At 44.1% G+C, this 111,633-nt stretch overlaps 5 protein-coding genes across 8 annotated transcripts in view; 2 read left to right on the forward strand and 3 right to left on the reverse strand.

The window, feature by feature from the left end:
* The window catches only part of LOC134481941 (uncharacterized), a 6,832-nt gene extending 3,709 nt beyond the window's left edge, over positions 1-3,123 (reverse strand). The window contains exons 1-4 of the mRNA XM_063274759.1: positions 2,925-3,123; positions 2,028-2,190; positions 717-848; positions 83-259 (exon numbers count right to left, since the gene is read on the reverse strand). Of these exons, the coding sequence (XP_063130829.1) occupies positions 83-259; positions 717-848; positions 2,028-2,190; positions 2,925-3,075 (623 nt within the window). The 5' untranslated portion in view covers positions 3,076-3,123. The remainder of the gene's footprint in view (positions 1-82; positions 260-716; positions 849-2,027; positions 2,191-2,924) is intronic.
* Positions 3,124-11,475: 8,352 nt separating this feature from the next.
* On the forward strand, positions 11,476-19,900 carry LOC134481922 (uncharacterized). The gene is made up of 2 exons (XM_063274737.1): positions 11,476-11,851; positions 17,361-19,900. Exon 2 carries the CDS (start codon positions 17,428-17,430, stop codon positions 19,174-19,176), a length of 1,749 nt encoding a protein of 582 aa, XP_063130807.1. The 5' UTR covers positions 11,476-11,851; positions 17,361-17,427; the 3' UTR covers positions 19,177-19,900.
* A 58-nt stretch (positions 19,901-19,958) lies between these two features.
* LOC134482251 (small integral membrane protein 14-like) lies at positions 19,959-20,258 on the forward strand. The gene has a single exon (XM_063274943.1). It carries the CDS (start codon positions 19,959-19,961, stop codon positions 20,256-20,258), a length of 300 nt encoding a protein of 99 aa, XP_063131013.1.
* A 24,783-nt stretch (positions 20,259-45,041) lies between these two features.
* On the reverse strand, positions 45,042-52,314 carry LOC134482178 (disks large homolog 5-like). Its single transcript, XM_063274922.1, has 5 exons — positions 52,121-52,314; positions 51,218-51,380; positions 49,928-50,059; positions 49,293-49,469; positions 45,042-45,596 (listed from the first exon to the last, which is right to left on the reverse strand). The coding sequence occupies exons 1-5, from the start codon at positions 52,257-52,259 to the stop codon at positions 45,512-45,514; spliced, it is 696 nt and encodes a 231-aa protein (XP_063130992.1). The 5' UTR covers positions 52,260-52,314; the 3' UTR covers positions 45,042-45,511.
* Positions 52,315-61,082: 8,768 nt separating this feature from the next.
* Cd99l2 (CD99 molecule-like 2) lies at positions 61,083-106,679 on the reverse strand. Of its 4 annotated transcripts, none has more exons than XM_063273955.1 (11): positions 106,476-106,675; positions 83,556-83,618; positions 82,930-82,992; positions 75,136-75,207; positions 74,695-74,781; positions 72,747-72,812; positions 66,469-66,510; positions 65,733-65,852; positions 65,371-65,466; positions 64,471-64,563; positions 61,083-62,624 (listed from the first exon to the last, which is right to left on the reverse strand). In XM_063273955.1, the coding sequence occupies exons 1-10, from the start codon at positions 106,540-106,542 to the stop codon at positions 64,499-64,501; spliced, it is 741 nt and encodes a 246-aa protein (XP_063130025.1). In that variant the 5' UTR covers positions 106,543-106,675; the 3' UTR covers positions 61,083-62,624; positions 64,471-64,498. The 4 variants fall into 4 exon arrangements, with proteins under 4 accessions (XP_063130025.1, XP_063130027.1, XP_063130026.1 ...); XM_063273957.1 differs by adding an exon at positions 87,622-87,817 and having other exon boundaries at positions 61,083-64,563; positions 106,476-106,629; NM_001409570.1 differs by lacking the exon at positions 61,083-62,624 and having other exon boundaries at positions 64,109-64,563; positions 106,476-106,550.
* Between the last annotated feature and the right edge of the window lie 4,954 nt (positions 106,680-111,633).

A 111,633-nucleotide genomic window follows, 5' to 3' on the forward strand; every position in this document is an offset into this window, starting at 1 on the left:
AGTTGGAGAAGGTTAAACTGGTTTGACTTGGTTTATGCTTAGATATCAGGAAAACCTGACCTTGATGCGTCATTCATCCTACCTGAGGCTGCTTGATACAGGGATTTTCATACTGGCTTCCCCACAGATCCTTGTTGTTTCCTTAATGGACTCTTCCAGTGCAATCTGTTCCCATAGAAGCTCCCTGTTCTCATTCCGTGCTCTCTGGCCATTGTTCTTCAGCTCAAACAACTCAGTTAGGAGGGGGCAGAAGCTGCGGCTGAGACACAAAGAAAAAATGGTGACTCCCAGCCAGTCTCCAACTTCCTCCCACGTCTCCAAGTCCATTACTCCTTCTAGGGTCCTGATCCAAAGAGAGCCCCAGATTATAGTCCAAGTCCACAGTAGCCATGGAGCATGACCTAGAGTCAGGTCAAATGGAGAAAAGAGCCACATTCCAGAAGACTCAGTGCACTTCTCAAAAACCTGACAAGATTGATTCAAGTTTTTCCCAGAGGAGGACATAATCCCTATGTGTGCTTATTTGTCCATTTTATTAGAATGTTGCTTGGAGGCCAATCTTTCTGTGTCCTGTGTGTCCTAGAGCCTTCCTTAGAGACAGGCTTCCTGGTTGCTTCAAACACTATAAAGCCTGATCCTCACTTTACTTCACAGATAAGAATGGGCTGACACATGCTGTGCCTAGTGCTGGGGTCACAGCCTTGTAAGTTACTCACCAGTACCAGTCATTTTCCAGTGTGAGGTGTGTACATTTGACCAAAGCTCTATTGACCTGCTCGCTCATTTTCTTCATGTCGGTCATCACTTCCTGGTGCTGCATCGTGAGCATCTCGGACTCAAAGTTGTTCCTGTGGTAGGGCATGGTCCAAGGATGAAATAACATTATGAATGAAGGATTCAAGAATTACATGAATTCAGACTGAATCCTGAACTACCCCAGCCTAGGACATGCCACACCTTGATCCTTGGTACTGGGTCCATTTCGTATTTATAAGTTTATTATTATGGACACAGGGACAGCAGTGCCAGCAAGCAAAAGGAGGGAGCTGATTTGCTTGAGCTCCCTGAGGGTGTTTGAAGGAATAGACTAGCTTGCCAAGAACATTTGAGGACCCTGTGCCACAATCCAGGCTCCAACTTAAACCCATGAAGACTATTCTCCTGTTCTTAGGTAACAATTCTCAATCATAGAATCTATTGCTATATGAAAACCCAAAGGAACATGAACGTCATTTACAGGGAAAAGAATTTATAACACGCACCAGGAGATTCCCATGTGCGTCCACCTGAGCAGATGTGAAATGTTGTACTGCTCACAGTGAGGCTCTCAGTCTCATCATTATCATGCCATGGAAATTGACACGGGATAATTCTCACGCCAAATTAGAACATAGAATACCCAGATCTTAAGTGATACACACAAACGCACTCACATGCAGACACACACACAAACTCACACAAAACACTCCTCTCCCTCTCTCTCTGTCAATCTCTCTCTCTCTCTCTCTCTCTCTCTCTCTCTCTCTCTCTACTCTCACATACAATTAGAATGCCAAATAAATACAAGGATGTTGCATTATCTCCAAATACAATGAATAAAATCAGAGAAAACCAATGATCCCCTGTTGTCAGTCCAGTCACACACTGTGAGGCAGCAAGTGGGATTGGGCCCCTACAGCTCTTCACAGGACCTATTGAACCCAAAGCACCTCCACGTCAATTACAACAATGATTGCTCATAATCAGAGCACCTAGAAGTTCCCACAAGCCAACACCTGTCCAGTCTCCTTAAACCACACACTGAGAGCTCACACACTACTACCCTCATTCCCAGACTGTGATTCAGGCCACAGGCTATGATTTACGTTTGTAGGAATTAAAATAGCCTGTGCCACCATCTCTTTCCCATCTGAACTTCACATTCTGATGCAATCAGGAAAGTGATTTTGACCATGAGGACACCCTGGAGTTGTAGCCTACTGCGATGTCAGGAAATGTGGATTTAACAGAACTTGCATTGTGACTACCTGTCATTTAAATTCTTTCCCGGGTAATCGGCCAGGATACTCCTGAGTTCATCTCTCTCCTTCTGCATCTTCTGGAGAGCAATTTTGATGTTCTCCAAACGCTTCATTCTCTCCTCTTCAACAGGTGTCGTGGAGGGTTGGGACGATGCCTTCTGATCAAACTCTGTAGGTAGATAAACACCAGTGAACAGGCATGTATGTGGACACAGTGTCAAGGAAAACTATGCTTAGTCTAAAACAGAAGTCTGAGGATGAACAGTTCTACAGATACAGTGAATCCCTGACAGAGCAAGAAAGCTATCTTTAAGCTGAACTCAGCTAGGTCCCTGTTCCCACCATCATAGCCATAGCATGACACATGCCATCATAGATATAGACCACACCTCCTAAAGCCATTCCTCTGGCACTGAAATTCTAAAGCTGGCCTAAACAAGAAGAATTGGAGAACCTTCTCAGCTAATGTCTGATGTGAGGCAGGTAAGTCCTTGAGTCCAAGCTGCTTAACATCTTGAATCATGTGTGTTCAAGGACAAAATAACGGAGACCTTGATATATGACCAGGAGAGTATCCCTCTTGGCATCGATTACCCACGTAATCTACAGGACACTGCTGAGAATGAAGTGTTTCAACAGCCGATCCTGGGAGAGACACTTTGTTATTCTTACAGGGGCTCATCCTGGTATTCTTTGACACCGCCCATGGCACTAAAGAGATCCAAGGAAAGCCCCTTGACATATAACAGTCTTGGTTCTCTGTCAAACTAATGATCAGAAATTGTTGAGTCTGGGTCAGCCATTTAGGAAGACTGAGGCTCTAAATCATACGTCCTACTCCTGGAAGGACCAGCTCAAGCCAACCTCCTCCAGGAAGCTCCCCTTGCCCTGCCCAGTACTCACTTGACCTCCTCAAGGATCTTTCCATTCGTCTTGTTCTCCAACGTGATGGAAGGCTGGCCTCCCTCTGCCTTGGTCTGGTGCCTGCATGGATATGATTGTCCCTCCGAAAGAGACTGAGGATCCTGGAGAACATGCCTCCTCGGAAATCCATTAGAAACTGAAGGGAAATCGCTCAGGCAGTTGGTGTCAGCACAACACTGCTGACATCACAGAAGATTCTAGTGTCTCCTGGATACAAGAGAATTTCCAGGGAAGACCCTACCGGTGATGTCACTGGGAAATGCCATAGCTTACTTGCTAACTACCTCTACCAGACTGACCAGTTTCTGCAGTGGCTTTTCCAGAGACTCACTTTTGAGGCAGGAACACCCATTCGCACACTCTCCTTCCACAACTTCAGAGTTCTCACTGCTTCATTACAACTCAGTTGCTGAGGAGAGGGAGAGTTGTATCAGTCCTTGAAATGGATAGAACATCTTTGTTAACAGCCAAAGATCTAAAGACCTTGGATGATGAATATTCTTCTTCCTGAAATGTATAAACCCAGGGTCCATGCATGTGACATATAATCCATTTCCCACAATTTTTACTGTTCCCTAGAGACCAATATTTTTTTTCCTACACCTTTAAATGTATGCAAGCTGGACTATGTTGTTACATGGACTGTGCCTTGAGAGGGGGCATGGTTCCAATATATTCACCCATGTTTTTTTTTTTTTTATTAACTTGAGTATTTCTTATATACATTTCCAGTGTTATTCCCTTTCCCGGTTTCCGGGCAAACATCCCCCTCCCCCCTCCCCTTCCTTATGGGTGTTCCCCTCCCAACCCTCCCCCCATTGCCGCCCTCCCCCACCAGTCTAGTTCACTGGGGGTTCAGTCTTAGCAGGACCCAGGGCTTCCCCTTCCACTGGTGCTCTTACTAGGATATTCATTGCTACCTATGAGGTCAGAGTCCAGGGTCAATCCATGTATAGTCTTTAGGTAGTGGCTTAGTCCCTGGAAGCTCTGGTTGCTTGGCATTGTTGTACATATGGGGTTTCGTTCCTGAAATCTCTGTCTTATCATCCCATTGTGTGCAATGGAAACTCTGTTTTCCTGGCAAAAAAGCTTCTCAGATATAGGGCAAACATCAAATTGTAATCTTTCTGTCCATTCTTAAAGTTAAAATCCCCAAAAGTGAGGGAACTGAGACCCAAGCGAGAGCCATGGAGGGGCAGAATGCAGAGGTGCTGCTGGCCAAGGAAGAGCAGGAGGAGGCAGAGAAGCTGTAGCACATCATGGTGCACAGAGAGCTACAACTGGAGTTCGACCTGGACAACCTGCTGGCTTCACTCAGAGGACCTACTGGGTGCTTAACCATCATTTATAACTCGGTATCTGGTGCCCTCCTCCGGCCACCGAGGGAACTGCATTCAGAGGAACCAGAGACAAAAGTCAGCCAAAGAACAATTCACCAAAATAAATAAAAATGAATACATTTTTCTTTCAAAAAGGCATACAAATGTATGGTCAAGTCAAACAAAGCCCAAGGAAACACAAGAAATGAAATATTTCACAACAACCCAGGAGTGCAAGAAACAGCATAAAAACAATCTCTTAAATCTATAACAATTCTATATGTATATCTTGAAATAGCAGTTGCAGTAAGCAACCGGGCTGTAATGCTCTTATAAGTTCCATAGACCCATCAACCCTTGTCACAGTCTCCACCTGTTTGATTTTTTTTCTTAAGCATAAATATGTATGAGTTAGAATCCCGATTCTGTCTGGGATCAGACTGTAAACTGTAGTCAATGTAACACTGGCAATCATTAGCCACAATCTTTAAGTTTCCCTCCTAACCCAAGAGCACAGCCATAACTTTGGAAAGCAAAACTAACCCTCCACCAAACTATCTATCCTCCAAAATCCAGTCTCTCCAAAACACCAAGTCCATTCCTCATGCTATAAAGTATGGCGGCCAAGACTTGCATATGAAGGAACGATGGTGCAGGCTCTAATACCTCATCAAAGAGACATTGCCCTAAATTCTTTTATTAGTCCAGTTTCCATGATAAGAAATACATTAAAATATTATCCCAATCTAGACCTGTTTCCCTGGGTTGGCTCATGCCACGTGTTTACTCCAATGACTCCTTTTTTAAGCCAACTTTTTGTTACCAATGTTACAAAATTTTAACCATCCCAATAACTTAAAAGCCAGTCACCTATAGTCAAGACATGTAAAGTGTATTATACATTTAAAACCAAACAGAAAAAAATGAAGTGACTACACATATCTTTAGTACTTAGATCAAACACCATTTTTACTTTTTTAGCTGTCATTTTAAAGAAGCACCTTGTTACCTGTTGATTCCAATAATCACAGTCACAGATTTCTCTAAGAGAAACAGCCATCAGCTCCTTTACCATAGAAGCTGTGAAGCTGCTGGCACCTTTAAGCCAGCTAGTGTAGACATTTAGCCAGCCCCCTGGGGAGCTTCCCCAGTGGACAGACCTTGGCTCCTAGCTACATTCCTCCACTGAGGACGGATCCAGTCAGAGAAACACATGACAGTTAACACCAGAGATAACCAGTTATCTAGGATGCAGGGCTCCAAAGGTCAATTGAAACTGTTTTTATTTATTTGTTCCTTTCTTGAAAGGACTTAAAACTAAATAAAGGGGGAATCAACCAGCATTTAAAGTTTTCACCATTATTTCTTTTAAACATGAAACATAAAACATTCAAGCAACGAGAAGCAAATCCCAGACATAAATTGACATCCGTGGACAGTTTGGTGCATTAAGGACAGACAATACACATAGAGGGAAGGAGCTAGATGGTGTCCCACCAAAAGGACCCAGATACCCTACCTAAAGGACCCAGAACCAGAAATAAGCACTTCTCCAATAGGAGCCAGCAAGGAGGCAGGATGTCCCTAGGAGAGCTCTTAAAAAGCTTAATCTCACTTTCCTTCTTTTGCCAAAGCATCTGTGGAGAGTCTGGGAGGAATGTTTTTCTCAAACCATTTTCTCTCTTGTCTAGGGTGTAAACTGTCTCTAATCAGGGTCCAAAGACTAAAAGCATCTATGAGAATTAACTTTGCTTCTCTAGATTTTAGCATAACTCTAAAAGAACACGTACACAAAAACATTTGACCATTATTACCTTGTCCCTTTTTACAAGGTTTACTCACCAGTACCCCAAATCTTTATTTTTCTTTGCACGTGCTTTCAATGCCCACGGTGCTTCTGTATCCTGCTTACTGGGACCTTTCCTGGCCCATTTTCCCCAATACGTCCCTCCTTCACTGGCCGGCTTCCTGGGACCATCTCGTCAGGTTGTCCTCTCTTTTCCAATCTTGGTGGGACCTCCATTTGATGATGCCTGTGTCATCAGGACACTCAGAACCGGGCATAGGCCTATAAGAGTTAAGAAGAAACACACACTCAGGTCATTCGTGTTAAAAGAAGGCTGTCCACGCTTTACTGAGATCTCCTTATATACCAGAGGCAAAAGCCGTGGAAAAACAATAAAGCAGGTGAAAACCCCAACCAGGAAAATAGGAAAACAGGAAAAATCTGCATCGTGGCAAGTCCCGGCCCCAACACAGGGGCATAAACAACTTCTTAACAATAATAAGCTGAAAGGCTCAGCAAGAGGAATGGGTGCCATGGAAGGTCCTGGCCCCAAATCAGGGACCGAGAGAAGCTGCCAAGGGTGTAAACAACTTCTGGCCATAGTAGGCTGAAAGGCACAGCGAGGAGGAAGGGAAACACTCCAAGGTAGGGCCCAACAGGCTAATATAAATATATATTGGAAAAACTAAAACACTGTATATGAAGAAAAATAATTAAAAAGTGCTACATATCTAAGCATAACATTCATAATAAAAGAAACTCAAATGACAGAAATTCATAAGAAATATTCATCATCCTTCTACATCACACAAATGCAAATCAAAATTACTCTGAGATCACTTTTCACACTTGTCAGTATGACTAAGGTTAATAACACATGTGACAACTCAAGCTGACTGGGTTATGGAGCAAGGGGAACATTCATACTCTCCTGGTGGAAAGGCAAACTTCTACAGCAACTTCGGAGATCAGTATGATGGTTCTTCAGGAAGGTGAAAATTGTTGTACCTTAACATACAACTCCAGGTCTCATGTCCAGATGTTGATTCATCCTAGAATACAGACCCTTGCTCAACCATGTTCAGTGAAGCTCATTTATAATGCTTAGAATTTGGAAATATTTAAGTTGTCCCTTAACGGATGAATGCATAAAGAAAACGTGGTGCATTTACAGACTGCATTGCTGCTTAACAATTACAAAAGGCAAAAAGGGAAGCATGCACTATGCAGGACAATGAATGGATCTAGTAAAAGTCATTCTGGATGAGGCAATCCAGACTGAAAGAGACAAATGGGATACATATTCACTGAAATGTGGGTGTGGGTGTTAGCTGTTGATTCTTCAATCTGTGTGACTGTATGATCAGTTTAGTGTGAGGGTCTAGGGACGTGGGCCAGACTGTCCTCATTTAGGGAAGTACAAGTTCACTCATGGATGGCTGAGGGACACTGTCAGGGATAGGAATGTGAAATGTGAAGAGACAGGGAGAGGGCAGCAATGGAGGGAACATAGAGAGGGAGAGTAAAATGAGGCGCTGTATCGAAGCCTAAGAGAGTAGAAACCCTAATTGCTTTTTAAATTGTTTTATCAAGGTAACTAATGATTTATTATGGGTGCAAGGAGAGAAGTTAAAATGTTGATTGTGTTCATCTATGTGAAATTTCAATAATAAGTAAGTCACAACAGTTATGGAGTTTGAATTTCAATGAACCTGTTACAGATAATGAATATCTAGTCCATATGGAGACATCTGTCACCATCTATTATACACTAGTCATTTTATTTGTTTACATTTCAAATGTCATCCCCATCATTGGTCTCTCCACTTTGAACCCCCATACCCTCCCAATCCTCTTTGTTTCTAAGAGGCCACTCCTCCATCTACCCACCCACTTCCTCTTCACCCCTCTAGCATCCCCCTTCTCTGGGACATCAAGTTTCTACAGGGCCAGTTGCCTCCCATCCCAGAGATTTCAGATGAGCCAGTTGTTGCTACACATGCTCTACACTATATGTATCAGGAGCCATAGCCCGGACCATATATCCTCTTTAGTTGGTAGTTTAGTCCCGAGGAACTCTGAAGGCTCCAGTTAATTGATATTGTTGTTCTTCATATTGGGTTCCAATCCCCTTCATCTCCTTCAGGCTTTCCCTAACTCTTTCATTGTGGTCCCCAGGCTTAGTCCAATGGTTGGCTGTGAATATCTGCATCTGTGACTTGAACAGAGGCACATGCGAGGCTAGAGGGAAGCCTCAGACTCCAAAGGTAATAGGATGTAATTCTGTATTTTCCCAGAAGATGGCGACATAGGATCCTTTTCACAAACTTGTTTCTCACTAACCTCTTAGTTCTGTCCAGCATGTCAGGAAAGTTCCGCAATGTGCTCTGTGACTGAAGATCCTTCTGCTTGCTGGAACTCGATCCGCTGCGTGGAATACTCTCGATCGGCGATGGGCGTCTGGGTCGGTGGACGCAATGACTCCAGGAACTGTGAATGAATGGACTGAGTTGAGCAGACATTGAATTCATCTGAGGGGTTGGCATCTCCAGAACCTGCAGCTTAGCCTCCATGGATCCAGGAGAGCACAGTGTGCAGGGCTGAAATCAGATTCTGTAATGGAGAGGCGGAAGAAACTATGGTTTTGAAGTATTTGTTCTTTTTGAAAGCACAAAGTGGGAGATCAGTCAGTTATCCTCTTTTTGCAACATCTTACTCTGAGCTGCAGGACATATCCTGGGGTATATTGCTTTCCATATTCAATGGGCTTTTCAGAAATTCCAGTTTCCTGAAACGGCATGGCCCTACTTTGGTGGACTGACTGGTAGGAAGTGGAAAGGTTCTCTGAGGGGCAGATGAGGAAAGGCCAAAAGAAGAGGAAAGAGACAGCTATGAAAGGGCTGCTGGTGGGTACAAGGAAACAACAAGCACATTTCTCAAAGCCCTATTTTACTATAGCACTGTGGGAAGCATAACCACAAGCTGACAGAAACAAATTGTTAAAATAAACAATGCATTCGTTCCCATCCCCCAAACTACTCCGTTTTTAACCACCAAGGTCAATAGAAATTTAAGCCTCAAGTACACCTTCTCTTAAGGTTCCATACCTCAGCAGGCTGAAAAATCTGCCAACAGGCCTTGACCTACCTTGACTATGCCTAGCAGGCAGACCTTCTCTCTCTTTCTTTTCCTCTGTTTGAGAGCAGGAGCAAATGACTTTATACTGTGGGAGGATTTCCATTATCAACAAACATAAATTTTCCGAAGTCATTAAAGCTAGAAGGCCAATCATTGATGGGCAGGTGTGGTCAGGTCACTCTACCTAAACTATCCCATGGAGAAAAGTAAAAGTGACAGCCATACCTGTGTTTAGGAAACAAGATGTCACAGGTGATTTGAGTATGGGTGCTGTGTGGGAGAGAGGAGGTCATGAATCTAGCTGGAAAAGCCCACTCCACTTTTAGATGTGTTTTGAAAGACATATAATAGAAATTTAACTGCAACAAAATTTTGTCAGCAAATGTGCTCTAATGATAGGTGGTTAGGTTTTGGGGGTCTATTGACACAGAAACTGGATTAGTGGTAATATCTTGGGAAGTAGCTTGTGTTACAAGGAGAACTTCAGTTATCCCTTGCCTAGGCCATCTACTGTCTTCTCTTCTCTTTTTCCTCTTTCACTCTTCTATCTGGGCTGATGTAGCAAAAGGCTCTTCCCAGAGACAAGTCAAAGGAGAATTAAGGTGACATCTTTACCCTGTTTTCTTATAGACACATTGGACTGCGAAGGCTGTGAGGGAACCAGGCGGGAGGAGACTGCAAAAGGCAGAAGGAAGCAGTGACTGCACTGGTCGTGTTTCCCATTCTGTCACAGAAGCATTTTAAGAAAGGAGGTTCCATTGGCTCAGAGTCGGGAAGCACAGACTCCATCCTAGAAGGGGTGAGTGTAGCCGTGAGAGGTGCAGTTGGTAGAAGTGGACTGGCTGGCAGGATGTGAATGAGACTCTTTCCATGTGGGTGGAGCAGGGAGCAGAAATAGGGAAATTCTAGCTCTTAGCTTCCTCTCTGTGCCATTCAGTGCAGGCACCTGGCCTGAGAGTTATGGTGTTACCACCATTCAGAGTTTGCTCTACGTCGATTCTCTCCCCAAAACCCCTCAGAGCGACATTCAAAGGCCTGCTTCACTAACACACTAGGCAATTTTTACCTTCCTCAAGTTGTCAGTGACCAGCAGCAGAGCAAGGCAAGAAGGTTGCACGGCCATTTAGAGGGAGGAATCAAGGAGTGGTGTTCGTGCAAGCCAGAAGAGACCTACAGGAAAGCTGGACATCAAAGAGCCACACACATTCTCTCATGGATTCTCATGGTTTTCCCAGGGTGAGATTCAGATGCATGTGGTAGCTAAAGGCATTCCTGGCTGAAGCCGGTTTTCCTATGTGACATTAGGAAACAGTTGTAATAAAAGAAAGTTTCAAACAGCAAACTGTTCTGATTCTGATGGACACAAGTCTGATACTAGGCTGGAATTCTCTTCATAACTTTCGATACTTTTGAAAATAAAGGATAGATAGTATAATGTACTCGAATCCTAAAATACTGTGAAGTATGCATTTCATAAATATGCATTACATGATATTCAGTTGAAATTGCTGGGAATTGTACTTTCTTCTATCCCTATAACCACTTGGCTCTGGACAGAATTACTAAAGAATATGATGACTTGGGCTGTGTGTGTCTCTGTGTGTCTTTGTGTGTTCTGTGCGTGTGTTTATGTGTGTCTCTGTGTTTCTTTAGGTATTTATGTGTTTATATATTTATGTGAAAATGGAGGCTCTGTCAACTTATGGTATTTTTCACAGTAGCTATTGTCCACAGTGTTTTATGAGATGAAGTCTTCGTTATGGCAGATGGAGTCAGAGAGACTACAGAAAGATCAAAGTAAGGGGTTGGGGATTTAGCTTAGTTGTAGACGCTTGCCTAGAAACCGCAAGGCCCTGGATTCGGGTCCCCAGCTCTGGAAAAGACAAAAAAAAAAAAGAAAAAAAAAAAGAAAGATCAAAGTATAGAGGAAGGGGCAGGGAAGATATCACAGCAGTTGAAATCACTTATTGTTCTTCCAGAGGATCTGGAATTGGTTCCTGGTAACCATACAAAGACTAACACCAACCTCGATAGGCAAAGCTGTCTCCCAGATTCTGCCCACACTTGACAACCTCGTGATCCACCCATACAAAAGGCAAAACGCAGATCCGGGTCTAGTGGCTAAGAGTGACATTGACTATCTAATCCGGAGGGGAGGAGGGTGGCGGCCAGCAGCAGCAGTAGCGACAGTTGCATCCAGAATACTCCAGGCCACCTCCCTCCCCACCCACCACTTGTTTGGGTGGCTTTAAAGAGTTGAGTAAAATCAAGCTGGTAACCTGTTGGGAGCATTTATCTATAGCACTGACATCTAGTGGTCGCTTGTATTTACTACCACCTTTAGCTTTCTTCTGACATCTTTACTAGGTCATAGTTGATAAGCATGTTAATAAGATGTCTTTACTCCACCAATCCCCCGAGGACAAGTCCTTAGCCATGCTGTCTGTTTTGTACTTAAGGCAAGTGCCTTTGTTCCCCGGGGTCCCCGTATCATCAACTAGGTGTTCCTGCAATAAAGGCTGATTGAGAAGGATCCAACGGTGTTGCGTCTTCCTTGCCGGTCGAGGTGGGCGCGACAACTGGTGGCCCGTACGGGGACCCGAGAAAATTATCTTTTCTCGTCTGGATCCAGAACTTTTTCAGCCTCAGGACGGTCGGCGCCGGTAAGTTCCCAGTAGGGGCAAATTAGTTGCCGGAATTGGGACAATAGAGTTCCTAGAAGTGGAACGGTAAAGTTCCTAGAATTGGGACTGTAAAGCTCCGGGATAAGGGATTGTAAAACTTCCCTGGTAGGACAATAAAGTTCTCTGGAAAAGCAGGGACAATGATAGCCTTGGTTTAGAGGCAAAAAGGGGTTTGTGGAGCACGGTAATGTTGTCTTTTCCATTTGATCCTTTGTGGGTTGGACTAGCACTTTTGCCTTATACTCTTTTTGTGTTGTGGTGTTGCTTCTGTCTGAATTGCCACCGTCCAGGGCATGAATACATTTGTTGGGAAGAGTCCACTGATGAGCCACAAGATCGTGTGTAAATAAACACGCCAGCTCGCCAGCTCGCCTTGCTCGTAAATCGATCGTAAATAAGGTCGTAAAAGCATGGGAAGCTCGCACTCCACCCCGCTCCTGTCAGCTCTTCAGGAGCTTCTTGGTCAGCGTAAGCTTAAAATTGAAAAGAAAATCCTGCTGAGTTTTCTTGATGAGTGTAACCGTTGTGCCCCGTGGTTTATAGTGTCAGGGTCGCTCACTTTGAGAGCATGAGAGAGGCTAGGAAAAGATCTGGATAAGGAGACTACAGTGGGCACGCTTAAACCAGGGACAAAGCCGCTTTGGCGTATAATCCGTGCCTGCTTGGAAGATAAAAGATGTGAAGAAGCTGTTAGGACAGGTCAGAGAATCCTTACAGAACAACAGGAGAGTATGTCAGAAGGAGAGAGAGTTTTGAAGGAGGGAAAGAAAGGAAAAGGAGGAAAAGAGGTAAGAGAAAAGACAGAAAAGATCAAGGAGAGGACAGACAAAGGCGGGAAAAGTAATCAAGATCAAGGAATAAAGAAAATTTATCCCTCATTAAAAGCATTGACCTTGGAGATGTCTAGTGATTCAGAATTCAGTGATAGTGACCTAGCTGACCTTGAGGAGGAGGTAGCTCATTATGAGAAAGAGATTTATCATTCTGACTGGCCAAACACTTATGCTGTGCAGAAACAAGCCAAGGACTTAGATAAGAAGGCAATTATGCCAACAGCACCTCCTGCACCATCGTATAACTTTCAAAGGAAAACAATGGTGAAGTCTGCAAGAGGTACTTCTTTTTGCCCAGAAGTGTGGAAAGAGTTAGGACTGAGTTTTCCAGTTTTTCTGGATGCAAACGGGCAGCGACATCATGAACCTGTTGACTTTAAGACAATAAAACAATTAGCAGAGTCAGTCAAAACCTATGGAGTCAGCGCAGCCTTTGTTATGGCTCAAATTGAGACTCTTGGCAGATACTGTCTCACCCCTGGAGACTGGGGGACTTTAGCCAGAGCTTGTCTCTCTCCGGGTCAATATCTGGACTGGAAATCTTTTCTTTATGAAAATGCTAACGCTCAGGCTGCAATCAACTTGGCTTCAGGAGCCGACCCTCAGAGACATTGGGACGCTGACATGCTATTGGGAATAGGCAGATTTGCTTTGGACCAGACTGGTTATCCAGATCAGGTCTATACTCAAATTAATGACATAGCAATTAAAGCCTGGAAAGCATTGCCTAATAGAGGCGCAGTCTCTGGGAACCTTACCAAGGTTCTACAAGGACCCACTGAGCCATTTTCAGACTTTGTAGCCCGCATGGTGGAGTCCGCCACTAAGATTTTCGGAGACCCTGATACAGCTATGCCTCTTATCAAACAACTAGTGTATGAACAGTGTACTAAGGAGTGTAGGTCTGCTATAACGCCGTACAAACATAAAGGTTTGGAAGTCTGGATGAAGGTCTGCAGGGAGATAGGCGGGCCATTAACTAATTTTGGACTAACAGCGGCAATGATACAATTAAAAGGAAAGGGTTCTACAGATACCTGCTACAAATGTGGCCACAAAGGGCATTACAGAAGGCAATGCCCTGAAAGTAATAAGGAACAGAGTATTAAAAAACATCAAAGACCTAACTTGTGCCCTCGCTGTAAAAAAGGGAACCATTGGGCAAGTGAATGTCGATCTGTAAAGGACTTGAATGGCCGACCTCTGGTGACAGGACATGATAGTACATGGCCAAAAAACGGACGACGGGGCCCACGTCCCCAGGGCCCTCAAATATATGGGGCTCTACAGAACGACAGGCAGGGACAGAACAGACGAAGGTCCTGGCCTTCTCTTCACCACCCGAAGGACCTAAGAGAGCCACTAAGGGCTCCACAGGACTGGACCTCCACTCCACCACCAGACTCGTATTAACCCCCCAAATGGGAGTACAGCCTATAGACACAGATTTTAAGGGACCTCTCCCTAAAGATACAGTTGGGCTGTTGTTGGGGCGCTCCTCTTCTGCCCTGAAAGGCTTACACGTTGTACCTGGAATAATTGATCCTGATTATTTGGGCACAGTAAAAGTCCTGGTAGCCTCTCCCCAGGGAATTTCTGCTATTTCCCCTGGAGACAGAATTGCCCAGCTGCTGCTTCTACCCAGCCTGCATAAACATTTTCCTGCTGATAATAGAATTAGAGGAGATAGGGGCTTGGGATCTACAGGCTCCCGATTTGCTTTCATCTCATTAGAGCTTGGCAATCGTCCAATGTTAACCTTGAGTGTGGAAGGACACTCTTTTCTTGGCTTATTAGACACTGGAGCAGATAGTAGCATTATCTCTGTGCATGACTGGCCATCCAGGTGGCCTGCACAAAAATCTTCTCGGGCCCTACGCGGCCTTGGGTACGAAATGGCTCCTCTAATTAGCTCAAAGGAATTGACATGGGAGGATTCAGAAGGAAGGTCAGGAAGGTTTACTCCCTATATCATAGACATTCCAGTGACACTGTGGGGCAGAGATGTCTTAATAAATCTGGACTTGAGGCTGACTAATGAGTACTCTCCACAGGCCAAGGACATGATGATTAAAATGGGCTACATGCCCAAAAAAGGTTTGGGAAAAAATTTACAAGGACGAGTTGACCCAGTGCTACTGGAATCAAAAAGAGACAGAACAGGTCTGGGTTTTTCCTAGGGGCCATTGAGGGAAGCATACCCATTACATGGATTTCAGAGGAACATGTGTGGATTCCTCAATGGCCTTTATCCTCTGAGAAATTAACTGCTGCTACTGAATTAGTGTCTGAACAGCTAAAATTGGGACATATACAGCCATCCACGTCGCCCTGGAATACACCTATATTTGTCATTAAGAAAAAATCAGAAAAGTGGCGATTGTTGCATGATTTAAGAGCTATCAATTCTCAGATGCAAATAATGGGCCCCATACAGAGGGGTTTACCTTTGCTCTCCAGTATTCCTGATAATTGGCCTATTATTATTATTGACATAAAGGATTGCTTTTTTTCCATCCCTCTTGCCCCGCAAGATAGCGTGCGATTTGCATTTACCTTACCCTCTATGAACAATGAAGAGCCCGATAAGCGCTATCAGTGGGTAGTCTTACCTCGAGGTATGGCTAATAGCCCTACTATGTGTCAGCTGTATGTGGGAAAAGCCTTACAGCCTATACGTGATCAATTTCCAAAATTGAGAATAATACATTTTATGGATGATATATTGCTTTCTGCTAAAGACTGTAGTACCCTAGAAACGGCCTATGCTGAAGTGATAAAGATGCTTGAAAGTAATCAATTGTTTATAGCACCAGAGAAGGTTCAAATGGGCAAAAAGGGAGAATATTTAGGAGCAAAGATTACTCCTCATAATGTTTCCCCTCAGAAAATTGAATTACGAAAGGATCATTTAAAAGCATTAAATGATTTTCAAAAGTTGCTGGGAAGTATTAATTGGATTCGACCCTATATAAACATGCCTAATGCAGATTTACAACCACTCTATGAGATCCTTAAAGGGGATTCTCAGCTTACTTCACCCCGTGCTTTAACTGAGGAAGCACGAATGTCTCTAAGGAAAGTGGAGAGAGGACTAGAAAAGGCAATGCTGAGAAGATACAAGGAAAATGAGGATCTTTTTTTGTGTATACTGAGAACTTTTCGTCAGCCTACAGGGGTGCTATGGCAACAGGGACCACTTCTGTGGATTTATCCTCATATTTCTCCTAATAAGACTCTTGAATACTATCCTTCTGCTGTTGCGCAGCTTGCTATGTTAGGTGTTAAATCTTGCATTCAACATTTTGGCATCTTACCAAAGAGGATTATTGTACCATATACTACAACTCAGGTAGAAACATTGTGTGCCTTGATAGATGATTGGGCTATATTACGCTGTAGTTTTGACGGAGAGTTTGATAATCATTATCCTAAGGATCCTTTGTTGCAATTTTTTACTGAGCATCCAGTAATTTTTCCAAAGGTCACTGCCTCAGAGCCTTTGTCTGGAGCATTAGATATTTATACAGATGGCTCCAAAACAGGTGTAGGTGCCTATATGGTTAATTCTCAAGAACCAGTCTTAATTCAATTCAATCCAGGCACCCCCCAAATTACAGAATGCAAAATTGTATTGGAGGTTTTCAAAAGATTTCATGATCCTTTTAATTTAATTTCTGATTCTGCTTATGTAGTCAACGCTGTGCGCTCTCTTGAAATAGCAGGGCCAATTAGGTCGACTAGTACAGTATGTCAAATTCTTTTAGAATTGCAAAAATTAATTTGGGCCAGAAAAAAATAAGTTTTTCATACAACATATTCGAGCTCATACTAATTTGCCTGGTCCCATGGCCAGTAATAATGCCTTGGTGGATGCTAGTACTCACAGAGAATTCATTTTTCATACAGCTCCAGTTGATCTCGCTAGAGAATTTCATCAAAAGTTTCATGTTCCTGCTTTCACTCTTCAACAAAAATTTAAAATCTCTAGAGCTACAGCTCGTGATATAGTATTACGCTGCCAGAATTGTGTTCAATTTCACCACCCTCCTCAGGTGGGAATTAACCCTCGTGGCCTGATTCCATTAAAGCTCTGACAAATAGATGTTACACATATATCTCAGTTTGGAAACTTAAAATATACACATGTTTCTGTTGATACCTGCTCTGGCATTATACATGCCACTCTAATGACTGGTGAAAAGGCTCGTAATGCCATTAGTCATTGCTTAGAGGCGTGGACAGCCTGGAGAAAGCCTGACAGCCTCAAGACAGACAACGGACCTGCCTACACCACAAAGTCTTTTCAGACATTTTGCCAAACAATGCAGGTCAAACATACTACAGGATTGCCATACAATCCCCAAGGTCAAGGAATTGTGGAAAGAGCACATCGTACTTTAAAAGAGCTCTTACAAAAACAAAAAGGGGGAATTGCCTATGGCAGGACACCAAAAGAACAGTTGTCTTTAGCTCTCTTTACTCTAAATTTTTTAATTTTGGATGCGCATGGCCGCTCTGCTGCAGATCGCCATGCAGCCACGAAACCCATGACTTATGCAGATGTAAAGTGGAAGGATGTCTTAACTGGTGAATGGTGTGGCCCAGATCCCGTAATTTCGAGATCTAGGGGAGCTGTTTGTGTTTTTCCACAGAATCAAGACAATCCAATCTGGGTGCCTGAACGTTTGACTCGCAAACTGCCTCCTGCTATTCGTGAAGATGAGACTACGAATACTACTACTACTACTGGAAATGATGATCCAGGTTGATTCACTCACGCTGTGGGCTATCGCCAGATCCTGGCCAGTACTTATGCCAGTTCATAGCAATTCTACTGTTTTGCCAACCTTTTTCTCCACATCCTGTTTGCGTGATGTTCCTTGTATAGTGCCTAGTGGAGAATTGCCTCAACGATATACTGCCACTAATCTTTCACTGTTACATACTTTATGTTTCACTCTTAGAAATTCCTCCCAGCCTTGTATATGGCTGCGAAGGACCACTTTGGCAAACTGGTTAGATCCTGTGAGCAACCGTGCTATGGGCACTGGAGCCATCCAGGCTGCTCTGAGTAAAATTACACAAGGGGCCTCTTCAGGCAATGGAGATACATCAATTGATAACTCTGCTAATTCGTACATTACAACTTTGATTATGATGCATAATGGTAGCTTTCCATCACTCCCGGGGCAAGGCATTCGCAAACTGGTTAACTCTACCTGTCGTAGAGTCCTACCTACTTGCCCCCCATATAAAGCCTTTCCACCTAAATTTACCCCATGTCAGAGTCCGTTCCATAGACCTAAACAATTCCTACCGGGATTTGAATTTTCCCCTCCTCTTAGCAATGCCCAATATGATAGGAAGAGAAATAAGACTGGCAAACGTAATTTTTGGCCCTGGTATCAATGGGTATTATCTAATGAGCAGGGAGCATACACATCTCTAACTCCTTTTGCTCGATTATTAGGTGAAGAATTTACATTATATAACATTTCAGCCATTAGAACCAATAACAATACAAGTTTAGTAGGTGTTAAGATTAATAGACTAATAGCTAATGATGCTGCTGTTGGCGCTCCAGTATGTGTTAGACCACCTTTCTTTTTTCTGATAAGCACTAATGCAAGTAATTATGCTTTAAATTGCAATAGCTCTGACGTAGTTTGTTATTTAGCTGAATGCTGGGATGGCACCAATGATACCGCAGTGATTGTAAAGATTCCCTCCTTTGCGCCTATCCCTGTAGTAGCAAATCCGGATGATTTTCCCATACTTCATTTATTAAGAACTAAAAGGGATTTTGGTATTACGGCAGCTATAATTTCAGCCATTGTATTATCAGCCGCTGCAGCTACAACAGCCGCGATTGCTATGACTAATCAAATACAGACGGCTGAGACTATCAATAAGATTGTAGAAAGAACCACAGTAGCATTGGAGATACAAGAAGAATTCAATACCCACTTGACATCTGGCTTTCTATTAGCTAACCAACGAATAGATCTGCTTCAAGAACAAATTGAGGCATTATATCATATGACGCAGCTGTCCTGCGTTTCCTCCTTTAGAGGCTTATGTGTTACTCCATTGAAAGCTAACTTTTCTCAGTATTCTCAACAGAGCAAAGAAATCTCTAACTATTTGAAAGGAAACTGGTCCATGGAAGCGGAACAATTATCGAGACAATTGCTGATGCAGATTGCTGTCCTTAACAACACCAGAATGGAACCCATCTCGATTGGGGATTTCACCTCGTGGATCACCAATGCTTTCTCGTTTTTCAAAGAATGGGCTGGCATGTTTGCCTGGGGGGCCATTGTCCTCTTGGGATGTGGAGTATGCCTATGGCTTTTTTGCCGTTTAAAACGAGAACATGCTAGACACAAAGCGATTGTTTACCAGGCTATGGCGGCCATTGAGAGCGGTGCTTCTCCCAGTGTGTGGCTGGCCTCTCTAAAAGATTGAGAGTTCGCCCTAGATCATATTTTGTCACTGTCATGTGAGGTCATTGTGTCCAGAGACGGGCAACTTTCCTCAGGCTCGGACCAACCTAAGCCAGGAGCCCGGTGGCGATAGGGTTAATTTCCAGTGACGGGTAAGGCCGAGTTTTGAGAGGAACGACCTAAGACAGGAGCAATGACGTGTATTGACGTGACACCCAGATCTAGACCAGTCATAAACAGAGGTGGCCCTGCCCTGTTTGTACATTCGGGCTGGTCCCATGCCCCTCTGCTCTGTCTCTCCCCTATTATTAGCACACCAATAGCCCAGAACGGTGTGTTGTACATTTCAGTCATCTCTAGCCATTGGGGTGCAGTCCTAACTGCAGGAGTGGCTCGTCATGGCCGAGCTGGGCACTCTGTGAGGCATGTCTGATCTCTCTCAGACCACTACCTCCACCTAATGGACTCATCTTTTAATAAAACAAAAAAGAGGGAGATGTTGGGAGCATTTATCTATAGCACTGACATCTAGTGGTCGCTTGTATTTACTACCACCTTTAGCTTTCTTCTGACATCTTTACTAGGTCATAGTTGATAAGCATGTTAATAAGATGTCTTTACTCCACCAATCCCCCGAGGACAAGTCCTTAGCCATGCTGTCTGTTTGTACTTAAGGCAAGTGCCTTTGTTCCCCGGGGTCCCCGTATCATCAACTAGGTGTTCCTGCAATAAAGGCTGATTGAGAAGGATCCAACGGTGTTGCGTCTTCCTTGCCGGTCGAGGTGGGCGCGACAGTAACCAACCATGACTGAAGGAGGATTTGATCCCTGTGAATGTATTTGCTCTCATGAACGCACTATGAGAAGACTCATCAATCTGCTCCGGCAGTCCCGGGCCTATTGTACCAACACAGAATGCCTTCGGGAATTGCCAGGGCCCTCCGGTGACAGTGGCATCAGCATCACTGCGATCTTGATGGTCTGGATGGTGATCGCTGTGCTCCTCTTTCTACTGAGGCCTCCTAACCTGAGAGGCTTCAGCCTTCCTGGAAAGCCTTCCAGTCCTCACAGTGGACAGGTCCCGCCAGCCCCTCCTGTGGGCTAACATCCTGGTGTGGGAAGCAGCGATTGTTTGACACCCTGCACGACCGAACGACTGCAGAGAACCTGGCACTACCTGTCTCTCCTTTTCCATCTGCAGTTTCATGAGCTTCTAGAAGTTTCACTTGCCAACTGCCTTTGTTTCCTGTGTTGCCACAGTCCTTATTTACAGTATACCTGAGTAAACGATTTCTTTGAAAAGTCGAGGGCTATGTTGGTTGGCCTAAGCTTAAACTTTCCACTCGTTCTCCCTGGAACACTGACCATAGCGACTGTGGTGGTTTCTGGCCCAACTGAAGGAAAATTAAGGTTTCTGCATTTAAGTATTTTAAGTGGTTTGGATAGATTTTAATTCTTTTTATAAGGTATTTATTCTAGGTTGTCTGGTATGAATGACAGAACCATGCTGTAGTCACTTTACTGTGGCAGTTTACCTGTGGGTGGCAGTTTTCTGTAGTCCTTGACACTGATGCTTTAGATCATTTTCCTTACAAAGTCCAGCTGGCTTATATGGCTAGAATAGGAAAATCGATTTGGTTGTTTAATGATTTTTTAAAATAATTCCCATTAAAAATTTCTGATGTTAATACTTTAAATAAACATGATTGATTAATATTTTTAAAAGAGGTAAAACACTCAGAGACCTAGAAAACCATGGATGGCTTCCTCTTTAGTCAACTGGAGCCACAAAAATGTCAGAATCACAGAGCCAATCAGAATTCACCTGAAACCAGACACTACAGAAATGATCTCATTTATATAGAAAGAATTGGATGATGGGAAAGGATAAGCAAAGTTGCTCACCACAACCATGAAAGGACTCTTCACAACTGGGCATAGTGACTCAAAGTGCCAATTTCAGTGCTTGGGTACATTCCTACAGGATCAAGCCCACCCTGCTCCATCCAGTAAGTCCATGACATTTAGGTTTGCCAGATTAAACTGAGAAGTCCTATTTTTCCTTTTTTTTACTATATAATATCTACTTGTGAGTACATTGTAGTTATCTTCAAACACACCAGAAGAGTGTATCAGATCACATTGCAGAGTTCTGTAAGTACCCATGTGGTTGTTGGGATTTAAACTCAGGATCTCTGGGAGAACAATTGGTACTCTTAATCCGTGAAGCATCTCTCCAACCCCTGACAGATCCTGTGGCAACATACTGACTAAAATTCTCTGTACATTCATTCAAAGAGTTAATATTTCCAGGCTTGAATGACAATGGTACATTTATAACTTAAATGAAGTATTTCATAAGTGACACTGGTCTCAGATATTGAAGTGGTGGGTGAACTATCAGAAATAGAAGGATGCTGCAGGCCCCTGTATATCTATGCAGGATAGCAGTAGATGTAATTGCACTTTTTATATATAATACACATAGCTTTCCAAACCTATTTATTTTTATTTTAGTTTGTTTAAGATTTATGACGTATAGAGCATTCTGCCTGCATGCATGCTTGCAGACCAGAAGAGGGCGCCAGATCTCACAGTAGATGGTTGTGAGCCACTATGTGGTTGCTGGGAATTGAACTCAGGACCTCTGGAAGAGTAGCTAGTATTAACTGTGGAACCACCTCTCCGGCACCATTACTTCTATTCTAATCTGCCTGGTGTCTCCAGCAATTTTCTTGTGGATGTTCTCTTGGCATGATAAAGTTTGATTTTAACCTGTGCGCTCAGAAGGGACACACATCTGCAATGACATGTTCATTTGGGGTTTTGTATTTGTAATCCAAGATCTTTTTATTTGTATTTAGCATGGAACTATCTATGTAAACAAGGATGTTCTACTCCCTGCCTCTGCCCTCCTGCTTGAACTCTTGAAGTAACAGTGGACCACCACCATGAAAAATCACAAAAGATCCACAAAGAAGCAATTAAGTACCTACTAGGGCGTTATGAAATATACTATCACCTTAGATGATTCACGGCATGGCGTATAGATTAACAACTTGTAGCTGGGTATTTCGAGGCATTGTTCCATTGGACTAGACAGAAGACTCTGGCATGAATTTTCTAATGGCGCTAAGTGCCCTTTCATTTTTCTGAAAGTCTTTTGGACTTATGCCAGAGTGAGGGATGTGCACGAATCTCACTGGATATTAAGTGTCCATTTCCTTTAAAGCTGAGGTTGGGTTTCTTTCGAGAGAGGAGTGCTTGTGACTGGGATGATTCAGGTCTCCTCCAGCCAAGGCAACTGTGGGAGAAGACATCACTCAGGTGCACTAAATTCTCACTTCCACAAGCTGGCACCCCATACCTAGCAAAACATATCCTCATTTCTTCAGGACAAACATGTAACACCATTTGGGTAGAAGGGGTCAGAACAAGACCACTCTTCTGTTTCCCTTTTATTTATTAAGTGGTGATCACCCTTATAGACAGCAGACTGCTGTGGTCAGAATGGAGGAAGGTGATAATTTAAGGCCCGTCACTAGTAGGAATTAAAAGTTGACATTTTTATCCACAGATAGTATACTAACATTTATGAAAATTCCAAGGATATAATCATTAAGGAAAATTTGCAAGCTGATTGCCCATTAATTATTATATATCAAATGTATAAAAAAATCAAAGAAAAGCTATTGCTAAGGAGTACTGATCAAAAAGACTGCATATTTTTATTTTTTCATTTTAACTTGGTTTCAAATGGCGTGTGTGTGTTCCTACATTTTAAATTGATGTCAACAACGAGAAACTGTCCAGAGGGATAAAAAGAAATGATAGAAGAGGTGAGGAAAGGAAGGACAATGGTATTGAGAGGCAGAGATTGGCGCAATATATGGTGTATACATATATGAAAATTAGACACACACACAAACACACAGACACACAGACACACAGACACACAGACACACACACACACACACACACACACACTTGTGCAATAGCAGCAAGGTCCTTAGCAGGTAAAAGAACTTGCTACCCTAGTATGATTATCTGAGTTCAATACCTGGGACCCATGGTACAAACATGGACTCAATATTGTGGCACATATGTGCACAGACACACACATATCCACTGGCAAAGAAAACTTTGAAAATTCATAAGCATTTGACTTTAGAGGCACAAGGATCAGGAGTTGGGAATGAGGTCACCCCAACATTCACTTACCTCAGAAAACCCAAGAACCGAAATTGAGCTAAGCTAATGAGTCCGATTAAAGTGTGGCAAATGCAAGAAAAAAGAATTTTAATGTGCAAATATGTACGGCATAAACCACAACAAATATTAGGTTAGAAATATCACATTGCTGGTCCTTTATATTAGTTGATAGAAAGAAAGTAACAAAGAAACAAAAAAGAGAGAAAAGAAACTAAATGACAAACTTATGAAGGGAAGTAGAAGCCATCAAAATAAAGGCAGGGAATGAAAGAAAATGGGCTGGGGTGCCATGCTTGAAGGAGGAAAAGACTTTAGACTCTCTGCTCCGATGAAGCTGACTAAGGTGGTGGGTATCTGCGGGTCCTTCACAGGCGCTTTTGCGCTGCCTGCTCGGCTTAGGCACAGTTGTTTGTCCTCTTGGATCCTGTGCGGATTCCAGGTAAGGCGGGCAGTGGGAGAGCCAGGTCTCCAGCTAACTGGCTAAGCTGCTGTGCTTCAGAGCACAGGGTGCTTTGTTGCAGCTTGAGCAGGAGCTCCTGAGTCTGCACAGCCGCTGCCACAATGTTTCCACCTCACTCCTGCTTTCCTCCCCTGTGAAATCCCCTCCGGAGTCATGTTTGCTGCTTGCTGTTGTCCTGAACTGCTGCCAAAGAAAAACAAGCTCGTTCCTGAAGAACTATTGCTGAACAGGTCCTCTTCCCCATATCCTAATAACTTTTCTCTTCCATTACCTATGATGTGGGCTACTTATTAAAAGTAGTTTGCAAAAAACTTTGCCTCCATCCTGCTGTAGTAGAAATAAGGAAAAAGGAAGCAGGTCCTTTTGTACAAAATACTTTATCAGAGGTCTTAAGCTCCTCAGGCTTCCTCAAAGAAGCTCTGAAGGCAATTTTAGGAAGTATCTAATAATATTGTATGTGATAAAAGAAGGGAGGCCCTTGGGTCAACAAAAATCCAACTTTATTAGTCTGGTCTCTTAGTCTTCGGTGAATCTATCTAGGCTCTTCTGGCTTTTAGAGTCTCTGGGAGAAGTAATGTGTGATTCTCATAGGAGGACTGACATTGTATGTTACCAGTACTTTTTCCCTTGCAGATTTTATTACACTTATTTGTTCTCCATCTTCACTGTCTTAGGAAATATATGCCCAGGGGAATTTCTTTTCCACTCCAGTCTATTTCATACTGTGTGCTCCTTTTACTTTGATGAGTCTCTTGTTTAAGTTAAGGACATTTTCTTCTATGATTTTGTTGAGAATTTTTGTTTGTTTGTTTGTTTGTTGGTTGGTTGGTTTTTGTTTTTGTTTTTTGTTTTATTTGCCTTTGACCCAAGTTTATTTTCATCCTTCCTATATACTTTATTGTCTTTATCATTATTATATTTGTTATTTTGCAGAAAAATCCTGTCTATTTCTTGGATGTTTTCTTCCAGGATTGACTTCCTTCCTTCCTTTCTTCCTTTGCTTTTCCTTTATTCCTTTCCCCCTCCACTCTTTTCCTCCCTTTGGATTTAAGATTCCCTCTATCTACGTATCCATTCCTTCTATCATCTCTTCAATGCCTGAGGTTCTCTATTCCATCTGTTGGAGTCTGTTATTAAGGTCTGCCTCTGAGAGACTATTTGAGTTCCTACATTTTACTCATCCACATCTCTCTGTTTAGGATTTCTTTATTCATTTCCTTCCACAGTTAGTGTTTTCACAGATTTCCTTATTTTTCTCTTTAAAGACCTCTCTCATGTGTGCAAATGCTGTTTTACAGTCTTTTTTATTCCTGTTCTTCAGTCATGTTGACATATTCAGGGCCTTCTGTCATAGTGTTGATGGTTCTAATAAAGATTTTAATGTCATGGCTGTTACTGGTTGTGTTTCTATGCTGGTCTGTAGGTATCTGGGCTTGGGAAGATTGTAATTCTAGGGGCTGGATCTGGTTTTGTGTGGTGGAAAGTATTTGATCCCAACCATGGATTTCTGCCCATCCTTTGTCCATTTAGTTTCTGGATAAAAGGTCTATGATAATCCTTAATTAGCACAAGAACTGGGCAGATAGCTATCCTCTATACTATTATGCATATTTCTCCAATAATTCCATTGTATAATTTGCCATGGTTTTGTCTGGGCTGCTTTTCACTCCAATTAGACCACTCACACGGCCATTATTTAAAGATTCTTACCTCATGGTGGCTTCTCCTCTACGTTCTTCTTTCTACCCCTGTCTGTAATGGTCTCCTCCCACCCCCAAGTTGGGATCACCAGGGAACACCTGTCTTAATTCTGCACAGCTTTTGACTATAGGCATTTTTATTTACAATTCAGAAATAACTTGGTGGTAAGGTCACATAAGAGTATGCATTGGTGTTTTCTTTCTTTCATTTGTTGTTGCTGTTTTTAATATGTCTTTGTCTGGTTGGTTGGTTGGTTGGTTGGTTGGTTGGTTGGTTGGTTGGTTTTCGAGACAGCATTTCTCTACTGTATTAGCATTTTCAAAAGCCAGTTGCTTGAATAAGATATCTGGGGTTAGAGAAAGGCCTGAATGATAGTATTCTGCTAGCAGACTTCTGATGAAGATGTAGAACTCACAACTCCTATTGGACCATACTTGCTTAGAGGGTGACACGCCCCCACCTTAAAGATATTGGACTAAACATCTTAACCTGTAAGCCACTGCAATTAAATGCTGTCCTTTATAAGACTTTCACTGGTCATGCTATATGTTCACAGCAGTAAAACCCTAACTTCACCGTCCTCTGAAGGATCATTTACCCAATGTAGGGGACTGCCAGGGCGTTGAGACAGGCATGAAGATCTGAGTTCAAGGTCAATCTACACAGGAAGATCCAGGACAGGCAAGCTGAGGCAGGGAAGGAGTGGAAAAGAGGAAGCTAGTGATAATGGAATAGAATGAGGTGAGCAATTCCAGCACCTCTGAGCAGCAGAAGTCAGCAGCTTTGCCCACAAAGCCCTGACTTTAGTGTACAGAATAGAAGGGACTACTGGACAATTGGTGCTGGTTCACTGGAACTAAGAAATTAGTGCTGATTAAAATGAGACCAGAATCAAAGTGGTAAAATCTTATGGGGAGTGCTTTTTGAGAGCACAAAGAAGCTGTGTTATAGAAAGAGCCAAGGCTGAAGCTGGTGCTACAGCTCTCCTTGGTAAAGTCTAACAGTCACCCAGTTAGTACTGGTTTTGAAGACACGAAAGGGTCATGAAGAGGAGGTGAGGCTTGACACTGTGAGATGCCATGGAAGGCCATTAGTGAAGGTGATGACTCCATTTTTCTTGATGGCCCAGGACTTAAGAGGTCATGCAAAGAATCTGGGACTGGGCACCTATGGAAGGCTCTGGTGAAGCTTAGTTGCAGTGAAAGACCCCAGTACATTGGGAATTCCAGTGCCACTGGATGATCACAAAGAACAGAAGCAACAGTGGTATGGATCAACCTGAGGTTAGAGTGCTACAGAGGTTAGAACTGGAGACGTGACCCCAACTCTTCGGAGGAGCCCAGATCATGTGTGGGTCCCAGATATTGAAGGAAGAAGCTGGAACATTGAAGTCGCCTTGGAGACATACAGATGTTTGAGACGCCAGAGCCATGGACTCTCTACTGAGGAAAGCTGCTAACACGGAGTGCAAACAGCACAGCAGGAAACTTTTCTTGCAATCAACAAAGATCAAAAGGGAGTTGGAGATCTGAAGACCACGTTGACATCAGACATGGAGATGCAGAGTTTAAAGTTTACCCAGCTGGGTTCCTGTCTAGCGTGGGTGTTACACCTAAGTGCTTGGATCGATCTCAGATGACACGTTCAACTTTACACTGAACATTTTTAAGACTGCTATGAACTATAGGAATTCTGGAAGTTGACCTAATGGATTTTGCATTGTGCTATGTTTAGATGTGGCCCCCATAGTCTCATATGTTTGAACAAGCCTCTGGAAGCCTCAGAGTGGAATGAGAAGGTTTGTATATGCTTGGCCCAGGGAGTGGTACTATTATGAGGTATGGCTCTTTGGAGTAGGTATTTGCTTGTTGGGTCAGGTGTTTCGCTGTGGGTCTGGCCTTTAAGACCCTCATCGTAGCTGCCTCAAACTGAGTATTCTGCTAGCAAACATCACATGAAGATGCAGAACTCTCAGCTCCTACGGCACCATATCTGCTTAGATGCTGCCAGGCTCCCACCTTGATGATAAAGAACTGAAGATCTGAACTTTTAAGTAGCTCCAATTAAATGCTGCCCTTTATAACATTTGTCTTAGTCATGGTATCTGTTCTCGGCAGTGAAACCCTAACTAAAAACTTCACATAGATGCCTGGAAGTCTAGATAATTAGCATGCAGACCCCATAAATGTGTCCCTACATATCTCAAGAAACACTTTGTTCAGGTATGATCCATTGCCACAAATTAGGAACACGATGAAGGACAAACGTCCACGGTAGGGGCTGGAGAGATGGCTCATCATTTGAGAATTTGTTTCTCAAAAGACCTGCAGGGCACCTAACAATCCTCTGTCACTTAAGTTCCAGGTGAAACCCAATGACCCCTTCTGGCCTTTGGGGAACAGCACGCACAGACCTACAGAAGGCAAAACACTCATAAATATAAAATAAATCAACAACAACAACAAACAAAAACAAAAGCGCCAAAAGGAGGGAAAAACAAAGGAGAAAACTCATAGGGCACCTTTGCCTGGATATTTTGTCCAGCTTTTAAAGAAATCTAGAAACTGAATTGTAAACTATGTGGTCTGCTTGAGTTGAAATCCCAAATGGAACATAGTACATTGTCAAGAACAAAAGTCACCATCCTAATCAAGAAGAACAAGAAAACAACCAACCATAAAAACCCTATCCCCTGAAAGCTCTTGCAATTTATTATCTCTTCTGTGCAGTTACAATTGATATCATGTTTGAAGGAAACCAAAAGCAAGCAATTCTGTTTCATGACTGCTTCTATACTCCCTATAATATTGTTTTATTTCCTGGGAGATACTACAGAAAACCTGAGGAATATCCCATTAATATGTTCAAAACTCTCATCCACAAAAGAGTATATTTTAGCGGTGGCTAAATATTTGATAAGGATACGGCATTGATAATTTTTTCATCATGAAGTTGGTATTCAGAGTTGGACACACAATCTACACTGAAAGTACAATTTTCTTTGTATCTCAGTCTGACTGGGAAGTAATTATGATGCCCAATCCCTGTGAGAATGCAGAGATCCATCTCTGCCTGAGAGCTGTGGGATTTCAAATGGTTATATCACACTTCAATAAAGAAGGTTCTTAAGAGTGACGAGTTCGAGATCACTGTTTGATTCACAAGGATACATTCGATTTACTCAAAAGTAACAGGACACAAGGATTCAATATCTGCGGTGTACATGGTCTTGCTGGCCTCCTCACACAACCTCTTTCCCTCCTCACAGGATGCTTGCAGTTCAGTCTGCTCCACCAGCAGTTTTCTGTTCTCATTCATCAAAATCCTTACATTCTTCTTCAATTCATTGCGTTCATTCAGGAGGTGGAAGTTTCTGATGCTGAATCAAAAACAAATAATGGTAAATCCCAGGCAGTTTCTATTTGCCTGCCACTCCTGCAAGTACAATCATCCCTTCAAGGGCCCCATCCCCAGGCATCTCCAGACTAGAGCCACAGTTTACATGTTGGCACCAATTAGAGGCAGGTCAAATCCCGAGTCCGCAGTCCACGGGAATCAAAGTACTTCAGAAAATCCTGACACTAAGACGGTATATGCACATCAAAGAAGAGGAAATGGTGCATATGGGTGCTTATGTGTTCATGGTATTCTAAAACCATTGGCAGGTGGAGGGCCAATCCCCTCTGAGGGATGATAGAAGACCAGCAGCTATACAAACTTTCCATGTGTTTCTCATGGACCACAGATCTTTTTTCAAAGTCATAGCTGGACAGAAGTATTTCCCGCCTAGTGCTGGGGTCTCCTTTCTGTCAGTGACTCACCGGTAGGAATTGTTCTCTTGTGTGAGCTCCTTGTACTTCTCCATGGCATCACTTATCCAGTTGGTCATCTTATGCATATCCATCATTCTCATCTCATGTTGGGATTTAAGCATTGGCAATTCAACACTCAGCCTGTGTTAGAACATGACCCAAGGAACAATAACTGTCTGAACTCATGAGTTCAGAATTAGATGAAGTGTAAATAAAAAATAGCCAATAAAAAATTCAAATTCAAGGAATGGGGGCTAGGGAAGAAAGTGGAAAACTCAAAGACCACAGCAAAAACACAACAGTGAGACTCAAACCCTCACTCTCCCATAGAAAATATTTCTCTGCAAATCAGCACACATTTGTTTTGAAATAAGGGCTCCTTAAAAGGCTGGTGAGATATGGTCCTATAAAGACCCTCTGTATAGGAGGAGGGAAAGTCTGAGAGCTGCATCTTTGGGAATAACAAGTGCCAAGAATTTATTCCCACAGTGACCTTTTCTAGGTCACAATAAACCATCCTTGGATATTAAAAAAAAAGAAAATAAAGTTCAAAGCAGGAAAATAAATAAATAAATAAATAAATAATAAATAAATAAATAAATAAATAAATAAATAAATAAATGAAATCAGAGTGTTCTCTGGACTACCTAGGCCCATTTATATAACACAAACTTGCTCCTTCCTATTGGTGCTGGTTAAACTCATTATCCTGGGCATTGGACGGCAGAGCCAGGGGACCAAATGGAGGGAGCCGACTTTCAAGATCTGGTCAGGTCAGCATGAAGGAATTGAACAGTTGTGTAAGAAATATAAGATGTTTCCTCCAGTCTGTGCCACAGCCTTGGGTCCAACAGAAAGATGTGTGATGACATTTCTCTTGTTTTGAAAGCAGAGATTCTCAATCCTTGTTACATGACTCCCAGAGGCCGTAACTACTTTTTACAGGGAAGAGGATTCATAACACCTCCTCCCCTCAGGAGAGCCCTATGTGCCAGCAAGGTAAACAGAAGGAGCAAAGTGCTCTGTTGATCAATGACGGCCTCCACAGACTCATCACTATCATGACCTGCAAACTGTTCATCAAACAAATCCTCAGACCCAATCAAAGGTCCCAGACTCCCTGATCCTGAGCAAAACACACACAAATACTTTCACATCCATCCATACATACCAACCCATATACAAACATAATTAGAATGCCAACTTTATCATAGAGGTGCCATAGAATCAGTGTATAATGACCTAAATCAGAGTAAGAGTGATGACATTCAGGCATTTCATTCACACACGTTGATGCAGCAAGTATGACCAGGTCCTTCCAGCTGTTGAAAAAATCCAATCCAACTCCAAGGAACTCAGGGTCAAGTACAAGAGAGGTTGACCCTAAACACACAGCACCTAGCTTCTCTCACAGGCCATCACCTGCCAAGGCTCCTTAATGTCCAGGATGAGAGATGAAACACTTTCTTGATGTCTCTTGGCTTAGCAGAGAGAGCACAAGACAGTCAGTAGGTTACAGGGCATAATGACTACCTGTAGTTCAAACCATCATTGACATAAAGGTCCAGGATTTGAGAAAGTTCATCCCGCTCAGATTTACACTTCTGGATTTCAGATTTTAGTTCCTCCAAATTCTTTATACGCTTTTCATGGTTACTGATGAAATTTTCTGATGATGCCTTCCGAAGAAACCCTGTAGATAGATAAACACAAGTGAATGTACATATTGGATAGCCCATGGGCAGAAAAGACCATTATGAGTCTCAAAATGGAGGTTGAGGAAGAGGAAAGGCTGGAGACTTGTTGAATCCCTGAAAGAGAAGAAAAGCTATCTCTAATGTGGACTCTTAAGCTATTTCCCTCTTCCCAACCTCCATTGCCATACATAAGCCTCACTCACTATTACACGATCCCTCATACTGAAAGATAGAATCTACCTCAGACATAAAGATTTGGGACATTGTCAGCAGATAACAGACGTGGAGCAGGTCAATCCTGGAGTTCACAGCACCATCAAACCCTAATCGTGTGTTCAAGCTTAAAGTGTCTGCGACCTCAATTCATGACTAGGGGGTTCATCCTTCCTTGTTGTTGTCACCACAGACTTAGTAACCTACAGGAATCTAGAGGATGAAGTGCTTCAGCACCCAACCATGAACGGGCACATTGTTATCCTCATAGGGCTTCCTCCTGGCATTCCTTGGCAGTAGAAATTAAAAGGCTCATAGAAAAGAAGCTGCAGGCCTGCCAATTCCTGGCCCTCTGTCAAATTAATCATCAGGACTCTTGACTCTTGATCTGCCATTGACAAATTCCAAGGCTCCTGCTTGTAAGGCCGACTCCTGAAAGACTCAGCTCAAACCTACCTCCTGGAGGAAGTTCCCCGACTCTACCCAGTACTCACTGTGCCTTCCCCAGAATGATTTCATTCTTCCGTACTTACAAGACAGGAGGCCAGCTTTCTTCTGCCTCGGTCTGGACTCTCCTTGGTCTCCCCTCTCCTTCTGAACGAGCTTGAGCAGCTGGTGTAACATGCCTGTTTGTGAACCCAAAAGGCACTGAGGGAATCCCACAGGCAGTTGGTGTCACCACAACACTGGTGACATCACAGAAGATTCTAGTGCTCTCTTAGATACAAGAGATTGTCCAAGGAAGAGATTACTGATTATGTCACTGGGAAGTTCTATGGCCTACCTGCTACCCAGCTCTCCCAAAAGCAACCAATTTCTATGGGGCCCTTTTCTGCAGCCCCTCCTGTGACCCAGGGAATATCCTTTGGCAACTTCTCCTCCAAAGTTAGATATTTCTCTCTGCTTCATCGGATGTCATCAATGCTTTTGATGGGGAGAGTTGGTTACAACCCTGAATTGGATAAGAGATTTTGTTAGCACCCAAATCTCTAGGGACCATAAATGAGAGAGATTTCTCTCAATAATAAATCTACACCTGAGACAATGCACATACATACAGTCCAATTCCCAAAGTTTCCCTGTTTCCTAGAGGCCAATATATTTCTCCTATACTTTTAATTTTATAAAACCTGAATAATATTTGCTTACTGTGCATTCCTTAATAGCCGGCACTATTTCCACATAAACGTCCATGTATTTCACAAAGTCAATGGTTGATAATCCTACTTTTTGCAATAAAAACTCCCTTTTCTTGTGAATATAGGGTATCAACTACAGGGCAAATATAAAATCATAAATTTCTGTCCCTTCTTTTACATATTAAGTTGGACATCTTCCTTTCTCAAATATAGCCAGACAATTAAATTGGTCATCAGTGAGTAAAGGTCAACCTGGACTGCGTGTTCCTCCATTGTAGCCCGATAGCCATCACTTCTCCAATATCTGTCTTCCTTCATTTCCAAGTCCAGGCACGAGGATATTGGGGGTTGCCCCTTGATACTTTACTCATAGCAAACATAAGAATCAGCAGGATTGGCAGGGAGTCGAAGGGCCTGACGTCAGGTTAAACCTCAATTTTACTGGGTCCATAAGTTCAGGGGAAAGTCCATTTGGCATTGTCATCTGTGGCTTCTGTGTTCTTCTCCTAGGTTAGCTCAATCTGTGCTATGACGCCTCCTAACCTCACAGTCGTAAGAGTCTAAAACACGTCTGTCTTTTCTGGGAAGGGCTTTGCCTCTGACTCCCACCTGGAGTTGGACAACATCGCTATGCAAAGCTCAAAACAGAGGTGTGGAGATGATGGACGCCTCAGAAGTTTAGGGTCATTTCTTCCAAATAAGGCACATATTTTTCCAATGTTATTTTTCCTTTGTTCTTTTACTCATAGTGGCTGGCTTCTTTCCTGGCCTGAAGTATACTGGAGTCCAATCTTTTGGATTACTGAAGCATCTTTTTTTGAGATGACAGGCCCACCAAGGGGCCTGCTGCATACAGGCTCCTATCACCAAGGAAGTTGTTGCTACAGAATCATAGCATGGTGGTAGCAGCACATGGTCTCTCACAGTCTTCTCTGCTGCACTTGCTAAAAGAATAATAGGGTTGTTTGTTTGTTAATATTTTATTGGAAATGCCTACAATGCTGGTCAGAGTTGATACATGCCTTTAATCCCAGCACCCATAAAATTTTTTTCTTTTTTCTCTTCTTTTTTTTTTTTGCAATTGTTGTTAGAATTCCTGTTGTTTTCTTTGGTAATTCCCTCTATTTGCTCTGTACCTAGAATGTTACCCACACTCTTCATGGCCCTATCCTTCATGTTAAAGATTTTACTCTTACCACCCACACCACACATGATCAATTATTTACTTTCAAATAAGAAAAACAGGCATGAAGAAGAGAGTTAACGTGTATGGTCTCAGATAATCAACACATCATGAGTGCAGGATGGCATCCTAGGGTTTTGGATTACCCAAGCTTCTGTTTTTGAGGTCAACAGGCCTCTGCAGAAGTCTCCAGTTGGGTAGCAGAGAGTCTGGAATGGCTGACATAATGGCTTCCCCCACAAGGAGAAGGCTGGCCCTTCAGTGCCTCTGCAGCCTGAGCAGAGGTCTGCCAAGAGCACAAGGGCACTTGACCAGAGCTGGTAAGGACTGCCTTTTGGATGATCTGTGAGACCTGCATAAACAGAGGCTACCAGAGTCCTGATAAAGGGAAGGAGAGTCACATAGATGTGCTGGAAACAATCGATCTTTGGGCTGCAAGTCCTCCATTTCATTTATCTTTGCTGTGTAAATAGTATTTGTAAATGACAAAGGCATCCTCCTTTATCATGTCTAGTCTCTCTAGTTGTTAAAGTGTTCACTAGTGTAAACATAGTAGAGTTAGTACAACAATACACTGTGTCCCATTTTGTTAAAGAACTTTATTTATACATATTTTACTTATTCACATTGCATGCTGCTCACTGCCCCCTGTCACCCAGTTAATCTCTCCCACAATCCTTCCCCAACTCTCCTAGTATATTCTTCTCTGGGTGTATGAGGGCCAGCTATCACAGTAGATCCCTTCTTCCACCAAAGCCAATTTACCCATCCTGGGGCAGGTGCTAAGGATGCTGGTAATGGATGCCTTGGGCTTTCTTCATGCTCCAATTTGCTGGCTTTGGGAAGTTCATGCAGATCTGTCTGTGAACTTGGTACTTCATATAGATGGTACACAAGACGCACTGGTTTGGATAATGTTCTTGAGAGTATATTTCAATCAAACTTACTCCCACTAATACCCTAAGAATGACAAAGGTAATGGGACACTATACATCTATTCCAGGAGTTTCCATTTCTGAGAGCAGCAGAATAGAAGAAGCCCACAAAGCAGGCAAAGTTAAGTGAGGTCACACAGGGGACCTAAGAGCACACTGCTGCTTTCCTAGAGTGTATCCTAGAGGCTTATGATATCTATACACCCTCAGATCCATATGTACTGGGCACCAGGCTATTCATTGCTTTTGTCACTCAGTTTGCCACAAATATTAGGAATCCCAAAAGTCAGAGAAATTTGGAGGTATGAATAAGTCCCAGGGGCTGGAGTAAGCTCAAAAGCTCTGTGACAACAAAGAACTGATTGAGAATCAGAGAGACAAGATGCTCACCAAGACCATAGTCGTATCCCATTAAGAAAATATGAATAATAAGCCACCAGGTGAAAATATAAAGTAGGAGGTCAGAGCCCTAGAAGGTCTATCCTTTGCCCTCAGGGAAGCAGCCATTCTTTCACCCATACCAGGCCCTATGCCACACAGAGACTTCCCCCAACAACTCACTGACCTTTCTCAAAGACCTATCTGGGCTTCTCCCTGTAGAATAGGACATGCAGAGTCCTTGAGGACACCGCCAAGAGGTCTCCTCCACACAGGCTCCTTGTGGGCAAAGGAAAATGTTCCTGCAGAATCTGCCATGGCAGCAGGAGTTTCAACCAGGCTGCTCTTCCTTCCAGCTCACTGGATGCAGGCCTGAGGCCTTGGGGTGTCTTGGAAAGGAAGAAGCACACACTACCTCACTGCTCTCTCTGCTGGCGACTGCTAGAACTGTGATAGGACATGCGTGTGTTTATGAGAAGCAACTACAAAGCTGATCAAAGTCAGCACACGCATTAATCCCAGCATTCAAAATTTATGTTAATCGTTGATGTTCTTGTTTTTTGTTTGGTTTTTGTTTTTAATCCCCCCTCTCCAGCTAATTGCTCTATACCTAGAATATTAAGCACACGCTCTGGAGGGACCTATTCATGTTAGGCAATGCTTTTATTCTTTCCAACCACTCCAGAGATGATCCCATTATTTACTTTCAAATAAGAAAACAGTCATAGAGCAGTGAGTTAATCAGTATGCTCTCACAGAAGAAACACATCACGACTATGGAATGGCACCCCAACCTTTTGCATTTGTTATGCCCTTTTAAATTTTTTATTCTTTATTTGTTTTTAGTTACATTCAGATGTTATAGACTTTCTCTGTTCCATACCCATATCCCCCTACCTCATCCCACTCACCCTGTTTCTCTGAGGGTGTTCTCCCCCCCACCCAACCCTTCCTGCCACCCTGCCCTGACATTCTCCTACACTGGGGCATAGAGCCTCGCAGGACCAAGGGCTTCTTCTCTCATTGACGCCCAACAAGTCAATCCTTTTCTACACATGCTGCCGGAGCCCTGGGTCTGTCCATGTGTACCATTTGAATGGTGGTTTAGTCTCTTGGAGCTGTAGTTGGTTGGTATTATTGTTGTTATGGGGTTGCAAACCCCTTCAGCTCCTTCAATCCTTTCTCTGCCTCCTCCATTGTTCTCAGTTCAAAGGTTGACTTCAAACATTCGCCTCTGTATTTGTCATGCTCTGGCAGTGCCTTTCAGAAGACAGCTATATCAGGCTCCTGTCAGCTCTCACTTCTTGGCATCACCAATATTGTCTGAGGTTGGTGGATGTATATAGACTGGATCCCCAGTTAGGGCAGTCCCTGGGTAGCCTTTCCTCAGTCTCTGCTCCAGACTTCATCTCCATACTTCCTCATGTGAATATTTTTGTTTCCCCTTCTGAGAAGGACTGAAGCTTCCACACTTTGGTCATCCTTCTTGAGCTTCATGTGGTCTCTGGATTGCATCTTGGGTAATCTGAGATTTGGGGCTAATGTCCACTTATCAGTGAGTGCATACAATGTGGGTTTTCTTGTGATTGGGTTTCCTCACTCAGGATGATATTTTCTAGTTCCTTCCATTGCTGTAAGATTTCCATGAAGTCATTGTTCTTAATAGCTGAGTAGTACTCCACTGTGTAGATGTACCCCATTTTCTGTATCCATTCCTCTGTTGAAGGGCATCTGCGTTTTTCCCAGCTTCTGGCTCTTATGAATACGGCTGCTATGAACATAGTGGAGCATGTGTTTTTGCTGTACGTTGGAGCATCTTTTGGGTATTGCCCAGGAGAGGTATAGCTGGGTCCTCAGGCAGTGCAATGTTCAATTTTTGAGGAAACTCCAGACTGATTTCCAGAGAGGTTGCCCGGTTTGCAATCCTACCAACAGTGGAGGAGTGTTCCTCTTTCTCCGCATTCTCGCCAGCATCTGCTAACACCTGAGTTTTTGGTCTCAGCCATTCTGACTGGTATGAAGCAGAATCTCAGGGTTGTTTTGATTTGCGTTTTCCTGATGACTGAGGACTTTGAACATAACAGAAGGCATTTTAAGAAATGATGCTACCCTAACTGGTGGTCTGCATGTAGTTGAGTGCCAATGGATCCATTTCTCTCTCTTTCTACAAAGTTCAAGTCCAAGTGAATCAAGGAAATCCACATAAAACCAAACATGCAGAAGCTAATAGAAGGGAAAGTGTCGCAAAGTTCCTAGAACACATTTGCACAGGATAAAGTTTTCAGAACAGAATACCAAAGGGTCAGGCTCTAAGATCAACAGTAAATGTATGAAATCTCAACAATCTGAAAACTTTCTTTAAAGCAAAGGACACTGCCAATAGGACAAAACAGCAAGCTACAGATTCAGAGAAGAGTTTTACCAACCCTACATCTGAGAGAGTGCCAAAATTCAAAATAAACAAAATACTCAAAAAGGTAAACTCCCAGACAAACAAATAACCCGACTTTTAAACTGGGATAGAGAGCTAAACCAAGAATTCTCAACTGAGGTATCTCAATGCCTGAGAAACTCATCAAGAAACGTTCGACATCCTTAGTTATCAGAAAAAGGCAAATCAAAACGAACCTGAGATCCTTCATTACACCAATCAGAATGGCTAAGATAGAAAACTGAGGCAGCAGCAGATTGGGCTGGGATGTAGAGGAAGGGGAACACTCCTCCATTGGTGGTGTGATTACTAGCTGTATAGCCACTCTGGATATCAATGTGGAGGATAATGGGAACAATGCAAATAGCTTTACCTGAAGACCCAGCTTTACCACTCACTTCAGCGCATATACTCAAACCTGATCCACAAATGACAAGGACGTGTGGTTGAATATGTTCATAGCAGCCTTACTCATATTAGTCAAATGCTGGAAACAACCACGATAGACCTCAACTCAACTGAGGAATGAGTATAGGAAGTGCGCTCTATTCAAACAGAGGAACAGTACTCGGGTATCAAAAATGAATACACCAGGAACTTTATAGGCAAAAGGATGGAATTGGAAAATAGTGAAGTAACAGAGATCGAAAAAGACATAACATGGGATGTATTTAGTGACAAATGGATGTTAGCCCAAAAGTTCAGAAGACCCACTATACAATTCATTGATAACACGAAGGGTAACATGTCAGAAGGCCAAATTGTGGATGCTTGAACCCACTTAGAAGGGGAAGAACATAATCATGGGAGGCAGAAGGATGGAGGGACCTAGGTAGAGGCAGGGAAGGATGGACAAAGGGTAGGGGGAGTAGCAACAATGAAAAGAGACAAGAGAGAAACCCAGAGGAAAAGTGGGATAAATAACAATAAGCATCAGTGGTGGGTGGTGAACTTGGGTAACCCAAATGAAAAATGAAGAAGTCAAAATCTTTTCATTTGCAGATGACGTGATACTATTTTTAAAACTAAAAATGTATCACCATCTCTCTTTTTTTTTTCCTTTTCTTTTTTTTTCGGAGCTGGGGACCGAACCCAGGGCCTTGGGCTCGCTAGGCAAGCGCTCTACCGCGGAGCTAAATCCCCAACCCCAATATCACCATCTCTTAAGACTGATAAATACATTCATAAAAGCACAATACAATGGGAACACACAAAATTTCTTAGCCTTCCTTTATGCCAATCCAAATCATACCATGAGAAAATCTGGGTAAAATTCCCCTCATAATCATCTGAAAATATAAAATGAAATAATGTGGATTGAAACACTTAAAATGCAAAGACAAATATGAATTAGTTAGAGGTGATCCTAAATAGAGACAACTTGTCTCTAAAAAATTAAGTTTCTTAAAGCTGAAAATACATTCATTAAAGTAGTAGAATGCAAAATAACACACAAAACTCATTACCTTTCCTGTATACCAAAAACCAACTATGGGAAAGAAATCAGGGAAATATTCTACTCAAAATAGTCTTAAAATATATAACAAAACACCCTGGATAAGCACACTTATAAAGCATACTATTAGTAAGAAGACATATAAAGTGCCTTGTCCATATGAAGCCAGACAAGAATTTGTGGATCTAGAAGACAAGGTATGAAGGACTGCGTGTAAATCCCAGTGACTGAGAAAGCAGCCTGGAGCCAGTTGTGTTATTGAGACTTCAGACAGCTTGGCCTTTACACATGTAAGACAGCAGACTCCCATGAGCAAATCCTTAGCCTAGAAGATGTAGTTATGGTAGCCAAGAAGAACAAACACAGACCTGTCCCCTTTGCCTGCCTCTTACTACTCTGATGTCCCACATCACAGGAGGGTGAATGGTCTTCCGCATACCCTGAGACACAGCTCACAAGGGACAGCACCTGTCTTCAACAGAGCTTCATCTGAGCCTGCCCTTGGCCTGTGGTGGATGTGCAGGAAGTGAGCTGACAGGTGAAACGTAGCCTGGCTGGGTCTCAAAGTGCAGCTTGAGACTCACCCACTGTGATTGTCAACACTTCCATGTCTCCATTGGGAGGGCAGTGTCACAATGTCCTCCTACTGTCTTCTCACTGCATTCATATGCTTCGTGTGACACAAGCTCATTCACCGTTCCACAGGAGGCAGCATAGCTTCAGAGCCCTCATGTCTGGGCACAGAAGCCAAGAGAGCAATGTCACAGTTCACAGTGACAATGTAGATAAGCCAGGGCCTTTCCTCCAAGTTTTACTTTCAAGTATATCCTTTTATTGCAGTTTATGCTACTCTTTCTAGAAGGCCACGTTGCGGGAGAGCATTTGGATTTTGCCTGATCCACAATTTACAGATTACTTACATAGACTCCTAGAGGATTTCAGTGGCAAGGTTTCCGTAAAGTTGTATGCAAACTAACCACACACACACACACACACACACACACACACACACACACACACGCACGCACACACACACACACACACGGTGTACAGATAATAGAGACATGCATGTTGAAGTAAAGTTAGGACAGTGGATCTAGAAGATAAGATGTGAAGTGTTGTGCTAAAATGTAAGACCCTAGGACGGAGGATGGGAAACAATTGTGAGTGGGACTTTCCCACAACTTGGCCACATGAACAATGCAGTGAGAAACAACAGACCTGCATGGTCAAAGTCAAAGCCCAGGAATGTACACGGTCTACTGAATGTGATTGCAGCTCCTCTCTCTGATCTGTAATAGAAGAGTTCAGGTGTTTCCCACATACACTGACATAGAGCAGCTGAGGGCCAGCACCTCTCCTGCATACTACTTCATTACAGTCCAACCCTAGCAACCTGAAGGATATTTAAGAATGGACCTGATAGGTGATCTTTTGACCTAGCTTAATATGTAGCTGAAGCTGAGGATGTCAACATTCCCAGAGCTCTGTTGAGCAGGGGGTGCTGATTTCCTCTGGCTCCCTTAGTAATACTTCAGAAAACCAAGGAGACAGCCTCCTCAGGCCTATTCACAGCTGCACAGGATGGGACTTGGCTTCAGAACACCCTAGCCTGAGGTACATAACCAGGATGAAAGCTACAAACTCCTTCAGCACTCATTTACTGTGGTGATGCCCAGAATCATGGATAGATCTCTCTAGATCCCAGGACTGTAGTAATAGATGCCTTGTATTGGTAGAACATGGTCGTTTAGTTCCCCCACTTACTGCTCAGGACACCTAGAGAAGTCAGGAAGGAGCCAGTCCCGGTTCTGGTTCACTGACTAACAGTTCTTCACTGCACTAGAAAACTGCATGACACTCACACATGTTGACTCAGAAATCTAAGGGGACCACTATCAGGGAATGGCAGTCAGAATAACTCTAGTGGAAAGCCTGAGATGATGAGGTCTCATCTAGAAGTTCTTCTCTCTCCCAGATATTAGTGTCAGACACAAACTGAACCAATCCAAAGGGGGAAGAGTCAGCCCTGAGCCGAGGATACCACACTAGTCTCTCCCTTCTTCCTAAGGACCTTTGTCTTCTAAGTAAAAGGAGTAAAAGCCATGAGCTCTCAGGAAAACAGTGGTGCCCTTCCCAACAACTGGCATCTGAAATAGAGAAATTAATGATGTAAAGTCTCTGACTTCCAGGAACCATAACAAGCAGGGAAGTCCAGCTGCTTCTTATAAGCTCCCGGCTCCAGATTTCCATGCCTGGAAGCCTCAGCTCAAGGCTCTCTCCTCAAGGAACCTCCTCACCCTTCGCCCAGAGCTCACTGAGCTTTCCCAAGGACCATTTATTTCTTCCTTTTTTACAACAAGACAGAAGGCCAGCTTCCTTCTCCCCAACTCTCACCGATTCATGCTCTTTGTTCTTTCTCACAAACGGCTACTTAGCCTGGACAACAGGTCAATTAGTGAACCATAGAGGCACCGAAGGAACATCCCACAGGCAGTTGGTGCCACCACAACACTTGTGACATCACAGAAGATGCCAGGGCTCTCCTGGATACAAGAGATTGTTCAGGGAAGGGTCTACTGACGACGTCACCAGGAACTACCAGGGCCTCCTGCTAACCAGCTTTCCTTATGGTGACCAGATTCTGAGGTGCATCTCCAGGAGGCTCTCCAGTGACACAATGGAACCCTTTCCATATCTCCTCCCTCTAAACCTAGAGATTTCTCTTTGCTCCATTAGTAGTTACATGCTCTGAAAGGGCAGATTTCGTCAGGGGCCTGGCATGGGGAGAAAGATCAAGGGACATGGGGTGGAAGACATTCTTCTGCATAATAATTTTATTCCCAGATCCAGTCCTGTGACATACATTCCAATTTCCTAGGTTTTCCTGTTTCCCAAAAGTCAGTATTTCCCTCCAGACCTTTAATTTATTGGATATTGATTTCATTTTCTTATTGTGCATTCCTTCCAAGGTGTCTTTCTTTACATATATTCATGGATGTGTACTCACAAAGTCTCTGTTTCACAATTCCTTTGTTGCAATGATCTTGGTAACATAGTGAACCCAGTTACACAGTGAATATACAACTTTAAATGTTGTGCACCTACTTCAGATGATAAACTTCCAAATCCTTTCTCAAAAAAATAACCAGATATCAGTGAGCAAAGGACAACGTGGACGGAGATTGGTCCTCTGCAGTTCCATTAGACGTCACTTCTCTAGTGTCCACCTTCCTGAGTTCCCAGGGCCAGGCCTGACGGTGTTAGAGTTTGGACCATGATCCTGTATTCATGCCAAATGTAAGATCCAGGAGGTTGGGCAGGGAGTGGAAGGGCTTGAGGTCAGGTGAAAGCGCAACTTTAATAGGTCCAGAAGTTCTGGAGGGAGTCTATTTGGCCTTGTCATCTGTGGCTTCTACGTTCTTGACCTAGTTGTGAGGAATCCATGTTAAAATTCCACCTAACCTCATAGCTGTAAGAGTGTAAAACATCGCCACGTAGGTCCTTTGCAAATTGCTTTGTCCTTTTCGATGCCCAGTTGGCTCATGCAAGTTCACTACCACCAGGTCCAAATTAGGGGATATTGTTGATGGATTTGGAGGTTCACTGGGTCTCTCTGATAGTCAAAGTCATAGACTTTATGGAGAACTGGAAGGACAGGATTTCAAGAATAAAATAGTTGAAGAATTCTGCCAAGTGCTGATCTCTAAGACTTAGAAGCAATGGGGCGTGTATTCTAAACATAATATTATATGGCTCAATCCCTCCTTGTATGGAGTACAGCAGGCCCAAAATAAGAAAAGAGCCTTTCCACCCTTCCTGGACTCTAATGAGAGTTTTCATAGTGTTTCCTTTAATGTCTTGTTCATTATTTCCACCTGCCCAGAATTCTGCACAACAGAGACTCCAAACTATGCATACATCTTTGACGGTTATTCAGAGGCTTTGGCTGTGAGAGCTGGGCTATTATATGGCAGCATTTCTAGTAAGTGGCAAAATTAGGGGGAAAGTTCCTAGCAGAGCTTTCTAGTTGCTCTATGATCAGTTTCAGTCCGAAGTAGTGAGCTTCTACTCACCCAGAAAAGGTATCAATAAAAGCAAGCAGGTACTTTTATCTTACTCTAGGAGGCCATGTGTCAGTTAATTCAGGTTCTCATAATTTATCATACCATTGGATACCTGTATGCAATCCTCTCTGGGTAAATGATCTCTGTTTTTTATTTACATGAGTGCAAATGTGACATCTGGCTTTGATATCTCCTTCTACACTGTCCAGTGTATGTGGGTATAACATACCTTTGTGTTGGCAACTCAGAGAGTTCTGTGGACCCAAGACAAGTAGTCTTGTAAAGCTGAGTTACCAGAACCTGCCAATTGTTTCTGGAAGAATGATCTTTCCCTCTGGTGTTCACCACCAACCTCTGGCGTCAAGCTATCTATTTGGTTCTTTTGCATCCTTACCTCTTGGTTATACTCGAAATACACAAGATCTAAGGCACAGACCACATGAAAATCAGGAAGGATGAGCAAAAGGGGATGCTTCACTCCTTCTTTAAAGGGGGAACAAAAATATCCATAGGAGGGGATAGGGAGGCAAATTTTAGAGCAGAGAATGAAGGAACAGCCATTCAGAGCCTGCCCCACATGTGGTCTACACACACACACACACATATATATATATATATATATATATATATAGATAGATAGATAGATAGATATAGATATAGATATAGATATAGATATAGATATAGATATGGATATGGATATGGATATAGATATAGATATAGATATAGATATAGATATAGATATAGATATAGATATAGATATAGATATAGATATAGATATAGAGAGAGATTGATATAGATATAGATAGATAGGTATAGATATATAGATAGGTATAGATATATAGATATACATAGATATATAGGTAGATATAGATATAGATATAGATATAGATATAGATATAGATATAGATATAGATATAGATATAGATATAGATATAGATATAGATATAGATAGATATAGATATAGATATAGATATAGATATAGATATAGATATAGATATAGATATAGATATAGATATAGATATAGATATAGATATCCACCAAAACTAGATAAGATTGATGAAGCTAAGAAGTGCATGCTGACATGAACCGGATATAGATCTCTCCTAAGAGACACAGCCAGAACATGTCAAATACAGAGTCAAATGCCAGAAGCAAACCACTGAACTGAGAACGGGACACCTATTGGAGGAACTAGGGAAAGGACTGAAGGAGCTGAAGGGGCTTGCAACCCCATAAGAACCAACCAGAGCTTCCAGGGACCAAACCACTACCCAAAGACTACACATGGACTGACCCTGCGTAGGTAACAGTAAATAGCATTGTTGGGGCAACAGTGGAAGGGGAAGCCTTTGGTACTTCCAAGGTTGAACCCCCAGCGTAGGGAATGTTGAAGAGGACAGTAAAGGGGGTTGGACGGGGAGGGGACACCCATTTAGAACGGGAAGGGGAGTGGTTAGGGGGCTGATGGACAGGAACCCAGGAAAAGGAATAACATTTGAAATGTAAATAAGAAATGCCCAATTTAATAAAAATGGGAGAAAAAGAATAACAACAAAAAAACCAACAAAAACAATAAAGAAAATGTTCCAGGGACAGTGCAGGGGAATAGTGGTGAACAATAAGGGGGATGTATAGGGGAATACACATATGGGGAAGGGAGAGGGAAGTGAATGGGGGCTTAAGGAAGGAAACAAGGAAGGGGAATAACGTTTGAAATATAAGTAAAGAAATATATCTAATAAAAATTTTAAAAATATCGTTCCTCCAAAATTGCTGGATTTCAATAAATCTGCAGACATAAACGATGCTATATTACAAGGAATGCAGAGGCATACAGCTCCGTGTGTCCTGATCGCTTTTTATATTCCCCTACTGAATGGTTTTATTTCCTCTAATGTATTAGAGAAATACTTCTGTGTTTCTCCTTTGTCTGTCATTATAAAGGAAGCTAAATTTGTGAACACAAGGATGAAGCAAGGATAATTTTCGCCATGAATGTGGGATCCACAGAGCACGACAAACTGTCTACATAAAGAGCACAGTTTCCTGTGCAGCTCTGGCTGGCTGTGAACTGATGGTGAAGCCTAAGCTGCAGGAGACTTGCAGAAAACCACTGTTGCCTTACACTTGTGCTGTTACAGGAGGAAGAACCACACACGACTCAGGATGGCCTTGTGAGTGAAGGGTTAAAGGTCACATTATTATTTATAGGCAAATATCAATTTATTCAAGAACATTTTAAAGTGGGGAGTCAATGAGTTCAATGTATATAGCATTAAGAATATAGCATATTAATTAAAAACTAAAGTTAACAAATGAATAACAAAACTTCAAACGTAAACAAATAAAACCAAATGCATAAAACCAAATTTCAAACTAAACATAAAATACAACAAGTAAATTAGTCTGCATTCCATTGCTGCTGATTTTTCAACATATAACCCCACTCTGTTGCTGGCCTTGCAAACACAGCAGAACAGCAGGGAAGATGGTAAAATCTTTTCAAGAGGAATGTAGACGCCTCATTCCGGGTGGGTGGTTGTTGATGGACAAGTCGTCAAAAGGTTAAACGTGAGGCGTGTTCCAGGCCACATCTCAAGGTCTTTCAAATTTAGCCCAGGATTGGTACGGTTACAGGACTGAGATGTGGGAGGTGGTGTCAATCTTTGCACCCTCAGTGCTCCTGGTGGACAGTCCTGTCTCTGAGAGCTGTAGTCCTGCTCTGGGCCCTGGGAAAGCTTCTGCTGCAGTGTTCAGACCTACGGGTGGAAAAGACCTGGTGAGGACCTGCCATGTCACTTATCCCATACACAGCAGCACAATTCAGCAGGATAATCCAGAATAATCTTTCATCTGAGGTCATTCTCTCATGCCCAAGAGAGAAGGGTAAGAGATCCCACAGGCCTGCATATTTTCCCAGCTTTTAAAACTGCTAAAAATTAAACAGTGAACAGCAGATAATTCCAATCATACGTATACATTATATTTTAATATCATGTAGCAATGTCTCAATGTCAGATGAGGAGAGATATGAACAAACTAGAAAACAATAGGAAGGCCTTGGAAGCCTGGCCATCACTGAAATAAAGACTATTATTATTCCTCCAGTGCAGGAATTTGCCTGGGGTCCACTTGACAACCTCAATATCTGCAAAGACCCAGAGAAACAATATCTCAAGAAGTACATGCACACTGAAGTGATATTATACTTGGCAAGAATATGCTGCATGGAAATCTTGCCGAGGGTAGGCATTGAAGTCCAAAGGAGATACTCATGCAGAAAATAAACTATACCACTCCTTTGTTTAAGGGTATCGTAAAACTATTTGTGGGGAGACTTAAAGGCACTGGGCTCAGATAATACAAGAGAGCACAGACTGGAGGGATCGGTACACAAGAGCCAGAATCTCTATGGATCACATAAACTTCATGGACGGAATTTCTTTTAAAATGGACAAGAATAATATTCTGAGCTGCTCCTAGCTGACAGATGCTGAGAACTATGGAGAAAGTCACACACCCAATAAGACAGTTTATAAATACAGGGAATCTACTTGGGTCCTCTCATCCTGTGCTTTCAAACCATCTCAGTGACACCGAAATGATGCTGCATCGTCTCAGACAAGGCCTTTTGCTCAGTGACCAGTTTTTGCTGATTCAGGGGGTCCTGCAGACTTTCCTCCATTCTCTCCTCATACTGGTCATTAGAAGATTATATTGTCCATGGAGCCATACATGTATACAGACACAGACAGACAGACACCCAGACATACACACTTTTGAACCAAATATATTTGTTCACACATACAAGCAGAGTATTTTGCAGAATGTGGTTAGATTCCCAGTTAATGGTAATAGAAGAGATAACCCAGTCTACTATGGTGGCATAAGAAAAAAAAACATGGAATGGGGTAAGTACACAGTGAGCATAACCTAAAGACAGCTCGGCCAATAATGTGTATTCCCCTGAAAATCAGAAATTAGAAATGTGACATCTAGGCCTGTTAGCCAAGCCTGCTTAGGAAGGTCACAAGGCTGTGCACAGGAGGCTGATTTCAGGCGAACAGAGCACTGGGGGGGGGGGGGGCAGGTGAGCCTCTTCAGTCCTCTGGCCCACTGTTTCCCAGTGCAAGCAAAGTGAGCTGCATTTTTCAATATGAGGTCCCTTTACCATACAGTACCTGACAGGGGAAACAAACTACCAGCACAAACAGCTAGGAAATCTCCATAACCACAATCCAAGGTAAAACTTGTAATGGGATGCTATCAGATATAATTCGAGTAAGAGAGGGCTAAATCAAAGCCAAATGCTGGCAGGTATAATCAAACTCAGCCACAGTCCATGGAAGGGCTGGACAACATTGTACCTTTTCACTTTCTGACTGATGGACATCTGGGTAATTTTGCTTCATGGCTGCTCTGAGGTGAACCACTAAACACTAATATGCCACAGTTTCTCTGCTCACACCTACTTCTTGTTTTGGAATCGCTGTGTCAAAAGGTTGAACTTTCACAAGCGTTGTACATGGCTTCTCACAGGGCTACCCATTTGACACCTCCAGCAATGTCTGAGGGTCATCACTGTTCTAAACCCTCCTTACAGATGATTTTCACTCAGATCAAATGATTTTGAATAACAATGGTTAAGAGTGCCACAACACAACACAGGGTGAGTGCTGTGGACTATTTTGAGCCTAAGTTTCTGTCTGAGGCAAAGATGTGATTCCACCTCAGCATAACTCCTGGACATCTTCTGCCTGCAGATTCAACTCTAAGCAAATTAATCTTTCAAATAACAAATTCCAGGCCAAACTCCAAAGCCACGGTATATTCAACCAAGTTTAGGCCAATCTGGAGAGAAAGTGGTGGCAGGTAACGATTAACATAACCAGGATGTTGAGAAGAGACAACAAGCACGTGACCTTCCAGTGTTACTATACACCGAAAGCAAAGAATGCAGAAGAGCCCTGAGTCATCAGTTTCCACACTCAGGTACATGGATTTCACACAGCAGCCTCTCCTCACATCCCTGTACCATATTCCTGAGTTTTTCTCAAAGTAATGTCAATGTTGTTGAATAGTTTCCCACTGTAATAATTTCAATAGTAATCAAAACCCCATTAAGAACAGTTTAAAACTAATTGGAAAAATTGTGTTTCCTCTTCTCTCTCTCCCTCTCCCTTCCTCTCTCTCTCTCTCTCTCTCTCTCTATATATATATATATATATACTTTTACATGTTTCTATATATGTACATATAGACTAATACAATATATATAAATATATGTGTCTGTGTTCAGAAACTTGATGAGTTCACACACACAGACACACACATGCAAAACACACACACATACACACAGTTCTGTATATAAGCACCCATACCACAAACACTTAAAACAAGCAACTCCCAATGTACAATATGCACCAAACTCATAAACACGCTCTCACATCTGTGCCCACAGAAACAAACACACAAACACACACACACACACACACAAACACACAAACACAAACACACACAGAGTCAGAGAGAGAGATGGAGATGGGGAGGGAGGGGGAGAGAGAAAGAAAGAGAGAGAGTGTGACAGAGAGAGAGAGAGAGACAGAGAGAGAGAGAGAGAGAGAGAGAGAGAGAGAGAGAGAGAGAGAGAGAGAGAGAGAACAGAAATCATAAGTGAGAAGCAGAAAAGAATGGGGAGGCCATCATGCTGGAAGAACAGTTGTTGAATAGAGATGAGGCAAAGGAAATGTGTCAAGTGAGAGCTTAGACATTGCTCTCCATCCCTTATAGAGTAAACCTGTGTAGGGAATGCACTTCTTGGGCACACGAGGTTGAGAGAGTTGGAGAAAAATTTCCCTCTAATCCTCACATATCTCACACAAACCCTCACCCTGAGAGAAGTCTTTCCTACATCCCTGTTCATCCAGTCAGCTCCAGGACATAAGCCACAGGAAAGACCACTAAAACACTGACATAAAACAGGACGGACAAACTGCTTCTCAAGCTCTGTCACTAGAAACCACGATTTGGAAAGGCAGAAGGGACCATTTTCAATGTACGGGGAAAAGGAGAGAAAGTCCACAAGCCCCATCATGATTGACAATGAGAGCCATTCTTTTGGCAATTGAACTGAACTCTAATCAGTTCTGTGCACTACAAAGACGGCTGCCTCATGGCATCCCTCTAGCATAATGGCATGTAAGTGTGCAGTGTGTGATCAACAGATCCCCCTTAAGGAAATGCATTTTCTAGTTGAGCAGGAGGATTTGGTTGTCAATCCTCCAATTTCTTGCATGAAGCTAACATCACAGAAAGTTTAGTAAATGTTCAAAGAGATGAACAACTGGATGAGACCTAGGAGAGTGTCTGGATAAGTTGGAGAAGGTTAAACTGGTTTGACTTGGTTTATGCTTAGATATCAGGAAAACCTGCCCTTGATGCTTCATTCATCCTACCTGAGGCAGCTTGATACACGGATTTTCATACTGGCTTCCCCACAGATCCTTGTTGTTTCCTTAATGGACTGTTCCACTGCAATCTGTTCCCATAGAAGCTCCCTGTTCTCATGCCGTGCTCTCTGGGCATTGTTCTTCAGCTCAAACAACTCAGTTAGGAGGGGGCAGAAGCTGCGGCTGAGACACAAAGAAAAAATGGTGACTCCCAGCCAGTCTCCAACTTCCTCCCACTTCTCCAAGTCCATTACTCCTTCTAGGGTCCTGATCCAAAGAGAGCCCCAGATTATAGTCCAAGTCCAGAGTAGCCATGGAGCATGACCTAGAGACAGGTCAAATGGAGAAAAGAGCAACATTCCAGAAGACTCAGGGCACTTCTCAAAAACCTGACACCATTGATTCAAGTTTTTCCCAGAAGAGGACTTAATCCCTATGTGTGCTTATTTGTCTATTTTATTAGAATGTCCCTTGGAGGCCAATCTTTCTGTGTCCTGTGTGTCCTAGAGCCTTCCTTAGAGACAGGCTTCCTGGTCTGCTTCAAACACTATAAAGCCTGATCCTCACTTTACTTCACAGATAAGAATGGGCTGACACATGCTGTGCCCTGTGCTGGGGTCACAACCTTGTAAGTTACTCACCAGTACCAGTCATTTTCCAGTGTGAGGTGTTTACATTTGACCAAAGCTCTATTGACCTGCTCGCTCATTTTCTTCATGTCGGTCATCACTTCCTGGTGCTGTATCGTGAGCATCTCAGACTCAAAGTTGTTCCTGTGGTAAGGCATGGTCCAAAGATGAAATAACATTATGAATGAAGGATTCAAGAATTACATGAATTCAGACTGAATCCTGAACTACCCCAGCCTAGGACATGCCACACCTTGATCCTTGGTACTGGGTCCAATTGGTATTTATTAAGTTTATTATTATGGACACAGGGACAGCAGTGCCAGCAAACAAAAGGAGGGAGCTGATTTGCTTGAGCTCTCTCAGGGGGTTTGAAGGAATTGACTAACTTGCCAAGAACATTCGAGGACCCTGTGCCACAATCCAGGCTCCAACTTAAACCTATGAAGACTATTGTCCTGTTCTTAGGTAACAATTCTCAATCATACAATCTATTGCTACATGAAAACCCAAAGGAACATGAACATCACTTACAGGGAAAAGAATTTATAACACACACCAGGAGATTCCCATGTGCATCCACCTGAGCGGATGTGAAATGTTCTACTGCTCACAGTGAGGCTCTCACCCTCATCATCATCATGCCATGGAAATTGACACAGGATAATTCTCAGGCCAAATCAGAACATAGAATACCCAGATTTTAAGTGATACACACAAACACTCTCACACATGCATAAACACACACACACACAAACTGACACAAAACACACTCTCTCTCTCTCTCTCTCCCTCTCTCTCTCTCTCTCTCAATTACAATTAGAATGTCAAATATATACAATGATGTGGCAGTATCTCCAAATACAATGAATAAAATCAGAGAAAACCAATGATCCCCTGTTGTCAGTTCAGTCACACACTGTGAGGCACCAAGTGGGATTGGGCCCCTCCAGCTCTTCACAGGACCTATTGAACCCAAAGCACCTCCACGTCAATTACAACAATGATTGGTCATAATCAGAGCACCTAGAAATTCCCACAAGCCAACACCTGTCCAGGCTCCTTAAACCACACAATGAGAGCTCACACACTACTACCCTCATTCCCAGACTGTGATTCAGGCCGCAGGCTATGATTTACGTTTGTAGGAATTAAAATAGCCTATGCCACCATCTCTTTCCCATCTGGACTTCACATTCTGATGCAATCAGGAAAGTGATTTTGACCATGAGGACACCCTGGAGTTGTAGCCTACTGTGATGTGAGGAAATGTGGATTTAACAGAACTTGCATTGTGACTACCTGTCATTTAAATTCTTTCCCGGGTAATCTGCAAGGATACTCCTGAGTTCATCTCTCTCCTTCTGCATCTTGTGGAGAGCAATTGTGAGGTTCTCCAGACGCTTCATTCTCTCCTCCTCAACAGGAGTTATGGAGGGTTGGGACAATGCCTTCTGATCAGACTCTGTAGGTAGATAAACACCAGTGAACAGGCATATATGTGGACACAGTGTCAAGAAAAACTATGCTTAGTCTAAAACAGAAGTCTGAGGATGAACAGTTCTACAGATACAGTGAATCCCTGACAGAGCAAGAAAGCTATCTTTAAGCTGAACTCAGCTAGGTCCCTGGTCCCCACCATCATAGCCATAGGATGACATATGCCATCATAGATATAGACTACACCTCCTAAAGCCATTCCTCTGGCACTGAAATTCTAAAGCTGGCCTAAACAAGAAGAACTGGAGGACCCTCTCAGCTAATGTCTGATGTGAGGCAGATAAGTCCTTGAGTACAAACTCCTTAACCTCTTGAATCCCTAGTCTGTGTGTTCAAGGACAAAGTAACTGAGACCTTGATATATGACCAGGAGAGTATCCCTCTTGGCATCAATTACCCACGTAATCTACAGGACACTGCTGAGAATGAAGTGCTTCAAAACCCTATCCTGAGAGAGACACTTTGTTATTCTTACAGAGGCTCATCCTGGTATTCTTTGACACCGTCCATGACACTAAAGAGATCCAAGAAAAGCCACTTGACATATATGTCCTTGGTTCTCTGTCAAACTAATGATCAGAAATTGGTGAGTCTGGGTCAGCCATTTAGGAAGACTGAGGCTCTAAATCATACATCATATTCCTGGAAGAACCAGCTCAAGCCAGCCTCCTCCAGGAAGCTCCCCTTGCCCTGCCCAGTACTCACTTGACCTCTCCATTCGTCTTGTTCTCCAACGTGATAGAAGGCTGGCCTCCCTCTGCCTTGGTCTGGTCTCTGCATGGATATGATTGTCCCTCCGAAAGAGACTGAGGATCCTGGAGAACATGCCTCCTCGGGAACCCATTAGAAACTGAAGGGAAATCGCTCAGGCAGTTGGTGTCACCACATCACTGGTGACATCACAGAAGATTCTAGTGTCTCCTGGATACAAGAGAATTTCCAGGGAAGACACTACCAGTGATGTCAGTGGGAAATGCCATAGCTTACTTGCTAACTACCTCTACCCAGACTGGCCAGTTTCTGCAGTGGCTTTTCTAGAGACTCACTTTTGAGCCAGGAACACCCATTCGCTCACTCTCCTTCCAGAGCTTCAGAGTCCTCACTCCTTCATTACAACTCAGTTGCTGAGGAGAGGGAGAGTTGTATCAGACCTTGAAACGGATAGAACATCTTTGTTAACAGCCAAAGATCTAAAGACCGTGGATGATGGATATTCTTCTTCCTGAAATGAGTAAACCCAGGGTCCATGCATGTGACAAATAGTCCAATTTCCACAGTTTTACTGTTTCATAGAGGCCAATATTTTTTTCCTACACCTTTAAATGTATGCAAGTTGGAGTATGTTGTTTCATGGACTGTGCCTTGGGAGGGGGCATGGTTTCAATATATTCACCCATGTTTTTTCCTGAAACCTCTGTCTTACCATCCCATTTTGTGCAATGAAAACTCCCTTTTCCTGCCAACATAGGTTCTCAGGTATAGGGCAAACATGAAATTGTAATCTTTCTCTCCATTCATAAAGTTAAAATCCCCAAAAGTGAGGGAACTGGAGCCATGGAGGGGCAGAATGCAGAGGTGCTGCTGGCCAAGGAAGAGCAGGAGGAAGCAGAGAAGCTGTAGCACATCATGGTGCACACCTGGGCAACTAGCTGGCTTCACTCAGAGGACCTACAGTGTGCTTAACTATCATTTATAACTCGGTATCTGGTTCCTTTTCTGGCCACCGAGGGAACTGCATTCAGAGGAACCACAGACAAAAGTCATCCAAAGAACAATTCACCAAAATAAATAAAAATGAATACATTTTTCTTTCAAAGGGGCATACAATGTATGGTCAAGTCAAACAAAACCCAAGGAAACACAAGAAATGAACTATTTCACAACAACCCAAGAGTGCAAGAAACAACATAAAAGCAATCTCTTAAACCTATAATAATTCTATATGTATTTCTTGAAATAGCAGTTGTAGTAAGCAACCGGGCTGTAATGCTCTTATGAGTTCCATAGCCTCATCAACCCTTGTCACAATCTCCACCTGTTTTATTTTTTTCTTAAGCACAAATACATAGGAGTTAGAATCCTGAGTCTGTCTGTGATCAGACTGTAAACTGTAGTCAATGTAACACTGGCAATCATTAACCACAATCTTTATGTTTCCCTCCTAACCCCAGAGCACAGCCATAACTTTGGAAAGCAAAACTCACCCTCCACCAAACTATCTATCCTCCAAAATCCAGTCTCTCCAAAACACCAAGTCCATTCCTCATGCTATAATGTATGACGGCCAAGCCTTGCATATGAACGAAGGATGGTACAGGCTCTAATACTTCACCAAAGAGACATTGCCCTAAATTCTTTTATAAGTCCGGTTTCCATGATAAAAGTTCTATTAAAATATTATCCCAATCTAGACCTGTTTCCCTGGGTTGGCTCATGCCACGTGTTGTCTAGAATGACTCCTTTTTTAAGCCAACTTTCTGTTACCAATGTTACAAATTTTCAACCGTACCCAATAACTTAAAAGCCAGTAACCTATAGCCAAGACATGTAAAGCATATTATACATTTAAAACCAAAGAGAAAAAAATGAAGTGAGTACACATATTTTTCTATTTAGATCGAACACCATTTTTACTTTTTTAGCTGTCATTTTAAAAGAAGCACCTTGTTACCTGTTGATTCCAATAATCACAGTCAAAGATTTCTCTAAGAGAAACAGACATCAGCTCCCTTATCATAGAAGCTTTGAAGCTGCTGGCACCTTTAAGATCAGCTAGTGTAGACATTTAGCCAGCCCCCTGGGGAGCTTCCCCAGTGGACAGACCTAGGCTCCTAGCTACATTCCTCCATTGAGGCCGGATCCAGTCAGAGATACGCATGACAGTTAACACCAGAGATAACCACTTATCTAGGATGCAGGGCTCCAAAGGTCAATGGAAACTGTTTTTATTTATTTGTTCCTTTCTTGAAAGGACTTAAAACTAAATCAAGGGGGGAAACAACCAGCATTTAAAGTTTTCACCATTTTTTCTTTTAAACATGAAACATAAAACATTCAAGCAAAGAATTGCAAAACCCAGACATAAATTGACATCCGTGGACAGCTTGGTGTACCAAGGACAGACAATAGACATACAGAGAAGGAGCTAGATGGTGTCCCACCAAAGGACCCAGATACCCTACCTAAAGGACCCAGAACCAGACATAAGCACTTCTCCAATAGGAACCAACAAGGATGCAAATTGTCTCCCACCTCCTTCTGTCCCCAGGAGAGCTCCAAAATAGCTTAAGCTCATTTTTCTTCTTTCACCAAAGCATTTGTGGAGAGTCCAGAAGGACTGTTTTTCTCTTAAACCCATTTTCTCTCTTATCTAGGGTGTAAACTGTCTCTAATCAGTGTCCAAAGACTAAAAGCATCTATGAGAATTGACTTCGCTTTTCTAGGTTTTAGCATAACTCTAAAAGAACGCATACACAAAAACATTCTATCATTATTACCTTGTCCCTTACATAAGCCCCCTATTGCATCCACCTCCCATTCTTCTATAAGGGTTTTCCCCTATCCATCTGCCCACTTTCCTGCCCCCCATATCCCCCTACACTGGGGGGGGGGCGTCCAACTGTGGTAGGACCAAGGGCTTCTCCTTCCATTGGTGCCCAACAAGGCTATCCTCTGCTACATATGCAGCTGGAGCCATGGGTCAGTCCATGTATCATCTTTAGGTAGTGGTTTAATCCCTGAAAGCTCTTGGTTAGCATTGTTGTTCTTATGGGGTTGCAAGCCCCTTCAGCTCTTTGAATCTTTTCTCTAATTCCCCAACGGGGATCCTGTTTTCAGTTCAATGGTTTGCTGCTAGCATTGGCCTCTATATTTGACATGCTCTGGCTGTGCCTCTCAGGAGACAGCTGCATCTGACTCCTGCCAGCATGTACTTCTTAGTTTTAGCGATCCTATCTAGTTTTGGTGGTCACATATGGGCTGTATACCCATATGAGGCAGTCTCTGCTCCAAACTTTGCTTCCATATCCCCTCCTATGAGTGCTTTTGTTCCCCCGTTTAAGAAAGAGAGAAGCATCTGCACTTTGGTTGTCCTTGAGATTCATGTTGTCTGTGGACTGTATCTTGTATAATTTAAGCTTTTGGGCTGATATCCACTTATCAGTAAGTGAATACCATATTTGTTTTCCTGTGATTGGGTTACCTCACTCAGGATGATATTTTCTAGTTCAATCCATTTGCCTATGAGTTTCTTGAAGTCACTGTTTTTGATAGCTGAGTAGTAGTCCATTGGGTAGATGTACCACATTTTCCTTATCTGTCCTCTGTTGAAGGGAATCCGGGTTCTTTCCAGCTTCTGGCTTTTATAAATAAGGCTGCTGTGAACATGGTGGAGCATGTGTCCTTCTTGCATGTTGGAGCATCTTTTCGGGATATGCCCAGGAGTGATATAGCTGGGTCCTCAGGTACTGCAATGTCCAATTTTCTGAGGAACTTCCAAACTGATTTTCAGAGTGTTTATACCAGTTTGAAATCCCACCAACAATGGAGGGGTGGTCCTCTTTCTCCACATCCTCACCAGGCATCTGTTGCCATCTGAGTTTTTGGTCTTAGCCATTCTGACTGTTGTGAGGTGGAACTCAGGGATGTTTTGATTTGCATTTCCCTGAGTACTAAAGATGTTGAGCATTTCTTTAGGTGCTTCTCAGGCATTCGATATTCCTCAGCTGGGAATTCTTTGTTTAGCTTTGTACCCCATTTTTAATAGGGTTCTTTGGCTCTCTGGAGTCTAACTAGTTGAGTTCTTTGTATGTTTTGGATATGAGCCCTGTATCAAATAAAGGATTGGTAAAGAATCTTTTCCTAATCTGTTGGTTGCCATTTGTAATGACAGTGTCCTTCACCTTACAGAAGATTTGCAGTTTTATGAGATCCCATTTGTTGATTTTTGATCTTAGAGCATAAGCCATTGGTGGTTTGTTCAAGAAATTTCCCCAGCGCCCATGTGATCGAGATTCTTCTTCACTTTTTCATCTAAATAGTAAGCAGAACTCACTCTATGACTTTTGCAGTTGATGTTTTCTGTACAAAACATTGTTTTTTTTTTGCTATATAGAAATGGCTTCAGTCTGAGATATGTAAAGTTACCTGAATAGGGGAATCAGATGAGGAACACTGTCCTGGTTACCGGCACAGAGAGGACCACACAGCCTTGCTCAGTTCATTGTATTTTCTCTAGCATCCATGTTACATTAATTTGAGCAATAACAAATTATACTGCACTGTCTGAAATGTAGTAGTGATGATATGGTAAAATAAGGATGTAGGGTGTAACCCTAACATCACTCAGCAAACCCTGCTGTTCTCTGGGAGGAAGTTTGTGGAGTCTGCCAAGGAGCCAAGGTGGGTGCCTGGGAGGAGAGATAAACTTCTATGAGTGTCCTGGTGGGGAGTGGGAGCTCCAGTTGATGTCTCCCTAATCTCCCCTGGGTTGGTCTTCTTCTGCTGGTTCACGCCCCTCACCCCTCACTGGTAAAGCTGCTCTGGCCCTCCCCTCCTCCGCCATCTCTCATGCTGCATGGGCTGAGTTCCCAGTGTTGCCCTCCTTTTCATCCTGCTGATGCTGGCTGCAGTCCTGTGTCCTGTATCCCCCATTGTTATACTCTCTCCTGCCTGCTACAGGTCCTCCAACCTCACCCTGAGGTTCATGGTTTCCATTTCCTGGATCTTGCACCTGGTCCCACCATGCGACAGTGGGTTCCTCGGATCATCAAGTCAGTTGTCCTGTGTCACTTAGTGGTGACAATTTTCTGCAATGCTCTGGTTCCCTGGTTGATGACAAGGACATGGAAGTGTCTACTGTGATCACTCCAGGGTGTGGGAAGTCCTGGCATGCAGGAGTGTGCATGCAGGAGATGGAGTCATGTTTTGGAATAATCTCTATGGAGGAGGTGGTACCTGGATATATATGGAGGAATGGAAATTGCTGTGTGCCCTCTTGAGACAAATTATGTGGTGATCATGGTTTGACCAGGCCAACCAGAAGGCATAAGTCCTCCCCTTGAAGGACTTCCTCCTTTGGTTCACACCCCTCATCCCCCTCACTTGAAGTTTTTTCCTCTCACCCCGACCCCTTCCTCACCTGCTTGTGCCCAGCAACTGTCCTCTTAGTTTCTGAGTCTTAGAGGATGCTATGGTCCCAAGTTCCAAGCCGATATGGTCCTGCCCAGTCTCCATAGACCTTCAGAGATTTTTATTTTCTAGAAGCCCCTAGTCACTAGGAACAGGGCTCTGGATTTCTGAGGCCAAGAGGGACCTGTGGCACCATCATTCTAGCACGGCCCTCTCTACTTGTGTCTATTCCTGGTTACAGGATAGACTGGTTGTTCCTTTGAGGTATGGTTCTTGTGTTCTCCAGACATTTTTGGGACACTGAACCAGGCATGATGCTCAGTTGTTCTGTGTGGCCTGTCCATTTCTTCCCTGTACCTGTTATTGTTTCAATATTCACAAACTGTCCATACTGTTCCTGGAGATTTAGTCTAACACTCTGTCCTTGGTTGGTAACATTGAAGGACAGGACTCTCCAAAGCCATTGGATTCTCCAGCCACCTGTGTTCTGCCCTGAGTCCCATAGCGCCTGAAGCCTTGCCTTTGTGGACTTACTTCCTGCTTTCTGTACTTGCCTGCTTGAGTATATTCTGTGGGAGGCTTGTGACAACTGGGCCCTGTGCCTCGTTTGCGTGTCAGGCATTCTGCTTTCTCCATGGTCATTGTCACTTGTGTGGGTAGAATGGTGGGGCTATGGGGTGAGGAAAATACCTATTTTGTGCTGGTGTTTCCCGATGTTCCTCCAAGATAAATTCCATTTTTGTTGCTTTTCTTTTCTTTTTTCTTATTGTAGTACCCAAAACTCCACTGGTCTGTGATTCCTGTGTCCATGTCTTTCTTTCTGCCTTGTGCTTCCCAGTGCACTACTTTGCCCTCCTCACGGCACTGCTTTCTGAGGGTAAGCAGCTAAGGATTTCGTTGTTGTTGTTTTTCCTGTTTTCTTTTGTGGCAGTTTGTCTGTCCTTCTCCGTTGTTTTCTGTTGCTCACTTGCTCTGCTCACTTTCGTATTCCAGCTTGCTGGTTTTGCCCACATAAGATCCCCGTTGTTCCGATGGTTCATACTCCTAATACTTTCAGCGCTCCTGTGCTCTCCTCGGGCCAGAGTCTAAACCACACCAGGAAAGGGATGGACATTCATGGGGAATGGCCACTCATTTTTAACGATGGCAGCTCTTCCTGTCTTTGCTAGCAGGCCCTCTGTCTCTCCTCCCCATCAGCATGGTGGTGTGTGGAAGGCAGGGGCGCAGCTTTCAGTCCAATCACTGTGGCCTCCTGCACATCTCACTGTGGTTCTTGGGGTCCCTGTAGATGCATTAGGCACTCTCCTGTCATCACTAGGTTCTCGCCTTTTGTGTGACCCATGTGACACTCTTCCCAGGCCCAGAAGGGCGGTTGATCTACAGTGTTGCATGTCCTTCTCATCCAGTGCTGGCACTCTCCATGCTTGCAATCCTCAGGATGCTCCTGAGTGGTCCTGGCTTCGCCCCTCATGGTGCTTCCTGTACCCTGGTGCTGCCTGTGCTCCATCGTGCTGCGTATATCTCATTCCCATGTCGTTTCATTGGTTTTGTGTGAGAAGCCTGTGTGTGTGTGTGTGTGTGTGTGTGTGTGTGTGTGTGTGTGTGTGTCAGGGGTGTGTTCAAGATAAAGTATGGCTCTGGCATTGTCCAATGTCTGAAAGGGGAGACCCTTGTTGAGTGAGTGCCCACCCCATGAGGGATAGTGGCTGGCCTTTTTCTTAAGAGACTACAAAAGGCGTTTTCCTTTGATGGTCTTTGTTCTGCCACCAATCAGGAGCTTGCAGAGGCCTGGCTTTTGTGGGGGGAAAACCTGCCTCTGACTCCTCTGTCCCTGGGTGTTAAGAATGCACTGAAGTGCGTGGCCTCACCAGTACCACAGACCCCTTCGCTCCTCCCATGTGGGTGTCTTCTCATTCTTCACACAGCACTCATGCAGCTGGCTGTGGCCTGGGTCTCACTGGGTTGGGTCCATCCTGCCCTCAATGTGAAAATTTTGCCTCCTCTAGGGAGCTGAGGAAAGACACGCTATGATCTCAAGGGAATTCTTCTGGATGGTGTCCCCAAGGGCCTGTTCCTAAAGCCTGCTTCACATAGCTTAAGCCATGAGCATCCTCACTGCACTCCCATCTTTGATGGTGTGAGCTTTTGCTTTTTCCTCTACCGAGGCCCACACTGACCACTCCCAGTTCGAGGAGGGATCATGTGGAGCAGAGCTGTCGTCCTAACAGTGTGCAGAGCTCTGAGTTCTTATGGTGGTGTGGACGGGAGGTGCACACTCAGCTGTATGGACTGAAAGAGGAAGGGTAGAGGTCGGCTCCCACTCCCACATTTCTCCTGTCACCTGTGCCAGCTGCTACATGCACCTCTCCACCTCCCGTTCCCTCTGCAGCCATTCCTTCTACGCACGCATGCCTTGAGTGGTGTGTGGTACAGTCTTGGCCTGTGTGGTGTCTCTTCAACCTCTTTCCCGTCAGCGTTCCCTCCGCTGCTTAATACAGGTGTCCTTCACTTCTCAGAGCCTAAGGAGGGTCCATATCTCCTAGAACTGAGCTCTGTCTGAGGGGTAGCCTTTAGGAGAATGACAGTTGGCTGTGTACAGAGCAATCATCAGACACCGTGCCCCACTGCCACCTAAGGGACTTAGTAGCAGCATTGATAGTCTCCCATATAGAGTCTTCTTGGTCCCCAAGGGGACATTGGCTTTGGGCCAGCATGGCACTGAAGGCATGGTGGAGCTGCTCCAGGAATGTGGGCAGAGTGATTCTTGCTGATTTATTGTGTGTGCCCATTTGTTGCCGAAGCCATTTCTCGGTCCTGTGTGAGGCATCTTCTGGGGGTGCTTCCAGTTGCCCTTGCCATCACAGGTCCTCGTTCCATTTTATTGTTCCCCCATCTACTTCTGTTTCTCTTTGTCTGGGCGACCTGCAGCTGTTTAGGGGGTCACCAGGCACGAACAATCCTGGCACTCACCACAGTTTATTTGCCACCCAGCAGGACAAGAGCAGGGGGAAAGGTGTCTGATGCTGCAGCTGTGGCAGCTTCTGTGTGGTTTGGGGGTGGGGTATGCGAGGGAAGTGTCATAAGAGGGAAAGAGAGGCTGCTTGTAGTCCACTGGTCACAGGCCATCAGCTGGCCTAGAAGTGTTTGGGGGCTAGTATGGCCTTGTCTTCCTCTGTTAAGACATTCGCAGAGACTGTCGTGCACCTAAGTGGGTGCCTTGCAATGAGATAAATGGAGACACGTCTCCTGGTGTAGCAGTGTGACTCCTCCCCCTCTACCTTAGGTTCAGTCTTCCTCTGAATGCCCATCTTCCCTCAACTCCCTTGAAGGTAAAATCACTTGTGGACCTCCCCTTCTCTTCTGCCATCCCTCATGCATCATGGGCCAAATTCATGGTGCCAGTGACCTACCTCCAGTTCTCATCTGGGCTGGCCACCATCTGACTGAATGAAATTAGGGTGTGTCAACGTCTAATTAGTAATATAATCAGTGCGTTGGGGACCTTGGGTACAGTCGCACACAACCAGGACACAGGGGGTGCAGAAGAAAGGCAGAAGCAACTGCACACAGTTGCGAGCTTTATTAATCCTTATGTAGATATGAATATGCATTAATACAATTTCAATTTTGGCAAGATACCATAAGATCGTTATTCCCACGATATCAGGAACAACTGAGGCAAAAGTAAACAAAGGAATACGACTAAACAAAGGTTTCTTCTCAAAATATTCACATAACAAATTACCCCCTTCTTATTATCAAAGTATACTCCCCATTACCAAGAGAGTGTGAGAACCGCGTCCACAGAAACAGGACACAGCAGAACATAGTTTAAGGCCAAGTGAGAAAAACCTTTTCTTCTCAAGGGTGGCATTCCAGCCCCTACTTGCTCCTGTCACCAGTCCTTACTTGACCCTGCCTGGGAGCTGCATCTCCATGTCTCAACAATTCCTTCTTCTTTCTTTTGTTTTAAAAGTAACACTTTCCATAACATAGCTAAATGCCCTGGTAGGGGTTTAATCATGTAAAAATAAAGCAACATAATACATAATGCACATAATATTATGGCAAAACTAGCCCCTCCCAAGCTATGGAAAATACTTTGAAGCCAAGTTTTGGGAGCTAATCCTGTCAACTGATCAGCCAATAATTTAGCTATTTCTGCAGGGGTAGTTTCTTCTAGCTGTTTACCAAAAGATGTTCAAACATCCTATTCCAAGGCATTAATTACTTTGGTAGCACTATCATTACCTTCTTAATAGGCTTGAATTATCTTCCAATCCTGTTCTGCATAATTATACATATATTCAGTAACACAAAAAGTAGAATTCCAATCATATCTCAAATCCACATATATTTCAATAGATAACATCTTTAGACCCAACCATCCTACTGTTTATTTTAAAACATCTACTTGATGTTGAAGTCTACTATCAATTTTAGTTTGCTCTATCCACAACTCATGTGAATCTTTATGCCAGTCTTCAACAAAATGCTTTGTCTGAACAGATATTTTTAATGCGATGCTGGAAACTGCTGCCAAAGTAGCAACAGAAATAAGGCTTAAAATAGTAGCTACAATGACTCTAATCATTATTTTACTTCTCTTCAGCAGATTATTAAAAAATTCAATAATCACATTATTGAGGATCTTGAGACAAACGATGTCCCAAATTAACAGGCATCCATACATATAATTTTTGCTGAATATCATAATAGAATCTTGATTCATATTAAACTGAATAGATGAATTAATACATAAATACAAATGACAGTTAATACAAGCAAATCCATCAGTAAAATTAAATCTACCTATTAAAAACAAATATGGCAGAGGAATACAAGTAGTAACCTTTTCTTTCTTATATGTGGTAAAATTATCCTGAGAGGCAGATTGAGCAGACTCAGAAAAGCTTCCATTAGCAAACACAACTTCTTTTAATGCAGCATCAGTCTTCCACAAATGAGTTTGAAGTGCGCTGGGATCTTCCACAGAGGCCATCAATTATCAACAATGCCACCATCTCCCCATTCCATCAGCAAGGATCCATTAAGGTGTTCATTCTCCTCTCCACTCGTCCTGGTAACATTAGGCAAATCACAAGTGGTAACATTCCATTCTGATTGACCATAAGTACCCCAATGTATCCATTTGTCTTGAATAATTTTTCCAAACATGCCAAAAGCAATTCTTCCAAATGAATGGGCGATACTTTAAGTCTATGTAAGTTAATTGAGCACAAACAGAATATAGTGGCTCACTAACAAATATAATGTTACACCAATTTTGGTTTATAGACCAAGCTGTCAATCGTTGCAATGAGTCCTGGAGCCTGTAACCTTTTTTCCTGGTAATAGCCAATTTTGATAGCCCCTTTGTGAGACATGGTCTCTGTCCTAAACATAAAGGCATCTTTGAGCCAGAATAAGTAAAATTATACAAAGCTCCATCATTCTTATTCAAATAAGTCAAAGTTTTCAAGGAAATGATACAATGTGTGGAGTGGTGTATAACGCCAAATCTGTTTCCCCCCCAAGTAGCAGGCTCAAATAAAGGTGGATTAGGAATATAAGTCCAATAACTCACATCGGCCTCAGCAGAAGACACCATAAGTAAAGCACACATTGCTAAAAATAAATGCTCAGAAGTAAAGGACTTTCAACAGTTTTGTCCTTGTGAAGACCCGGTGGGCTGAGCGATGGGTTTTATGCAGAAGGGCTTTGTGCAGAAGGCACCGAGGGCATTTATTTTACAGCGTGACTGTGGGGTTCAAGGGCTTTGCGGTCACACTGGCCTCAGCGTCAGTATACACGCCCCCACTCCCCAGAGATGACCCTAGCTGCAGGTCAACAGACCGGAAATACCACGTGTGACCTAATCCTAGGAGCTGAGATGATGACCGACAACCATGGCATCCATGGCCGGGCTCTTAAGCTGCAGGAAGACAGCAGAGCGGCAGGATGGCTCAGTGGTCACGTTTCTGCTGCAGCTCAGTGGAGGCGAAGCGCAGCCTGCAGGATACACGGAGCCAATCACGTCGTCCACTGTGGGCCTCGCCCTCCAAGCGGCCAGCTCCGCTCTCACAAGTGATTTTCTGACATGGCAAACCACTGGGCCACATGGCGTAGAAATGCGCTGAGCTCCTGCCTGCAGAGTTCACTGTGGGACTCACGGGTCCAAAGAACAATGCACAGTGCAGCCCAAGGAGTGGCCTCAGATGTGGCCCTGGCGCACACACGCATGTAATACACATGTAACACGCGCACACACGTAACACACACGCATACACGCGCACACACACAAGCACGCATATGAAACACACACCAGCAGACACATATGTGTGCGTGTGTCTGTGTGTGTTATATGTGTGTGTGCCTGTGTGTGCACATGCGTGTTACATGTGTGCGTGCTTGTGTGTGTATGCCTATGTGTGTGCATGCGTTACATGTGTGTGCACGTGTGTTACATGTGTCTGTGTGTTACATGTGTGCGTGCTTGTGTGTATGCCTGTGTGTGCGTGTGTTACATGTGCATGCGCATGTTACATGTGTGTGTGTGCGTGTGTGTTACATGTGTGTGTGTGTGTGTGCGCGCGTGTGCGTTGCAGCTGTCTGATTTGTCTCAAGTGTGTTCCGAATGCACCAAGTGCCAGCTGGGCGCACTCCTCACAGCGCTTAGTGGTCAGCGCAAAAACCACAAATGTGCGCACCGCACTCGGCTGAACGGGGATCGCAGGGCTCGGCTCCGAGTCTCTCCCGAGGCCGCGCCGCACAGTGGTCAGCGCGGTCCGCACGGAAGGGCGCAGAAACCGCAACTCACACACCCCCAAGGCTGGTGCGGAAAACCAGGTGTGGGGAGAAGCTGGGGATGGGGAAGGAACCCGGGGAAAGGATGAACGGAGGACATCAGGGTGCCAAGCGCTGACCATTGAGCGAGGCCTCAGATCCCGGGCCTCAGATCCGGGGCCGCTCTGGTGCCAGGGGCTCTGTGGGCTGCGAGTGTTGTGTGGAGTCCGTCACTAGGGAGAGAAGACACGGGTGAGGAGGGTTTCCCCTCTGCCCTTCCAAAGTCCGTCAGAGGTTTAGATGTAGGCTGCATGCGCATCCCAGGCCTGCCCACTGCCCCTCACTGGCCCCCTCCCGCCCCCCGGACAGAGCTCCGGGCAAGCCAAGGAAAACCGAGGCATTAGTATGGCCAGCTGTGCAGAGAGCTGTGCCTCAATTTCTCCATCTGCAGAATGGGCGCGCTTCCGCGGAGACTCGCGGATGGCGGGATCTGAAGCCATCACAGGGGCACTAGTCCCTCCCGTGTTGGCTCTGAGAGGATGACATCTGCTTCTGGGACCACCCCCACCCCCCCGCCGTGCACTCCGCCCCGGAAGTGCTCAGGGAACCCACGGGTGGTTAACAGAAAATCTGGTTTCCTCTCTTTGGCCGTTTTCCCACCGAGAAGCTTAGAGACAGACGTGGAGCCACAGCTGTAAGCCCAGCCTTCAGGAGGCTGAAGCAGAGCATCGGGAGTTCAAGGCCACTTCTGGCTACAGGCGTGAGTTTGAGGCCAGCTGCAGTCTCAGATGCACAGCTAAGGACAAACGGACCACAGTGCAGGTCCGAAGCAAAACCCACCCCAGTCCGGGATGGGTGCGCCCAGATGTGGGTTGGCAGCAAAGAGGTGGGGTAGCCCAGGATGCGCACACAGGGGCTGAGTCATTTGTGTATATAGGAGCGGTGTCCTTTATGTATATAGGGGCCGAGTCACCTGCCTATATAGGGGCCGAGTCATTTGCGTATACAGGGGCTGCGGACTGGGATGGAAAAGCCCTCACCTGGGGGCGCCTCGCACATCGCGGCTTCCACCCGGGGCTCCTCGCACACCACAGCTTCCAGGTTTTCCCCCTTCACGTAGGCTGCGTCGAGGCCGCCTGCAAAGGGCAAAGCAAAGGAGGTCGGGTGAAATGGAGGAGCGGTCGGGACTGAGCGCTGCCCACTGAGCCCTTTGTGCAGGGCCATGGACGGGGAATCGGACAATTGGGCTCTGAGCCGTCCGTGGCACCACGCGAGTCCGGGGAGAGAGAGAGGGAAGCAAGCCTGAGGGAGCGACTGACGGACGCGGCGTTAGGAAGGGCGGGTGGATGGGCAGGGAAGCCTAGTGGTTTCTGCAGACCGTAGGTAGCACTGCTGTACTCACGCTGGACACTGAAACAGAACTTCCGATGCTGGTAGGAGAGGTAGCCGGACACCGCTCCGAGGAGGGCCGCGGCCAGGGCGCTGACCAGGCCCGCAATGGTGCCGGGGTCCGTCACTGCTCCTGCACAGAGAAGAACGGGCGGAGCTGAGCATGGGACGCTGCGGCCTCCGGGACTCCGCTGCTCCGACGTCCCCAGGTCACAGAGGACGCTCAGAGCGTCCTAACCACGTGGGTCACCTAACCTGTGGTGGGGGGGGGGTCTTCATGTCGCCTGCACTGCATGGCTGAATTTCTCTGGTGGTTTGGATGCGAACCCCGCCCCCCAAAGCCCTGGCATTGACTACTGCTGCTTTTGCTGCAGGACTGAGCAGTGGGCAGCGTCTGAGAAGGAACTGGATTCCAACAAGGGACGGGACTGCAGTGCAATGGATGCCAGGGATGGTTCTGTGCTGGGTGCTTATGCCTAGGAACCCCGAGGTGAGAGGCCTTTGCGGCCCAGGTGTCCGCCACCTCTCCACAGGTGCAAAGGACAGCAGGGTCAAGGGTCAAAGAACCACACCCTGCAGCCTGCAGGATCAAGAGCAACCCAGGTTTTATCTCCTTTTAATCACGCCTTAGCTAAGGCAACAGGAATTAACGCTCAGGGGCGGGCGGGGAAGCACAGGCCTGAGGCCAGAGGGAACCAGCATGGTTTTCCTTGTGATCCAAACAGAAATTTTGGGCCAAGGATACCCACCTGATCCAGGGTCATCCTGGCTGCCATAACCACCACCGCCACCTGGAGGAAGGACAAGAGCACTTAGTGTGTGCTGCGACCCCTGTGATCCCTATGACCCCGTGAGATGGTGAATTCCTTATGCTGAGCCCTTGTCACACACAGTGTTCTCGAAGCCCTGGCTTCAAGTCAAGTTCTTCCCTGCACTGGGGGCAGCTGCACTGAGCAGCCCTGCCTCACAAGGGTGGGAGCCAAAGTTCTCATCCGAGAGATGAGCAAGAGGCGGTTCGATGTCACAGCAAATCTTCTCCACAACTATGCCAAACACGAGCCGGAGCACAGACAAATGCAAATACGTGAGACCACATCTGACATTTTCACACTTAACAAGTTCTTAAACGTCAGAGAAAGGCAAAACAGGGGAATGTGGACAGAGGATGTCAGCCCCTTTTATAAGGGTCAGAGGACAGAGGTCATCGTGCAGAACGTTTCGTCTGATTATGGTGATACACTATCACCACATGGCAAAAGTGTAGGAGTAACACACACAGATACACACACACACATGCACACACATGCACACACAGACACACATGCACACACAGACACACACATGCACACACAGACACACACACAGATGTGCACACATGCACACACGCACACGCACACGCACGAGTGCTACTCAGCTTTAATTCTCTTACCCATCCGTACTGTATGACAAATAGGACACTGAATCAAACCGACCTACATGGCTCTAGCATCGCAATGGCTCAGATTAAAGTCGCAACCTTCATCCCTCTTTGGCTTCTGAGCTCCACTCATTTTCTCTCCGTATCGGCTGAACCCAGCCACTTTAATGGTTTGTATGTGCTCAGCCCAGGGAGTGGCACTATTAGAGGGCGTGGCCCTGTCGGAGTGGGCGTGGCCCTGTTGGAGTGGGAGTGGCCCTGCTGGAGTGGGCGTGGCCCTGTGGGTGTGGGTTGTAAGTCTCTCAGTGCTCTGCTAGCAGCCTTCAAATGAGGATGGAGAACTCTCACCTCCTCCTGCACCATCCTGCCTGGACGCTGCCCTGCTCCTGCCATGATGATGACGGACTGAACCTCTGACCCTGTAAACCCGCCCTAGTCACAGGTTGTCCCTGTGAGAGCAGCCTCGGTCACTCTCTCTCCGCAGCAGTAAAACCCTAAGTAAGTCAGAAGTTGATACCAAGGCCTGGGTATTACTGATAAGCCTGACCATACTTTTGTTTGGAAGAACGTGAATTTTGGGACTTTGGATTTGGAAAGCCATGAAATGGTTTGAGTGGGGCCCAGTGAGCCATCCTGGCAGGAAGACGTTGTGGCTGTGAGTGAATTTAACTGCAGAGACCTGGCCCAGGAGGCTTCAGGGAGAATAATTTCAGTGTGTGGCCTGGAGATTGTTTCTGTGGTGTTTTGGTGAAGAATGTGGCTGCTCTTTGCCCCCGTCTGAAGAGTCCGCCTGAGGCTAAGGTGAAGACTCAGATTCATTGCACCAACAAAGGACGTCTCAGAAAATCCCAGCAGAGACTGTGTTCTCTGGTTAAGTCTCAGGAGGAGAATTTTGGGCAAGTGCAGCGAGATTAGTAAAGAGACAATATATAAATATTGCTCGGGTATTAAAGGGGCACCCACGAGTGAAACGGAGCCATGTCTGGACCCAGCACAGAGACCCTAGCAGATGCTGAGCAGATGCCAATGCCCACATGTACTCAAGACAGCTAAAAACTATGCCTGTGTGAAATCTTCTATACGCCCATAGACAGACGTTCACAGCAGCACAGTTCTCTCATGACGGCCTTCGGTCTGGCAGTCCATCCACTGACAAATAGCAAAGTAAAATGTTTGGTAATATATGGAAAAGGGCTCGGTGATATAAATTATTATAAAACGATGAGGAGAAACTGGGCTTGAACATGAGATCACGATGTATACCGGCTTTCTAAAAACACGTGTATTCAAAGACATGAAACTGTGACCAGGACAAATGCCCTGTTCTGATTGAATTTGCAAAGATTACAAAACTATGATGCTTGCCTGATTGAGGTTACAGGGACCTTGTCGCTATAGCAACTACCTTTACTTGGATGGACCCCATAGAATAAGAGGAATTACTTCAGTGAGGAAGTTGTGCTCAGTGGTTTGAATAAATCTTGTCCCCACGGAAACTTGTGGTAAAAAGCATGATGCTTCTGTTTGGTGCCACGAGAACAGGCTGTGTTGTCTTATGGGTCTGTGCCCATTTGCCCTTTTGTTTTTCTGCCATGTTAGGGTGCAACGTGAGTCCTTCACCAGATATAGCCACCCATCTTGGTCACCCGGCTCCCAGAACTTGGAGGTAAATAAACGTCTTTCCTTTATTAATGTTACTATTAATTATTAATTATTATTTATTATTCTTATAGGGAAAGACAATGGGTTAAGAAATTGTGAATAAGCTCTGTTGTTAACAGAGGTGTCAGACCTCCAGCATCTCAGATACAAAGACCACAATGCACACACACACACACACTCACACACACACATACACACACACTCACACACACTCTCACACACACTCACACCCACACACACTCACACACACATACACACTCACTCACATACTCTCACACACACTCACACCCACACACACTCACACACACACTCTCACACCCACACACACTCACTCACACACACATACACACACAAACTCTCACACACACTCTCACACACACTCTCTCACACACACACACTCACACATACACTCACATACTCACTCACACACACATACACACACACACAAACTCTCACACACACACTCTCATACAGACACACACACACACACACACACACACACACACACGTCAGCCTCGAGTCTTGCAAAGCCACTTCTTCCTGGGAAAAGCAGAGACACAAGGTGTGAGTCTGCCCCTCTCTGAGGGCCACCCAGCTTGTGGCTCCCAGCGAGTGCCTGACACATCTGGTTGTCAAGGACACAGAGAATCGTGGGACAGTGGAGTGATTATGTCGACAACTGCTGAGGATATTGTGAATGTCCCAGGCTTCCAGCAAGACACAGCAAGGGCCTTTAAATATTCTTAAAATGTGCTTTTATTGTCTCAAAAAAATAGCAAGAGAGGTACAGTGTTTTTAAAGTCAATAAACAAAGCCATGCCTGGTGGCGCCACCCTTGAACCTAGAGGGCTAAGTCAGATAGCTTGTGACATCCAGGCAAGCTGGGGCTGTAAAGTAAAACCCTGCCAAGAAAAAAAGTAATAAGAAAGGAAAAAAGTAATAAAAAGGGGGAGAATATTGCTGTAAAAAAATTATAATTACTAAAGAAAAGTAATAAAAAGGGGGAAATTATTGCTGCAAAAAAACTTATAATTGCTAAATAAGATCAAACAGAAAAATTACTCCAAAATGTACTGTCTGGGCTAACAACCAGGGAATACAGTATTCCTGCTGTTGCAAAATCTCTCACAGCCATGTTCGTCCATTTCCTACCACAAAACTGAGACTACTCTGTAGGTAACGCGTTGTTATCTACATCAAAACACCCAATGTTATACATGAAGAACAGCTCAACAACTTCCCTATGTTCCTGCCGCACTCCCTGATCTGTTGGAACAACTATGGGTGTCTGATGTGTCTCCTCACCATAGACAGTGAGACCATCAGGCAAAGTATTTCCCCATGTTAAAGCCAGAAATACTGTGGAAACAACTCCAAAGAAACCTCTTTGGACCTTCTCTCGTCCACACTACGAAAAGAACAAGACCATTTGCAAAAAATGGCAACAGTGTGAGTCCTGAAAGGTCACAGGAGGAGGAAGAACGGAGGGTTTGCAAGCCACTCACTTCAAGAAATGCTGGAGGACTCAGGTACACACTCGCAGTGTATCAATAATGTTGTCTTGAGGAAAAAATACACAACGGATAATATATTACTTGACAAATCCACGCCAGAACGACTGAAGCTACGTCGTAAAGACTCGAGTGGAGGAAGTTTGCTAATTGAGTTTACAATGTATGGAAATTATGTGATGCTCCCTTCCCTCCCCATCATGAGCTTGTTTTTGGGTGGAAGGGACTGTGTCTGTGAATGTCACCTGTGTTCCTGTGTCGCCCTTTGATCTTCTTTTCTGACGCCTACGGTGATGGGTGATGGAGGGAGTGACCGTAGCCAACAATTAATTATTCTTTACAAGACAAGCTCCAACGTAAGCCCAATTAAAGAATTTCCCGACACCTCTTCCTTGCTAAAACAAATGCGTTTAATGAAGAGAAGTCCCCGGCCTGTCATTCAGGCTTTCGTTCCGGTGCACACTTACAGAGGTAACCACTGCCCTTCTCTCCCCATCTGGAAATACCAATTGTCACCCGGAATAATTGGCTCGTTTGCTGGGTTTGCCCTTTAAATGCTCCGTGTCCTCATGACCCCTGGAAGTTTCACTTAGAGGCCTTTATGGCTTTTTCCTCACGATGACACTGTCTGGAAAGGTGTTTCTGGGGACAAACATGACTGCGGGACATTGTAAGCAACAGAGAACACCGTTCCCATGTGCAAGGAGCAGCGCTTGCAAGAACGAAGCAAATGCTCAACTTCAGCCTGGACTGGGGAAGAGGGGTCTTGATGGACTCACAGCTTGAATTCTTCGGACCCTGCTACAATTTCTCTGTCATAACACGGAATAGTAAACAAAGGGTCTCGAACATCACAACTTATCATTCCAACATCTTGTCATAAGCGAGTATGTCAAAGGTCACAATTGTGGCATGTGACACCTATGGGTTCCAAAAGAAACTTGCTTCGCCACACAAGACTCATACTTCTCACCCCATCCAAGCTTAAGGTCCGATCTGACAGATGTGTGAAGAAAGGTTTCAGTCATGAGCAGCTGTGCGAACTGCAAACATGAGGCTTGGGAAGGACATGACTGTTCAAGGGTCAGCATGCAGAAGAAATTTTATGATAATCTCTCCCTGGCTGTGTTAATGGCTATTGAAATCTACACATGTGACAAAATTTCACACACACACACATACATACACATATACACACACACATACACACAGACAGACACACAGACAGTCACACACACACAAACACACACACACATACATACAGACACATAGGGCTCCCCCCCCCACAGACACAAACATAGACATATACACATACACACACACACACACACACACACACACACACACACACACAAAATGAGATCTAACATAATTTCCAAAATGTCAATAGGTGACTTTATTGCACAGATAACAACTTCCGATTTAGAACGACCCGCTCTAAGGTTCTACAATGGTGGCTCCTTGGGCGAGGCCAGATGAAGATTACCGAGGAGTTTTCCTGAACCATTTTAAAAATCTGACCAGTGCTACATTATTTTTTTTTTTTAATATAAAGGGCTTTTGTTTTTTTCAGTTGGTTGTTTTCGTTTTGTGTTTTGTTTTGTGTGTCAGACTGGATCGAAACTTCTAGACAGTCTGACCCTGTGGTTTAATTTTCCTACACATTTAAACACAGTTAAACCTCAGGGATGGTTACCTTGAAATTCTGTTGCAAAGTAGCAAAGCTCCCGTGATCTTTAAGGTAAGAATGTATTCTGTCGGCCGATAAATAGTACTTGGGGCTCCGACCGGGCAAGGAACGATGTGGGACTTTTGGTCTTTTTTTTTTTCTTTAATTTTTCATTAGATAATGTTTTTATAAATTGTTTTTATTGATTTTTCTTTTATTTAAATTTTTTATTAGATATATTTCTTTACTCACATTTCAGATGTTATTCCCCTTCCCACCTTCCTGTCCATCAGCTCCTGTCCCCTCCCCTTCCCTCCCCCAACTTTTTGTCTTTTTAATTGAAAATAGATTCTTCGCTCAGGAGATACACCCCAAGGAGAGTTTCCACTTCCTGGGATCCAATAGGAGGGAAGTGTAAATCTTCCTGGGAAGGGGAAATGGAATCCAAAGGAATTTTGTAAACATCTGATTTGCTAGGGGCTTCTTTAAAATGTGTGCCATGTTAAGTTTGAACCCTCGCACTGCATGGAAAACTGGCTTACGAGGTGCACCTAGGTAGTGGGGACACCAGCTCAGGCTTAAAGAGCAACAGAGCAAATGGGTAGCATCTCAGGATGGCTCACAAATGAGCCCCCACCCACAAGAGTGAGAGCCCACTGCACATGACAGGTGCACATGTCGAAGCCTGATTTGCCAGAGGCTGAGAGTGACATGTTTACCTGGCGGCCGGATGGTTAGCATTTTAAGGAGACAAAGCAACATTCCTACCTTTATTCTTGTCAGGTTTGTATCCCCCGCCTCCCAAGATGTCTTCGAGATCCTTGTCTGACAAACCTACAGAAAAACCACACATTTCAGTGTCAAAAAAAAAAAAAAATCTCAGCAGCAAACATTTGGATTAGTCAAAGTTGTCCATGACACACGAGTGTTCCTCATGGTATTGAGAGTGTGGTTCAGTGGCACAGCAGATGTAAGGTCTCAGAACTACGCCTTGTGCTCACACTAAGGATTGATGGGGGTGGGGAGGATGTTGAGGGAAATGAACAAGGAAGAAAGGGGGTAGGCAAAATTTCAACCGGCCCCTCAGACAGCTCATTGCCGATGTATATGTTCTGTAGAACGTCCAATCATCTTGAGTGTTTGTGTGACCACAGAGATAAGAAATACAGTCCTATAATTAAGTTCAGATGAGACGCCATCCCCCTGTCTCGATGGCAGCTCTGAGGCTCTGACTCTATAGAAGACTCAGCTTCTTAAATGAACCAAGGAAATTAATGCCTTTCTGCAAGAATAAGTCTCAACTTTCTCACAATCTGTGACACAATCACAGATGACCAATACGAGAAGCAGAATCATTATTAACCATAGTTCAGTGATTAAGTTCACATCTTCCTGAATGTCCTATGCTCTGTGTGCAAAGTGTGCTTAAAGCTGTCCCGCTGTATTCCAGAAGACTGGGGGGTGATTCGCTAAGGCCCCTGGCGTCACTGTTCCTTCTCTTACTTGGCTTTGTCTGCTTTGTGTCGTGAGACCACTTTTGCTGGGCAGAATGAATGTCGTACCAAGTAGATGATTTGGGAAGCATTTCTTAAAACTGGATGAAATGAATCCGTCAGTCCAGGACAGCCACTGATGGTGCTTGTCGACAAGATTTCGGGTGAAGCCTTTGTAAGCTACCGTGAGTCTTTTCCAGTGGTATGGGTGGTGTTAGCAGCAAGTTAGATTTTTTTATTATAGCACGCAGCATTACACTGAACTTTTATAAACTATAAGAGAACAAGGTTTTCCAAAAGACTAACCTGCAATGCTAGAAAACAACAAATGGGCACAAGTCCATTGAACGGGTGTTGCAGTTCAAACATGAAATGTCCCTATAGGCTCATGTGCTGGGACTCTTGAGGCCTGCTTTTGGAAATACATCACTGGAAGGTGACACCAGGGTTTTACTAGCCCACTTCCTGTCTCCGTCTCTGCACTTCCTGCGTGTGGATACAACGCGAGCAGCGGAGTCCTAGCGGGGCCTCATTGCTTCTGAAATGATAAGCAGAAAGAATCCTTCCTCTTCTCTTCGCTTGCTAGGTCCTTGGTCAGGGCAGCCAGAAAAGTAATGAAGGGGAACTAAGTGATGAAAGATTACTAAACACTTTCTAAAATGTATTATTCATTTATATGTCTGTTTTAAACCCTTTTGAATTTAATTGTATTTAAGTGTGTGTGTGTGTGTGTGTGTGTGTGTGTGTGTGTGTGTGTGTGTGTGTAGGTCAGAGGACAGCTTTCAAGCTGCATATCTCAATATGAGAATCCAGGTATCTCCTAGCAAGATTGACATTCTAGAAATTTCTAAGAAGTATAAAATAATGACACTCTCTGACAAATTGTTTTTATCTCGACATACAGACTCATACAATGTGCTATTTATATGTATTGGTTTAGTATTATAATTTTATACTAATGCTGATTTTTTAAAAAAATTAAATATACAGATGATAAACATAGATCGATATAAAACACACAGACAAAAGTTATTGAGATACCCAATAATTCGGAGAATCCCAAGACCAAAATCTATCAGTACTACTGTTGTGGGATTTTGCTACCGCTCAACATGGCCCAGATCTACAGTGCTCTGGATGTCTTAGAACGCCATTGCAGGTATAAGACAATCGATACCAGGAACTATAGCACTGGCCTGTGATGTCAAGCATTTAGAACTTACCTCCTCCTTCTCCTGTACTTGGCTTTTTGGGGCCATCTAGATCATTCCGATCATCCAAGGCGTCTTCCAAGTCAAACCCATCAAGTTCTGGGGACCACAGAACAAAAGAAATAATCACTGCTGTACTGGGTAGTTTTTATGTCGGCATGAGCTAGAGCCATCCACAAGGAGGGAACCGTGTTTGAGAAAAGGCCTCCATAAGCTCAGGCTGTTAGGCATTTTCTCAGTGATCGATCAGTGGGGAAGGACATGATACACCGTGGAAGGTACCATCCCTACGCTGGTGGTCATAAGCCAAATAAAATAAATCCTTTCTTTTCCAAGTTGTTTTTGATTGTGGTATTTAATTATCACCTTAGAAATGCAAACTAGGATACCCTGAAACAGGTAGCTGATGTGGAAAATCCTTCCTTCCTTTTTTCCTCTGAGAGCTTGTCTTACCCAGAGGATTTGACGGTGCTCTAGTTGTTCCTGGCCTTTTCGTTGTAGTAGTGGTCATGTGGTCCCATCTCTCTGAAAGTGGGAGGGAAAACAGCAATACAAAATAAATAATAATAAAATGTTTACCTACATCATAGTTTAAGGAAGTCATACCGTGACTAGCCCATCGTTAGTACTTATTAAAGCTCCTATACAACCTCATGACTACCCAGAAAAAGACGGCAAAGAGATAGAAAAGGTTTAAGTGAGGGAGATTCTAACCATTCTTCTTCATAGGTTGGGGACCGAGAGACAAACGAAGCCCCACATCTCACCACTTGACCAGAGCTAGAACATGAGCCCAGATCTGCTGCCCACATGGGGTAGGGAATTCTAGATGATCCCCGAGACCTTTGAGCTATGGTTTCCTCCACTGTTAGAGCAAGAACTGAACAGCAGATTACGATGCCCAGAGATGAATGAGCTGGCGATGTCTGTAATGTGCAGAGAATTGTTTTATAAGCTAGCATTTATGTGATGTACAGAGAACTGCTTTACAAACTGAAAGTGGTTAAAGAAGCAAATTTGACCATCATGCTATACCGTACATTAAAATCAACTAAAAGTGGATCAAAGATCTAAAAAGCTAGTTTCTAAACACTCAGCAGAAAACATTTTGGAAAATATATATATCCGGTTCCTGTCAGCCTGCACTTCTTTGCTTCATCCATCTTATCTAGTTTGGTGGCTGTATATGTATGGGCCACATGTGGGGTAGGCTCTGAATGGCCGTTCCTTCAGTCTCTGCTCTAAACTTTGCCTCCCTATCCCCACCTAAGGGTACTTTTGTTCCCCTTTTAAAGAAGGAGTGGAGCATCCGCATTTTGGTCATCCTTCTTGAGTTTCATGTGATCTATGGCGATGCACACTTTTAATCACAGCACTCCGAGGGACAGAGGCAAGAGGATCTCTGAAATTTGAAAACAGCCTGGTCCACAGAGTGAGTTCCAGGACAGCCAAGAGAAACCCTGCATTAAAGAAACAACAACAAAAACAAAAAGAGAAAGAAATGAAAAGAAAAAGCAACAAGGATTTCCAAACAACTCACTTGTAACTTTACTGAACAACAAACAAATGGGTGTTGTAGTCAAACGTGAAATGACCCTATAGGCTCACGTATTGGGAATACGTCACTGGAAGGTGAATTGTGAGTTTTACTAGTCCACTTCCTGTCTCTGTCTCTGTGCTTCCTGCGTGTCACTCCAACCTGAGCAGTGGGGTCACATGGGGCCAGGTTAAGAGTAAAGGAGAACTACTGTGGCATTTTGTAAGTGATGGATTGGACGCTGCCTTGTCATCACTATTATATGTCGATGCTACTGAACTCATTTCAGCAGTGTCTCAGAAAGCAAAGATTTAAAGCAGAGGTGAGGGAAATTACTGTAAACGTAAAGTAAACCTAAAGGTATAAAGCCAAGAGGATCCAAATAAAGACACACACCAGAAAACACACCAGATAGGCAACATCAGCTCCCACACTCTCTATGTTCAATGCAAGCCTACAGAAGTCCCACTGATTGTTTCTTTCCAGAAACAGGCAAATTTGATCTAAACTTTTTGGGTAATGCAGAAGCTGAGATTGTCTTTTTTTAAACCTTAAAAAGAATAAAGTGTGATGAATCACTCTACCTAATATTTCATAGTTAACATTTATCAAAGATGTGGCAGACAGATACAGGCAACAGAACAGAATGAAGAGCTCAAAAGACCTCAGATCTGCTCAAGTGATTTTTTTATACATATGCAAAGGAACTCAGGGGAGAAAGAAATCTTTTCAGCAAAAGGTGCTGGAATAATTAAACTTCTAAAACAAAAAGCAATGGGTTTCATTTTATATAAAACTAACTGCAAATGGATAGGTTCTATTTGCTTAAATAGTAAACCATTAAATTTTCAGAAAGAAGTGTTTCAGAATTGAATGCTTAGTAAAGAGCTCAGATATTCGACAACAGAAACACGGCCCATAAGAGGAAAAGTTGTTACGAACCTGGAAAGAGCAGGCCACCTGGTGCACTGCCAGGATCCAGGAAGCTGAGGTGGGAGGACCTGGCATTTGAGATCCAGCTAGGACTGCTTGCTAAGATAGTAAGATTCAGTCTCAAAAGAGGGAGGAAGAGGAAGAAGTGTCACAGGAATAGGATGTGTAGAAAGGAGGGAGGACAAAGAATTCTAGACAAGAAAACCATCAGGAAGCTTTAATGGAGCTAAGGTTCTTATGGGCTGGTGGGGTAGCTCAGAAGCAAGCATGCATTTACGTAGAGGTCCTAGGTTTTTCCTCAGAACAAACGGGGAAATACAAGGGGGAGGAGAGGAAAGAAAGGAAATCTGGAGTTGGCTTTTTGAGAAAAGAAAACAAGATTCAAAACTTGTTCTAATAACTCAAAATTATAAATGGGAGAGGAGGCATTGCAACTAATACTAAACAGGTACAAAGGAAACTACAATGGACAATGTATTCCAACAAATCAGACGTGCTAGAGGAAATGGATAGAGTTCTAGAAGCACACAAACTATTAAGGTGATTATGAAAAATCAAAATATAAGTGGATGAATAATAACTAGAATAATCAACAACCTCACAACAAAGAAATATCCAGGTAAGAGAAGGCTATAAAAATGAATTAAAAAAAATTAAAGCTAATCCTTCTCAAATCCTTGCAGATCTGAAGAGGAGGAATTAATTCCAAATTCACTTCATGAACAGCATGACCCTCACGCGAAGCCAGACGAGAATGCCAAAAACAGGCAAAACTACTTGAGTAGAGGCAAAAATCAAGGAAACATTACATTAGCAAAGAGAATGAACAGCACATTTAAAAGATTGCACCCTATAATCAAAACTGGATTTATGCCCGGGACACAGGATTGCTCAACATAAATTAAATAATTAAACATTAAAAGTATGGAGCATAAAAATCATGTGATCATGTCAGTAGGTATAGAAAGAGAAATTGACAAAATTTAACATCTTTTTGATGACAATTCCACATATCAGCCATAGAAGCTAGAGTGGTTAGCGGGAGTTGTCAACTCAATGAGTTCTAGAACCTCCTCAGAGACAGGCCTCCAGCAATATGGTAGGAGTTCATCTTGACTCGGTAAACTGTGTTGAAAAGAAGCACCTACGGCAGATGACATGGTTCTTCGTTCTGAGATCCTAGCCTGTACACAGGTGATGGAGTGAGCTGAGTGTACGCCATCATCGCTCAAACTGGGCAAAAATAACTCTCCCTTAAGCGGCTTCCACCCTGGCGCTTTCTTACAGCAACTAGAAAAGTAACGAAGATGAGAGCAATGTCACCCAGTGGAATGAGGACCACACAGGATGAGGGACCAGGGCACATAGTCAAGGGAGAAACACTGAAAGATTTCCTTCTAACCCGAGGAACAAGACAACCGTGTCCAATCTACCAATTCTATTCAATGCAGTACCAGCAGTCCTAGCAAGAATGAGGAAAGGATATTGAAAACAGTCTGTAGGTGACAGGACTGTATGCACAGAAGATCCACAAGAACCAAGTGTGGTGGTGCCCACTTATGATCCCAGAATCTGACAGGCAGACTCAGGAGGAGGAGGACTTGGAGGGCAGCCTGAATTATATAACAAGTTTCAAATCAGCCTGGGCTACAGATACGGAAAAATAGACAAACTGAAAAAGGAAACACTGGTATATCCATGGTTTTGAAGATGAACGAAGTAGTCATAAGCCAAAGAACGTAGATGGCAAAAGGAGAGAAATCACTCCCCCGCAGAGCCTCCAAGAGGAACGCAGCCTTGTAACATGCTCACTGCGGCCTACCCTATTCATTCTGCATTTGATCGCACTGATTACAGGATGAGTCTGTTGTCGAAGCAGCCAATGTTGTGGTCATTCATCCCCATCAGGGATCAAAAGCAAACTCACAGAACCTGATTTCACTGACACCTTGGCACCGACTGACATCTGCATTGCTGCTTTGCAGGAAACACGGAGCCAAGCATGAAGCTAAATTGGACCTATAATAGTTAATCCTGACGGTCAACTTCATCGGCTCAAGAAATACATGGGAAATCAGTAAATCATGTTTTCAGGTGTGTTTGTAAGTTATCACTGACGACCGTTAACTAAGAGGAAAAGACCTTAAGTGTCAACCGATCCTAAATGTGTTAACCATCACATAAGCTGGGAGACCCACATAAATTGAAATGGGAGGAAGGTGAGAACCCACTATTACAGGCATCCATTCTATCTGCTCCACTAGGATGGACAGACATTTCTGATTCATCCTTCTTTAAGCTCAACATAGCACCGGACATTTATATAGACTTCTCGAAATGGCATTTTACAAATGGAAAACAGATTAGCAGGATTAGGCAAGAAATGGAGAAGGAGGCTAGACCTAAGGTGGGCTACTGTAGTTGGACAATGGGATCATGGAGTGCTCAAGCTGATGGCACTATTCAGTATCAGACTAGAACGGCAGATGCACAAGCCACCAAATGATATTTGCATGTACAAATAAAACTGCAAAATGGACAGACTGCATCTATGTGCCAAGATAGTACAAGAAGTTATCTGTGGGAACCTGAAAGAAGAAAACATGGGACTTAATCTATGATTAAAACAAATGAAAATTTAGTATTTTCAGATATGATTGTACATGCCTTAGCCTCAGTACTGAGGAGTCAGAGGGAGAAGGAAGGCAAACTGGAGGCCATCCCGGCTACATAGCAAGATTATTAACAAAAAAAAAAAAAAAAAGGAAATGAATAAAAATTTCCTGAAACCAAAGCCAAACCAAAATAAGATTTCAATTTTAAAACACTGTATAAAAATAAATTTAACACTCATCACAGGGATTCATAGAAGAAAAGTGAATATTGATTTAAACTGGTAAATTTATTTAGGTAGTGTAGTTAGCAGCACTGGAAAATTCCTACACAGTAGAAATAGTTTGTATTAAAGTATGGCCTGGCTGCAGTGCACACCTTAATGCCTGACTTAGAATGCACAGGTAGTCAGATCTCTGAGAATTCAGAGCTATCCTGGTCTACAATGTGGTGCTCGACATCACTGGGGCTACACAGTGGGACCTTGTCTCAGACTAAGTGAACAAAATGAAAATCCTCTCTGACACAGAAGCATGTTTGAATGGTTTAACGAATGCACAGACAGACACACTCTCAGGAGCACGAGGAATTCATCTCTGCAGAGAGTTTCCTTGAATTACAAAACCAAGACTGGGCTGGAGAATGGCTCAGTGGTTAAGAGCACTGACTGCTCTTCCAGAGGTCCTGAGTTCAATTCCCAGCAACCACATGGTGGCTCACAACCATCTGTAGTGGGGATCTGCCCTCTTCTGGTGAGTCTGCAGACAGCAACAGTGTATCAAATACATGAAATAAATAAATAAATCTTAAAAAAAAAAAAACAAAAAACAAAAAACCAAGACTACTACCTAAAGATTTAATCTAAATAACAACTGTTTCACCAACTTAAATGTGTGTCAGATATTTCCTTGCAAATGGATGGAATTTCCTATCACCTGAACACAAACCCTAATAGGATCTGAGTTTTTCAAAATCATTTTATTTTATGTGTATGAGTGATTTGCCTGCAAGCGTGACTGCACTCCACTGTCATGACTAAGCAGGTAGGTTTGCCGGAAGTGTAGCCGGCTATGAGCTGCCACACAGACACTAGTGCTTTGTGCCACTGAACCATCCCTGCAGCCTCCCTGATCGTATCTGCTGCCAATAACCAAACTTGGAATTTAAATTAAAAGACAAGAGTTTTCTGAAAACTTGCTGGTGGCTTGATATGAGCAGCTTTTCAATATCTAGATGGTTTTTTTAAATCATTGTTTTACTCATCATTTATTTGTTTATTTGTTTTTGGACAAGAGATCTTGCTGTTGTAACTCTGAGTACCCTGGAACTTGCAATACGGAACAGGATTAGCCTCAAACTTTGGGTATTCTCCCCGCCTCTGCCTCCACAGTGCTGGGATTACAGGTGGTGCCACCCGGTACGGCTTACTGAACGCTTTGTTCAATGAGATAGGTGGCAAAAGGAATCGGAGTGATTCTGTAATATATTACATTGTGCATTGGTCGGGGTATCAGTGTTTCCAAGTGACCAGTGCACAGCGCTAGCAAACTGTGAATGATCCATTCAAAGAATAGGAGAGTCCAATGGAAGAGCTGGAGGAAGGACTGAAGGACCAGAAGAGGACACGGACTCGAAAGGACCATGAACACAGTCAATTATCCTGGACCCTTGGAGCTCTCAGGGTCTGAACCGCCAACCAGGGAGCATGCACATCTGGCCCTAGGTCCCCCGCACATATGCAGCAGATATGCAGCTTGGTCATGTGGGTCCCCAAACAACTGGGGTAGGGGCCGTCCCTAAAGCTGTTGCCTGCATGTGAATCCTGTTTCCCTGGCTGGGCTACCTTACTGGCCTCAGTGGAAGAGGATGAATGCAGCCCCACAGAGGCTCGATGTGCCAGCTAGGGGTGGGGGGTGGGGGCGGATACCCTGGGGGCTCCACCCTCTTTGAGGAGAAGGGGAGACATAGAGGGAGAGACTGTGTAAAAGAGCAGGGAAACTGGCAGCAATTGGGGTAAAAAGTGAGTAAATAAGAAAATACTAAAGAAAAAAAGCACAGTGAGTTCTTTCCCCTTTTCTCCTACACATCTGCCTGAGCCTGGATTTTCTCCGCATGTTGTATCGAACTTCAGGAACTTATAACTGCTCAGTCCAGATGCAGATATTAAAAATCCAGGTGCAGTGGTAACACACATCTGTAATCCCAGCACAGGGGTTGGGGGTGGGGAGGTAGAGGCAGGTAGACAGATCTCTGTGAATTTGAGGCCAGTCTGGTCTGTCTAGTAAAGTGTGGCCTACATAGTGAGTCCTAGGTCTGTCTCACAGTACCACAGACACACAGACACATACATACACATGCACGCACACAGGCACACACACACAGAGGTGCACACAGACACAGCTATGCACATGCACACGCACACGCACACACACGCGCGCGCACACACACACACACACACACACACACACACACACACAGAATCCAGATGCATTCTATTGAAGCCAGACATTACGGAAAATTATAAAATAATGTCACTCATTACTCTAAATTACGTTTTCATCTTATAAGCACAGTTATTTCTCATAAAAACCTGCCACATATGTCAATGTACATGGCTTTTTATTTTCCTCAGATTAATAAACAGTTTTCAGTTCTAAGTTCTCAGATGAGAAGTATTTATAGATGTGACCCACATACACCAACTTTCCCGAGATCTTCAAAAACTTAGAGAATTTCAAGAAAACGTCTGAATATCTTCGTTGAAGACTTCTCCTTAGGCCTGAGGTTGCCCCACTCTGCTCAACTACACATGGCTCATGTTTAACCCCGGGAGCTTTGGGGATAGCCTGGGGCTTCAGTCAAGTTCAGCTCACCCCTTCTGCCTCCTGTACCTGGATTCTGGCAGCCATCGTCATCACCTAAAGCAATAGGGAAGTGGAAATGCATGGCTTTCACGTAAGGAACAGTGATCAACCAGACGGGATTCTGTTGAATTAAATCTAACATGGTTCACATGGGTGCGTGCCTTTGCTGACTTTTCATATATGCAGCTAAAAACTCTACACGGCTCCTTCTGACCCTGTCCCAGATGGAGTCCCAACGAGTCCCTCCTTGTGTTCCTTCTCAGGTGAGTCTGGCCTTCCTCTCTTCCCACACCTCGTTACCTGCTGGATTCGCTGGGGCTCTGGTCGTTCCTGTCCTCCTAGTCGTCGTACTAAAGTGGCTCTCTGAAGGGAGAAGGGAGGACAAGAGGAGCAGATTGTAAAACACATTGGCTGCTTTATGGTTTACAGAAGTCACATCGTGAGAATGGTCTCGGTATCGGTCCCCAAGGCCATTGTGGGGATCATACTGAAGAATGATAAAACGTCATGGGTTCTGAAGCTAGAAATGCACATCAGTGGCCAAGAGTCACTGTTGCTCTAGCACTGGACCCAAGTCAAAGCCGGCCTTGTCGGCACAGAGAATTTCAGGACAACCCGGGCTAAATCAAGAGACCCTGTCTCAAAACAAAACAATGAGAGGAATGAAACCGGTTGGAGCTCTCTTTTTGTACAGCAGAAAAAAGGGTAAGGCAGATGCATGTTCTCTCGTGGACTCGACATAGACTGAACGAAAAAGGAAGATGACACATGTATGACGAGATGACACAAGCCTTGCACAACAGAACAAACAGGTATCTGGAGGCACAGCTAGTCTCATATGTGTGTACTTTTCTGAAGGCAAGATTGTGAGTGTGGTGCACGGCCGACCACAGTGTCTGCTTGGTAGACTTGTTTGTTTGACTCACGCTTTACTGAGGAAGTTTCTTTAAGCGCATCCTCCAGATTGAAATCATCGAAGTCTCCATATCCTGCAAAGAAGAAGACAATTTTAAGTTTAGGTAGTTTTTAAAATGAAGGTAACATTGTAATATTTTCTTTGTCCTTACCATTATAATTTATGGTTCTGATAACTGAACCTAGAACCTAGAACGTACTAGGCAGGTGTTCACCACTGAGGCTGATGCTAAAATATACTCTTGACATGGTGTTTGTCATTTAAAAAAATAAGGGGATGTGAATGCAAACGGAAAACAAAAATCCAAAGTAGCTATACTTACGCCAGGAAAAAAATAGAGCAGAAGTCAAACACTCCATTGTGATAGAAAGAAACAGATCATTACATAATGCAAAAGGGCTACTTCAGCAACAAGTCAAATGCATTTGAGATGTGTGTGTGTGTGTGTGTGTGTGTGTGTGTGTGTGTGTGTGTGTGTGTGTCTCCACTGTCAGGCACCCAAACATATATGGCAATCGTTAATAGATATGAACACAGAATGTGACACAGTAATAGGAAACTTCCATCAGCAAATGGATGACCTAAGCATGGGGAGAAACAGTGGGTTTTACGAGTGTTCTTTGCAAATGTGTGTGATCCCAGCAAAAAGAAGGATGACACAGGATTGTGGGTTCAAAGCTAGGCTAGGTTTTACACAGACCTTGTTTAAAAACTGTGCTCCATAAACATACACAAGTGTTATTTGTCAATTAAAATAAACTTTACCAGGAGGAATAACTCAGTGGCAGAGTTCAATATCCAATACCAAATAAATAAGTAAATAAATATTTTAGATTATCTCTAAAATAGATTTCTAAATTATCTTTGTATGAAAAAAAATTATAGTGATGCACTCTTGAAAGAATCCTTATTCTCCAAATGTTATCAAAAGATAATCAGGGTTGTTGAGATAGCTCTGTAGGTAAAAGAACTTCATTGAAAAAGTCTGGCACCTTAGTTCAATCCCCAGCTCTAGAAAGTCGCTCTCTGATCTCAACATGTCTGCGTGGCATTTGCGCCTCCCCTGCCACAAACCACATCATGCATATCCACAAAACAATAAGTCATTCAAAAAGACAGTCATCCAAAACCACACCAAGTACCCAGAGTTGATGTCCTTCTAAAAGCAATGTACTTTCTCCAAAAATCACACCAGCAACAACAAGGAAAATCAGGGTTCTCGTTTATTAGGAAGTAGAAGGCTATTTGAAACAAACGTTGCAATCACGCAGGAAGTCTTGAGAGGATGGCTTTTGCAAGAAAGGGTGCTGTATTCTCCAGGCTCACTGACAATGAGCTAAGCCTTCTCACACTACCCTGGATTAAAGTATTTTGTCAACTCAAGGCACTTTAGCCTCCATGCTGGCCCCTGGGATATAAACTGGCTATTCCAACTGTACTCTATTGAAAAGGCTTGAGGGCAAAGGCTGTTCATGAAGAAACTGTCCTCTGAAGTGGACCCGCCTATCCATCCCTGTGTCCTACTGAGTTGGATACTTACGAGTTCTGTGGGTTCTAGGTCAACCTAGACCATATACTGGGACCATATTTGCAATTTTTGAGGCAAGAACTCACTATGTAGCCCTGGCTGGCCTAATACCAATTATGAAGACTTACACAGAACTTTCTGCCTTTGCTTCCCAAGTGCTGGGACTAACAGTGTCTGCCACTGTGCCTAGTATGGTGACACCATCTTTAAAAGCAACCGAAGCAGCAGATACAAATGATGCTTTACTTCTAGTGGTCTTTTCATGCTCCCCAATTCTCACTATAAACATGAGAAAACAACAGACAAATCCCAACTGGGGAATGTTGTGCAAAACATCTGACTCCCCCTTTCTCACCTGTTAAGGTCATGGAGACCAGGGAGAGTCTAAGACAGTATCCCTCCCTGCCTGGGGATCCAATGGGGACAATGGCTTCAGCTAAAAGCCAGGAGCTCTGCAGCACAGTGTGCAGCTGGTTGGGTTCCTATTGGTTAACAAGAGGATCGACATCGGTTCTTAATCTAAGATAAACTAATGTGAGTGATGACAGGGGAAGGTAGTATAGTGCATGTACAAATTCTCTGCTGCTTGGAATTTTTTCAAATCTAATTGTTCCAAAAGTAAATTTTATTTAAAAAAATCATTTTCCTATAGCAAAAAAGAGTATTTATCAAATAAAAATATGTGGATTATATAACCTCAAAACCGTTAAGAAAAAAACTGAAAAACAACATAAATGATGAAACTCAATCAAATCCACAAAAGACACCAGAGGGGGAAAGAAAGGCCAGAGAACACGTAGAGACAATTATGAACTTTAGTGTAGGGAGGTGTCCAATCGGGGAAAAGCATCCATAAAATAGGCAAAATCCCCAAAGCAAGTGCTCTCAGAACTAAACAACCAATCAGAGACTTAGATGCTGGCATAGTGAAGACGCCCTGGATTGTTCCAAGTGTAGTCCAGTATGCAGAGACTGGGGCAGCCGGCACATCAGATACTCATGTACACTGAAGACATTTGAGTGCGGAGACCAAACTCTTCATATCGTATTTGCAAAGTTCCTAGGAGTCTGTAGGTATTCCAACACTTAAATATTTTATACATGCATTTTCCAACTTGATCATGCCACTTCTATGTAATAGAGAAAAACAGTAAGAGGGCGTAAAGTAGAACATAACGATCTCAGCCTTAGCTCTGCCTACAACAGCAAAACCAGAGGCAGGCAGAACAGCAGTCATCAGAGAGACCCAGCTCTGTGAGAGGCAGCTCTTCCACACAATAACTTACTGCATGACTGTGTTCGAAAAGACGGGCAGTGCCCGTACCGACAGGAAACATGTTCTGACATACAGCAGGAGACAGAGAAATCCCCTCCTATGTGCGTGTGTCTAAATCCTCAACCATAAAAATGTTCTAGACATTCACACACGGGAGCTGCTAATACAGGTTATGTTTAAGAACTATTTCCTGTCAGGATGATGGCCTGCTTGCTTTTAGAAAAAAAATGTCCATGACTTTTTCTTACAATAATTCAAGGTTCTGTGTCAGTGTCTTCCAAACCATAAGCCTATCATTGCACTGAGTCCTTTAACACTCTTTCCTACGTCACTGCCCAAGAACAGAAGTGCACGCTCCACCATAGCATGCTGAGCTAATAACCGTAGAACTGGCCATTCCCTTACCAGCTCCTGACATACCTGGCCATGCGTCATTAGGTAAGGCGTTAAGAGCGGTGAGATGCAACTCTGCAATGTTTATTAATTAATTCCTTATTGACTATGACTCAAAGGCCCAAACCATCTCTGAATGAAACACTCACGCTCAAGCTCAATCCTGATCTGTTGACTTCTTCAAATCCTACAACTAGGGCGAGAATGTAATCCGATGGTGCGGCCCTTAAGGAACATGCACAAAGCCCTGAGTTTCATTTTCCGCACCATAAGACAATGCACACCCACAACGCAGCACAATTGAAACCTCACAGGGGTCCTCACAAAACACCACATGTAGCAAAGGGCCCTGCTCACCCGTGCTCTAACTCAGCTCTGTTTGGGCTGCCAGCAGGGGTCCTGGATGCTCTTTTGAAAGTGGTCAATTCATCTTAGGCCCAGTTCACAACTCATAAGCCTTGGAATCTGAGAGGGCAGCATTTCCAGCATTCAGCAGAAAAGTTTCTTCATCCACTACAGAAGGCCACTAAGAATTTAATAGGAAAACTGCACCACAAGCTGATACCACCTGTCTGACGCAGTCTGTTTCAAAGTTAAAGATAGAGAAGACTTTTGGAAATGTTCGCTGTGAACTTGTGCGTGTGCTCGAAAGGCTCTATTGAATAGAGTGCTGGTTCTAACCAACACACCAGGAGAGCCAGGGTCTATCCTCCAGCTCTGTTTCCTTTGAGGAGAGAATAAACATGGCCTCCTCTGCAAGCTGATTTACCAGGAGTGCTGTGGGAAGCCAGGGCGGTATCTTAGTGAAGGTTGTAAAACAAGGAAAAGTGAGCCCTTGTTAGCCATGATGCCGTGAGCTGGCTGTGCACCAGCACCTACCAAAGACTTGATGGAAATCTGCGATCCTGGACAAACGACTGATCGGCCTTTAAGCAGCCTGGTGTTTGGGCTCCAATCATTAATCACTGCTGCCTCCATTGTTCCTGCCCATTTCACTTTGTTCATCCCGAAAGTACCCTCTTCCGGGTCAATGCATCTTCTATGGGCATGCCCTGTCCAACATGTCAGTCTCTCGCTACGTAAAATAAAATAAGGGAAACATCAACTAATGTTTAGGTGAGTGCTTCTCCCAGGTACCCGTCGCCCCTCCCCAGTTACCACTATACAGTGCTGACTATGACTTGGTCAAAATCCATTTGGGGTTTAGACCAAGGGCAAATTCACCTCTACAGAGGGGTGTGTTTCCTGCCTGCTGATGGCTACGAACTTCAGAGGTTGCTGGACCACTTTCCAGGGAAGGATTTGCAGAGGTAATGTTGGGACATAAGCAGAGCTCAGTTTCTCTCAAGTGCACGGTGACACCCCTCACCCCCAAACACACACACAGTGTGTCCATGAAAGCCATGATGCATGCCACTCACTTGCCTTGAATCTGGACTAGTGTCTGTGTCTAAACAACTCCATGGGCACACAGCTACTTACGACTTACAAAGAAGAGACAGACTTGGTCAATGTTGGCTTAGAGGTTAAGGGCACTGACTGCTCGTCCAGAGGACCCAGGTTCAATTCCTAGCACTCACATGGTGGCTGCAGTAACCTGGGATCCACCACCCTCACACTGACATAAATGGACAGAAACGCCAATGCACATAAAATAAATTCAAAATTAAAAAAAAAATAAGATAACCGGAACCTGACTTTGGGGACCAAATTGTGTGCTAGCTATCTTGCCTGTGGTAGAGGTCTTGGTCACCGGGACTCAAGGAAGACAGCTTAGTCAACAATGTGTGTGCTCTGCAGGCATGAGAAGCTAAGTCTCCAGATCCCACGGCAAAAAGCCAGGCATTGTGGTACATGCTTATAACTCCCCGGGAGGCAGGCAGGAGCAGGTGGGTACTGGAGACTGCTGCCCAGTCAGCCGAGCCTAATTGGTGAACCCCAGGTTCCAGCCAGAGACAGTCTCAAAAAGCAAGGTCTGTATCTCTTGAGGAATACCTGAAATTGACCTCTGACCTCCACACATGGACATATCTTCACAGGTGCACACGCACGCACGCGCACACATAAATATTCATATACCTACAAACACACACACACACACACACACACACACACACATTTTTAAAAAAATTTAATTAACTTGGTCCCTGAAGTGAATCATGTATAACACATGCTTACCATGAAACACGAAAGGTCTCGCTTGCACAGCTGCTAGCAAAGCCTTATGTCCTCAGTTCCCCGGGCAGAGGGCCACTGGGGCCACAACTAAGAAAAGGTAAGGTTGTAGGTCATTAAAATAAATTCATACTTCTGTGACTTCTCATGGGAACATTCCTGAAAACTGCTCATGGGAAGTCCATAGGACAAAGCTACTGGCATATATGATCAAACTCCCAAATGTCTCTGGTGAAAATAAGTCATCGTTTTTACTTTAAGTAAGTGTTGTATGCAGACCTGGTGCACAGAAGGCCAGAACAAACTGAGAATGCTGGCGCCCAATCTACCTGAAATGTGTGCAGCATTCAAAGTCACAGTACTCAATCCAGACCTGAACACGTTGTCTGCTTCTCCACCTCATAGCATGCTGAGCAGTTAATATCCTCTGGGTTAGTCAGGCACTGTGCACCACTAAGCAATGTGAAAATAGCTCGCCTCTTAGTCTGATTACTAAACGTGTTTTGCTGTCCCCGCCTGAGCTCCGACTAGTTTCATGAATAAATTTAAACCACTCTCAGAGAGGACAACAGTGACAGGAAGGCAGGGGTTCACTAGAAGCCATGAGTCAGCACCATCACCAGTTCAACTGCAGCGGCCACTGAGGATGGGATCCACCAGCTGATTGCAAGTACGCACTGAGCATCCCATGCTCCGGTTTCTGCGAGGGAAGAGGAACCCTGGTAAACTCGGCACTGCTCAAACACAGCATGGAGGCTGAAAGTCTGTGCATATTGCTAGGAAACAAGATGGCGTCCTATCTAGCAGGCTGTCTGATTTCCAGTGTCTCAGAAGGAGTTGCACAAATTGTAAGCGTCACTTCACCAATGACTGTGTAATAAAAGGAGGCTCTTGTTCTTCATTTCTAGACAGAGAACATTTTTACCATGGACGTTCTCAGACGAAATCACAAATGTGTACTGAATGCCCACAGAGAGAGCCTCTGGCATGGAAGTCAGAGCTGAGAGCGAAAGACAGGTGGAGTGGGTGCCTGGGGCTGAAGGTGAGGGACTCGACTGCTAACGGGCGTGAGGCTTCCTTTCCTGGGTGGCAGAATTTTTCTGGCAGCAGATGGATGATTGCACAGCCTTTCGAGTCCAGTGGAAACACTGAAGGATCGATATTGAAACGGTGCACTTTATGTTCTGTAATCTACACCTCAACTAAGACTGGAGGGGTGGCTGCATCCCAGGGCCTTAGAGATCACATGGCCTTTCTTAAAAATGAGGGCCCATTAGCCACAGTGGCTAATTAGACACTGTGGGGACTGGAGAGAAGGCTCAGCAGCTAAGACCTGCTCTTGCAGATGACCTAGGTCCAGTTCTCCCTCGGCACCCACATGATGGCTCATAGCACATTGTAACTACAGATCCAAAGCCCTGTCCTTTCACCTCCACAGGCAGCAGGCATGAATGCTGTACACATACATAAGGCAAAAGACTCTTGCACTCAAAATAAATGAACTAAAAAAGAATAATTAGGTAACAGAAGTGAAAAGGGCCACTGAACATGAGGTATCTGGTCATTGTTTCGGTGTCCATAAGCAACCACTTGATCCCACACAGGTGATCTGTTTCTGTATCTAAAAAGATAGTGTTATACCAGATGGCCTGTCCCAGGAGGTGGAATACATGTGACAGGAGTAAAACCACATGCACAAGGTTTGCCTTGAGGCGTTGGGATGCTCGGTATGAGCACAGCCCTACAGTCTGAGGTGGGGGAGCACCAACTCCCAAGGGCTTTGCTGAAGGTGAAGTCACTGTTAAGGCATGGAGGCCAGGCTGTTCTGAGACAACACTGGAACTTGGCAGTACTTGCCCTGCCTGGGACCCAGTCCAGATGTGGCTCTCCCACTCACTGCTGTGAATAGCTAGACAACCGTGAAGACCTGAATTCAGCACCCATGAAACCCAAGCATAGCAGCGTATCCCTGGAATCCCAGAGGTGGGGATCTGGAGAAAGGAAGATTCACAGGACTTCCTGGCCATCTAGTCTAGCCAATTGGAAAACTCCTTCCTTAAGAGACTGTCTGAAAAAGTAATGTAGGACCTAGTAAGCAAGACAGCAACACCAACCTCTGACATGCACACTCGCAGAATGCTCACACATATATACACATATACACGAACACACATACACACCCACAAAAATAGTAAGACAAAATTTAAGGGATGAAGTCCTTAGTTTTCTCATCTATAAAATGGGCATGATGACAGAGAGTCCACTTCAGTGGACCGGCATGAGTAGTAGTTGGTCATTTTACATAAAGTGTTTATTAAAATATCTAACACACAGGAATCTCTCACAGGAATTAACTATCCTTATTATCATATCTGGTGTTTAGCAGAGCCAACTAAATTGACTATAACTTCCAGGAGCATCCTGCTCAAACGTAAAATGTGTAGTACATTCAGAAACGACAAAGCCATACTCTCATCTAAACTCACCCCCACCTGACAAACATTTAGTTTCTGTTGTTCCACCAAGAGCCTGGGAAATCAATGCAAAAGAAGAATGCCAGTGTTTCCGACAAGGCCATCGACAAGCACTTCTCACCCACAGCTTCTGGACTAACAATGCGTGTGGCATTTCCTTCTCCTGCAGCTGCTTTCTGTGTAATTTCTAAGGAGGAGTGGGAAGTTGCATCCGGTTGTCCTTCTTACGTGAACATTTCCAAATCAGAGTCTGGCAGAGAAGACAGAAACCCCAGAGATCACGATTTCCTATCCACTGTTTTACTCTGAGATAAAGGTCGATGGTTTCAGCTTAGAAGATAGTAACATGATTGCCTTGCAAGCAACAAGAACCAGGGCATGGGGACACTTCTGAGGCTCAACATGCAACCTGTCTAACCTACCTGGATGAATTTCAGACTGGCTAGAGCCCATGGCTACTGAGGAATGAAAACCAAGGTTGTCCACTGGACTTCACATACATGGGCATCTCACATGCATGTGCATTGTCCCTTCTACATACAAACACCCTCCCACATAATAAGTGAATGAATGAATGAATGAATGAATGAATGAATAAGTATATACGGGGTTTTTTGCTCATTCTGCCTCAAGCTTGTAGCGGTAGATCCTTACCGTAAGAGACCTCAGTACAAATGTGCTTACCTGAAGCCTGGACTGCTTACAGCCCCCATGAGCCAACCTGGACAGAACCCATTGCAATCCACACAAAAAGCCCAATGGAGCCCACACAACCTCAAAGGCAAGAGCAAAGCACCGTGAGGTGCAGCGTTAGTCAAAGGTGTCCGTTCTGTGTTCAGGCCAGCGTAGAGAATCCCAGTCTGCATCTGCAGTACCCCATCAAGATTTCCATCTTTCCACCAGGCCAAGGCCAGCAGAGGGAAGGCGGCAATGACAGCGACCCAGCCTGACCCTGGCCCATCCCTTTCTCTGGATTCCTAATCCTACACATGGTGCTCCTCCCTGGGGAGATTCTCTGTCTTCATTACTGCTGTAATGAGTTCCAAAACTGGGAACTGGGAGTCCACTAACTTCTTCTTTTGTTTGGCAAGTCTGCTTGGTTATTTTGGCTCCCTTAAATTTCTATGTGAATTTTAAGAGCATCCTGCTTATTTGTACAAAAGAAGGCTGATGAGATTTTAAGAGGACTGAGTGGAATCTGCAGATCGAGTTGAGGACCATCATTCCATCTGTTTTTAACATCTTCCATTTTAAAGGAGAGAGCCATCTTTTGGCTTCGCTCCTCCATCCATCTCAGTGCTGCTGTTTCATCATCCTCTTCTCCATGACTGAAGTTATTCTATACACATCTAGGCTCTGTCCCCTCCTCTTTGAGCCGCTTTCCAAAATCTCATAGCCAAATGCTAGTCCTGGTCTGTTTCATTGATTGGCACAGCTGCCCACGCTGTCTATTGTCCAAGTCCAAATCCTACAAACCGCCTCGCAATCTCTCTCATGCTCTAAAGCCATGCCATCACTAAGAACTATACATTATTTCTACAGAATGCCTACGGATCACCTGCTTCTCTGCATCAACAGAAAGCGTCTTTCCTTGAGTCACTGTACATGCCACTTCCCAGGACTTCCAAATAAGTTCTGAGACAGTCTCCAGACAACAAGTAGATAGACACCGTTCTTTCTCCTCTCTGAGTACATCCTGGAGCATCACCTTTGATGCTCAAAAGCTCAACACTGACTATAAACTCCACAAGTCTAAATGTGGTCAAGCCATGTAGCCTGATATGGTCCTAATCATCTAGGCCTCTCAATGTTTCATGTGTCTTTAAAGACTATTTTCAGGTAGAACGTGCTAGATGTGCAAATTTTAGAAAATATAAGCAGGAATTAGAAATAAAATAAAATGATGGCAAGAAGGTCGAGTGTACAAGTTAGTGGTACAGTGCTTATTAGCAGCTACAAGAGCCATGTTTCAAACTCTAGCTATAAATAAATCAACGAGTGACCATAACATGGATGCACCTTTCTAAAAGGCAATACTAAAGGAATTAAACAAGTCATAGAATATATATACTATATGATAGCACTTACACATGGTCCCTGGAATAATGGTGTTTTCAGAGACAGAAAATAGAATAGGAGACACTTAGGGCAAATAGGAGGACTAGGGGCAAAATATTTGAGGTGGCTTAATGGGGAATACATTTCAACTCTCCAACACGTTAAAACGGATCATGAGTCCAGTTGCATAAAAATGTGAACATAAGAACTAGAGAAGGCTAAGTAGATGCCTCAGTAGTTAACAGCACTCGCTGTTCTTCCAGTGGACCTGGGCTCGGTTCCCAGCACTCGTGGCAAGCATTCACAGCCATCTTCAACTCCAGATCCCAGGGATCTGATGTCACTGGACATCCACATACCTATGATACATAGAGCCACCACACATCCATATACATAAAACCAAAATCTAAAAATAAATAGAACTGGAAGATGGCTGAGACCTGAGTTCACCTCTTCATAGCTCATGCAATGCCATTCACTGCAGTTTGAGTCTGAAAATCTTGGTGTCGTCAGTGAGATGGAAAGCAGAGGCAGAATCATCCCTGACAGCTCAAAAGCTACTCTGGTGCACAGAGTGGTGAACAACAACAGCAGAAAATCCTAACTCACACAAGGTAGAAGGCAAGGGTGACAACTGAGGTTGTCCTCTGTCAACCCTCACATGCACGTACTTACTCAAACAAACATGCATACACATCACACAAAATAATAAGAACTCGGCCAGCTGCATCACCAAAGGCCCACATAAGACTGATCTTCCTGAGCCTTGTGTGTTTTGCATAGGCACACGTGTATGCTTGCACACACACAAACACACACAGGAGAGACAGACAGACAGACAGACAGACAGACAGACAGACAGACACACACACACACACACACACACACACACACACACAGATAAACACTGAGTGAGACAAAGACAGAAAGAGAGCTTTTACACTGACCCACACATACTTTTTAAGTTAGAAACATTGTGTCTTTTGATTCCAGAAGCATTCGGAGCAGTTTCTGGCTGTGTTGAGGGTCACTGCCTGCTAGCACAAAAAGACATCTACCCAGCACAAGCCCCAGTTCTTCTCAACTTGTGCTGCTTTTCCATGTGAACTTATCCATGGGTGTCATACGGCCTATAGGTGGCTTGCTCAATCCCCCTGCCACAGACATTCAACGGCAGGCTGAGGCTTCTGTTACACCCACTCTACTTCAGTATCTGTGTACACAGTCAGAGGTCACAGCCTTGGCTGCCAGTGTGGCACTCTTCAGCGACTGAGCAGTCTGGGCATCAGGGCTAAGGACAGAATGAGCCAGACCTTGGCCACGAATGCATGCTGACCTTTAACCTCCTGAGAGCAGTGTCATCCAGCCTGCTGTCAGTTCAGCTGCTCTCACAAACACAAATACTTTAAAAGCAAGAATACACCGTGGTTTGTGCTTCTGCAGAAAATGGGAGATTTCTGTCTTGGGCTGCATGGCAATTTCAATGAATATTACCTGGCCTGAATCTGCCTGACTTACCCAACTACATCTGTAAACCACCCAGTTATATATCAGAAACAAATCAAACGGACTACTTAATCCTATGAAAAATAAGAGTGCAGCTGCTCACCTGGCCTTTCCTGTTCCCACTCTGCATTGGTTCTGCACACACAACACAAGGCCTGGGATTGTACGGGGACACTAAGTATACAGATGTTTTAAGAGTACAAGCGAAGAAAAAAAGCCACTAGAAAGGACAGCTCTGGATTGTGTCACGTGTCTAATCAGTTTGAAGGGGAAGGAAGAAGAGATCAAAGAAAGTTTCCTGAGACAGTGATGTAGCTCAGTAGGTAGAGAGCTGGTCCTGCACAAAGACCATGGTTTGAACCATAACACCGCATAAACCTGGGGTGTCCGTGCACATCGATAATCTCAGCCTTTGGAGATGGAGACAGCTTTCAGGAGTTGGCTAAGTCATCCTTAGCTATACAGTCAGTTTGAGGCTATCCTGAGGTACACAGACTCTGTCTCACACAAACAAACAAACAAACAAACAAACAAACAAACAAAAACAATCTGTTGTCTTAACATGGAATGATGAAACCCAACTCATCAACTTCCAAAGCCTCTCTCCTTAGCTCAGCGGCCTGCCCTGAGACAGGAAACACGTCATACTCAGGAATAAGCACCCAGTTCGGCAGTGCGCATGTGCAGCACCTAAGCACTGCGTGCTTATCTCCCGAGACACAGGGCGCAGATGCCCAGACACAGAGCTCACATTTTCTATTCCTTAACTAGAACATTCATGAACAGAATGCGGAAATCCACACGGACACAAAAGCACTGCAGCAAACACTACTCACACCGAGATCTCACGGCTTTGTAAGCCAAAAGTCTGAAGTGAGTGAAAAGCCGACCACCAGCCAGTCTTGGAGAAGCTTCCATAGACCCCTTTAGCCATGCACGGTAACAGACTCCAGGTTGTAGAAAATCGCATTGCATGTGGCCACCGTGGCTGGGGAGAAGCACCGTTGCCGACCTATGATCAATACGCACAGCTAGTTTCCCCTTCCAACCACGTCACTATCCACTGATCTTCCGTGATGGGGCTTTCATCCTCTGAAAGTATAAGCAAGCCACCAACTTGCTTTCATACGTCACTTTGGTCATGATGTTTTGTCATGGTGACAGAAAAACAACTAAGCAAGCAGTAAACTAAAGCCAGCCATCACCAAGTCTATCTCGGATGTCTGGATCTTCTCACTCTGAGGGCTGCTTTGTCTAACCTCAGTGGGAGAGGATGTGCATAATCACCTAGAGACCTAATGCATGGGGGTGGGGGGGGCTGTATACATGGGATGGGGGGCACCTTCTCAGAGGTGAATGGGAGGGAGAGGGGGTGTGCAAAGGGGAACCAGAAAGGGGCAACATTTGGGATATAAATAAATAAAATACTTAATTATTTTAAATAAATAATATGTAATATGGACAATAAAAATGGTTTCAGGAAGATCAACCAGAGGGGATGAGCTTTTTACTTACTGCTGTATATTTTCGATTTTTTAAAGTTTATTTCATTTTATTGTTGCTGGGGACTCAGACATGTCCGACAAATGCTTTGCCACTCACTTATATCCTAAGCCCATTATTTTTGAGATTATAACTGCAATACTTCTCCTTTCCCTCCCTCCAAATCTTCCCATATTCCCCTCCAAACAGCACTGTGAGCCCCACTTAAATGGAACCACCCTGTGTACCATACTCAACCTGCCCAAAGCTACCTGTCCACAACCTGGCGATTACTGCCAGTGCCAAGCTTACAAATGCACCGAAAAGGTTTCTGAGCCAAAAGCTTAGAGCCCAGTAGCCAAGTCTTGCTTCTTTTCAGAGTCCTTTACATATTACTTCCAAATCCTGAACATGGGATTCAGTATTATCAAGTCCAACTCTTATAATCTTCCTCCCACAGTGACACAGGAGAGATCAAGGTCCCCTCTGGGATTCCGAGTCACACTGACAACAGGACTTAAAAACAGACTCACGAAGAACCACAAGGACAATTTATTAGAGTTCAGAAGAAGAACCCCAGGACTGGCAAGCTGTAAAGCCCTAGCAGCTCCCAGAGGACAAGAAAGGAGAAGGGCCAACCCGTGCTGTTTAAGCTGCCATGGAGGTCAGGCTCATGGCCAGCAAGCAGCCACATGTGGGGTTACAGGGTTTAAGGAAAGAGTAGGGAGACCCAAAATGCTGGGGATAAAGCCCCAAGTATTAAGGAAAGAACACTTAGAAAAATGATAGAAAATGTGAAAAATATGTATGCCTTTCTGACTTGATCATAGGGTAGACTTAGGACCTTTTACATGACTATGCTCGGTAAGCTTCTGAACTATGGTGGTGCGGATCATGGGAAAGAAAAGTAGTGTCTCATTTTAAAAACCATTCTTTTAAGATTTTTTAAATTATATATATATAGGGGCCGAGGGGTTACATATGTATTAGTGCAGTCCCTACAGAAAGGGCCTCAAATCCTCTGGACCTGGAGCTATGGTGGTTGTAAGTGACCTGACGGGGGTGCTGGCAACTGATTTCCAGCATCTGCATGGCTGCTTATATCTGTAACTCCGGTGCCAGGGGATCCAACACCATCCTGACCACTGAGGGCACAAAGCACCACATGATACACATCCATGCATGTAGGAAAAATATTTATAGTGATAAAATAGTAAAAAAATAAATCTAAAACAATATTTTAAAGCCCAAGGTAGGCTAGGCACAGTGGGGCAGGCCTCCAGTGGCAGTACTGTAAACGCTAAGGCGGAGGATTGAGATTTCATGGCAGACTGAGCTACACAGGAAGATCTTGTCTAAAAAATTTAAAAAAAAATGGCAGTGGGGTAGAATCTTAATAGCATTTAAAACTTTGAAAATTTTATTCTCAGCTGTATGTGGCAGAAACTTGCAGGTAAATAGATTTCAAAAACAAAGCATAATTTTAGAAAGACAAAGTTGGGGCTGTGCATAGAGCTCAGAAGCATTTGGCTAGTAAGCGACTATGCTAGGTTCAATCCCTTGTTTATATTATATTCTCTTGGTTTTGTTGTACTAGATTATAAACTGAGAGCAAAGAAGAATATTTTACATCCTTGTCTGTTAACACAAAGTACATGACTTGATAAACAAAAGATACTGACTTTTTAAAATAAGTCAATAAAGAAGTTATCAGTCCTTTCATATATTACTTAAGATAAGGGCAAACAATGGGAAGGACTTGGATAGATAGATAGATAGACAAACAGGCAGACAGATCAATAGATAGATATTGTAATGATAATGAAAAAATGAAAAAATTTAGCAAAGAAAACAGGAAAAAAGAGCATTGTGAGCAGGAACTAGGAGAAAATATAAACAAGGAACTGAGCCAAAGGCTTGACCAGGCAATTCATTAAAGAAGAAACTATCTTAGACAACCCCGTAGTAATCGGAAGCATGTAAACTAAATATAATTACAAATAAATAATTATAATATAATTGTATAATAAATGTGTAAATCTTGTGGGTTTAGATCATGATAAAGTTGACAAGTGATGGCAAGGCCATTACACAATGGCTACTTTAGTACACTGCTGGTGGCCAGAACAAAAACAGCCACTTCAGGAGACAGTCGGGTATCACTTCATAACAGTAAAGTGATAAACACTGTGCACAGCAGAAACCACTCTCCTGAGGATAATTTTGCAATAGGAAGCATCCAACTTTTTGGTCTTACAACTCTAGATGCTAAAACACTTGAAGACCTTCATGTGCTTTTTAAATATGGTTTCTGACTATTGATATTTATCATATTAGAGGTTAAAATAGATCTTTAAGGCATAAGACAGAGTGAAACTTCCACTAGCCATCAAAGCACATTTTTTCTTAAAACTTTTGTTATAAAAGATTTTCAAATTAAACAACAAACAAACAACAACAAAAACAACAAAAATAAAATAAAAGTCATCATGCACTGAGACTGGCGAGACCTAACATCTACCCATCTCAGTGACTTGCTATACAGTTAGGACAGCCAAAGCTCACCAGAGTCCAGGGGAGGTCTGAGATGAGTGGAGCTGACACCAGCCCACAAAGATGGCCCCTGACCTCATTTCTTCCAACACATCTGTACTAAGGCAGCAAGGAAAACAGAAAACCTTAGTGTTTGAGTATATTGAAATCAAGAGAGGGAACTATAAAAAACCACATCTGCAAGCTGTCTGAAACCTTTTATCCTAGCATTTCAGAGCAGAAGCAGGAGGGGCATACACATTCAAGGCTAGCCTGACATACACACAGAGATCCTGTTCTGAAAAACTCTGCCAAGGTCTAGGCTGTGTCTTGGCAGTAGAGCATCTGAGTGATATGTACAAGGCTCTCCTCCTTCCCAGCCCTAGAACCACACGCATGCAAAGATATCTCAAGAGTCATGAGATACACATCTTTGTCAATATCACTGGTGCTCCACCAGGAGAAATCTACTGCTTGGCACACACTGGGCGCTCTCTGCAGTCGTCTTCAGGTTGCAAGGCAAGTGAGCAGGGTGCTGTACCTGCTGGGTAAAGGCAAGAGATTATGTGCCAAACATCTTACACCACACGGGACAGCACCCACGTTTCCCTTGCTTACAGGATATCTACTATCAATCAACCAACTTTCCTTTTCCTGTTATTGCCCCACCACTACTTCCTGGAACCCAGAACCTCGTATACTAGACAGGTTTCTCACACTATGCTACCCCAACCCACATACAACTTCCAGGCTAAAATTCAAAGGCCTGGTGCTAAGGAACTGCTCTGCAGTCTGCATCTAGAAACAGGCAAACCTAAGTAACTCTTCTCTGTCATAGACAAGGGCCCCCAGGTTGCCCCAGCTCCTGATCTAGACTTCTGAAGACCGATGCTCTGCCAATTCCACTAAGGGAGCTGTCCCACTGGACATTGTACTCTCTGTATGAAGCCTCGTCCATAGAGAAATTTCTAGAAAAAATCTTTGGATCCAACTAGCTCACGCCCAACCCCAATGGAGAGGGAACGTGACAACCGACAATTGACAGACACATCATGGCCTCATTCAAAGGGCTAGAAATAAAGAGATGTGCAGGTCACCAAATACCTCTAATGGTCATTGCTACTCAAAGAACTAAAGGGACCAGCTTCATGCTAGAGATATACAGTCACTGCCACTGGGAAGACTGGGGAAAACTTTAGGGGTGCAGCATTTCAGCAGGACCCTACAACTCCATGAGTTTGTGCCTGTTGAGAAACTGGAGCTAAAATTCATTGGACACTCCTCCACTTTCATGGTGGAATATGTACCGTGACCTAGACTCTCCACCATCCAATGGGACTTACAATGTGTAGAGTTCAATGAAAGCAACACTTACTTTGTGACTGTGAAGGCCACAAAGGGCAGATATGTAGATGTAAGAAAAAGTGGAGTCAGGGTTTCATATACCACAGGGTAGCCTAATTGGCTGTGTAGCTGAGGCTAGCCTTGGTTCTCCTGCCTCCACCTCCTGAGTGTTGGGATTACAGACATTCACCACCACATCCAATGGTGATCTTATGTATACCTACTTTAGAACAACAAATCCTCAGTCACTGGACCTCTGAGTGGGCTTCTGGGAGAGCTGAGTCTAGAATAAACAAAGGTTCAGGAGCCTCTGAGCCAGGCTTTCTGGGAACCCAAGAGCAGCAGAAGAACGGCATTCAAAATGTACAAAGTGACAGTAGACACAAAGTTGGAAAAGCCAAACCATCAGGTAGGAAGCACAACTGGAGACAGGAAAGTCAGTGTGTCTAGGAAGTCTCCTCTCAGAACCCAGTGAAGCTCCTGGCTTCAGGCCCCTCTGAGCAGCCTTTTCATTGTCATCTCACACTGTCATCCTTTAACACCATTTCTCACCCTGTGGAGACCCCCAACCATAACTTTATTTTTGTTGCTACCCACAAATATCCATTCAAATGGCTTCTATACACTTGTTACAGGTCCCTGGTGTCTGTCTTGTACTGAAAAATGAAGACATGGCCTATACCACCAAAGGAGGGGCTGAAAACTTATCAAATGTCTCAAGACTGAGCCTCTAGACCCTGTGGAGGACTAGCTGACAAAATGGTGACCCCAGTACCACTGAGGGAAAGAAAATTCTCTCTGTCCTCATGATGCCAATTCCCAGGACTGATGAAGGCACTCAAGGAGCTTGAAGCCAATCCCACACTCTTTCTGGGGCACATCTATAAAGCTTGATACCCCCAAATCAGTGCACAAGTTCCTGTTAGGAACCCAGCCTGGCCACTCAGTACTTAGCACCTGGGGTCGTTGTGCTCTTACCCACAATTATGTGCACCTAATTCTGGTTGGCTGTTTGCTGAGGGGAGTCTAGCCCCAAATTCAAGATCCTCCTGACTCAGCTCCTGGAGCACTGAGATTAAAAGGCATGTGTCACCACATGGGCTATAATTAGGAGAGCATTTTTTTTTCCCTTTTGATGTGATGTGGTGTTTTGGATTCCTTTCTTTTCCTTAAGCTTCTTCTTTCTTTTCCTGTAATTTACCATGTAATCTAGACTGCTCTCAAACTCACAGCAATCCTTCTGCATCATCCCCAAATGCTGGGATTACAGACATAGTCCAACTCATCCAGCTTACCTTTTAAAAAACTTACATTTATCTATTCATTTCTTTCTTTCTGTGGTACTGAAGATAGAACCTAGGGCCTTGCACATGTTAAATATATATTCTACCTGACAATGAGTGACATCTTCAGCTTTTGGGAATTATTTTAAATGAATATAAAATTCACATAACACAAGTCACCCTTTCAATGTGTCTAATTCAATGATTTTTATGGTATTTTAAGAACGTTCAGCATTACCTTTCTCTATTTGTAGAAGGATTTTATTACTCCCCAAAGCCTTTGCCCTTAAATGTAGGGAGCCATATTGGATTTGGGCCTGACCGCTTTGTGACTGTATGGCCACAGTTAAGATGACTGCCATAAAGTCTTGAGATTGTTGGACAAAAGCCTCTCCCATGAATTTACGACACAGGAAGAAAATAATCACGGAGTGCTTTGAGCCGGCTGATGCAAGTGGAACCGACACACCTGGGCCACACCTGGGCCACACCTGGGCCACACCTGGGCAGTGGTCAATTCGCTCCTGCCTTTTGCTTTCTCAGCCTTTGTCCTTGAGATTTAGGCTGGTCTTCTGGGATTTCTCCCTAACTAATTCAGGTCTCGTAGTCGATCTTTTGTTACCGAAGTCATGACCCAGGTAGTCACGAGCCAGGGTTTCCCAGATATTTTCTACCTGGGGAACTTGGGTATATAAGTGGTGAATAAAGCTACAGGAGTCTCTCTCTTCCTCTCCTGGCTTGACACAATAACCTGTGTGTGTGTGTGTTTCTTTAATCCCGCAGGCTTTCGCCCGATTCTCGGTACCGATTCTCGGTACCGTGTTGGTGCAGGCGCCGACACTTAAACCAGTCACTTACCATTATCCCCTCCCCCCTTTTTGTTTGTATAGGTGTGAGATCTCTGACCATTTCATGTAAACAACACTGTCAGATTTGCAAAGTGTATTTATTAAAATGTTGCTTGGAACATCGAAGAAGTAAGATTAATATGTACTAATCTGAAAGGGGCTACTGGAAGTTAGGTCCTGTGCTAAGCACTTTAGACACATTTATTTAATCCTAATAACTGCCACACCAGGAGAAAAGGGCCGTCATCCCCATGGTATAACTGAAGAAACGAATAGTAACATCCCCAAAAGTTGCTAAAGCCTTTGCAGCTACATGTTGCTTAGGTAGGAAGTTGGTTACTGACCAGTTCTTTTATTTTGTTTTTTAAAATTAACATATAAAGTAATGGGCTTCATTATGACATTTTATACTTCACTCATGCTCACCGTCCCCATTATCCACTACTTAGTCTCCCTTCTGATTTCAAATCTGAGAAAAAGGTTCTATTTATCTTTTCCCTATTAACCTCCTTTTTCTTGCCACATTACTACTCCTTTACCTCTTCTCAACAGTCCTGCTTTATATTCATGGCTTATAAATATAAACATATACATGGATACACATAGAGACAGCACATGAGAGGAAAAACTTGGGTATTTGTTTTTCTGGGTGACGTATTTTATTTAACTTGATTATATCCAGTTCTATCCATTTTCCAGCAAGGAATATAACTTTTTTTGTTCACAGATGAATGAAATCCACTGGGAGGCTGGTAAAGTGGTTCAGTAGGTAGAGGCACTTGCCTTCAAGCCTGATAACCCGAGTTTGATCCCTGGGACCTGTATGGTGGAAGAAGACAATCAACTAAAGAACCTTGTCCTTTGACTTCCATGTGTACCCTGCAGTGTGGCTAGACATATATACCCCAATAGTAAAATAATAATAAAAAGAATGATAATGATAATCATCTCAAAACTCCATTATGTACATGTATGTACCACATTGTCATTAGCTACCTGTCAACTTATGGGAGTCTAGACTGGTTCCATTCCCTGGCTATTGGGAATAATCACAAACATGGTGCACAGCTATCTTCATGTCTGTTGACTTAAGGCCCTTTAGGTACATGCACAGGAGTGGTGGAGCTCAATCATATGGGAGTTCTATTCACAGATTTTGAGGAACCACATACTAATTTCCACAGTGGCTGCACCAATGGTGAGTAAGCTGCTCCCCCATCCTCATCAACAGCAATTGCTCAAGCAATTTTAATTTGCAATTCCCCAAAGACCTAGGATATTGAACATTTCCTCAAATATTTATTAGCCATTTATAGTTTGTCCATTGAGAGCTGTCTATTTACTGATTGGATGGTCCTGACTACGGCGAGATAGAATTGCAAAGCAGTTGGAAACAAGTCACCATGTACGTGGAGTGGCAGAGCAGATAACTGTGGCAACCTTCCCAGGTTGGTGCATGGCATACATGTGTGTGATGCACCTGTCCTCAAAAGATGATTCAGAAGCCGTAGAACACATTAGCGTTAACTCCCCCTTGGTCTCTAGAGTGACGGTTTAATCACCCTTTCAACTTCTGAGAGCTAAAGTGTGTCGCTACTTCCTAGAGCCTGGAGGGACTTTATACCTTATCCGCAGAAGTGCTTCTGGAACCTTTTGCATGCCTTCTAGGGTTGTTCAGGTACAACCCATTACTGAGGACCAGGAACAAGAATAAAGGGACACTGGGGCAGAGCTCCCTGGACCCCGCTACAGAAAAATTGGGTCGCTACCTTCAAAGCAAAGATACTTCTGGTTCAGTATTCTTAGGTCAAACAAAACAAAACAAAAAGGTCGCAGAGTGGCGTTCTTACCTGGTTGAACCCTGCTATTCTTTCTGACGTGTAGCCACAGTCCCCTTACTTGGAAGTGAGGATATCTAACTAAACAGTTGTAGTGCTGATTCAAAACAAGACACAGGTCAGACATGGTGGGACATAAGTGTAACTCCAAGTCTCAGATGGGAGAGGCAAGAGAATCAGGAATCTAAGCCCAGGTTTCAGGAAGCAGAGACAGGAGGAACAAGAGTTCAAGGCCAGCTTTGAACACATGGCAAATTTGAGGCTACCAAAATGAGCCACATGAGACTCCGTCTTTTAAAAAACGAAAGCGAGCAAACAAGGAAGGAAGACATACGATGGGCACAAAAAACACCCAGGGAGTAGTACTTGATCTAAGATGGACACATTCCTGGACCAGAGACATCTTTTGTGATTATTAGTCATTATATGGACTGATTGAACAGGTTTAGAGAACTCATTTTTAGAAAGCCACAGAAGGTTAGAAGTGGGGCAGCCTCCAGGTCTAAATGAATTATGCCGCATATTTAAAGATGGTGACTGTGGAGTCATAGAAGCCTGGGAACGAACCCTAGCTGCCAATTATTCACTGTATGACTTCGCCTCTTCCAGCTTCCCCATCTCTCTCACTTCAAAGCAGGAAAACCTAAGGGCATTCACAGTCTAGTTTAAAAACCTCCATGCTATAAGATGCAATTATCTACCATGCACAAGGCTTTGCATTTCAACTCAGCAAAGCAAAAACAATTGACATTTACAGTCTCAGGCATCGCCCGCAGTGTGTGGGACACAAACCTCAAGGATAAGGTGTGCTACTGGATACTTTTCTCTACAAAAGGCCACTAGACAATAAAAATATCCCCGAAGGGAGACTAAAATCATGAGCCACTCTTTATCCCTGTGATTGTTTGCTTTCTTCCCTCCATAGAGTCCATGACATAGATCTGACGTTTATGCTGGGTTTCTTCCTCTACCATATTGTCATCGCAGAGATACAAGTATTGGCTGTCTTCACCCTCTGCAGCATCAGTTCCTAGAACCCAGAACCCAGACTGGCCATCACTCTGAAGCTCACTGAAAGGTTCTTGTACCAACACCAACAGAATTGCCTTAGGAAAACCATTTCTTCATTCATTCATTCATTCATTCATTCATTCATGTATCATAATGACCTGGGCAAGGAGTTATCTTTCCCAGTTTTCCTTACATGTGCCATAAACCTTGCTAGAAGTCAATGCTAAGACCAAGTTTTGTCTGCCTAAGCCTATGTTTCTCACTGGTTGGGTTTGCCTTCATTTTTAGAAAGCTCAAAGCATAATGCTGCTTTGAATCAACTACAATTGCAGTGTTTTCTTGAAGCCATTTTTCCCCTCCTGATGTGGAGATGGGACATAAATAAATGAAAGAAGACTCTGCTGGTCCAGGCTTAAGATGCTATTCTGAATCACAGACTGTATTTATCATAAGAAGACACTACTTGACTTGAATGTGCCTGCAAATTCCTGGGGATCTGATTATTATGCTAAATAAAACACTGAATCTGACTCAGTAAGTCATGAGCTACTGCATTTCTAACATTAGACCCCAGGTGATGCCACTAAGGCCTGGTCCACAAATTGAGTTGCACAAGGTGAAAGAAACGTTGATTCAGCACAATTTCTGTGTCCACCTCCTCCACAAAATATGACCAAAGTCTCTAGAAGTGTAGACACCAAAAGCACGTAGGAGGCTGTTAAGACGTACAAGTCGCCCCCACCCTATTTTCGATTTGTCTCTCTACAAACCCTCCCGATCCCGATGAAAGTGGCCATAAAGTCTCCTGGGAAGCTTTCCAGATGCTTTTGCTGCAGGTGGCCTCAAGGCCTATTTTCAAAATGACTGCTTTTTCCAAGGTTTTTTTCCCAAGGTACACTGCTGGTGGCAGCTGTTATCACTAATGCTTGGCTAGGGTTTTAACATCCTAGTGTTTTCATACCAGCCCTAAGAAGGTCCCATCCCTCATCTTCAATTCAGAGTTGGTTCAGTTCCAGAAAATCTTAGACCCTCACCCCTAGGCCCAGAGCTGCCAGGTTGCCTGATTCCTACCCCCACCCGACACCTCAGGCCAGCCAGGCGGAGACAAGGCCGCTCATGCGCAGAGCGACCCCCAGGCCCCAGGGCGGGGTCCCCGGGTGCCGCAGCCCTCACCCACCTTACCTCTCTGGACCAGGGTAGCCAAGGAGAAAACGAGGCAAACGAGGAGAGTGGTGAGCCTAGCCACCATGGCTGTGAGCAGGCGCAGGGGCCCAGAGGAGCACAGTTAGCGCAGTAGGGCCCGAGAGGCGGGTAGGAGCCGGGAGGAGGGGCCGGAGAGGAGGAGCCTATCACAGCCGCAGGACCCCGCCCACAGCTAGAACAGGTGGCCGCAGTCTGTGGGGGGCGGAGTCGGGGAGGAGGTGCGGGAGAGGAGGAGCCTATCACAGCCGCAGGACCCGCCCACAGCTAGAACAGGTGGCCGCAGTTTGTGGGGGGCGGAGTCGGGGAGGAGGCGCGGGAGAGGAGGAGCCTATCACAGCCGCAGGACCCCGCCCACAGCTAGAACTAGTTGCACAGCTTGGCCGCAGTCTTGGGGCGGGACATGGGCGGGGAGGGCGGGGGCGGGGCTCACAGACACTTTGGGTCGCCTGATCCGGATTGGGTGGCCTGTCTACTTGCTGCCCACAGACCCCTCCCTATCCCGCGTCGCTATGGGAATGTCAGAAGCGGCCTGTGAGTCTCAGAAGCCAGGGGGTGAGAAACAGCAGCGGAGATGATACTCAGAAATGGCCACCTATGAGACCACCACACCCTGGCCTTGGGCCGCACCTTCCTCCTCTACTTCAGTTCTCCCAGCTGCGAGGACCCCAGCACCTCAGCAGCGCTTGCTACTCCAGGTTGAAAGCTGCAACAAAATCCCTGCCCCAGACAAAAAGAACTGGTCTGTTTATGTAGCTGCTGGGAACCCGGTGGAAGCTGAGGATCAGGGCAGGCAACAGGGAGTGTGAGCTCAGTCCAGAGTAAAAGCTGTAGGGAACAGTTCTCGAGGCTTGAGTTAGGGATGGCCTTAGTGAAGGGAAAGTTCACAGCTGCTCAATCTACTGAGACTAACAAATGTGCTGCAGTCTTTCCCCATGAATCTCTCTCTCTCTGCAAATGGAGTCCACCTCCCTGGTGGTGAGAATGCAGATACTCTCTGCTGTGACAACCAAAAACCTACTGCAGCCTGGAATTGAAAGCTCCCAATATGAGCAGGGCTGCAGCCAACTCTCAGGACAAAGAAACACTGCTCAGGGTGGCAGCATGGAACCTGTCTATACCATCATGCTGCATAAGCTGCCCTGGGGCCACTTCAGAGCACCGCTCCTATTCCTATTCCCAGGGTTCCGGGGCCGAAACAACACATGTACATATGCACAGGCAGGCACGCAGGCGCATGCTGACACACACACACACACTCGAGTCTGTCGTCTGTCTCTCCTCTCCCTCCCTCTGTTTACCCCTGCCCCTCCCCCCTTTCTCTGTTTCTATTCTATCCACTGCACTAATATGAGGCTAGGAAACACAAACACACGAAGTGTTAGGAGTAAACCTTCCCATGGGCAAATCCTGGCTGGAGCTGGAGAGATCTTTATTTCTTATAATGGCCCTCTGTATCCCGTCAATAAAGGAGAGGAAACGAGTGAGTGGGAATGCCTTGACTTTGATGGCATCACCAAGGGACCATGCAGCCAAAGCGGCCAAGAACAGAGACTTTCAGAATCCCATGGAACAGACCTTGCTGAACAACAACAACCACAACAAAAGAGTCAATGGGGTAGTGGAAAGTGGAGAGATGGGATGTAGGGAGGACTCTACGAAAATGAACTATCACGGGAGGTACGTCCAGACAGTGAGGCAGGACCTAACTTCTGTGCTTCTCTGCAACACAAAGGAAGCAAGAACCAAGAGAAGAGAATGGTGTTAGAATATGTGAAAGGATACCAGATAACCAAAAATCCTAGTTATTCAAAATGCCTAAATAAGGCTGTGAGATAGCACTCCCTTTGGGGCCTAGTATGTCTCAGTCTCTTTTAAGTGAGGTTGATGTGAGTCCGGAGGCAGGGTGAATCCTTTCAGTTGGAGAGAAGTGCTCGCCTGAAACTTGGTAAGCAACTCAGATAATTGTTGTCCCACTGAATGTCAACTGAACATGGAACTGATTTGCACACAGGAAATCCAACAATTGCAAGCCACGATCCTTGTCCCCTCCACTACAACTTCCTTATTATCATTTGTATCTGAGTTCTGGGACCAACGGCTGACCAAGCATCTTGCCAACACACTACGCCCTTCTCCTTACCCTGTACACCTAGCTCCTCCCTGAACCTCTTATGCCCTGAATATTGGCACAGACTGGAAAAAGCATTTGATTCTTCAAGCTCTCCTCCTAAAATGCTGACCTTTTTCACAAGACAGAAAAGTGTGTTGTGGTTTTAGGAGCGCAGCAGTTGTCCCATGTATGCTGAGCACACTGCTTTGGCCCTCGGTGTCTCTCTGGGAGACAGCCTGCTATACAACTACTTCCTGGCTTTCCTCTCCTGTTGTTATATACCTGACCCAGGGTAAAATCGCACGAGTTAAGCCAATGATCTCTTGGGGGCCTTGGGCTTCAGCATTTTGCCAGGACCAAATGAACAGCGGCCAAACCTTCCTCACTGTCCCTGTTGAATGGCTCTTCCCTGCGAGTCGTAGTGGCTCATCCCTTCAATTCCAACCATCCGGAGGCTGAGGCAGGAGAATTGCCACAATATCAAAGTCAGCTAAGGCCACACAGGAAAACCCTGTATACTTGTCCTTCCCTGATATTTTACCCCTGCCGCTGGTAACACTGGCAGGAAGAAGTAAAAATGAAGGTTTCCTAATCCAACTTGGGGCTACCTTTTATATCCAGGAAACCAAAGGACCTCAGCCAATGCTCAAGGCATTAGCTGCTTCCCAGGAGCTCCTGCTACATCCCTCAGCCTTGGGCCCAAACACTAGGTCTTTACTGGGCCCTACACACACACACACACACACACACACACACACACACACACACACACACACACACACAGACAGACACACGCGTGCGAACGCAGGCACACACGCACACATGCACACACGAATTCTGCAGGAAGAGGAAACATTGGGAAAGGAAAGTCACCTGTCCTTCATCCTGGCTCCCCACTGAGTCCCATCCTCCATGGCTGACCTATACACAAGGTTCTGGCCAGTTCTGTGCAGAGAACCAAAAAGAAGCTCCAACCCCCAGTGTCCTGACCTTTATTCTGCAACCATGAACTTTGTTGCTGTACAAAAGTCTTCTTTTTTTTTTCACAGAACATTGCAGTGTTTTGTTTAAAAGTGCTTGCTGCAGAAAACTAAAAATTCGTAAGCCAACTCCTCCCCAAATAGAAAAAGAAAACAAAATCTACCAGGCAAAATCAACACATCTTTGAGCCTTTAGCCCATACAGATGTATGAAACTGGCAGAACACACCCCATAATCGAACAGAAGCTCTGGAAAAGGAGCCCCCCTTTCTCTTTGACTTGCAAGTACATTATCCTCAGACTCCCCACAGCCCTCTTCATCTCTGGATTTGGTCAGACAAGGCCTTGAATGCCAAGTCAACAGCAAAGGTTTGATTCTGAGAAGAAAGGGAAAGCATTGAAAAGCAACCTGTAGCATGACAAGGCCTGTGGTTGATGGGAAAATGGACAGCATAATGCCAGAGGAAAGGCTAGGTCTGGATTCTAGAGCCCACATTAGAGGGTAGGAGTTGTTGTCTGGGCCTGGTTACAGGGCAGAGGAAATGAGAAAATTCAAGGACATAAGGAATTGAGCCAGGAGAGGGAAGCAGTTAGAGTCTAGGCCCTGTGTAGCTGCCGGAACAACCTGCCTGCAGAGGAGTGTCCTGTAGAATTGATGTGAAGGGAAAATAACAGTTCGCCCAGCCAAGAAGAAAGGAGTTCCCAGAAAAAAGACTAAGGAGAATGCAGGAGGGATTGGAGATAAGAAAAGACGCGAAGTAGCAGTTGCCAGAACGACTTCATGCAAGACTTGGGGACTAGGTGAAGTTTACACGCTCCTAAGGCAGCTGAAGAGGTTTAAGCAGGAACAGGGTAACACTGCAAAGAGTACAAGAGCAAATGACTAGGATTTTCTAGATCAGTTTCTCCAAGGAACCTCAGAGCCCTACTGTGTAGAAGCCAGCATTTTCCTCAGAAAACACTGTTCTACGAGTATGGGGGAAATCCTGCCCTGGATCCTTAGCAGGAAAAGAATAGGGGAGGGGAAGGGAGGTGGAGAGAGATGGAAAGGAAAATGGAAAAGGAAGGAGGGGGAAGAGGGAAGTTGAGGAGAGGGAGGAGGGAATAGGAGGTTAGAGGAGGAGAGGGTGGGAAAGAGAGGGAAGAGGGAGGGGACAGGAAGGACTGAACCCAAAGCCTCACATATGGAAGTCATGTACTCAACCACAGAGCAGCATGGCTTTCTCCTGGGGTGTGAGGGCCTTTCTCAGCACCTCAAGGACCACACCATGGTGAAGACAAGGGCAGTACTAGTCTTAGGGAAGGGTCCAGAAGGAAAACAGGATGGAAAGTGCAAAAGGCCACTTGGTCCTTACTCCTTGTTGAGGCTCATTATGATGAGAAGGAGCCTTCCTCTCTGTCTACCCATATGCAGAGTACCCAGTGGCTTTGGTCAGGCAGGGCAAAACCTTCCACCTGCTTGTTTTCCTAATGTAAGAGGCTCTCTGCACTGTTCATGTCAGGGCTCACTCAAGTTAATATGGAATTTGCATAAGCACTTGGCAAGAAATAACTAATATCTTCATACTATTTGCAATGCAGCATTTTCTACCCTGTGTCCTGACTTCAGTAGGAACAAGAGTCAAGGGTTGTGGGGACAGAATAGGGGGTTTTATGGGATGAAACTTGAAAGGGGCTTAATATTTGAAATATAGATAAAAATATCCACTAAAAATTGCAAAAAAGAAATAATTCAAAACTGAAAGGCCTCTGCCCAAAATAAGCTATGGTATACATCAAAATGAACTCACCAAAAATAACATTATCAAGAATAACAGCAAACAAACCAACAACAAAAATAGAAAAATATTCATTCCTCTAAAATTGGTGGAATTCATTAAATGTGCAGTCATAGCTGATGCTATATTTCAAGGAAACCACAGGCATAAAACTCTGTGTGTCCTGAACTCTTTTTATAGTCCCATACTGAATGTTTTTATTTCCTCTAATGTATGAAAGAAATACTTCTGTGTTTCTCCTTTGTTTGTCATTATAAAGGAAGCTAAAT

Source organism: Rattus norvegicus, chromosome 15 (genome assembly GCF_036323735.1).
Source record: "Rattus norvegicus strain BN/NHsdMcwi chromosome 15, GRCr8, whole genome shotgun sequence".
In the NCBI taxonomy this organism is placed as follows: domain Eukaryota; kingdom Metazoa; phylum Chordata; class Mammalia; order Rodentia; family Muridae; genus Rattus; species Rattus norvegicus.

Coding starts and splice junctions, on each gene's coding strand:
- LOC134482178 (XM_063274922.1), bottom strand. CDS start 52,259: ATGGGTTCCCGAGGAGGCATGTTCTCCAGGATCCTCAGTCTCTTTCGG. Junction 50,060..51,217: donor GGAAAGAATTTAAATGACAG/GTAGTCACAATG, acceptor GCCTTACCACAG/GAACAACTTTGAGTCTGAGA. Junction 45,597..49,292: donor CGTGTATCAAGCTGCCTCAG/GTAGGATGAATG, acceptor TTCCACCCGTAG/GTCTGAACACTGCAGCAGAA.
- LOC134481922 (XM_063274737.1), top strand. CDS start 17,428: ATGAGACTACGAATACTACTACTACTACTGGAAATGATGATCCAGGTT.
- Cd99l2 (XM_063273955.1), bottom strand. CDS start 106,542: ATGGTGGCTAGGCTCACCACTCTCCTCGTTTGCCTCGTTTTCTCCTTG. Junction 74,782..75,135: donor AGCACCGTCAAATCCTCTGG/GTAAGACAAGCT, acceptor TGTGGTCCCCAG/AACTTGATGGGTTTGACTTG. Junction 66,511..72,746: donor CAAACCTGACAAGAATAAAG/GTAGGAATGTTG, acceptor TCCTTCCTCCAG/GTGGCGGTGGTGGTTATGGC.
- LOC134482251 (XM_063274943.1), top strand. CDS start 19,959: ATGACTGAAGGAGGATTTGATCCCTGTGAATGTATTTGCTCTCATGAA.